Source organism: Enhydra lutris, unplaced genomic scaffold (genome assembly GCF_002288905.1).
Source record: "Enhydra lutris kenyoni isolate GAN:26980312 unplaced genomic scaffold, ASM228890v2 scaffoldscaffold26, whole genome shotgun sequence".
NCBI lineage: Eukaryota > Metazoa > Chordata > Mammalia > Carnivora > Mustelidae > Enhydra > Enhydra lutris.
In genome coordinates, this window is record NW_019154110.1 from 24459268 (window position 1) to 24596642 (window position 137375).

At 53.5% G+C, this 137375-nt stretch overlaps 5 protein-coding genes and 2 non-coding genes across 12 annotated transcripts; 1 reads left to right on the top strand and 6 right to left on the bottom strand.

Moving 5' to 3' along the window:
* Positions 1 to 14462: 14462 nt before the first annotated feature.
* On the bottom strand, positions 14463 to 68228 carry LOC111151667 (plexin domain containing 1). Its single transcript, XM_022509798.1, has 14 exons — positions 68153 to 68228; positions 60450 to 60628; positions 44191 to 44334; positions 43830 to 43899; positions 43045 to 43167; positions 42544 to 42662; positions 41457 to 41556; positions 30958 to 31053; positions 26040 to 26121; positions 22672 to 22732; positions 21553 to 21688; positions 17730 to 17765; positions 15617 to 15777; positions 14463 to 14624 (listed from the first exon to the last, which is right to left on the bottom strand). Exons 1-14 carry the CDS (start codon positions 68226 to 68228, stop codon positions 14505 to 14507), a joined length of 1503 nt encoding a protein of 500 aa, XP_022365506.1. The 3' UTR covers positions 14463 to 14504.
* Positions 68229 to 70218: 1990 nt separating this feature from the next.
* On the bottom strand, positions 70219 to 70290 carry TRNAC-GCA. Its single transcript has one exon. It is a non-coding gene; the product is annotated as a tRNA-Cys (tRNA).
* A 698-nt stretch (positions 70291 to 70988) lies between these two features.
* Positions 70989 to 71060, bottom strand: TRNAC-GCA. Its single transcript has one exon. It is a non-coding gene; the product is annotated as a tRNA-Cys (tRNA).
* A 660-nt stretch (positions 71061 to 71720) lies between these two features.
* On the bottom strand, positions 71721 to 78983 carry LOC111151641 (ADP ribosylation factor like GTPase 5C). Of its 3 annotated transcripts, none has more exons than XM_022509765.1 (6): positions 78507 to 78983; positions 76334 to 76394; positions 75205 to 75352; positions 74380 to 74463; positions 73727 to 73878; positions 71721 to 72565 (listed from the first exon to the last, which is right to left on the bottom strand). In XM_022509765.1, the coding sequence occupies exons 1-6, from the start codon at positions 78559 to 78561 to the stop codon at positions 72517 to 72519; spliced, it is 549 nt and encodes a 182-aa protein (XP_022365473.1). In that variant the 5' UTR covers positions 78562 to 78983; the 3' UTR covers positions 71721 to 72516. The 3 variants fall into 3 exon arrangements, with proteins under 3 accessions (XP_022365473.1, XP_022365475.1, XP_022365474.1); XM_022509767.1 differs by having other exon boundaries at positions 78531 to 78982; XM_022509766.1 differs by lacking the exon at positions 78507 to 78983 and adding an exon at positions 77024 to 77911.
* Positions 78984 to 83269: 4286 nt separating this feature from the next.
* Positions 83270 to 102030, bottom strand: LOC111151650 (calcium voltage-gated channel auxiliary subunit beta 1). Of its 3 annotated transcripts, none has more exons than XM_022509778.1 (14): positions 101759 to 102030; positions 99185 to 99271; positions 95950 to 96069; positions 94763 to 94885; positions 94071 to 94207; positions 93777 to 93853; positions 92325 to 92344; positions 91984 to 92064; positions 91516 to 91574; positions 91217 to 91326; positions 90938 to 91089; positions 87325 to 87420; positions 86700 to 86885; positions 83270 to 84272 (listed from the first exon to the last, which is right to left on the bottom strand). In XM_022509778.1, exons 1-14 carry the CDS (start codon positions 101840 to 101842, stop codon positions 83808 to 83810), a joined length of 1797 nt encoding a protein of 598 aa, XP_022365486.1. In that variant the 5' UTR covers positions 101843 to 102030; the 3' UTR covers positions 83270 to 83807. The 3 variants fall into 3 exon arrangements, with proteins under 3 accessions (XP_022365486.1, XP_022365485.1, XP_022365487.1); XM_022509777.1 differs by having other exon boundaries at positions 86700 to 86911; positions 87324 to 87420; XM_022509779.1 differs by lacking the exons at positions 83270 to 84272; positions 92325 to 92344 and adding an exon at positions 93157 to 93311 and having other exon boundaries at positions 86595 to 86911; positions 87324 to 87420.
* Positions 102031 to 104593: 2563 nt separating this feature from the next.
* LOC111151548 (ribosomal protein L19) lies at positions 104594 to 109616 on the top strand. The gene is made up of 6 exons (XM_022509612.1): positions 104594 to 104689; positions 105634 to 105740; positions 107469 to 107591; positions 108441 to 108561; positions 108959 to 109069; positions 109410 to 109616. The coding sequence occupies exons 1-6, from the start codon at positions 104685 to 104687 to the stop codon at positions 109531 to 109533; spliced, it is 591 nt and encodes a 196-aa protein (XP_022365320.1). The 5' UTR covers positions 104594 to 104684; the 3' UTR covers positions 109534 to 109616.
* Positions 109617 to 115593: 5977 nt separating this feature from the next.
* Positions 115594 to 127311, bottom strand: LOC111151741 (SH3 and cysteine rich domain 2). 2 transcript variants are annotated; one of them, XM_022509915.1, is made up of 11 exons: positions 126774 to 127311; positions 120377 to 120683; positions 119929 to 120026; positions 119675 to 119765; positions 118962 to 119074; positions 118801 to 118873; positions 118624 to 118685; positions 118033 to 118130; positions 117598 to 117649; positions 117098 to 117235; positions 115594 to 116500 (listed from the first exon to the last, which is right to left on the bottom strand). In XM_022509915.1, exons 1-11 carry the CDS (start codon positions 126861 to 126863, stop codon positions 116396 to 116398), a joined length of 1227 nt encoding a protein of 408 aa, XP_022365623.1. In that variant the 5' UTR covers positions 126864 to 127311; the 3' UTR covers positions 115594 to 116395. The 2 variants fall into 2 exon arrangements, with proteins under 2 accessions (XP_022365623.1, XP_022365621.1); XM_022509913.1 differs by lacking the exon at positions 115594 to 116500 and having other exon boundaries at positions 116903 to 117235; positions 126774 to 126965.
* Between the last annotated feature and the right edge of the window lie 10064 nt (positions 127312 to 137375).

The following is a 137375-nucleotide window of genomic DNA, read 5'->3' on the forward strand; positions in this document are numbered from 1 at the left end:
GGCAGAGGCTTAACCCACGGAGCCAGCCAGGCGCCCCATTAACTCACCCTTTTTAATAGCTATATGATTAACTTCTTTAAATCATAGCTTCCTAATCTGTAAAATGGAATAATAATGAGATCATGGAAATGATTCAAAGATTGAATGAGGGAACGGACATAAAGTGCTTAGCACTATTGGCATCAAAAGCACATGGATGACAGACCATTATTTGAAACCAGCGCTGTCCAACAGAAATAGAATGTCACACTTATAGGTCATGTAGAATTTTCTAGTAGCTACATTAGGGGAGTGAAATTAATTTTAATAATTTATCTAACCCAACACATCCAAAATACTATAATTTCGACATGTCATCAATATCAAAATTATTATTATTTTTTAAAGATATTATTTATTTATTTGACAGAGAGAGATCACAAGCAGGCAGAGAGGCAGGCAGAGAGAGAGGAGGAAGCAGGCTCCCCGCTGAGCAGAAAGCCCGATGCGGGGCTCGATCCCAGGACTCCAAGATCATGACCCGAGCCGAAGGCAGCGGCTTAACCCACTGAGCCACCCAGGTGCCCCGATCAATATCAAAATTATTAATGAGTTATATTTACAGTCATTTTTCCAGTATTATATTTTTTTAAAAGATTTTATTTCTTTATTTGACCCACAGAGAAAGATCACAAGTAGGCAGAGAGGCAGGCGGTGGCGTGGTGGGAGAGGGGAAGCAGGCTCCCCGCTGAGCAGAGAGCCCGATGCGGGACTCGATCCCAGGGCCCTGAGATCACAACCCTAGCCGAAGGCAGAGGCTCAACCCACTGAGCCACCCAGGCGCCCTCCAGTATTAAAATCCAGGGTGCCTGGGTGGCTCAGTGGGTTAAAGCCTCTGCCTTTGGCTCAGGCCATGATCCCAGGGTCCTGGGATCAAGTCCTACATCGGGCTCTCTGCTCAGCGGGGAGCCTGCTTCCTCCTCTCTCTCTCTGCCTACTTGTGATCTCTGTCAAATAAATAAATAAAATCTAAAAAAAAATTTTTTTTTTAATCCAGAGTTATGTTACACTTACAAGCACCTCCCAGTGGGGACCAGCTCTGTCTTAAGCACTCAGACTGAAGAGGACAGCCCAAAATCTTCTACCTCGGCTCTCCTTCGAGCTAGGGTAACTGTCTGAGAGTTTAGTCTGCTTACCAATTTAGGCCTTAAATGCCGACTAGACCCTCTCGTCCCCTGTTTCATTCCATCTCATCTTTCTCACAGACATTGCCCTAATACCATAGATACAACCAGCTCTGATTTTCTGTGTTTCCACAGCTCTTGCTTGGCAGGGCTCGGGGTAAGTTGCCCAGGAAGTGAATTTTGATTGACAGCCTTGAGAATCCAACCATGAGTAAAAGTGATGGCCTTCCTTCTTATCTTGTGGTTGAAATGCCTGTGAGATGCTTAGTCCCACGGGATCATAAAAGATTTTGCTCCATCAGCTTAGCTGTCCTTGCCATGTGGGACATGTGGGAGGGCTACTGCAGTGTTCTGGTCAGACAGAGGCAGTGGGGCCAGGGAAAACCATTGGGGCTCAGAGTTTTATCCATTATCCTTACAACGAGATGCTAGTTTCTGAGGAGGGAGAAGAAGTCAAGCTGAGGACAAACGAGGTTGGCACTGGACAGCCTCCCCTAACCCCCACTCCGGGTGGGATCTGTGTGATTAACTTCCAACTCTCTTAATGTTAATGCGTGGCTAGAGGGAAAAACAAACTTAGTCTGATGATAGCCATACCTCCAATATCCTGAGGGTCTTCTTGGGCAGAAGAAAATCCTTGCGAAGTGTGGCTCAATCAGTTAAGGGGTTAAGCATCTGCTTTTGGCAGCTCAGGTCATGATCCCAGGAGTCCCCCCAACCCGTGCTCAGTGGGGAGTCTGCTTCTCCCTCTGCCCCTCACCCACTCTTGTGGGCTCTCTCTCTCTCTCTCTCAAATAAATATATAAAATCTTAAAAAAAAAAAAAAAGCTGGGAATGCGAGCTGGTGTAGCCACTGTGGAAAACAGTATGGAGGTTCCTCAAAAAAGTTGAAAATAGAGCTACCCTATGACCCGGCAATTCCATTACTGGGCATTTACCCCAAAGATACAAATGTGGGGAACTGAAGGGGCAACTGCACCCCAGTGTCCATTGACAGAGGAATGGATAAAGAACATGAAGTCTATACATTCAATGGAATATTACACAGCCACCAAAAAGATGAATCTTGCCCTTTGCAGCAATGTGGATGGAGCTAGAGGTATTACGCTGAGCAAAATAAGTCAATCAGAGAAAGATATCATATGATTTCACTGATACATGGGATTTGGGAAACAAGGCAGAGGATCATAGGGGAAAGAAGGGAAAAATGAAACAAGACAAAACCAGAGGGGTGCCTCGGTGGCTCAGTGGGTTAAAACCTCTGCCTTCAGCTCAGGTCATTATCCCAGGGTCCTGGGATTAAGCTCTGCATCGGGCTCTCTGCTCAGCAGGGAGCCTGCTTCCTCCTCTCTCTCTCTCTCTCTCTCTCTCTCTCTCTACATACAAACTCTCTCAAAAAAAAAAATAAAAAACAATTTCTTAAAAAAAAAAAAAAAAAAAAGACAAAACCAGACGGGGAGACAAACCATTAGAGACTCTTAATCTCAGGAAACAAACTGAGGTTTCTGGAGCAGAAGGGGGTGGGAGAGATGGGGTGGCTGGGTGATGGACACTGTGGGGGCTGTGCATTGTGGTGAGCGCTGTGTATTGTATAAGACTGATGAATCACAGACCTGTACCCCTGAAACAAATAATATATTATATGCTAATAATAAAAAAAAGAAAAAAAAACCAAACAACAACAAATCTAGCACATTGAAAGTAAAAAAAAAAAGAAAAAGAAAAAGAAAAGATAAAAAGTAAGTCCTTTTGGACATCTTCCTTTTTCCTTACCTCTCCCAACCCCAGAATATATAACCAGCCATTCCGCAGCTCTGGTGCAGCTTCTTTTCCTGCCCAAGGTGTCCTGGGCATGTCCCCATGCTTTCATAAGATTACCTTTTTGCACCAAAGACATCTCAAGGATTCTTTCTTGGCAGGGGGTTGGTGGGGGGCGTTCCAGACCTTGCCTGCCTCCATCAGTTTCAAGCCTGGCAACCAGGAAGCACTCTGAAACTCAAATCATCCCTGAGATACTGAGACAAGGGTTTTGCAAGCTAAGATCGGTCAGTAAGAAGCATGGTTTCTTGCACAGCAGCATCCTGCTGGGGCTGGGGGAAGGACAGTCCTGTGTCCCGAAGGTCCCCAATGGTGTGAGCCTTGCCTTTGAGACCTGAATGTGTACAAATGTTCTGGAAGCTGTAAAGCCCTCCACAAGGGATCCTTTTATTCTGAAGGAGAGTCAAGGCGGGAAAGAAGCCCCGTGCGGGCCCAATGGAGGAGGCGCTTTGTTTCACGGGGGTGTAGGAAGTACGAGTGGCCGTGGCTGGGAACCCCGAGCCCATTCAGGTTCCTGCAATCTATGGGGTAGATCAGATCTATGTCAGATCTATGGAGTAGCCTGAAAAGAAGGAACTCAGACGGAATAACAGAAACCACCCCTGTGGTGGATACTTCTTTAACTATCAGACCCAAGTAGCAGAATGGGGAGAAAGCCTAGAGAAGGGCCCGTGGGCCTCAATGCTCCTCTGAGGTCTCAAGGGTAGTTCCTTCCCCAAAGGGCCTTTTTGGGAAATCATCTCTAACAAAGGAAGGGAGAAATTCTTTTGTAGCCTTTCGGTGCCTGATTCTAATCCACCCTGGGCCGTGATCCCACCCCACCCACGCCCCCACAGTGTTTATATCTCAGAAAGTGATTTTCCCCAGAAACTGAGAATCTGAATGATGAAGACCAGGCTGGGAAGGAATTCGTTCCAGAAATGCTCCCAGTGCCTCTGGCACTTTGCTCTGCATTTCTTCATTTTGTGTCCTTTCTTTGTGCTGGGGGCTGACTGTGAGTCATCTATTTGGGTGCCTGAGCCCTGCAAGCTCATTTGTGCTTTTATGCCAAATCACCAGAAACCGGCAGACCCAGCCCTGGGGCGGGCAATGAGTGAGAATTGCTTCCCTGTCTAAAGATCCATTGTCCTGCTTCTGGAAGCTGCCGGAACATCAACCTTCTCCCCTGAAGGAGAGGAAGCCGGCCAAGGGAGAAATGAGGATTCTAAATTTGGGTCTTTTGGTTATTCTGTGAGCCTACAGATAGGCGGTCCCCTCCTTAGCTGGGCTTGAAGGTTATCCCACTCTCCCCCTGGGGTCTGCTAACCTGCAGCCCACCTGAACCCAAGGCTTGCAAGGGAGCCACAGCTGGACTTTTCTTGGCTTTATGTGCCTTTGAAAGAAAATGAAGGCTTTTCACCTTATTCCTTTCCATCAAAATACCTGTGAGAGTGATTTCTCGGGTAAGGAAGAGAAGGGTTTCTGTTTGGGTTAAGAAGCATGTCTCTTCTACATTCGCCCTTTCTACAAATAGGCAAAATGCCTATGGAGTGCCAGACCTCAATGTTGGGGCTTTATTAGTTTAATCTGTTTTTTTTTTTTTAATTCCAATGTCATTAAAATACAGTGTTATATTATTTTCAGGTGTACGATATAGTGATTCAACAACTCTATATATTACGGTAAGTACACTCATAAACCCCATCACCTGTTTCACCCATCCCCCAACCCCCCTCCCCTCCGATAACTATCAGTTTGTTCTCCACTGTTAAGAGTCTGTTTCTTAGGTGCCCGGGTGGCTCAGTGGGTTAAGCCTTTGCCTTTGGCTCAGGTCATGATCTCAGGGTCCTAGTGATCCGGCTCGCTGCTCAGCAGGGAGCCTGCTTCCCCCCCCTCCCTCCGCCAGCCTCTCTGCCTACTTGTGATCTCTTTGTCAAAAATAAATAAATAAAATTTAAAAAAAGAGTCTGTTTTTTGGTTTCTTTTTTCCTTTGTTCGTTTGTTTCCATCCTTAAATTCCACACGTGAGTGAAATCATGTGTTATTTGTCATTCTTTGCCTCATTTTGCTTAGCATTATACCTTCTAGATCCATCCATATTGTTGCAAATGGCAAGATTTCATTCTTTTTTTATGGCTGAGTAATATTCCATTGTGTATACACACTACATCTTCTTTATCCACTCATCTATTGAGGAATATTTGGATTGCTTCCATGGTTTGGCTATTGTAAATAAAGCTGCCATAAACATAGGAGGTGCATATCTTTTCGAATTAGTATTTTTCTATTTTTGGGGTAAATACCCAGTGGTAGAATTACTGAATCGTAGGGTAGTTCTATTTTTAATTTTTTGAGGAACCGCCATCCTGTTTTCCATACTGACTGCACCAATTTGCATTCTCGCCAACAGTGTGTGAGGGTTCCTTTTGGTCTATATCCTTGCCAACACTTATTATTTCTTGTGTTTTTTATTTTAGCCATAGTGTAAGGTGACACTTCATTGTGATTTTTTTTTTAAAGATTTTATTTATTAATTTGACAGCAATCACAAGTAGGCAGAGAGGCAGGCAGAGAGAGAGAGAGAAGGAAGCAGGCTCCCTGCTGAGCAGAGAGCCCGATGCGGGTCTTGATCCCAGGACCCTGGAATCACGACCTGAGCCGAAGGCAGAGGCTTTAACCCATTGAGCCACCCAGGCGCCCCTTCATTGTGATTTTGATATACGTTTCCCTGATGACGAGTGATGTTGAGCACCTTTTCATGTGTCCGTTGGCAATCCGTGTGTCTTCAGAGAAATGTCTCTTCATGTCTTCTGTCCATTTTTTAATTGGATTATTTTTGGGTTTTTTGGTGTTGAGTTGTACAAGTTCTTTATATATTTTGGGTACTAACATTTTGTCAGATATGTCTTTTACAAATATCTTCTCCCATTCAGTGTCTTTTTGTTTTATTGATTGTTTCTTTTGCTGTGCAGAAGCTTTTTATTTTGATGTAGTCCCAACAGTTTATTTTTGCTGTTATTTCCCTTTCTTTAGGAGACATATCTAGAAATTGCTGCTATGGTCAGTGTCAGAGACATCATCGCTTATGTCCTCTTTAAGGATTTTTATGGTTTCAAGCCTCACATTTAGGTCTTTAATCCATTTTGAGTTTAATTTTTGTGTGTGCATATGGTATAAGAAAGGGGTCTAGTTTCATTCTTCTGCCTGTGACTGTCTGGTTTTCCCAACACCCATTTGTTGAAGAGACTGTCTTTTTCCCATTGTATATTCTTGCCTCCTTTGTTGAAGATTAATTGACCATATAATCGTGGGTTTATTTCTGGGCTCTCTGTTCTGTTCCATTGATCTATGTGTCTGTTTCTGTGCCAGGACCACGCTGTTTTGATTACTGCAACTTTGTAGTAGATCTTGATATCTGGGATTGTGATACCTCCAGTTTTATTTAGAGTAATCTGTTTTTAATTTAGGTTTAACGGGAACTAGAAAGATAAACTCAGTGCCTCAACTGATCTCTTACAAAACAGTCAGACTTGGGTATTGAACCCTTCAAAATTAATCACCGAGGGAAGTTGTCAGGGGTTGATTTCTGCAGGCTGAATCCTACAATATCCCTTTCTCATATTCTTTCTTTTCCCCCCTAAAGAACATGAAAATAAGTCTTTTGAAGATAAATATAGAAAGCTAAGAATGGAGAGGGAGGAAAATTAGTTTCAGTGCCTGTTTTGGTCAGAGTCACGAGAGCCACCCCGTTGCAAGGATGTCTGTCAACGTCTATCCCCATCCTGGGGGAAGTGGGAGGCTTTCGGAGAGGAATATGCTGTCTGCTGAACAGGTTGCCAGCAGAGCGCCTCCTTCTGGTGAAAACCATACCCAAACATAAAGGCAGCAGAAAGTGCCAGAAAATCCCATCCCCTGGCCGCCACTCTCCCCACCCCGCCGCCACCGCCCATAATAAGTCCCGCTGTGGTTAGCAATTAACAAGTAAAATTTAGCAAGAAAAAAAGAAGCCAAGGTCTTCCGCAGCGTGAGGTTTGTCTCCAAATGCTGGAATGTTTAACCTTCACAAAAGCCTGGTGAAGCAGGTGCTACTATTTTCTTTCTTCCTTTCTTTCTTTTTTTTTTTTTTTTAAGATTTATTTATTTGAGGGAGATAGAGTGCAGTGTGCAAGTGGGGGAAGAGGCAGAGGGAGAGGGAGAGAGACTCTCAAGCAGACTCCCCACTGAGCAGAGAACCCGACATAGGGCTCGATCCCACGACCCTGAGATCATGACCTGAGCCAAAATCAAGAGTCACACACCTAACCACCTGAGCCACCCAGGTGCTGCCAGGTGCTACTCTTTCTACCACTTTCTTTTAACTAATGCTGCAGGCAAGCAAGGACATCGAGTCATTGTGTAAGGTCACAGAGGTGACATATGGCATCACCAGTGTTCAGCTCGGACTCGATAACATCAGAGCCCTTGGGCTTACCCACCACAGGTGTTAGCCCTGAGAACCAGCAGCCTGCGGGCTCTCGGGCTTTCTGTGTGGTTGTGGGCAAGTCGTTCCTGGCCTGCCTGGCTTTCACGGGCCTCGGTTTGTCCCTCTGTAAAACGAAGGGATTGGGGAAGTGGACAAAGCCATTCTTGTACCCTGGGCTCACCTAGACAAGAACACATTGGGTAACAGCCTCCAAGATGTGTGGCTCAAAGGGTGGCAGGAGCACCCCAAGAGGGTTCGTTTCTAGAGGGCTAACATCTAGTGAACTAGGGGTCAGTCACTCCATCTGTGGGGCCTTAGAAATTGAACAAATTCCCTCATGTGCTTTGCACCTCAGTGGCTGCCTTGTAAGGGAGAGCTAACCACAGACCCGCCTCACAGGAGACAACCCAAATAAATCTTGTGACACACCGCCTGGCACCTAGTCAGCACTTAGTAAACGTGAGCTGCTACCTGCCCCCTCGTCATCTCAGAGGATGAAAGTAAATAGATCAGGGCTTTTGTAAGAAAGTCTGGCTAATTACCAGTTTTGTTAGTTTTGGTTCCTCCTTCACCACGAAGAGGGCTGAGTGCTCATCTCTGGAGGCAGGAGGAAGAGCAAAGTCAGCTGGGCAGATGTGGCTCAGTCCGTAGAGGCCTTGCGGGAGAAGAGCCCCAAGGAACAGAGAGGGGTGTGGGCAGCTTGAGAGAGGGGGCACCGTGGGCCCTGCCCTAAAGGGCAGGCTGCCTTTTAGGCCTTGAGGAGAGGCTCTGGAAATGACTTCCGGTTCCTTGGGAAAGGGGGGGTGTCAAGGCAAAGAGCTCTCCATTCGGCACTTGACTGACCACATCTGAGTTAGTTGAGAGCTACCTGTTTGTGAATTCAAAATGGGATCTAAACTGAGGGAACTGTGAGGTGGGTCAGTGGAAGAGAGAGGGGACTTGTTACTTCTGGAGGATTTTCAGCCTTTCCTCAGCTGGACACAGGGAGCCTTATATTATACCTTTTGGACCCTTGATCTGAAGAAAAAACCTTTGAAGAGGACCAACTGAAGCCAGAAGGGGAGGTTGGATTGTATGACTGGGAGTGTATATGCTGAAATATTATTGGCCTGCATTCGGATAGTTCCTTTTCGGTGCTTTTAACTTTGTGGAAAACTGTGGGCATGATTTACCTGTCTCTAGGGACCAAATGTAAAAATGTCTTACGAACATCAGAAACCTCGCCCCCCAAAGACTGTCTCTTTGGTTTCAGCGGTTCAAGTGAGGATTCCCCCTTCCCATTTCCCTGCTCTCCAGCCCCATCATGGCAAATGAAGTCATCAGTTGTCCTCCATTCAAGAAGGAGACTAGCACAGAGGCCTGGGCTTCGGTTCTGTAAAGCTTTGTGGAGAATGCTTTCAAATCTTCATGTGAGGGGGTCCCCGAGTTGGGGAGGCGGGAGCCAGAGGAGCGGGGGGAGGCAGGAACAATTAGGACATTTTTAAGCTCTTGGGACTGTGTAAATAAATACCTGATAAGCTCACAGTTTCAGGATCCAAGAACGAGGATCTGAAGTCATCGTTGTGTGTCTTTGTGAGCCTCTCTACAGGCCTGGGAGGACTCTGTGACTCCACAGTCCGTTTTGGGTCTAACTCTGGTCAGGCGGTTCTGGCGCCGCCTGGTGGTCCCCAGGGAACAACCTCAGCTGGGAATCCAAAGCTCTGGTTTTGGAGATTGTCTAGGCGACTTACTAGCCATGTGACCTTGGACAAGTCACTTGATGGTGCCTGATGCGTGGTAGGTGCTTCACGAGTATGGATCAAATTAAGAAATAAACAAGTAAACCACCTGTTTGAACCTCAGTTTCCTTATCTGGGAAATGGGGGAATAACACCTCCCCAATAGGTTACACTCATGTAAGTAAACTTGCCTCCTAGAAGTGCTTCCCAGACTTTCTTGGGCTTCCCATGAGTTACCTGGGGAGCTCCTCAAGCACAGATTCTGGGTCGAATGGGCCTAACTTCTGCATTTTCTGCTAATCCTTCGGGGATGGTGATCCAGACCACACTTGGAGTAGCTACGTCCAAGACCCTAAAGTCCTTGAAATTATTAACCTTATCTTTCCAGCCCGTGGAATCTGGACAGACTCCAAGGCTAGACTAACCAGTTGATCCAGGGTGCCCATCCTGGAGGGGTTTCCTGGGACGTAGGACCCTCAGTGTTCAAACCAAGAAAGTTCTAGGCAGACTAGAAAAGTTCGTAACCCCGTCAGGATAATGGACAGGAAAGGGTTGAGCTGCTGTGTGAACTGGGGGAAGAATAAAAAAAGCAGGTGAGGCCGTTAGCTAAGGAGAGGGGCATCTTCACACCCAGAGAAGTTGGGTGACTTGGCCCACATCACACAGCTTCTCGGCGATAGGGCTTCTACTGCTCCTGGCTTCTAAGCAGTTAGGCACCTCGGCACTTTCTGCACTAGTCTTTGCTGCCTTCTGCAACACATTCCTCCTCACTCGGCAAACACAGTGTGTTTATTTATAAATCAGCTTCTTTGGAACCTAAAATTTGGCGCAGCTGATTTTGGCTGTGAGGGGTTCAAATTTTTCCTCTCTTCGTTTTGGTCTGCTTTGTTTCGTGTTTTGTGAACGAAAAGCGCAAAGTAGTAAAAGCACAATGAGGCCACTAGAGTGGTTTGACTGCGAAGCCTCCAGAAATGTGGCAGCCTCATTGTATGCAGATGGATTTTGTGTTTCTAGATGGTAGATTGGAAACCCATGAGGTTTACTTCCAGGGATTTACAAACTTCAAATAAATAAAGAGCTGGGATCTCTTTCCAGGCTGTTTCTCCTGGAGGCAAGATGGGAGGTTGGGAGAAGCAGCCAGGATGGGCAGGTTGCTGGAGGCTGCTCCTAGGCTCCTTAGTCCAGTTCCTAAGAGGAGATGCTAGTCATCGGGCCAAGGCAGGAGCTGCAATTTGCAGAATGAACTCGGAGTTCCTTTTTTTTTCCCCCACTCAGGATTCTTGGCATTTTATTTTGCACACTGCAGAAGTCTTAGAAGAAAGTGGCTTTTTTTTTCTAAGATTTTATTTATTTGTCAGAGAGAGAATGAGAGGGCACAAGCAGGGGAAGTGGCAGGCAAAAGGAGAAGCAGCCTCCCTGCTGAGCAAGGAGCCTGATGTAGGGCTCGATCCCGGGACCCTGGGATCATGACCTGAGCCAAAGGCAGCCGCTTAACCAACTGAGCCACCCACCCAGGACTCCCAAAGTTGCTTTTTATTATTAACACTGAGTATAAGTTCAGGTTTTTGTTGAGAGGTGGAGTGGGGGGAAAAGGGGGTGTAGACAGAGACAGAGAGAGAGAGAACAGAGAGGTTGGCTTCATTTTCTCTGACTCTACCTGGAGTGGATTCCCGAGGCCACAGAGTCTGTGGGCAGCTCCCGATCAGTGCTCTGTGCAAATCTGTCATCCTTTCCAGGACCGGAAGAAGGGAGTCTTAGCCTTGTCCACAATCACATGAGTGTTCAGCCCTTTCAAAACAGTGAGGTTGGGGCGCCTGGGTGGCTCAGTGAGTTAAAGCCTCTGCCTTCGGCTCAGGTCATGATCTCAGGGTCCTGGAATCGAGCCCCGCGTCGGGCTCTCTGCTGAGCGGGGAGCCTGCTTCCCCCTCTCTCTGCCTGCCTCTCTGCCTACTTGTGATCTCTGCCTGTCAAATAAATAAATAAAATCTTTAAAAAAACAAAACAAAACAAAACAAACGGTGAGGTTGGCTGGCAGCTTTTGCCACTGCCTTAAACCTGAGGACGGCATCAGCTTCCTCTGATGTTTTTGGCAATACGATGCACACGTGTGTGCACATATGTGTGTGCACACCTACATGTGCATATACACATGGGGATACTGTGCACAGGGGAGTCCTGATAAAACACACAAACTGAAAAATTTGCTTTCTGTGGTCCACAGAGAACATGGAACAGTGACCAAAGGACACTCTCCACCTCGGCTCTAGGCTGAGACCCGAAAAGTGGCCTCCAGCATCGCAGGTCTGCTGGGGGGAGCGGGTGGTACCTGATTCTGGTGGGAGGGAGATGGCCAGTCACGTGAGCTCGGAAACCCCTTCTGCATTCCTGGAGTCGGGGTTGATGGGTGGGCTCATATGTCCATGTTCTAGAATCAGAAACCCTGAGACCTCACAGGACACGTCCACGCCCCTGGGTCAGCAGATGAGAGGAGCACAGGAGGTGCTCTCAGCCTGACCCCGGGCCCCCCTCATGTCTGGCCTCTGTGTTCCTCGTTCCTCTTCTTTCCCTCATGCTGGCTCTTTTAAGAGTTCTGGTATAAAGCAGAGCTTCCCTGAGAAGTTCTCACTTCTGAGTGCAACACAGACAGCCTCCAGAGCCCTGTTTCACAGGCTTGAAGTTTCCCGTCGCAGTGGTGAACTTTCATGAATCCCACCCTCCCACCCAGCAACGAGATCACTGTGAGGACACACAAAGGTCCCGTGTGGGAAAGGTACTGCCAGTCACCTGCTTTCCCTGGAGACTGTGCATGCTGGTGGGGCGGAAGGTCCTGGGCGGCTGCAAGCCCTCTCGGGTTGACTGTACACATATGTGCGACATGACTTGGCCTTGCTGGACTGTCAGCCAGGCGTGGAAGGTTGACCGCAAGACCCCTGTGTCTTCTTCTGGTCCCTCATTCCCCAAGTGAGCCTCTCTCTCTACCTACCCGGCGAGCCTGCTCTAAATGTTGGAGTAGAATTCCTGCATCTGGGAGACCCTTCTCTTGTCCCCAGTCCTAAGTGTAGCTGGAACCAGGGTTAACTCCGTGAGATGCCAGGCTCTGTATGTGTTTTGGCTCGAGAAGTCCAAAGACTTAATATCCAGTGACACATCTTTAGCTCTTTTTGCTGTAAACAGGCCGTCTCTGCCCTCACCACTGTCCTTGATGGGGTCAGTCAGGCTCACTCTGACCTGGCAGAGGAATCTCGAGCTTTTTCCAGCTGCAGAGGTTACGGCAAAGGCCTCACACCTACCTACCTTCCTTTCTTCCTTCCTTCCTCCCTTCCAGATTTTATTCATTTATTTATTTAAGAGAGAGCACAAGCAGGAGGAGGGGCAGAGGGAGAGGGAGATGCAGACTCCCCACTGACCAGGGAGCCTTTGGTGGGGCTTGATCCCGGGACTCCAGGATCATGACCTGAGCCACCCAGGTGCACCCCCCCCACCACACCTTTCTTCCCTCTCAATGCTCTTTCCCTTCAGGATTCCAGAGCAGGGGGACAGAGCTCCCCCTGGGAAGAGGCTTGCTGGAGTTTAGGAGTGGGGCAAATGGTGCTGTGCCCTGCATTTGGCCACAACAGGAACTGCCCCACTGGCCAGTTTCGACCCATAGAGGTCACAGACGCTTTGCTAGTCAGGTAAGGGCAGAAATCACCCTCCTGCCGGCCGGGAGTGCTGGGAGCCCAGATCATTTCAGCGCCTGGCTGCTCTTCTCTCATTAAGACAGCTCGGTTATAGACCTTTCTGTCCTTCAGAAGCTTGGAAAGAACCCTCTTCTCTTGGCTGAGCTCTTTTCTGTGTCTCACATTCTGACCTTCCCCATAGCTCTTCCTTGTCTGGTTTATGAAAAAAATACACACACACACACACACACACACACACACACACACACACACAGCCGAGTTCCAGCATGTTTCCCACTCAGACTATCAATAGTGCCCTCACTGCCGATAAACCACGAAGCATCTGGAAAACCATGGGTCAAGTGTTTGGATGTGTCTGGTTATTTGCGGACTCCCTACCCGCCACCTCAGGAGGCCTGGTCCTTAAACTGACTTCTTTCTTTTGCAGTGTCTCCGGTGACATGCATAAAAGGGCGTGACTCAGTGGGGATTGATTAAACATTTATTTGCTGCTGATATTCTTTACTCTGAATGAGGTTGAGCTATAGATTTTAATTTTAAAATTCTCTTCAGAAGCAGCCCCAACTCATCCCTGGGACAGAGTTCCCTTAGAACCAGGTGAAGTTTGGGAGCCTAAAGGCTTTGTTCCAAAAGCTTCCAGCAGAGCTGGGCGGTTGGAAACGACTCTCCAGATCAAGGTTTTCCACAGAAAGTCCCTCCTTCCCACGCCAGCTTCCTCTGTTCCCATCCCTTCCCGCAGCTTTGCTCCTTGACAGAATTCAGCGGAAGTTCCCTGCGGAGTAAGTCTCTAGAAGTCCTCCTACCACCCTGTTTCTTCTCTTTAATGGCTATAAAAATCCAGCTCAGAGGAGGAAAGGTACTAGTCTGGTAGGCCCTGCCTTTGAAGGTACTTCCTGGCACTGACAGAAGGACAGGCCGCGAATACCAGGGACACGACACGTGCCGTCGGAGTCTGGAGCCCCACACCGAGATGCACCCGTGCCCGGTAGGGCTGACCAGGCCAAGGCTGGGCCTCCATTGGGGTAATAAATTCCATGAGGCGGCGGGTGGCACACACGCTCCATGTAAGACTGGTTCTCAGCAGAAAGGGTAACTCTAGGGAGTAAGGCCTAAAAATGCAACTCTCCCCCCACAAGTTCTTTCCTCTCCTGGCATTTGCTTTCCTCCAGTGAAGACATTGCCAGACAGAGCCGTCCCTGTGTTTAGCAGATGGCCGGAACGTCTTCAGACTTCCAGAGCTGCCGAGGCTGGGGCGATATACACTGAATCCATAGCCATGAGGACCAGCTCTGGAGTCTATGGACCCTGGGATGTGGCCCCAACCTAGAGCCTTGCTCTCTGTGTCCTGCCGAGGGGCGTTAGGTGCCTCAGGTGGGAAGGGCCGCTGGGGCAGGACCACCGGGGGCGACCTTCGAGAGACCCTCACATCAAAACAGGATGAGATTGGGTTGTTGTCCCTTAAACACCTCATGGGGTTGCTTTTCGGGCCCCTTGCCTCAGTATGTGGTGTGCGATGGGCAAACTGGGGCTCTGGCCCCGGAAGCCAGGGTCTCATCTCCATCTTCCCAGCCAGGGCAAGTTCAGAGGAAGCCAAGAAAAGTCACTTCACTGATTCGCTTCCACTGATCTTCTTTGGGGACCTGGGGTCTTCTTTCCTATCCTTCCAAGGGGAGGCCCGGTGCCCTCAGCACTGCTCAGCCTCCACGAAGCCCTCCTTCTCGTGGCCCGAGGGCTCGACCTCCGTGTAGGTGGAGTGGTTGGGGTGGTTGCGGAATCTCACTGCTGGCCAGTGGTGAGGTCTCCGCTGCGGGGTGGGGGCATGACGCAGAGTCAGTGGGCGTGCCCTCACCCACCTGGGACCCCCCCAACCTGCCCCTCCCCCACCAGGGACAGGGCTGAGCACAGAGACTCTCTTCTCAAGGGCACTGGGGGCCTCCTGTGAGCTAGGTGGAGTTCAACCCCCCGTCCAGAAGCCCCCCGACCCCCCAGTGGTGATCCTTCCACTGGTGGGAGCCTTGCTGCAAGCTGCCCCATCAGTGTTTGTGTGGCTGGGGATCTGCAGTTCCCCGGCGGTGATACCCAGGGAGGCTAAAACTTTAGGCTGACGGGTTAGGGCTTACAAAAAACAGGGGCTTCTAAACAAAGAGGAGGAGACCCCCTGCACCTCTGGGTGATCCTTGTCTGGGAGACCTACAAAGTCAGCCTGGCTGGACCACACGCAGAGTTGGGGAGGAGCAGAGAGCAGAGAACAGGGCCAGGAGCTCATGAGCCCTGTGGCCCAGGGAGAAGGGGGCTCTGGCTCTTCTGAATTCCGAGACATTCCAAACCCTAGCACCCTCAGTGAAAGTTCCCAGAGAGAGCAACTCATGATTACTATATCTTGTCGATTCTGACCTAAACACCCACACAGCAGGCAAAGAGGCAGAGATCTCTGTTCCACTATGGCTTAGAATAAGCAACCGGCCTAGAAATTGGGGGGTGAGAGACCACAAAGCATTAAAGACTGGCTGCACAGTCCCCAGTGATTTCTCTTGCTTTCCTCTGGGGGCTCTTCTGGTTTCACCAACAGGGGAGCGAAAGGCAGACGGACAGGAGGGGGGCAGCACTCCTGGGGGGGAATTAGGTGGGGGGGTGGTTAGGGACTCAAAGGATAGAGTCAAAGATGGTTCCTCAGGAAGGAACAGGAGCCGGGCAGGTTGGGGGGAGGGATGAGGCGGGGAGGGGCAGGTGCCCCACGGCTGGGGAAAGGCTGATGCAGAGGCAGACGGCGGAGCTGGGCCCAAATCCTACACTGACCTCGATGAAGAAGAGCGCGGCATTGGAGGTGGGGTGGCCGTTGATGTAAATCCCAGCCAGGACGATGGCTGCCACCAGGAGGACCGCTAGCACGATGCCCACGATGGTGCCTAGGTGCACGGGGGGGCCCTTGGTCTTGGGAGACAGGTTGTTCTGAAGGCCTGTGGAGAGACCGTTAGGGTAGGGAGTGGCTACCGGGGAACCAGGAAGGGAGGGCCAGGAAGTCCTAGGTCCTAGGTTATCAAAGAGAAGTTCTCTCCAACACCCATGCCACTTAAACGCTTTTCGAGAATTCTCATAGGTTATATGATGGTGAAGAGTTTTGGATCTGAATATTGCTCCCTGATTCAAATTCAAGTTCTATGGCTTATAAGCTGTGTGACCTCAGGCGAATTACATAACCTCTCGGTGCCTCACTTACCACTCTTGTAGAACAAGGATCATAATGATTACCTAATCATAATGATTATAACCCTAAGGGTTAAAACCAGATCATTCGCGTCAACTGCTGAAGACCAGGGCTGGGCTGGTGTCTCAGATGACCTCAGCTATTTTGATAACAAAATTACCATATTTTCACCTGTCACTCTCTGCTACCAGACTGTGGCCTTCTGGAGGGCAAGGACAGTGTCTTCTTATTCATCTCTGTGTCCTTAGCTCTTAGAAAAGATGGCGGGCCCCATGGTAGGAGCTCAATAAAAGAGTGAACCCAGTCCTCCGAGGGCTAATAAACCAGCAGGCAATCTCTGAGAACATTCTGAGCATTTGAAATACATCCCACGGGGAAGGCTGACTATTGCTATAGACTACCAAGCTGGAAGGTCATCTAGTCCAGCCCCTCTCTTGGATGGCTGGAAATACAGACAGGTGAAGTGATTTGCTCAAGGACAGAGTCAGCCAGCGGCTGACAAGCCTGTATTCCCATATTACCTGGGGTGGCTACTTGCCTCTTCTCCCTACCCTGCAGGGATGTGCAGATAATGGAGTAGAAAAGACTGATGAGCACATAAGCAAAAGAAATGCCAAATCCTTTCCTACAGGGGTCGTGGGTGGAAGAGGAATCAGCAGGAGGTGGGGACTTGAAACACACATTCCCATCATTGTCCTCCCCTTCCCTTCTCCTCTGCCCTGTCCCAGGGTGGGTGGGGATGTGGAGTTGGGGGGGGATCCAGTGCACTGTTAGTGCCCCCTACCTGCCAACAGGTGAGGTGACACACCCCCTGCTAGCCTTCCCGGACCTGGCAGTCAGCCTGCAGGGACCCTGGTGATCTGATAGTCAGGGTTTGGGCTGAAAAGCACGCGGTGCAGAGTGAGGGGAACGTGGTCCAGTCCCCACTCCTCACTCCCAGCCTACACTCACAATGCACACTCACACCCACCGCCCACAGAGCAGTCATGGCTTTGTCTCTGTGGGGAGACTGGATCACCATGTTGCATCAGTAGCCTCTCCCCACTGTGAGAACCCAAGATAACAATGTCGCTGCCCCTGGAGTTTGGAAGGCATTTCCAGTTCCCCCGTGTGGTGGTTGTCACAAGGGCCCAAGTTGACCCAGGGCCAAGAGCAGGGGAGGTGGGACATGTCATGTCACCAGATAGAGAATATCCTTGTACTTAATCTTGGGAAAAAAGGAGCCCAATTTCCGGGGCCCTGTAAAATGTGGGGTGGACAAGTTTTGTGTACCCTTTGCCCACGCAGGCAGGGAATCCAAGGCAACTCGATGTGGGAGCTGTGCTCCACCCCTCATTGACGGTGAGGCCCAGGGGGACAAGAGGGGCGGCCAACGGTGACAGGCCCCACACTGCCATGCCTTCTAGCTCAGCTCTTCCTTCCTCCTCTGGCTCTTTTCAGGGCAGTGAGTAGTCAAGACAGACCTCCGGGAGGTGTCTGGCTGATGAGAAATGTCTAGAGGTAGACACGTTCCTTCAGTCTAAGTGGGCCCAGGCCCAGGAGCCCAGTGGGAGGTCTGGGAAGCTCAGGCTGCTGTCACTCCCCTCCCCACCCACCTCGGAGCCAAAGCAAAGAGGCCAGGGGACTGCTGCACCCTCTTGAGGGGCGAGGGGTTTCTAAGAGGCTGTGGGTCTGATGGAGAGTGGCAGAAAGCTCTGTACTCACCCTCTCCTCCTGCATAGGGATTCAACTTGGTGTCATCTTCGAAGAGAAGGAGAGAAGGCGTCAGATCAGTGCAATCATTATGGTCTTGGTCACTTTAGGTCCAGATGGGATTTTTAGGGAGGTTTAGTCCCACCCCACATTTTTTTTTAAAGATTTTATTTATTTATTTGACAGAGATCACAAGGAGGCAGAGAGGCAGGCAGAGAGAGAAGGTGGAGGGAAGCAGGCTCCCTGCTGAGCACAGAGCCCGATGTGGGGCTCGATCCCAGGACCCTGGGATCACGACCTGAGCTGAAGGCAGAGGCTTAACCCACTGAGCCACCCAGGAACCCCCAACCCCACATTTTATGTGGGTTTTTTAAAAAAATTTTTTGAAGAGTTTATTTCTAAGTAATCTCTATACCCAATGTGGGGCTCAAACCCACAACCCTGAGATCAAGAGTCTCACGCTGTACCAATTGAGCCAGCCAGGTGCCCCAATCCTTCATTTTAAAGGCAAAGAAACTAAAGCACAGGGAGGGGAGGTGCCTTGCTTCAAGTCACACAGCAGTGTAATGGTGGAGGTCCACAAACAAACCAACTTTTCCTAGTCCCATGTTCATTGATTCAAGCAATATTTATTGGATGTTTACTGTGCAGTTGAGCCCTGGGAGTAGGCACTGGGGTTCAACATGGTCTCTGCCCTCAGCGAGTTAACAAGTCGGGGAGAGGGAGTGACAACTAAAACCCAGCGTAATGAAGCTCTGACTGGGGGCCTCACCCAGATAAAGTGTGTCAGGACGAAGAGGCAAGACATGGGTGGGGGGAAAGGATTCTAGACAGAGGAAAAAGCATGAGCAAAGGCCCCGAGTCAGCAAGGATTTGGCCAGTTGGGAATAAAAAGCAGGGCAGTATAGCTGGAGGGTGGAGAGGGTGTGAGTAGGGGGTGGTGAGAGATGAGGCTAGGGCACGGGAGGCTAGGAGGGGCTGAGGAGGGGCCTGTGTTCCAGGCGCAGATCTGCTTGAAGACCTCCCCCTCCTCACCTGCGCACAACTTGGAGGAAAGATGTCTACACTCAAGGTGTGTGTCCTGTGGCTTCCTAAATCAGTTCCTATGGTTGACCCTCCCTGTGGCTCTTCCCCACAGGTTGTGGCCACAGCAGCTTTTCTCCCACTCAGCCAAGGCTGGTTCCCAGCTGCCATCTTGCTGGGGGGCATGGAAGGCAAAATGGCTCCCTCATCAGTGGACTGCAGTAGAGTCCCAGGAAGACTCGCACAGTGAGGAAATGCGTGTGGTAGGTATTGAATGAGTGGTCATTTTTCTGAGTCAGTTGTCACTTTTTTTTTTTAAAGATTTAATTTATTTATTTGAGTGAGAAAGGGATAGAGAATGAGGGGTGGGGAGGGGCAGAGAGAGAGAGAGAGAGAGAGAAAGAAAAGCAGACTCCCTGCTGTGCAGGGAGCCTGTTGTGGGGCTCAATCCCAGGATCCGGACTGGAGATCATGACCTGAGCTGAAAGGTAGATGCTTAACCGACTGGGCCACCCAGGTGTCCCTGAGTTGTCTCCTCTTGCTGCTAGCGGTGTGTTCTGTTCTGCTCAGCTGCCCATCACATGAGCCCTTCTCTTGCACACGCTTATTCAGGGTGAGGGCCTGGCTCTCCTTGGAATGAAATGCACAGGTTTGTGGCCGCTGCTTGCCACCCAGAGGTCATTCTGGTTCTCTTTGGAGGAGCGCTCAATCGCAAAAAAAAAAACCAACGAAATCCAGCCCCCACACCTCCTATGCACCCAGCCCTCTCTGCTCCTGAGCTTGGCTGGTGCCAGAGGGGTCCCCGCACCGACCAGCTGCCCGCTCCCACTAACTTCTCTGCTCTCCGGCTCTGCCCTGGCAAGGTGGGTCCCTTTGGCTGTATCCCCTTCATTCCCATCTCCTTGTACCCTAAGATAGACCATGCAGGACAGACTCTAACTCCTGGACTGGATTACTCACTTCCTGTCTCTTCCTTATTCTTTTTCATTTAATTCATCTGAGAATAAATGCTCTCAAAACCTGCACTGCACCCCACTCCCTGTTAATCCTGGACCATCTTAGAATAATGGGAGCTACCCAATCTGCCTTGATGTTCACCCCTTTGCTATTTTTTCCAGCCCCTTAAATCCGCAAAGACCTTTTTTTTTCTTTTTTTTCAGCACTGGAATGCCTGTGTGGCTCAGTTGGTCAAGAATCTGCCTTCTGCTCAGGTCATGATCCCAGGGTCCTGGGAGGGAGTCCCCATCAGGATCCCTGCTCAGCGGGGAGTCGGCTTCTCCCTCTGCCTGCTGTTCCCCCTGCTTGTGTTCTCTATCTAACAAATAAATAAAATTTTTTTTTTTTTAAGGTGGTTTCTTTTTTTTTTTTTTCCCCAGCACCAAGAAAAGCAGTTGAGGGGCAAGATCTCCGCTTTTGAGCCGAATGAGACCTGACTCCACCTCTTCCTGCCTATGTGACCCTGGGCAAGTCACTGACCTCCCTAGACCTTGGTGTCTTCTCTGAGAAATGGAGATATAACAGAATCAGCGTGCAGGGTTGTCAGGAGGACCAAGTGAGTGTTGATGCCTGAACAACGTTAGCTCATGGTCAGGCCCCTCAGAATGTTAGCTCACAGGGTGCCTGGGTGGCTCAGTTGTTAAGTGACTGCCTTCAGCTCAGGTCATGATCCTGGGGTCCAGGGATCAACCCCTGTGTCGGGCTCCCTGCTTGGCGGGGAGTCTGTTTCTCCCTCGGACCCTCACCCTGCTTGTGTTGTTCTCTCTTTCAAATAAATAAATAAAATCTTTTAAAAAAAAAAATGTTAGCTCGCCTATTATTTGCTCCCTCCTCTAGGACTTCCTTCTGGCCAGACCCATGGGTCCATTCTCCAGTTCTTTAGGCTGCAGTGAGAAAGGCAGAGGGGCACCGTGGAAAGAACATTCCACCACTTCCTTTGCAGGTAACCCCGAGTAACCAACTTCGCCCCTACGGAGCCCGTTTCCATAGCTACCAAATGGGATGGTGGCTGAATAATGTTTTAAAACATTTGCCTTTTTCTCTTCTCCTTTCCTCTGTTGCATTTGCCCCTTTCAAGCAGGTACATGGCTCCATGGAGGCCGGACAAGCCCATGTCTTTCTGAGCCTGAGGGCAATAGGCTAACACCTGGCAGTGATGTATTAAAGAAGGATGAGAGAGGAAAATCCGGGAAGGGCCTGCACCGGGCTTCCCCTGATGCTATGTGGTACCTCTGGGTGGACAGACCTCTGGCAGCTTCAAGAACCCAGGCCTTGGGATGGCAGAAGTCCCTGAGGGGGGTGTGTGGGGGGCAGCTAGACCTTGGAGAGGTAGGGATGGAGCATCAGCATTCCTCCTGAACACAGGTGCCCCACTCTGACCCTCTGTCCACACCAGATCCCAGGGCCAGGAAGCCGGGCTGAGGGGCATCCCTCCTGCTGAGCACAGTTGGAGGAAAATCAGGCAGTCTTTCACTCACGTCTGAGTGTGTGGACTGAGTGTGTGGACAGCTACAAGGCTGCTAAGACCTCCCGGGTTCTGTGAGGACAGCTATTAAGATGACCTGAGGCGGAGCATATGACATTCCGGGCCCTGGGCTGGGACGTCTGTCTTCCCCTCGCCACAGCGAATCCATCCCACGTCCCGACGTGGGCCAGTGCCTGCCTCTGCCTCTCCCCAGGGGCCCTCCTCCATGAAAGTTGGGCCATTCCTCTTCCCTGAGACAATCCCTGTCAGGGATGGTTGCAGGGGCCCCAGGCCTTTCCCTCCCTGGGGCTTCTTCCCCCAGCCGCTCCCCACTCCTGGCTCAGGCCTTACCTTCTGTGGTGAGGCTGTCGATGAAGAGCGAGGAGGAAGTGGTGGTGAGGTCTCCGTCAAAGGGACTGAAGGAGCTGTTGGGGGAGGCCGAGTAGTGGCCTTCGTCCCGGAAGTCCTCACACGTCCTGCCCTCTGCCTGCAGGACAGACCCCGCACTGCTCTGCACAGAAGCCTCACTGCCCGCCGTGCAGAAAAGAGCCCTTACTTGGGAGGATGGAGGGGGACCCCTCGTCCCTCAGCGGCCAGAAACCTTCAGATGCCGGTGCACGGCTCAAGGGTAAGGGGGGCCCTGAGGGCACTTACACCTTCCACTTTATCCTGAAAGTGCCTGATCTATCTTACAAGGCAATTTAGCTGACTGCGGCTTCCGATCCTTCCTCGAGGAAGGAGCGGAGATGCCAATCTTACACAAATAAAGCAAATCCATACGTTCACCACAGCCAGCGCCCCAAGTGGGCTGCTGGACAAGATTTGTTTTCAGGTCATAGAAGGCTCCTCTGGCCTTACTAATAACAGAGGAGGTGGTGAGCGCACAGCCTGGGGCCTGGGGCCTTGGCACTTCTGTATCCCACCCGTTGCGCGGGGCAGGTCAAGTCATGAAATCTCTCTGTGCCTCAGTTTTCTGCTCTGAGCAGGTGGGGGGGACCAGCCCCCCGGCTCCTGCGCCTGTTCTGATGAAATCAGAGCAAGTGCGGGCAGTGTGCTGTGGAGGGCTCACATGGCAAGAAGGGATGGAGAGGACGAGGGAGAGGAAAAGGACGCCCAGATGAATGGATCTGTCTGGGTCGGGATAAGGTTTAAGAATAGGATGCTCTCCACCCAGAATCAAAGCGTAGAGCATTCTGGAAAACTCCAGCAACGAGAAGGAACCTGTATGGGATTCTAAAGGGGAGGTGCCCGGAACCATCCTCTTCCCTCCCAGAAAAGCCTGCCTCCAGAGAGCCCTCGAAAATCTCCCAAGTCTGGCCTCACTGGCTCAGGGCAGTCTGAGAGGCAAGGCCCGGATGGAGGGGAGAATTCCGCCAAAAGCCAAAGACACCTTGTGGAGAGCTCCTGGGGGACAGGCCTGCCAGGGCAGCCCGACCGTTTCCCACAAACTGGCTTGCTGAAGCTTCTCACCTCCTGGGCACAGCCGTAGGCCAGCCACTCCTGGCGGTAGCGGTCAAAACCACTGGAGCATCTGCAAGGGGATCAAAAGGTAAGAGGTGTGAAGGACTGACAGAGAAGCCCTCCCCCTCTTTCCCCCGGTCAGTAATAGCTCTCTGACGATAGTGAGGAGGGGGCTGACTTCCCAGGGCTGCGGTGATCAAGACCACGGGGCCGGTGCCCTCCTCAGCACCAGGCAGCTAGGGGATCAGCAGTCAGACCCCTCTTCCCCAATTACGCCAAAGGAAGGGAAGGTGTCTGTGTCATCTCTATCCTCCTTCAGACCCAGCTCCCCAGGACTAAGGCCACATCTACCCAGATGTGTGTGTATAGGGCATTAGATGGACTGCATGACCTCAAATAAACTTTAAATTTCTCTTGGCTCTAGGCTGCTATGAAATTGCTGAGCACCAGGGAAATCACACAAATGTCTTCTCAGGAAAGCCTCGCTTATTCATAGACAGTCCTCCTCCTTCTTTGCGGAGGGGCCTGAACTTGACAAGGAGAGTCTGGGCTGACGGTGGACGTCAACAGAGTTAGTCAATACCTCCTGTGTGATCATTAAAGGGCAAGAAGGAGGGTCTTGCCAGAGGCTAGGAGAAATTTAAAAAACTGGCTGGTCAGTGTCCCAGGAAAGGATGCTGTGCAGCTCCGCTGGGCTGGGAGAGGCCAAGTGCATCCCTAGAGAAGGGGTGGGGGTACGAGGATGAACCAGAGAATGTTAATGTTCTCCGTGGCATCAGGCTCCCATTTCCATTCTTCACTCTGGTGCCAGGGGAAGCCAGCGAGCCCTGCTCTAGCTCTGGGACATCTGCATGGGAAGAAGCATCCCATGAGCCACCAGTGCTGAGAGAGGATTTGTGGTTAGTTAACTTTCTTCCCTAGCATCCGCCCACCCCTCTGCCAAAGACCTGGTGAGGCAGAAGGTTCCCGAGCACTGAGCTGCTTCTCCTGCAGCAGGGGGAGCGGGGACGCACTAAGCCATCCCCACTCCCCCACTCTCAGGTCCTCTGAGTCCACTACTTTAGGGCATGGAGGATTGTGTTAGGGGCTGGGAACTAAAGTTCCTTTTGAAGCCAAACTAAAGGATTCTTTCAAGGGCTGAGCCTTTGATAATAGGTCTAAGAGCTTCACATTCTAAGCCCTGAGCCAACCAACCCAGATGCAGAGAAGGGCCTGAGATATGGCCACTATTGAGCGCCTCCTGAATGCCAAAGGCCACCCCAGCCATGTGCTATTCCTGTCCTGTTTCAGGGGACCCTCACAGTGACCCTGAAAAGCAGGGATTATGGCCCCTCATTCCCTGGGCCAAATCCTGGAGTTAAGGTCACCTCTTAAGGGGGTGGGTTGGGGGTGATGGTTGGGGGTGATGTGGGATGAAAGGAAGACACCAGCCATGGTAAGTGAAATTGTCTAAATCAGATCCAGCCCCAGCGCAAGGAGGGGAAGCTCTGGGAGGCTGCGGAAGGCAGAGTGGGTGGCGAGGAAGGGGAAGCTGAAAACCCACAGGGTGATTGCAAGCAGCTGTGGCGGGGAGAGTCCCTGGTGGCCGGGGCCTCGGCACCAGCCCTGCCTCCTGGCTCTTTGGGGACCCGGGGTCAGCTCTCAGTGGATGCCAAGACTCCAGATGGCTGGCAAGGAGGACCCCATGCTGGGGTGAGCCCAGGCTCACGGGCATTGGAGGACAAGACTTCGGACCCACATCAGCCTTGCCTTTTCACTGCTGGAGCTTCTCCATCCCAGAGCTGACATGACCACAGCAAAGGCCATGTCTGCACTTAAGGCCTTGGCCTCCCCCAACCTGACCAACCCTCATTAAACGGTCATGGTCCCTGGGTTTGGGCGTATGTGTTAAATGGGGATGTGTCCATGCGAGGCTTTTGCTTTCATCTGACCCATTTTGAAGTTCTCATGGCTCAGCTCTGGTTGGACACTGAGTCATGCGGTGGCCGGCCAGCCCCAGGATTCCAGGGCTCATTTGAGGTCATCCGGGCTATCTCTCCACGTTGAGACAGTGGCTCGCAAACTTGAGAGGTCCAGAGGGGGACCACGCTGTAAAGCCACACACCAGGAGGGACCAAGCTGGGGTCTGCCCTAGGTATCCTCTCTGAGGCTCCATGCCCTTCGTGCACGGGGCCCTGGACACTTTGCAAAAATGCTCTTTGGTAGTTGAGAAATTAAAATGATGGCATGTTCCTCACCCACTTTTCCCCGGGCCCACATCACCACAGAGCCCATTTTATGGGGAAAATAAATTGAGGCCCCAAGAGAGTGAGTAAGAGTACAGCTGATGGGAAGAAAAACACCCTGGAGCCCCTCTCCTCCTGGCCTGGGCTATGCCTTGTGCTGGGCAGGCTGCCTGCGAGGGCGGCAGCTTCTATTTCTGCACCAGGATGTTTGAAAGGAGCAAAGGAAATGCTGACAGGTGCCCCACAGCTGCGTGGAACGCAGAGACTCTGTAATTTGCAATTTTCAAGATTGCCTCGGAGGCTCTCGGAGTTCACAGGGCTTCCCACTCTCATGAGAGCCTCAGTCCCCAGAGACATTTTTCCCCCTTCCTGCTATTTATTTATCTTGGACAGGAGAACAGGGCTCGGATTCTGAGTCTAATCTGTGAGGAAATGATTTCAGAACAAGGAGTGGAAGATGAGTTGGATTTAAGAACTTTATCCCTGAATCCAAATCTCATCCGGAATTTTCCCTATTTCCAAAACCAAGCAAACACAGCTTTGTAGCTTGCCCTAACCTTCCACAGATGCCTGCAATTTCCATAGCCCCGATTTTCAGGAAACTCCCTTGCAGCCTGACAAAGATCTTCAGGAGGAGTTTTGGGGTCAGGGGGATCCCATCCAATGGCAATGGGACTTTGGAGCCGGGAGGTCCCACACTTGTTTGCAGATGAGGCACCGTGTTGAAATTCAGGCTCCTGGGCGTCCCTCCCAGAGACCCTGATCCTGCGGGGCCTGGGGCGGGGCCCAGGAATCTGCATATTTAACCAGAGCCCTAGCTGAGTTTGGGATCCTCACAGCTGTGGATCATTCTCGAGAAGCCCTGCCCTAGGATGAGCCAACTCTTCCGGGGTGTGAGGAGGAGTTGCAGCTGTTGGGATCCCTGGATGGTCTTCCGGAAACCTAGCGTCACCATAGGGACCTGGCTACACGGTCACCTTGATTGGTCCCAGGCCTTAGGGAAAGACTCACTTCTGTGACATTCTCGTCCCAGGGGGCACAGTGGACTGGCTAGAGATACTCTCATGGTGGCAGTGAGGCGGGGAGTGGGGGCCAGGCCACCCTCCGCCCCTCCTCCACAGTCCACCCGTGGGCCTCAGCCTGGGCACAAACCTCTGGAGGACATGGCACCAGCTGCAGTTGAAGGTCAGGTCCGAGGACACGCAGGCGTCACAGCTCTGATGCTGCAGGCAGGCTACAAGAGAGAAGGTGACTGTCCCCCAGCCGCAGACCCTCCGTGGACCTCCACGGACCTCCAAAAGGCACAACTCTCCTCGGTGCCAGGCCTTTACAGAGCTACGGAGTCTCTGACTAGCAGGGACCCTGGAAGTCATTAATGCCACCCTCCCTCACATCCAGCCCCGATTCTTCTGTCTGTTTCTCCCTCCTCCCCTTTCTTCCTTCCTCCTTCCGTTCCCAGGGGGCTGCGCCCCGAGCTGGGACTGGGGTTTGCACCATAAATCCTGGTGCCTGCCCTCTTGGGCCTTATAGTCCTCTGGGTGGACAGACACTAAATAGATCATCAAACAAACATAACTATGTCATTATCATCATGATGAGGCTCGGGAAGGAAAATTGCAGGGGCCTGGAAGCGTGGACAAAGGGATCTCACCTAGCCTGGGAAGTTATACTGCTGGGCTGTTGCCCACAATTACAGGCTGGAAAAGGATTCTTTGTCTTAACTGAGATCTGTTTGACACAGAACACTGTATATGCTCAAGACGTAGGGTATGTTGATTTGACACCTTTATATTGCACTATGATTGTCGTTGGAGGGTTAACTACGAATGCCACTAAGTCACATGGTTGTTATGTCCTCTCCTGGCAGGAACAAGAACTAGTCTTCCAACAAGTTTAATGTTTTTTTTTTTAATTCATTAATTTATTTATTAGAGAGAGAGAGAGCACGAGCAGGACGGAGAGGGGAGAAGCAGGCTCTCTGCTGAGCAAGGAGCCCCATGCGGGACTCGATCCCAGGACCCCAAGACCACAAAGCAAGCCAAAGTCAGATGCCTAACCCACTGAGCTACCCAGGCACCCTGAATTTAATGTTTAGAATACACTTCTGTTGGCTATAATCACAGAAAAGGATGTTTATGATGTTCTGGTTTGCCCCCCAGCCAGTGTTAGCTGGAAGCATGCCTTCCGTCCATGTGGAGCACCTGGGGCCAGAATCATCCCCTGGCCTGTCTCCACCTCCTCACTCACCTCAGGGGAGCCTGAGCACTGTGTTTGTGGGGGGTCAACCAGGCATTCCCGATTCCATCCCTTTCTTCTCCCTCCCCACTTGGAAGTGAGCTACCCCTGGGGCTGTGTGGGTCTCTCTGCTCACTAGGGTTATGTCTCACGTGGGGAGTTACTGAACCTCACTGTGTCTCAGTTTCTCCTGTGGAAAAGAGGGATCCTGATGGTCTCTGCTGGGCAGACGTGCAGTGAGGATGAAATGAGGCGACCCGGGGAGAGGGTCTGTACGTGGGCCGGCCCTGAGGTGAGTCCTGTGAATGCTGCCCGTGGGTGACTGTGAGCTTACTCGTGCCCCTCAGCGTACCTACCAGGGATTCGTCCACTCATTCATTCATGTTCACGTTCATTCTTCTTTGCTCTTTAGAGATTTATTTGTTTGAGAGAGAGAGAGAGCGAGCGCACACACGTGAGCAGGGGAGGGAGAGAGAGAATCCCCAAGCAGGCTCCCTGCTGAGTGCAGAGCCCGATGTGGGGCTCGATCCCAGGACCCCAAGATCATCACCTGAGCCAAAACCAAGAGTGGGACGCCTAACCGACTGTGCGCCCTGATGCAGTCTTTCAACAGGTATGTATTGAGCACCTGCCACAGGTAGGCACGGTCCCGGCTGTGGAAGCTGCAGTGACGAACAGGGAAAGACAGACAGACGCGATTCTGGCACAGAGCCTGCCACTAAGCGCAGGAGATGCCCAACAATACCCAGACAACAAAGTCTGCACTAGGGTTTCTAGCAGCAGGCTGGGAAAACAAGGGGCTCAGAACAGGGAGGCGGGGTGACAGTGCGGGGGTTGTCCTATTCGGGGAAGGTTGGCGAAGGCCTCTGAGGAGAGGTTGTTTGGGCAGAGATTGAGAGCAGGGAGGAAGCAATCTGGAGGCTCTCCTGGAGGAGGAGGAGGAGTTGAAGCAGAAAAGCCCCTGAGCACAGAGGCCGGGGAGGAGCATATTCCAGCGGTGTTCCCAGCGGCCGCCAGAACACTAACGGGCTGCATGGAGTGGACAAGCTGAGGGTGATGGGAATGAGGGGGAGGGACAGCTGGGGGCTGGCCTGGGGCAGGGCAGAGCCGGAAAGCAGAGGAGTTAGTGGGAGAGGGCTGCTGGACAGTGCGGGGACCCCTGTGGCACCAGCCAAGCCCAGAAGCAGAGAGGGCCGGGGCGCAGGAGGTGTGGGGGCTGGATTTTAAGCGTTGTTCGCTTGCGATTGAGCACTCCTCCGAAGAGAACCAGAATGACCTCTGGGTGGCAAGCAGCTGCCACAGACCTGTGCATTTCATTCCAAGGAGAGCCAGGCCCTCACCCTGAATAAGCGTGTGCAAGAGAAGGGCTCATGTGATGGGCAGCTGAACAGAACAGAACACACCGCTAGCAGCAAGAGGGTACAACTGACTCAGAAAAATGACCACTCGTTCAACACCTACCACACACATTTCCTCACTCTGTGAGTCTTCCTGGGACTCTACTGCAGTCCATTAATGAGGGAGCCACTTTGTCTGCCATGCCCCCAACCCCAGCAAGATGGCGGCTGGGAACCAGCCATGGCTGAGTGGGAGAAAAGCTGCTGTGGCCACAGTGTGTCACTTTCAGTCACTGTGAGAGGGACTGGCTGTAGATGGCACTGTGTCCTTTCAACAGAATGGAGCTCTCCAGCTGTTTTGTCCCCTGCTATACCCAGAGGGCCCAGAACAGCTCCCTATCACGGATGGACGGTAGGCAGTTAACCAATGTTTGTGGAATCGATGCCTGCGTGATTTTGTTATCCCCATTTTACAGGTGAAGGAACTGAGGCTTAGAGAGAGTCACAGAGCTAGGAGTGGTGGTCTGGGCTTGAACTGAGGTCTGAGGGAGCCAAAAGCCTGAGCTCTTAGCCTGGAGGTCCCACAGGGGGCTTCCCTGCCCCAGCTCCCACCCTCTGCCCATGCCACTCTCTTATGGTGTCTTCTGGAAGAGGGACCAGGAGGAACTGGCCACAGAGTACAATGGCTTGGAGACAGCCCATCCACACCTCTGGACAAATCTTGGGTAAGTAAACCGCCCCCCCACCCGCCACCCAAAGGTAAGAGAGAAATCCTTCCTGGTTGGGGGCCGGGGTGCAGAGTTTTCTTGGGACCAAGTTAACCAGCTTCCAGAGGCTCCAAGCAATTGCTCCAGGCAAACTGGCCATGAGAAAAAGGCTTGGGAGCCTCCGTGGGGTAGGTGTACAACCCACTGACCTTTATTTCTCATCTGCATTTCAGATGTCCTGCGAGCTATTAAATGCTCACGAATTCACTGGAGGGGTGGAAATGGCTGAAATGTACAGTGTCCCAGAAACGATTCTCAGGATGCTTCACTTCCGCCCAGGCAGTTACCTGCCCTTGGATGTCCTTGCTCCCAAGTGCGGTTTATTCAAGTCCTGAGCCTGGAGGTTTGCCCTCAGCAGTCCTTGAGGAACCCCTGCTTCTCAGGCCCCAGGTCTCTCCTGCCTAAGACAGAGGGCAGCTGCGGTGGGGGTGGGGCTGTGACCTTCAAGGGGTTCATGTCCTGTGACCCATGGTGTCTGTGTCCTTCCTCTTTCCCAGGGGGAGACACCTGCTAAGCCCCGCTGAGACAGGCCTAGTGTTCAAGAACTTTCCTCCTCCCCTTCTTCTTTCTCCACTCCCCCACCCCCGGCTTCCAGAACCTCCAGGGAAGAGGAAGCCAGGAGAGGCAAGGCAAGAAACACCCCAGAAGGCAGGAAGAAGGCCATGGACTCAGAGGGAAGCTGGTAGGTACTGTGAGACAGGAGAGGAAATTCAAACTCTCTTTCAAAAATGCAAGAACAGGGGTGCCTGGCTGGCTCAGTCCGGAGGGCATGAGCCTCTTGATCTCAGGGTCATGAGGTCCCACATTGGTTGTAGAAATTAAATAAACAAATAAACTTTAAAAAATAAGAAGAAAGTAAAACTGCGGGCTGCGAGAACAAGAGTGCTGTCCTCCTTTCCCTCGCTCTCCCCAGCTGCCCGGACCATATCCCAAAGGGCACCTAACCCCGATCCTGTGGGGTCCACAGCAACAGCTGGGGCCTTGGTCATGGACCTCAGCTATAGGTGAGTGGGGCACCGGGGAGGGCCGGAGCCGTGGTTCTTGGAGGACTGCTGGCTAAATCGCTTTATTGCCTCCAGCCTGTGAACTCTGGCATTACTGCTCCTCTAAGGAACATATGACAAGAAATGTAAGGGCCCATGGGTGCCTGGGAGGCTCAGTCTGCCTTCGGCTCAGGTCATGATCCCGGGATCGAGCCCTGGCATCTTGGGCTCCCTGCTCAGAGGGGAGTCTGCTTTTCCCTCTTCTCTCTGCCCTTCTCCCCTACTTGTGTGCACTCTCTCTCTCTCTTTCTCAAATAAATAAATAAAATCTTAAAAAAAAAAAAAAGAAAGAAATGTAAGGATTGATTCACTCGGTTCCTGAATTACCTTTCCTGGGGGCTCAGTCTAAAAATCCTCAAGGATACACCTTTCCTGGTTTTAATTGTATGTTAATCACCACAGGTATCCTGTATCAAGTACAACCACGCCCGGGATGCCAGCGAGTTTCAGCACTGGCATTAATGTCCTCAACTCTACCTGCCATGCTTCTGACCCTGACCTTAGCTCTGGGAGGGAAGTGGTGTGAGGCACATGTGACAAATGAGAAAGGGCAGCCCGGAGAAATGAGGTGGCCGTACCCACACAAGGGTCAGTGGTGGGCCTGGGAATTGAACCCAGATTGTTTCGCTCTGAAGCTCTTTCCAGGACAGTGGAATGCCCTCCCTTGGTGGGGACGACCCCTACTCACTTGGCATTGGGGTGAACTCCACAGCTGTTGTGCTGGTGACCTTGCTGGGGTCCAGCTCCACACGATGGTATTCGAAGATGGTCCTTCGCCGAGATTCTGAAACAGAGGCAGAGCCCGTCACTGGGAGCATCACATGCCCAGAGGACTTTGAAGTTTGTACCCAGAGCCTGACAGGTGGGCAAGAGACTCAAGTGAGTGGATTGAGGGGGTGGTCGGGATGCAGCCCCTAGGGGCAGGAAGTAAACTTCTCAACCTCGGACAACGATCTCGAAGCTGCAGGGAGACAGGAGGACAGGAGTTAACCCTGCAAGGAGAGCTTTGAATTGTTGACAGGTTAAACTACCCAACGCAGAGGACTGGCTGCTCCTGAGGTCAAGACCTAGGAGCTCCCCTGCTTCTGCACAACTCTGTGCCTTCACAGCTGCTGTTCCCTTGACCCATACTGTCCTTGACACCTTCTCCCCTCCTCTAGCTCACCCTTCCAGATCCAGCTCGGGACTACTTCCTCTGAGCAGCCTTCCTTCACCAGGTCCCTCCTCTTCTGTACCCAGGCCAGGCACCCTGCTCCCCCTGCACACCCCATGTATGTGGTCACCGGGGTCTATTTGGGGGGCGGGGCCGTTAGACAGTGAGCATCGGGTCCTGAACCTGACCCACAGAGAGCACTCTGCAAATGTCTGCAGACGCACAGGATGAACTTGGGAAACCTCCCCCGTCCAGAATGGAAGCCAGAGTGAGGTTCAGGGCCTGGGGCTGGGCTTATATTATGTCTCAGTCCCTGCAGGGCATCGGTTTCAAGAAACTTGAGTTTTGATTCAAGTTCCGCTCCCGATTGGGCCTCAGTTTCTTATTTGTGATGTGGAAAGGCAGAAACACCTGCTACAACACATTTGGGAGGAAAAACGTACAATTGTAGAGGAAAGACTTCTCCTAAAATGACAATAGATGCTCTGATACTTTCCACCACATCTCCACACCCACCCAAGAACCACAACATGGGGTTGGTTTCCTTCAGCTCTGAAAGGCCATCAGCCAGCTGCAGAGCTTTGTGAATGAATTTCCCTATAAGGGGAAGGAGCCTTGTTGTGCTCGGCCTGTTCAGTGCCCCTTCTTCTTTATGGAAACAGCACTCCCTTTGAGGGAACTACCCCTAGTCCATTCCTACATGTGCTTGGCCCTGGAGCTACTACCATCTTCCCCCATGACTCCGCCTCCCTGGCTGCACAGTGATTGGTCCAGGGCTGGGCATGTGATGCAAGCTGGGCCAATCAGAGACCTTCCCTGGGACTTTTCAATTGTAACCAAAAGGCCCTTTGCTTTCTGGTAATGAAGCTCAGAAAATGCAAGCTCCAAGTCCATGAACAGCCACAGGTCCAATCTCACGCACAGACTCACAGCAGTACATAATCGTGGCTCTCCAGCCTCTGGTGCCCCCAGGACCTGCCCTGGTCCCTGTCTTCCTGGCTCTCAGTTCTTCCTTTGGTTCTTTGGGCTGCTTCATATCCCCTCTTCCACTTAAGATAGTTTGAGCTGGGCTTTTGTTTCTGGAAGCCAAGAGCAGGCGGGGATGTAACTTTCCTCTCTCAGATGAAGGTGGTTTGGAGGAACCTTCCCCAAGGTGGCAGGAGAACTCATCAGGCCCAGCTGTGAAAGGAAGGGGGTCGTGTGTTGGGTGCCCCCTCCTCAGTACTCCTCCTGCATGAAGAATCTGCTCAAAAGAACATCTCATCTTGGTTTCTATCATGGATTTATCTCCGATCTTGGAATCAATGCCTCCTACTTAACCGTGGGTTGAACCCCAGGGGTCTGGTGCTTCTCTTCCCACCACACCACACTGCTGTGCGGCAGAGCAATGATGGGCACGTCGGCTCCAGGAACATTCCCAACCTCGGAATGTCCTGGAAACTTCGCCCTATGCAATGAATGAGTCCTGACTGGTGGCGTTTGCTGATTTTTGTGGTATACACACGCCCCATGCGGATTTCAAGCTACCAATTTGGAGTCACTGAACACAGCATCAGAAAGAGACGTGGTCACTTTGCTCTCGTGATTCTATACAAGGGTGCCCGCCACACCATAGCTCCTGGTTTCTCTGCAGTTGTCCTCCACATTCGAGGCTTCGCTTTCGCAGCCTGAGACCCCACCCCCACTCCATCAGCCATGCCACTCACCTCCCCCCACCTCCTCACCAACGGAGGGTGTGAGTACAGTACAGTAAGATATTTTGAGAGAGAGACCACATTCACTTTCACTTGACTTTTATAACATGACATTGCTATCATTGCTCTGTGTTATTACTAGTTAGTGTTGTAAATCTCTTGCTGTGTCTAGTTTATAAATTAAGCTTTACCATAGGTATGTAGGTATAGGAAGAAACACAGTATCCACAAGCTTCAGTGCTGCTCATGGTTTCAGGTAGCCACTGGGGATCATGGAACGTGTGCCCGCAGATAAGGGGGGGACCACTGTATTTGTGCTTCTAAAAGGGCAAAAAGGAAACATTTACAGTGTTTCAGTAAAAGTAAATACTTAAGCCAACATCCCAAAGATGGAGGAACTGTGTCCTTATTTTTTTCCTCAGCAACCCTAAGTCTGAAAGGGAAGGGGCCAAGAGGAAATCCTCATAGCCCTCAGGCACACAGTCACTACCCGATGTCTACAGGGTTACCAAGGTCCTAGGGAGGAGAGACTCTTCCATCAAAAGCTGAGGGATGAGGTTCACAGAGCCCTGTACACACACGCACACACACATTTTTTTTTTTTTTTTGGTACAAGAAAGGGCCATTGCCAAGCAGGAGTGGGGTCTGGAAGAGATTGGGGTGAGGAAGGTCAGCTAGGAGTGGGGTCTGGAAGAGATTGGGGTGAGGAAGGTCAGCTTTCTGTAATTTTTTGCTCAGTTTTTAATCTTTAATCTTTCATCAGGGCCTGTATGCGCTGCAGGGCCCTCCCCAAGTAGCACCAATTGCACTGGGAAGGTGGCCTGGGATAGGAGTGAGCCTAGGGGACGTGGGACATCTAGGTGGAGGACACCCAGGCAGCCTTCCACGGCTCTGTCCCACACACCACCCCCAAGGGCTATCTCTCCTTCTGAAAAATCACCCCTTTGAGCATTAAAATGTAAGGGGAAGAAAACAAAGGGAAATTCCAGGTCTTCCAAGGGGTGTGAGACCATGGGATCTATAATCTATGGAAACCTTTCTTCTTTATCTGCTTCCTCTTGCAAGACTCAATTTAAAGGACACGTCCTCCATGAAGGCTTCCCCACCCTCCCCAGCACCGTCAGTGGCCCCTCCTCTGAGCTTCACAGCTTCCTGCACGATGTCCAGGATCCCCTGTTACACCTTCCATCAGTATTGACTTTGATCAACACCTGCCCCACCAGGCTGAGCTCTACCACTCCCACCCCCCAGCCCCTAGCATCAGCCCCTGCACATAACAGGGCCTCAAAAGAAATGACTGTGAATGAATGAGTGGATTATAGATAATCACCAAAACCTCAGCAACGTATTTATAACTTCAGTCCACAGCCTAAAGGAAGAACGCCCTTCCTCCCCAGCCCACCAGACTATGGCCTTTCTCGAAAGGGGAGCCCCCAATGGGCACTGTAGTCAGACATGCCCCTTCTGACCTTAGAGCTCAAAGGAGGGGAGAGCTGGCTTTCCGGATTTCCCACCTGCAAGGATGTAGAGGAGAGCTTGCCCCCAGGGTGGGAAGGAAGGAGAAATGGAAAGAACAAGCGAAGTCAGGTTGGGCATGAATGAGGGCATGAACTTGTCAAGGAGGCCGATTTCAAGGATAGAGACACACAAGCAGCAGCCAGGGAAGGCAAGGTTCCCAGCAAACCTCCCGCCAGAATCTAGGGATGGGTCCCCCCACCACCTGGGCCGGGGAACCAGAATTAGGGGTGTGCTCCAAGGGAGGATGCAGTCAGACGGGGTCAGATGTGCTCCAAAGCCCATCATTGCCCTACCGCAGGGCAGGGAAGAGGAGTGTGGTAGGAAGGGGGATGAGAGTGGGTGTGCGGAAATAGATTGCTGATTAAAAATATTTGCTCACTTCAACTGCCAACTTGTACTTGTTTGAGTGTATGGCTTGGGTAACATTTTATTTCTCTATAAACAGAACTCTTAATATCTCTGCCTGAGTTATTTGCTTTTGGATTATCTCGCCAACATCTGGGGCCCGCCCAAGGACGATGACGTCCATCTGCACGACCAACAGATCCCTCCGGAAGCAAGACAGAGGCCTCCCCAAAGCCACATTTCTGGCAGTTTGAGACGTTCTGTTTTTATCTCTGCCTCCACTCATCAAAGATTCAGAAATACTGAGATCTAGACACGGAAAGCGCTGCTACCCAGACAAGAAATGTTAGCGGCTCAAAAGAGAGGTTTACATGTCCCATTTTGTTTCAAAACCAGACACCAGCGGGGAAGGGTTGGATTGGTCAGAAGAAATCAGACTGACAAGTCCTGCCACAAAGTGCAACCACTCCAAAAATGGGTGGTTACAAGATTAAAAAATATAAGATGGTAGTTTTAGAAGAAGTTTTCATTTCTTCATTCATGTATTTCTTTTTTTTTTAAGGCTTTATTTATTTATTTTAACAGAGATAGAGAGAAAGCATAAGCAGGGGGAAGGGCAGAGGGAGAAGCAAGCTTCCCACTGAGCAGGAAGCCCCATGGGAACTCGATCCCAGGACCCCAGAATCATGACCTGAGCCAAAGGCAGCCACTTAACAAACCGAGCCACCAGGTGCACCAAGAACGAGTTTCTTACGCAAATGAATAGAGGAAATTTTATTGACTCCTGGGGGCCCCTGTGGCCAAATAAAGAGCATATGAGCTACCTTGTATGTTTTGCGTGCCTATGCAGAAAGCCGCCGCTAATTGCCCATAGATCTTGTCTCTGCATTAGGCGCGCTCTGCAGACTCTGCTGCAAAGCCCGTGTTAACGGTTTATGTAAGGAAGTAATGGTAAGAAAAATTCTGGCTTTTGCAGCATCTCCTTCCCTCAATCCCAGAGTGAGACTGTGCTGAATTCCCCCCACCCCCAACACCGCCCCACCGCCTTCAGGCCAGGGTGGGAGGAAAGTGGAGCTTGGGGAAGGAGACAGTCTCGTAGACCAGCCCATGGGCTCACTGCCGGGATTCTGGAATAGCGGGGAAACCAACCTCCACTTCTCATTGCACTCCAGGCATGGAGGGGCTTGGGTACAAAGACAGTGATACCATCCTTTCTGTCCCTGAATTTGCGTCTTACTGAAGCCACAGTTATTTGGGATTTCCTGTTATTTGCAGCTCAGCCTAATCCAAACTAATACCCTACTTGTAGGTTGAATAGCAGACCCAGAGGAATCTGACCTCTCAGCCACATCAAATCCATCACTCCCCAAAGCAGAGGTGGTGGCCCATTTAGACACCCAATGAAGGGGGCACCTGGGTGGCTCAGTGGGTAAGCGTCTGCCCTCAGGTCATGATCCCAGGGTCCTGGGGTCAAGCCCTGAATAGGGCTCCCTGCTCAGTGGGAAGCCTGCTTCTCCCTCTCCCAAGGCCCCTGCTTGTGTTCCCTCTCTTGCTGAGTCTCTCTCTGTCAAATAAATAAAATCTTTAAAAACAACAACAACAACCCAATGAAGGCCATGGGTGCTGTCCCAGAAAAAGGCTGGCATCTGAATATGGCCCACACACACACCTCGATATTCCTCCTGAAGTCTCTGCCCAGAGCCAGGCTAAAAACCTCCAACAAAGAGAGATGCAGTTAATTTGTACGCCCCCCACCACATCAGGCCCCTGTTCTCACTTGGGGTCACCAGAATGCAGAGGACCAGGTCTCTGCGGCACCCATTCCCTCCAGCGGCTCCCGCCCCTGCGCTATTGCACATTTGTTGAGCGCCTGCCCTGTCGCGGGCACTAAGCTAAGCGCCGGGGCCTAGGTGAGCCCCCCAAGGAGCTCATGGCCCGCTGGGGAGAAGGGGGTCTGAGGAAACCAGGAGTTCTGCTGCAGGGAGGAGACAACATCAGAGCTGGACCAATGGATGAGGAGAATTTTGCCAAGCGGCAAAAGGGTTGAAATGGGCGCCATTTTAAACGAGAACTCTGTCCTAGAGGGACGCCTGGGTGGCTCTGATGATTGGGCATCTGCCTTCGGCTCAGGTCATGATCTCCAGGTCCTGGGATGGGGCCTCATATCGGGCTCCCAGCTCAGCCAGGGGTCTGCTTCTCCCCTGCTTGTGCTCTCTCTCTCTCTCTCAAATGAATAAATAAAACCTTTAAAAAAAAAAAAAAAAAGAACTGTGTCATAGCGATGTGGACAGCCCTTGGCACGTTTGGGGAACAGGGCACGCAGACCAGTGATGCCCCGACAGAGGGTGGTGGCTGATGGGTAGGCCGTGCCAGCTGCATGGGACCTTGAATGCCGCGCTAAGGATTTAGACTTCATGCTGCCGCAACAAGATGCCAGAGAATGACATGATCAGATCCAGCGGTGACAAGAAGGAATGGGGGGAGGAGGGAAGGAGATGAGAGGCTGGGGGCTGCGGGGCTGTGTCTGGGGGCCGGGTGCCTGCAGGCGGACAGGCAGAAGGGACAGCTCAGCTAACAGCACGTGGAGTCCTGAATCCCGCAGCTCCCACGCCAGAGAGGCCCCGCCTCCCGGAGCAGGCGCAACTGCCCTCCTGTTTTTGCAGGTGGGTTGTACTTCCTCCCCTGCCCCTCTTCCCGCTGCCCCACATCTCCCTGGCTTGCTCTAAGACAGCCTTTCATTCCAGAATCACAGAGAAACCTCAGATGCAGACACTCCCTGGGGGATCTGACTTCCTTTAATTCACCCTCATACAACAGCTGGATCCAACACACATTTCCTGAGACGCTGCCAGCCCACAAAGCCCTGTGAGAGAGGCACTGATGAAACAGACGGGGTTCCATAAGGCACACGGGCGCGAGGACCGGACGCTAAGAACCTCCCATTCGGCAAAACAGCCTGGGATCTGCGGCACATCAGGCTGCGGGTGTTTGGGGAGCTGAGGAGAAAAAGATTCACCCCTCTGGCTGGAATGGGGCTGGGTTAGATTTAGGAAGTCTCAAACGTCGACCCCACGGTTTAAAAAAAAAAAAAAAAAAAAAAGGAAGATCTGGGTTTCAGTTCTCTCTCGGGACTGTGTGATCACAAGCAAGCCACCTCAGGAGCCTCTGTGTCTTCATTTACAAAATACAGACTTCACTTGCAGTGCTGGGAGGTTGACCAAATACGATAAAACTGAGAGCCTGGGGATGGGATTATAATCAGCGTGGTAATCAGGCAGCCTCCAATGTGGCCCCGACTGGCCTGCCTCCTGGTACTGTCGCCCTTGGAATCCTGTTCTGAGCGTGGGCTGGACCTAGTGACTTGCTTCTAACCAGTAGAATATGGCAAAAGTGATGAGATGGCACTTCCAGGATTAGGTTACAAAAAGACTGCCCTTTGGTCCTGCCCACCCTCTCTGGCTGTCTTGCTCACCTGCTCTGGTGGAAGCCAGCTGCCATGTGACGAGCTGTCCTACGGGGAGGTCCACAGGGCAGGGACAGAGGGGGCCCTCCTCAAGGAAATGAACCCTGCCCACACCCACGGGAGAGCTCTTGCAAGCTCCACCCCAGTCAGCGTCGGAGATGACTATAGCCTGGCAAGCACCTTGACAGCCGCGGGGGCAAGATCAGGATCGTGGGAATTTATCTTGCGGAAATACTCACAACGGGGAGTAAAAATAGCTACTTGCAAGAATATTCACGGCAGCCTTATTTGTTGTAGCAAAAGTGGGAAACAGCTGTACAGCCTACGTCGAGGGAGGGGTTGGTTAAATTAAGGCAACATCTGTGTGACAGGCTATCAAGTAGCCAGTAACAAGAATGGAGTGGGAGCTGGTATGGTATGATGGGCAGGATATACTTTGTTCAAGGGTAGAACAGTGGCATCATATGCCATCATTTGTGTTAAATAACCAAACATATGCTTGCTTACCTATAGGCTTACAGCTCTAGAAATAACCCGGTAGTGGGGTTGCCTCCAGAAAGGAAAACTAGGGACAGGGATCAGGTATGGGAGAGAAACCTAATTTTTTTCTCCCCCCCCACCCATTTCTCCCAAAACCTAACTGTGTGTGTGTTTTTTTTAAAGATTTTATTTATTTATTTGACAGACAGAGATCTCAAGTAGGTGGAGAGGCAGGCAGAGAGAGAGAGGAGGGAGCGGGATTCCCGCTGAGCAGAGAGCCCGATGTGGGGCTGGATCCCAGGACCCTGGGACCATGACCCGAGCCAAAGGCAGAGGCTTTAACGCACCGAGCCACCCAGGTGCCCCAAAACCTAACTGTTTTTATACAAACTTTTTTATCTTTTGAGTTTTAGACCGGGTACATTTATTCATGCAAAAATATCACTTTATAGATTGGGATAAAGAAGAGCATTCTTAGGGACGTCTGGGTGGCTCAGTGGGTTAAGCATCTGCCTTTGGCTCAGGTCATGATACCAGGGTCCTGGGATTAAACCCCACTTTGGGCTCCTTGTTCAGCAGAAGCCTGCTTCTCCCTCTGCCTCCTGCTCCCCCTGGTTACACTTCCTCCCCCGCCACTTACAAATAAGCAAATAAAATCTTAAAAAAAAAAAAAAAGAGCCTTCATAATAACAGAACAGTCATTCATGTCCATGACAAAAACCTCAAAGGTGATGTGCACATGGGTGAAGTTTGAGAAACTGCCACTGTAGCACGGGATTGTTTCCCCACTAGCTGCAAAAGTCACGTGAACGACTGTGGGCGTGGCATCTGACCAATGACACACCGGTGTCAGGACATCACATGCTCCTATTTCTGCACTGTTTGCTCCCGTACCAGATGTCCTGCTGGGTTATCAAACACCGCATCGTGTGCTAAGGGCCAGCACAGGAAGATATCCTAATGCAGGACTCACAGACTCAGTGCACCAGACATCAGAGTGAAAGCTTCATGTGCATCATAGCGTTCACCTTCACAGTCACTAGGAGGAACAAACTACTTGTATCCTCAACTACAGATAAAGAAATAAACTTTAAGAGGATAAGTGACTTGCTGGAGGTCAGATGCTTGTGGGGAGTTTGGACTCCATGCTTCCCACTCCAGAGCCAAGCCCCTCACACTGGACTGAAACTTGCACGTGGAAGGTGCTGGATGAAGGCTTATGACAGGAGCCCTGGTCCCTTCCCTCAGATTTCCATTAGGGACAGAGGCTCTGCTCAGGTGATGAGTCCCTCCATGACTTCCTCTTCATTGTGATCTCCATAGCACCCAGGACATAGTGTGTTGTCATGTCAGAACATGTGTATTGATTGAATTCAACCAACAGATGTAGGAAGGATACTTCCCCCAGAATCCCTGGAGTTCCCTGAATGGTGGTGCCTTGCCTCTCTACAGGGAAGCCCTTTGGTGCCTCCTGCCCACGTCCTCTCATCCAACCTGGTGTGGCTAGGGTGGAGCTCAGAATATCCCCCAGTCCTATCAGGTACGGGTAGGGATAGAGAAGAACAGACACCGGTCTGCTCCTGCTCGGGGCCCCGCAGGTTAGAAAGAAAGACTTTGTTATTGTTGTTGTTGTTTAAGATTGTATTAATTTATTTGAGAACAAGAGAGAGCATGGGATGAGAGAGGGGCAGAGGGAGAGGAGGAAGCAGATGCCCCACTGAGCAGGGAACCCAACACGGGGCTCGATCTCAGGGCCCTGGGATCATGACCTGAGCTGAAGGCAGAGGCTTAACCAACTGAGCCCCCCCAGGTGCCCCTAGACAGAAGGACTTTTTTATACACAGCATAACAGAAGAGGTCAGGTTCAAAAGCATTGGAGCCAGGGGTCTAGAAAAAGCAGCCGGCATGCCTGCCGTGCCTTCCCCAGAAATGGGAATCCAAGACCCTCATGAGGGTGAGCAGGGGTTAGAAGCCGGAGAGAAAGAACCGTGATTCCCCCAAAATATCAGAACTGGAAGAGGACCAGGAAGGAAAAAGCACCGTTCCAGCTACACACACCCCCATATTACAGAAGAAGCAACAGAGGCTAGGGAGATCTGATTTGCCAAAGGACAGTTAACAACGTGGCCGAGACCAGCTTTCTTCCCCTGAAGCCCCCTGTGATGCTCCTATCACCTGGGATGGGGATGTCATTATGGTTGTGTTCTGTGAGGACTCAAAAATCCTAATTTGGTGTCTGTGGAGATTTTCTATATGGACGGGGTATTAAGTGGCTCTCCTTCCCCTCCAAAACTAGAGCAGCGCCTCCCACTAGAGATTTCACTGGGGGAAAAAAATGGTTCCTCTGTTTTCATGAAGAAAAGTTGGAACTCATTATACTCCATCTTCCCTCCTTCCTGTTTGGCTCTCTGTCCCCCATCCACCCCCTCCACTGCCCATCCACACCTGCCTACAGCCTGGGTCAGCTGGAGCTCAGTCCAACCCCCCCCCCCACCAACCCGTCCAAGAGTTCCGCTGGATCCCTAGGGACTCACCTGGGACATCCGGGGAAGGGTTGAGAATCATGAAGGCATCTGACAGGCCTGCTTTGACGGGGTGCTGGGAGGAGCTGATTTCCAGGACAGGCATAGGGATCTGTGGCAGGAGAAAAGAGGCACTATCTACCCCTGCCCCCCAAACACCCCTGGGCCAGCCTAGAGCTCCCCTCCGAGCTCCAGATGTATCTGCCTGCTCAGCAGCACCTCTCAGAGGACTCAAAGACATCCCAAAACCATTGGGTCCCCATCCAAATTGCAAGTCTCTCCCACAACTTCTCCAGCACATTTACTTTTTTTCTTTGCTCTGTCTTAGTGGATGGCACCTCCATGCAGGCCAGAAACCTGGGAGTCACCCCCTTTCGTCCATCTCATCCATCCTCCACCGAACACATCTCCAAATCCTATTAATTCACCTGCCCTCTGGGTCTTTGATCTGTCTAGTTCTCTCCATCTCATGCCACCTACTCCAAGCTGACCTCTCTCTCTGAAACCATCCTGCAGCCTTCCCTCTGAGCCACCAACAATCTGTTCTCCACTCTGAAGCCAGAGTGACCTTTCTTAAAGGCAAAGCTGGGTGTTCCCCTGCCCTTGCTTGTCCCCTACTTTCTCCCCTCCAGCCTTGCTTTCTTCCAAGGCTTTGTACCAGCCATGCCCTGTTCTGCCACAGGACCTTTGAATGTGCTTTTCCCGCTCCTCTTGGCTTCCTGTTAAGGAATTCCTTTGCTTCCTGCAGATTTCAACTCTGTTCCTCAGGGAAGCCTCCCCTGACCTCTGCTGAGGTAAAAAGCCTCATGAAAAAAAAGAAAAGGGGGGAAAAAAAGCCTCATGAAAGGCACTCCTGACACTGCGCACCTCTAACTTAGGAATACTTGTCACAGTGGTGATTCTACACTTGTCCCTGCAATTACCATCTATCTCCCCAACCAGACCTACAGCTCTACAAGGGCAGGGCCTCCAGCCATCTCATCAACCGCTGTCTCCCCAGCACCAAGGCCTACGCCTGGCACATTTGCAGGTTCTCTACAGATAGTTGCTGAATGAAAGACTCCAAGACCCAGCCGTCTCCGCAGCTAAGCTCGCTCACCTCTTTGTAGCCAAATACAATGCGGCCATCGTGGTGCAGAGCTGCCTGGAAAGTGAAGCTGCCCCTGTCCTCCCGGCCTTGGAGGTAGACGTGGTCCCACTGAACAATAAAGACTGTCCCTGAGGAGGAGAGGAGAGAGCCGGCTGGCCAGGGAGGCAGGCCCCGCAGCAGCTTTGGGGACCAACACAGGTGTGGTGGGGGGTTGGGTGCTCAAGGGACAATCCAGGGAGAGTAAGAGACAATCATGGCCTTTAATGCTTGTCACCTCTGCTAAGAGCCAAGCACTTTTCTGTTCCTATCTCATCAGATCCTGCTAGGTGGCAGGCATCCTGTCCCCATCTTAGAGATGAAGACAGTGAACACAGGAAGGTGGGTAGCTGCCTTGCTTTGTGACCGTGGGCAAATCCCTTGTCCTCTCTAGACTTGGGACTGCTCTAAAGGGGCTGACTAAGTGAGCCCCTGAGCCAGGGGGTGTTTGTAAACTGTGAGATCCGGTCTCACCATTGTCAAAGTAAGCGACTGTCGAATTCTCAGAGTAGCCGGGGTTGAAGTTGGCCATCAGAGGCGCCACGTACTGAGTCGCTGTGAGCATCCGATGGATCGTGTCCCCCATGAAGATGAAGCCTGGGGGGTGGGTTAAGGCAGAGGAATCACCAGAGAAGGCCTAGAGGGGTGCCTTCCTTGTGCGGAAGGGACAGTGCAGAGGGAGCTGGAAGAGAATCTTTTTTTTTTTTTTTTTTTTAGAAGCGAATCTTGGACCTCTGTTCCCCACCCCCGCCTGCTGGGCTCTGGGTCTGGTGTGTACAGAGCAAAAGGGCTCCAGAGCAGAGAAGGCTCTCCCTGCCCCTCCAGGTAGACACGGACTCCCGCCCCTCCCTGTCCCTGGGAAAGTGCACAGGAATCTAAGAGAGGCTCTTCTTGTCAGCAAGGAACCTGATCCCAAGAGCCAGGCTCTCAGGGAAGTCTCCTCCTCTCTCTCATTCACAGACTGAAGCACAGGGACCACAGGGATTGTCCAGGCTGGCTTGAGCTGGCCGAGACACACACACACAGAAACACACGCACACACATGCACACACACACGCAAGTCAGCCAACGTCGGGGGACGTGGTCCAATCACACACGCTCATCTCCCTCTTGAGACTGGGATCCCAAGAGAGAGCCCAACGCGGGACCCTCCACTGCCTATCCATACACCCCCATCTCCACTGAACCTTTCCAGGTAGGTCCCTTGGGTTCTGGCTGAGATCTCCAAACCTCCCCCAGTCCCACCGACACAGCCTTACCTCCAGTTGCTATGGTGATCTGCCGCAGAGGATGCCCGTAGAAAGGAAAATCAAAGGACAAGACCACTCTCTGCAGAGCATGGAAGAGAATCAGCGTGGGCCAAGCTGTAGGCCAGGAGGCTGGGCACCCACACTGCCCATGCTTGTCTGGACTGGGCAGGGAGCAGGCATGTCCAGGACAGGCCGCCAGGACCATGGGTCGGCCCCTTCACTCTAGGCAGCACCCCGGCTCCAGGGTTCCCTGGAAAGCACCTCCCAGATCATGGACCACAGGCCACAACCCTGCCCACTGACCAGGCACAATGCCTTGGCCCCCAGCCTCCCAGCCCAAGGCAGCCCTGCCAGGGACTGGCCTACTTACCGAAGCCTGCCGGTGGGTGTTGGAGAGGATTCTATGGACCTTCACTTGGCTCTGGTTGGCCTTGGCCACATCCACCCACAGCTCCCGGCTGCGGGGCTCGTTGGGGCCATACAGACGGGACACGTAGTAGTTGTGGTTGTCCTCCTGCCACCACCCGAGACAGAGACCACAGGAGGTATGAGGAGTTGGGCTGGCCAGGAGCCATCCTCTGCCCTCCCCGGGAAGTCACCGCCCTCCCTCGTGCGTGCCCTGTGGCCTCGAGTGCTGGTTTCAGCCTGGACGTCCTGGGCCATGGAGCACACCCAGGGCAGAGCTCAGCTTTGGGCATCAGCAAGAAATAGCCAGGGCAGCCCCAAGCAGAGTTATGGTTTTCAGGGAGCTCCCAGACTGAAGGGGACACGCAGTTTCTGCTCGGGGTTACCCTGCTTCAGGGAGAAAAGAAAAGTGGATCTTAGAAGCCCCCAGCCTGAAGATGGAAGCAGAGAGGTGCCTCGGTGACTCAGTCCGTTAAGAGTCCAACTCTTGGTTTCAGCTCAGACCATAATCTCAGGGATCTCAAGATTGAGGCCTGCGTTGGGCTCTTCTGGGCATGGAGCATCTCTCCTTCTCCTTCTGCACCCCACCCCTCAGAAAAAAAATCAATAGATAAATAAAAAGTAAAGATGGAGGCAGACTCTTGATCTTGGGGAGCTGCTAGTCTGATGCAGGAGGTAGGCCTTAGGTAAGTAGGACACACAGACACAAACCCTTGAGCAGAGGGAGAAATCGGGGCCCACATGACAGTCACCAGAGGGCTGAGAAAGCCGAGAGAAGCAGCTGTGGTTCCTCCGAGAAATTTCTAACCTCTACCATGAGCCCAAAGCAGATAAAGAACAAGCCACAATACAGCCAGCTGGGAATTAGTTCTGTAAAGCCTCTCCTGCACAGAAGCATTTAGGGCCAGGATTTAAAAGAGGGCAGGAAACAGTTATCAGAAAGGGTGGCAGAGCCCGGGTAGGAGGCGATGTTGTAGCATTTCAACCCATCTGGGAGTGCCAGCCACAGGGAGAAGGAGGCAGAGCCGGCCGGTGCACTTGGCTGCGGCTGAGGAGATGGGGCTTCTGACCCGTGAGGAGCCCTGGATGCGGCGGGTCATTAATCAGGCTGTCCAGCGGCTGCGGCTGCAGACAGAGCAGAGCAGACAGACCATGTTCTCCCTGCCAACCTGTCAGCTGCCCAGCCGGCCCTTGCCCTGGGCCCAGCATGAGCAGGGACAAGGGATGCCTGTCCTCTCCAGCCGCCAAGAGGCAGGCTTTGCTCTTCTGACAAGTGACACGCTCTGGGGACCTGGGGTCAGGGCAGGGTTGGGGGGAAGATGAGCAGGAGAAGCATGGTGTGGCAGGGGAGGGGGGCCTCCCCTCCAGCCTCCTGATCCCCCCAGCCCTCCACGGGCCCTCTGCGTGGCTGTCAGACAAATCTAAGGCACGTGCAAGGCCCCATCACTCTGCTCACAAGCCTTCTGGGGCTCCCACGGTCCTCTCCTCTAAGACCAGACATTCCCACAGGCGAGGGCTGCCTTTATCGATGGGGGTGAGGCAAAGGGGATGTGCTCAACTGGAGGATTTGCCAATGAATGTGTCGCAGGGCACAGCCATCAGGGGGGTCTGCCCCTCCCCTGTGTCACAGCTACCACCGCGCATGCTGGTGACCGGAATGGGATCGTGTTACCAAGCAAAGCAGGACAACAGCCGACAGAGAACCGACCTGGGCAAGTAGGGTGGGAGTCAACCAAATGCAGCTCCCACGTAGGAACTGGAGCAGACCCGTGTTGAAAAACGGCTGCTTGGAGGCTTGGAGAAGCGTCTGGTTTCTATCACCTGCTTCCGGGGACTCACGCGGTGAGAGCTTTGGCCAAACCTCCAAGCGTCAGAAATGAGGGCCCCCCCAGGCAGAAACCATACTCTGCCGTGGGTCGGAAACCCCAAACAGATGCTAACTTGTGTGTCTGCTGCCTCAGCTAAGATGGCAAAGGGTGGGGTGACGGGGACGCGTCTCCTGGGCCCCATCTGAAACCAGGTCAGTCTCGCTCAAAGGCAAAGGCTTTTCCTCTGTCCGTTGTTTCTCGGATGTTTAAGTAACTGTCCCCACTGGAAGGTCATTGGTTAAACTCTCTCACGTCAGGGGTGCCTGGGTGGCTCAGTCAGTTAAGCATCTGCCTTAACAGTTAAGCTCAGGTCATGATCCCGGGGTCCTAGGATGGAGCCCCGCATCAGGCTCCCTGTCGGCAGGGAGTCTGCTTCTCCCTCAGCGTCTGCCTCTCTCTCTCTAAAATAAATAAATAAGGGGCAGCTGGGTAGCTCAGTGGGTTGGGCCTCTGCCTTTGGCTCAGGTCATGATCTCGGGGTCCTGGGATCGAGCCCTGCATCGGGCTCTCTGCTCAGCGGAAAGCCGGTTTTCCCCTCCCTCTCTGCCTGCCTCTCTACCTACTTGTGATCTCTGTCTGTCAAATAAATAAATAAAATCTTTTAAAAATAAATAAAAAACAAAAAAATTTTAAAAAATAATAAAATAAAATAAATAAATAAAGTCTTTAAAAAGTAAATAAAGTCTCCCACATCAGAAGGACCAGCGCATGTCCTTTATGGGGCACAGAGCTGAGGGGAATGTGTCACGTTCATCTTGTCACCCCAGCACCTCCCTAGTGCAGGGCTTGGCACCTGGCATATGGCAGGTGTTAGGATCTGCTGCTGAATTAGTTGAGTCACAAGGATCCTGCAGCTGCTGGGGCCCGAGGTTGTGCTGAGAACATGTGGGGTGGTGACAAGGACTACATCTTCCCTCAGCACTGAAAGCAGGTGAAACACAAGCCCCTTGTGAAGGACCCAGCTGCCTCCTCTGAGAATCCAAGTCTGTGGAAAGCCTTCCAAAGCCGGCATGTCCTGCTCGCAGGCGGAAGTCCCCTGACTCCTCAAGCTCTTCCCTGAGGAACTGAAGCTAGAGAGGGAGACACTTTCCAAGCAAGGAAGAGAGACCCTGGCTCCGCCTGGCAGCAGGTGGACGTGGGTGCCTCTGTGTCATCGGGACGCTGTCCTAAGTGTGACTCCTTGTCCACAGAGAGGAGAAGGAAGACCTTACATGCACTTGGCTTCAATAAATATATGTTGAGTGAGTGAAAAAGAGACTAGTGTTGACGTGGGCCTGGAGAGAAAGAAAACAGCCTTGGTTTCTGACTGCTCTCCTGGACTCTGAGGTCAGCCTGCCTGTCATCTCTGGCCCTTGGAGCCCACGGTAGGTCTCTACCTCCTCACTGTAAACCTTCCTCCTGACACAGCTCAAATAGCTCCTTGGAACCAGAAGGGCACTAACCAGAAGAGGCTTGCTCCTGGGATGATCAGAGGGTCTTCCAGGGACACCCCAGACAGTCCTTCACCAGCACAGACAGTGAGACTCTGATTGGGAAGACAGAAGTGAGAAACCCAATTTCTGGGAGAATCTTCCCTGACAACCCCCAGGCTGCCATGTTTTTCTTCTATAAAGTCAAGCACTGCTGGCTTCTTCTTCTTTTAAGATCTTATTTATTTAGGAGAGAGAGAGAGAGAGGGTGAGCACACAAGTGGGGGGAGGGGAATTGGGAGAAGCAGACTCCCCGTTGATCAGGAAGCCCAATGTGGGACTTGATTCCAGCACCCTGGGATCATGACCTGAGCCAAAGACAGACGTTTAATGGACTGGGCCACCCAGGCGCCCCACTGCCGATTTCTTGACTGACTATGGAGGGGACGAGTCATGTGGAAAGTCACCAACCTAGGGGGCACTTCCCATTTGTTACTGCAGACCCCTGCTCACGTGGACACCAGCACCAGCAGTTTTGATAGAGGAAGTCCACCCATGACAGAGATGGATATGTGCTTCCCCATTACCATTCTCTCCTTCTTCCTTTAGTTTCCATTAGGCACGTGACCACCCAGCTAAGACTACGTGTCCCAGCCATCCTTACAGCTCAGTGGGGCTACGTGACTATGCCTGGCCAATGGAAGACCAACACAACAGTCGTCCTCAGTAGGAATGGGCAGCCATCTTGGACCACAACAGAGAAGGCACATGTTGCAGAGGCGAGAGCAGCAAGACGGAGGGAAGCTGGCTCCCCAGCACCATGGAGACAGTACCTCACCCCCCGCTTCCTTACACTCACACTATCACATGTGGGAGAACAAACTCGTGCCAAAGCCCCTCATGAGTTCGGCATTTGTTACAGTAGCTGAATCTGCGTCCTAATTAATACAAGGAAGGCCCTGAGAGGCCTCCTCAGGCCAGTCAATCTGAGGGCTTCCTCGCTGTCATCCATATACACACGTTTCCTAAAAGGATTTAGAGGCTGTGCCTGACGGTGAACTTGTCCCAGGAATTTACCCAGTTCAGGCCTGTCAGTGTGTTGGACCTGCAGTCCATGGGGCAGTCCCGTTCCCCCTGAGGGCAGCCCACGGCCTGGAAGCCAGAAGCTATGACAGGGTGGCCTCACAGCACAGAGGGTCAGGGGGCATAGCCTGAGCCAGAATATTTGGCAAGTCCACCAAAGGGAACTGTGTTCCCTTGAAATCCATGCAAGAAGCTCTGGTCAGTAATCCACGTTCGTTCTGGAAGGCGGCATGCCGTGGATTTCAAACCTTTTTGGTCATGAAATCTTTTCTTCCAATTAACCTTCCAGGGAAGCTCAGTACGTAAATCATATCAAAGTTTGGCCATTCTGCGGGAAGGAAAGAAGGGCCTGGAGCCCAGCCTGCTGGGTTACTTCCTCTTCCACCACCCTCCATTCCACGGCAGCCAATGCAGGGAAGTGCCTCTATGAACCCTTAGGGTTCCATGGAGTGCACTTTGAAAACCACTGCTCTGGAGTCAGGTGCCTGGGCTGCGGAGTCAGATAGACCTAAATTCAAAACTTGGCTCCAGTTTTTCACTCTCCTCTCAGCTTGAGTCCCTCTCAGTAATCTCGCACACAGAGTTCTTGAAAGGATTAGACAAAACCTACCCACGTACACTCTCAGCCCAGTGCCTGGTCCACAGTCGGTGTTCGCTAAATAGGAGCTATTACGATGATTTTGTTGGACCTTTCCAAGAAAGGTTTTGCTTGTGGAGGCTGCCTCCTCCAAACCAGCCCCAGCCCCATCCCAATTGTCTGCTGTTACAGTGTCTCTTCTGCCTCAATTATTCATGCCTGGAGCCCGCCAGGCACTTCATTGCTGACAGCGGGCGGCATTTGCCTTGGCTGAGCTCAAGACGTTTCTGGACAGGAGCTCCGGCTAAGCTGTCACCATCGGCCCGTCAACTGCCAGCCAACTGGCAGGTGAAAATGCTGGGGCAGGCCACCAAGGGCACCCTGCAGGGCCGGCTGGAGAGGTCTGGCCAGCCAGGCTTGTCAGGGGCTCCAGGCAGCTGGGTCCAACCCAGGAGGTGCTGATGGGATTGCTGGGGGAGGCAGCATCCCATTCCCTGACTCCACCATCCCACCAAGCCTTACAAGACCCATAGGGATGTTCTCCAGATCCCTGCGTCTCAAAATGTGCCCCCAGGGACCAGCAGCACCTGCATTACCTCGGAGCTCCTTGGAAATGCAGAATCCCGGGCCCAACCCCAAGCCTCAGGGATCAAAGTCCAAATTTGAATGAGCTTCCCAGGGGATTGATTCTTCAAACAATAAAGTTTGAAAAGCACTGGTCTAGAGGCACCCCCTGTCTGGACCAATATGTCAGGCATTTTCATCCACAAGGAGACGGTGTGTTAAACACTTGGACTCCAAAGGCAGAAAGACCTGGGCTCTTGTCCTGGCTGTCACCCACTAGCTGTGCAACCTGAGGCAAGAACTTCACCTCTCTGTTCCAAGATGGCATTAGAAATATTCACCTCTTGGTATAGGTGGGTGAATTCCATGTCAAGCCATAGAATGGGGTCTGCAATCAGAAAGGACTTCCATAACATGGCCTTTTATTCATATTTTCCCTTACTTCATGTAATAATAATACTCTCCATCTGCCCTCTGGAAGTATTCAAGCCTCTGGTTAAAATAAACCCACACAGAAAACTTGTCATCACAGAGTGCAGAAAGCGGGTCTATCCTGGAAAGGGAGGGGACCCAGGCCAGACAAAGGGGCAGCGACATCCACACCGAGGGCCCAGGGTAAAGAGGCGTCAGGATGGATAAAGCAGACCTAGGAAGGCCCTGGAAATGGGGCGTTGGAAGGCTCAGAAAGAGAGTGGGGACTGGCTTTCTAGACACAGCATTTCTCAGTGTCCCCAACACTTCATGGAAATGGAAGAATCATCCACTCTCGGCACGATTCCCCATGAGGAGGAAATATCAGCCAACCAGGGATTTTGAGAGCATAAATATAGATCCTATCACCACACAGAATCAGGACAAGGCAACATAAAAACAAACACAGACCTCCCCCATCCCTCAACTGGTCCCATGTGGCCACATTTCCTTCTAGCCTTTTCCATATGTACATAACTTCACATGGTTATAATCCTGTTGCGTGGACTGCTTCTGTCAGGTTTCATGATCTCTAAAGTGGTTTTTGATGTTGAACTTGGTCTTTTAACCATCACTTATAATGGCTTCCTGGCCATCTACTCCGAAGAAAAACCACAATTTTCTTAATTATTTCCTTATTGTTGGGGCATTCAGGTAGCTTCTAATTTTTATGCTCTCATAGATACTCCTGTGGTGAACATAGTAATATACTTTCCATCTCCAAGATGGTTTCCCCAGCTTTAAAGCTTTAAAAACTTTTGATACAAAGCAGTGCTTCTCAGACCCTAATGTGTATCCAAGTCACCTGAGAATCAGATACTGATTCGGCAGGGCTGGAGTTTCTGCATTTCCTTTCCTTTTCTTTTCTTCTTTTTTATTTTTTTTAAGTAATCACTACACTCAGCGAGGGGCTGAAACTCACAACCCCAAGTTCAAGAGTCCTTTGCTCCTCTGACTGAGCCAGCCAGGTGCCCTTGAGTTTCTGCATTTCTTTTTTTAAAATTTTTAAGACTTTATTTATTTATTTGACAGAGGGACAGTGAGAGAGGGAACACAAGCCGGGGGTGGGGGTGGTGGGAGAGGGAGGAACAGGCTTCCCGCTGAGCAGGGAGCCTGATGCGGGGCTTGATCCCAGGACCCTGGGATCATGACTTGAGTTGAAGGCAGACGCTTAACTGACTGAGCCACCCAGGCGTCCCTCATCAGATTTTTAGAACAACTCCATGAGTCATTCTCAGTCCCACCTTACAGATGAGGAATCTGAGGTTTAGAGCACATCAGTGATAAGGATACCTAGTATCTGCCATCCCTGGGACCACAGTAGGGTGATCAGTATCCTAATTTGCCTGCTACTGGAATTTCCCAGGACAATGCAAGACCCAGGAGCATTCTGGGAACACCAAGGTGATTGGTCACCTAGACCAGAGTCAGCTAATGTTTATCATTCCTGACCCTGTGCCAGGCCCTTAATGTAGATTCCTGTAGAACATCTTTACAATTACATTTAGACAATAGCATCCCCATTTGACAATGAAGAAGGGCTAAGAAATTTGCCCAAGACAAAAAGACAAACAACCCAATTTAAAAATGGGCAAAGCGGCAAAGGACTTAAGTAGACATTTCTCTGAAGAAGATATACAAATGGCCAAAAAGCCATGAAAAGATGCTTAACATTATTAGTCAATCAGGAAACACAAATCAAAACCACAATGAATATCATCTTACATCCATTAGAATGTTCTAATTAAAAAAGAAAGACAGTAACAAGTGTTGGTCAGGATGTGGAGAGTTTGAAACCTTCACACATTGCTGGGGGAGCATAAAATGCTTTGACTACTGTGGGAAACAGTTCGGAGGTTCTTCAAAAAGTTAAACATAGAATTGCCATTTGACCCAGCAATTCCGCTCCTAGGTATATGGCCCAAATAGTTAAAAACAGGTTCTCAAACAAATACATGTACACACATTCACAGTGTCAATATTCACAACCGCCAAAAGGCAGAAACAGCCCAAGTGCCTATCAACAAATGAATGAATCAGCAAATTATATTTGTACACTGGAATAGCATTCAGCCATGAAAATAGATGAGACTCAGAAACATTATATTAGGTGAAAGAAACCAGACACGAAAAGTCATATATTGTATGATTTCAGTTATATGTGAGACATCAAGAATAGGTAAATCTGGGCGCCTGGGTGGCTCAGTGGGTTAAGCCTCTGCTTTCGGCTCAGGTCATGATCTCTGGGTCCTGGGATTGAGCCCCACATTGGGCTCTGCTCAGCAGTGAGCCTGCTTCCCCCTCTCTCTGCCTGCCTCTCTGCCTACTTGTGATCTCTCTCTCTCTCTCTGTCAAATGAATGAATAAAATCTTAAAAAAAAAAAGAATAGGTAAATCTATAAAAATAGAACAGAGATTGGTTCTTGCTTGGGGATGAAGGGAGAGGGGATGGGAAACAACTGTTTAAATGGTACAGTAGTTCCTTCTGGGGTGATGAAATATTCTGGAACTAGATAGAGGTGATGGTTGCCCAACACTGTGACTGTATTAAATGCCCTTCATTTTAAAATGGTTAATGTTGGGGCGCCTGGGTGGCTCAGTGGGTTGGGCCTCTGCCTTCAGTTCGGGTCATGATCTCAGGGTCCTGGGATCGAGCCCCTCATTGGGCTCTCTGCTCAGCAGGGAGCCTGCTTCCCTTCCTTTCTCTCTGCCTGCTTGTGATCTCTGTCTGTCAAATAAATAAATAAAAGTCTTAAAAAAATAAAATGGTTTATGTTATGTGGGCGCCTAGGCGGCCCAGTCGGTTAAGTGTCCGACTTGTGATTTTGTCTCAGGTCGTGATTTCATGAGTTGTGGGATTAAGCCCCATGTTGGACACCATACTTGGCAGGAATTCTGTTTGGGATTCCCTCTCTCCCTCTGCCCCTCTCCCCATGTGTACACTCTCTCTCTCTCTCTAAAATAAATAAATCTTAAAAAAAAATAAAACGGTTAATATTATGTTATGTAAATCTCACCTCAACACGAGAAAAAGAAAGAAGAAAACCAACCAACCACCAACCTGCCCAAGGGACAGGAAAAGGATCAACAAGAGTAACTGTTGTGGGAGATAGATGTCCTGGGGTTGAGCAGCCACGAGGTGTCCTTGGCACCCGTACTGAGCCCGGAGCGGGTGGGTGAGGAGATGACAGGATCAGAAAACTCGCATTTTGCTCCTGAATGTCAACCCTGTGAGATCAGTATTTACCACCCCATCTGGGAAAGTCGAAACTAGTGGGGACTGCAGGGATTCCTTAATTGAGGGGTTCAGCATCCAGCCCAGGGTCAGGAAACTGGTACCAGCCATTGCAAAGGTTGGGGCCCAGTACTGCTAGATTGTTTCCATAGCACTGGAGACTGGACCCTTGGGCTCTACATCCTACCTCCCCAAACACCCCTTCCTCTTACAAAACCCCTTATCTTCTCTCTTCTCTTTTCCTGAGCTTCCCTTCCCTCCACCCACGTTATACACTACTCCTGGAATTCTCCCAGGTTCAGCCTCCTCACCTCATCCCTTCCCCTGAGCCCACTAGCATGGTACGGTCCTCCCACGGGCACAGCTTGGTCACCAGGTTCTGGGCTATGAGTCTGTCTGTCTGTGCCATTCTCCCCCAGGCCCTTCCATCTGGGGAGGAGGTCTCCTTTCGGGAACTGCCTCCTTTGGGAGATTATAGAAACCAGGCAGGTATTGCACTCATTTGTCCCTCTTGCTGTCCGCCATCTTGGACCACATGGTACCTGCCTGGACGCAGGGTCCCTCAGCATCCCTGGGGCTCCCCATGGTGGGGAAAGAGCAAGGAAGATTTTCTTGGCCAGAGAGGAAAGAAACTTAGGGAGGTGGGGCCCTAGGGAAGACTGGGGTGGAGGAGAGGGTCTTTCCTACCATGGAGAGAACTATTCTATTACAGGAGAACCTCCAAATCTGAACATTCTCAAGCTTGGTTTCTCCCAGACTCTGGGCTAGATCTGAAACAGAGAGCCAAGAAAACCTTGGACTAGGATTGGAAATCCCCAGGATGGAAGAAGAACTTTGTCCAAGGCTTCCTTTCCCTTTCTAGCCTCTCAGAATAAACCGAGCCACAACCCAGGGTCTCTGACTTAGTGTCTCCCCTCAATCCCCAACCCACTCCCTCCAAAAAATTTGCCAGTGTTCTAGGGCCTCAGAATTGGTCTTGGTGGGAAAATCTCTGGAAATCCTGGTCTAGACAAGAGTCCTAGTTCCACTGGGGCATGGTGGTAGAGTGGGTATGAGAATAAAATCTAAGGAGAGGGCTCTGGCCAGGGGCCTCGGAGCTGCCAGCTCACCCTGGCAATGCTGGCTGGATGCTCAAGGCCTCAAAGCAAGCACGTCTGGGTTGGACAGAGCGCTGTGGTGAGGTGGTGAGCCCAGGGTGCTGGGCAACAGAAGCTGAGCTGAAGACCCCGGTCAGGGATCTACCCTGGGTCTACCCTGGGCAGAGGGGCCAGGCAGGAGGGATGGCTAGGGAGTCTGGACAGGGATCTGGGGGGAAAGGGGATGGGAGGAAAGTGTTGGGCCAGAGGAGGCAACATAGGAAGATGGCTAGAGAGACTGGGCAGAAGGCCTGAGCCAGAAGGGAAGCCCACGGCCCGGAGTGGGAGAGGCCTCCGAGGTGGGTGTGTGGGGCAGCAGAGGGAATGGAAACCCACCTGCCAGGCCCTCGGCCCCTTGATATGGCCCCAGAGAAGAGTTCCTGGTGAGACTCAAGAAAACCTTCTGAAACAGACCAAACTGAATCCACCAAAATATCTTCTTCCCACCACTCCCCACTTGCCTCACTCTTTGCCACCAAGTCTTAGTCTAGATGGGGTTTCCTCTGGTCAAATAGACTCCAGCTATCAGAGACACTGAGCAGAGACTTGTGAAGAAGCAGGTGTCTCTGGGGCCCTTTGCTGGGCTCCTGAGTGGCCGAGGCTGCCCGCTGTCCGGGATAGGGTGGGCACACAGCATGGACGGGGGCTGGGGTGGGGTGGGGCTTGAGGCCCAGCTGTGCTGAAGGGGGTGATCCTCAGTGACCCTCATCAAACACCACTCAGTGGGTTCCAGGAGAGAATGGAGCTCGGGCCCCACGGAGGCCCCCAGCATGAGGCCACTTGGGTCGCAGGCATGCACCCCCATGTTCTGGTGGTGTGTAGCTCTGCCATTCTCTTATGTGTGGGAACCCAAGAGTAGAATAGAGTTGGGGTCCTTGGAGGTACTGAGTCCAAGGACCCCAGCATAACCTCTTCTCTTCAACAACTCCGTCTTCCGAGGTTTCCAGGGAGGGGGACATCCCTACTTCCTCTGTTCCTTCAAAGGAGGCCCTCCTCCCATGTGCCGGGCACCCATGGCAGAGTCTGGAAAGTCTCAGGCCTTGCGGGGCTTCCGTTCCACGGGGAGGACAGGCAATATAAACAAATAATAGATAATTCGGTGCAGGAAGTGATAAGTTCTATGGAGCAAAACAGTTTGTTCCCTCAAGAGCAGTCACAGCCCCGCAACTGTGAGAAAACAGCCATCTCTCTAGAGCCTTCTCTGTACCAGGCTTAAAACCCGCAAGCTCCTTCAGCCATTCTGGACTCCTCTGGTTTCTAGATAACCACCCAAAAGGGGGCACAAGCCCCTCAGCGTATGGTCAGGCCAAGAAATGCCCCACACGATCTTAGAGCCCTAGCTCTGGTTCCCGGGTTTCTGTGGGTTTCCATTGGTTTCCACTAACACAGTCAGCTTTCCCACCTCCGTCCTTGGCAGCCCCTTCACACTCCTGACTCATCTCCAGCCTACAAGCCGTGAGGAGCCCCACATCTTTTCCTCATGAACTACTGCTAAGCCCCATCTCTCCCACCTTATTTTAAACTCAAGCGCCAGGATTTATATTTATCCTGGTAGTTTCATCTGGCGTGAGGCCGACTATCACTCAGCCTGCCAAGGCTGTCTTCCAGATCCCAGTCTGATATCCGAACTCTCTTCCAGCTGAGGTAGAAGTCTGATCACTCCTGTCGCTCAGGCAGAGCTGGGCTCAGCCTCCCGGGCACTCAAGAGGGGTCTCCGGCCAAGGGGACCTTGCTCTTTCACGTGGACTCTCAACGTGTGGCTGCCGAGGGGGCCACAACGCTCCTGGGTCATCAAGGTTAGCCATGTGGTACCTGAGAAAGCTTCATGTTCTGCTGGTCATTCTAGTAACTGATTTTAAAATTCCTTTGACATATTACAGATCAGAAGTTCCCACACCTATATGACCAGAAGTCCATGGGAACTTTTAATTTTTTTTTTTAAGATTTTATTTATTTATTTGAGAGAGAGCGAAAGCGAGAGAGATCACAGAGGGAGAGGGTGAGGCAGACTCGCCGCTAAGCGGGGAGCCCGATGCAGGGCTCATTCCCAGGACCCTGGCTGGGATCATGACCTGAGCAGAAGGCAGACACTTAACTGACTGAGCCACCCAGGTGTCCCTGTGTTGTTTTTTTTAGAGGTTATTGAATCTATATTGGTTCTTGCTGATCTCCACTGCCCTTTCTGAATGCCCATAGACAATGGCTTCCAGAAGTCTGCATTTCTGTGGCTCTTCGGCCAGATCCCCTCTGCATGGACTGGGACATGGCCCTGTAACCCTGGCATCTGGCCCAGAGAAAGTATCAATTCTTTAAACGATAGTTCAACAAACCTGGGGGTAGGGAAGGTAGGGAAGGGTGTCCAGGGGTCACCTTACTCAGAGTACCTTTCCTGCCCTGGTCTTCTACTCCATCATCCCACCATGGCTCCTTGATTCTCCAAGATGGGGAAGACAGGGCAGAAGGGGAATTGAGTTGGGGCTTCGTTCTCTGAGGTTCTAGCAGGTTCCATCTCAGAGAGGGATGAGGTGAGGCGGTGGGGCCCTGCCCTCAGGTACTACATTTAATGTGGCACTAACAAACCCAGCCATAAACATTGACAATTTATTCATGCACTATCTTAAAATAGAAATGAGAGCCAAGAAATCGACAACGAACAAAATATCAAATTGTAAATAGGATCAGTACTAGTGCCAAGCCATGTCAGAGCCTGAGGTAAAAGGAAAAATAAGTCACGGAAACAATGCAGAAAGAGGGAGAGTTCAACGCATTTATGACCCTGCTCCCTCCCTACCAGGCTGCTGGTTGGCTCTGGTCCCTCTTCAGTCCCCACTTCAAGGGCTAGTAGATGTGGCCCCTCCTCCTGGTTTGGGTCCCCACCCTGCCTGCCAGCTCCAGCTCCGAGCTCTCAGTGGCTCCCGCTCCTGCTGTTCCCAAAGCACTTTACCACCCCCTGCTGCTTTCCTTCTCTCTGCCCATTCCTGGGTAAACTGTCCCTGCATTGACCGCTCCCACTGGAAAGAAAGACAGGAAGGAGCGAAGGAGGGAAGGAAAGAAGGAAGGAAAGGTGGGAGGGAGAGAGGGAGGAAGGAAGGGCAGAGCAGGAAACAAATTTTTTTTAATTTCAAAAAAAAATTTTTTTTTAATTTTTAAAATATCCCAAGATAGAAAAAGTATTACATCCATGACAAAAGAATAGAATGCTTGGGGTGCCTGGGTGGCTCAGTGGGTTAAGCCTCTGCCTTCAACTCAGGTCATGATCTCAGGGTCCTCAGATCGAGTCCCTCATCGGGCTCTCTGCTCAGCGGGGAGCCTGCTTCTCCCTCTCTCTATGCCTGCCTCTCTGCCTCCTTGTGATCCCTCTCTGTCAAATAAATAAATAAAATCTTAAAAAAAAGAAAATAAGGCTGAAGTGTGCCTGGGTGTCTCAGTCAGTTAAGTGTCTGCCGACTGAGACCTCCATCACATTTCCTGGTCAGCAGAGAATCTGCTTCTCCCTCTCCCTCTGCCCCTCCCCCACTCATGTTGTGCTCTCTCGCTCTCTCTCAATTAAATCAATAAAATCTTAAAAGAAAGAAAGAAAGAAAATAAGATTGAGAAAATCTTCCAGAAAATGGACCACCACCACCACCACCACCAAGCAAGCTATGCAAACACACAGAGGCAAAAGGCATAGACAACAGGAGAGAGAAGGAAATTCAAGGATCAATCCTTGATATGGACATCTAATCAAGGGGAATTGTGGAAAGAAGAGAATAGGCAGAGAGAAGACTGTCAAAGAAATAAAACAAGAGGACTTTCCAGAACCGGTGAATGTAAGTCCTAGGTGGCAAGAGTGCAGCACATATCCAGTGCGGTGGGGAGAAAAAGAGCCAGAGGCAGGGCACATGACCGAACTTCCAGAATACTGGGGTTTACACCCTCAAACGCTTCCAGAGGTGGGGGGAGAGCAGCTATAAACAAAGAACCAGAGTAAGAAGGACAGAAAACCTCTCAACAATGACATTGGAAGCCAGGAGATAATGCCTGCAAACTTCTGAAGGAAAATTATTTTTAATCTAGAATTCTATATTCAGCCAGAATATCAATCAAGTATGAGGATAGAATAAAGGCATTTTCAGACATGCGAGCTCTCTAAAGAATTTTCCCTCCTGTGTAACCTTTTTCAGGAAGCTAAACAAACAGGGGGGAGAGGCAGGGAAGAGAGGACACAGGGTCCATGGAACAGGGTGCCCAACACAGAAGACAGACGAGGGGGGAGGGTTCCAGTGTCAGAGGAGAAGGAGGCCCCACCATGACCTCGGGGTGGTTGCGTGGGGCAGCAGCCAGGGTAGGTCAGAGCAGGACAACAGGAGAGAGGTTTCCATGGGCGGGGGGGGGGGGGGGGGGAAGAAGGGGATAAAAACAGACTGGTTGGACCACGCCAAAGTTCTATTTGAGGCCAGTGGGTATATAAGAATATATAACCATGGTAAGTACAGAAAACTAAGCAAAGGGGGTTTGAAGCAAGGATCCAGGAAAACCAAAAATATAAGAGAGTAAACAATGATATTACCCTGATTGGGTTAGTGGCGAAGAATATTTACATGATTATCATGATATAAAGCAGAGCATATGGAATTAACAAAAATATTGAGAGCAGGATGACACTCGAGGGAGTACATAAAAGACAAATCTTCATGTACACAACAGGTAGTCAACAGATAATGTCTAAATGAATTAATCAAGAGGCAGCAGCACAAGCAAATTACTTAGGAATACGGTGGTAACCGCCAGGAGAAAAGGCCTCCTCCAGTGGCGCCTCTGGAGCAAGGGGCGGGCAGGTGCAGAGGGGCGGGGCAGAGGGGCGGGCAGGTGCAGAGAGGCGGGGCGGTCTGCCGCGCTTTGTTCTCCGATCTTAGCAGCATTTGATCTTTTTTGACTACCTGCGTGCACTCCTTTGATGTAAAAAGATCTTTTTGAACATAAAGAAATGTACGCGAAGAAGCACATCCTGTTGTTGCTTCTCGTTTCATAGTTTTTCTGCGTCCTAGGAATTCAATCTCAGCCATAGGCGCCTATACACACGGCCAGGGGCACGCTCACACGTGTAGGGCCACACACATTCATCACTCACACACGCACAGACAGCCCACGGGCAGACACACAGGCAAACGTACGTAATACAGAAAACCCTCAGACACACGTGCAAACACACGCACACATGGTGATCGATTCACCCACAGACACGGAGTCCCCGCCAGGCTCCTGGAAAGAAAGCCCGCTGGGGAGGAGGGCCAGACACCGCAAGGACAGCGCCTCCTCTGGGCCTTGGCCCTCCTGGCCTCCCTTCACCACCACCCCCCGTCCTCCACATGCAACTGGCCCCAGGCAGAGGAGGTTCTCTGCCCCAAGCTCCACACTAATTGCCTTCTTTACTCTGTGCCCTGCCCGGAAGCTAAGCAGCCTGAGCCTCTGCAGCCATTAAACCTTTGGGGCTGCGCTGTCTGTAAATGGTGCAGAAATGCAAAGGGAGAGGGGCCTGAGATGGCAGCTGGGTGTGACTAGTAATGCCACCTTCATTCAGCTTTTAGTGGAGGCCACAGGCAGTGAAAAAGTCCAGTGCCAGGAGTCCTGTGCACAGGCTGTGTATCCTTGGGCAAGTCACTTCCCCTCTCTGGGTGCACGAGGAGGAAGGCAATCTATGAAGCTCTGAGATGCGAAGATTTTATGTCCCAGGCCATGCCCTGCTTTCATCCCCTCCCCTGGGATACCTTTCTCCATGCTGACATCCAAGGTCAATCCCAAAGAATATGTGATTTGTGCATCTGACAGGTACACATAGGGCACCTGGGAAGCCCCCCAATTCCACTTCCCTCCCCTTCCACGTTCCTACAGCACTTACCACCACCCTGGTCCTGTTATCAGGTAGTGTGTCAATGGCCAGGGTGCCCCCGCCTGGGTCTTGGCTCAGCTGGGTCCTGTCCGACTCCGACACCTGCCCAGGGCTCTCTCGGGCTCTCTGACTCCAACCCTGCGTGGTCCCCTTGGCAGCCCATCCAGAGCCTCGGCCTGCATCCTGACCTGGGAGGAGACAGAAAGCTGAGTCCCAGCAGTCAGAACAAAGGTCCACAGAGGGGACCAGCCCATGTACTCTACGGAGGCCCCAACCCCACGCCATCCCTGAGTGTGGGGATACCCCACATGCACTGAGAGCCTCGGGCCAGCTCCACGCCTCACACTCTGTGCACAGAACACCTCTAGTCCCTCACCCCGGCCCTCCACAGTAGATACGATGCTCTCCATTTTGCAGACAGGAATCAGGGGCTCACAGAGGTTAAAGATTGTCACACCTTGGGTTAGGGATGGAGGTAAGTTCCAAACCTCCAAAGAGGTAATTATGCTCAACCTCCAGGGCACGCTGGAATCCTCGGCAGAGCTTCAAAAATTCCTCCTGTCTGGGTCCCACCCCTGAAATGCTGATATAATTGTTCTGTAGTGTGGCCTGGGCATTAGGAGTCTTAAATGATCCCCAGGGGAGCTTTCTCCAAAGCCCTGAATCGAACTCTGTAGACAAGAGTGAGAACCATTGCTCTGGAACATTCCAAACCAGTTCCTTATTTCTCCATCATAGAATCTCACCTTCCAGGGGACTCCATGGGCGAGAAGCCTGAGAGTAGAGCTCTTTTAGTTCAGGGCTTCTCAACATTAGCACTGTGGACATTCTGGACTGGAGAATTCTTTGTTGTGGGGGCTATCCTGAGCCTTCTAGCAAGTCCAGCAGCATCCCAGCCTCTGTCCACTAGATACCAGTGGCATCTCCTCCCAGATGGTGCCGATCGAAGATGTCTCCGTGATGGGGACCACTGTTTAGTCCTGCGACTACCTCCAAGCCACTTGGGCAAGTCCCTTTCTCCCTAAAACATTGAGCTTCACCACTATTAAGGATGGCAAATAGGTTTCATCTCAAAAGTCCTCTCTAATAGATTAGCGACAGCCAGGAGCACTCTCTAATTGAGACAAACTCGGAAGCTCCATCTGCGTGTAGCAAGAAAGATTGTCATGATCAATTAACAATGTCTGCCAGGGCACAGGATTGGAAAGACGCTGCACACCGGCCGGTTAACAGCCATTCCAATCGTTCTCTTCTGTCTCCTCTAGGTCGTTAAGTGCATTCCAAATGTCACAGAAATCATGCTATTCCTTTTTTGGAAATATCTGTGCCCCCAAAGATGTGTCTTATATTGTCACACCTACTATGGATGTGTGTGTGGGATACAGATCACTGGAGAGGTGGATCTGGTATTTCCTGGGATATTCATCAATTCCAGGCCCACTCCACGTCGGACACCTTTCTCCACCTCTGCCTACCCTAACCCTCCCCAGAACTGCTAGATACAACCCTCTTTTCTAGAGCACCGATGATGTAACTACGTGCCTCTCTCCCTGGTAGACGAGTTCCCCCAGGACTGTCCCCATCTTCTGCAAATATGTATCCTCAGTGTCTAGCAAAGAGTAGGTGCTCAATCATTGTACAATTGAGGACACGATACTAGAGGTAAGTAACTCTTGGAAGTCAGCAAGGACAGAGGTTGAGACAAGGCTTGGCCAGCACCAGGCCTGGGGCTGGGGCCAGGACTCTGCTGTGGGGCCCTGGTTTGTCATTAGACATTTTATCCAATTAAGTCATTCTTGGCTGCTGGTGCCTGCTGGACCCTTGCCGGCCCCCTCTCACTTCTCTGCCCCTAATCGCAACCAGATGCTCTGGAGAAGGTGGGGAGAAGGGTGGTCCCCAGGCCCCTTCCCCAAGTTGCCCACTGGCTGAGATGGGCCTGCGCCCAGAACTGGGAAGGCAGTGTGCCCGAGGCTCAGAACCCAAGCCAGGGCTGTCTTGCCCCTCTCGGGTGGGGCCCACAGCTGCCTCTGGAGATAGAACCGTTTGTGCTGGGCTGCTTTGCCCGGCTCCCCGGGTCGTCTTGCAAGCAGCCCTTGAGCCTGGGCGAGAGCCAGAATAGGAAAGGAACGTGTACAGAGCGAGCAGAGGAGCTTAACAGGTCTGGAAGGGGGTGCGGAGGATCTGGAGGCATCACTATCCTGCAACGGAAACAGAAGGGTACTTGAAAAGTGGGGGTCCAAGGCCTGAGAGGAGGGCTGAAAAGGGGGACCCAACCAGCTGTGGGGTCAGGGAAGGGACACCTGCACCCACAGGCTGTGTGACCTTGGACCTGTCTGTTGACCTCTCTGAGCTTCCGTTTCCTCAGCATGAACACAGGGATGACAGTCATGCCCATAGCACAGGCTGCCATGAGCATCAAATTCAAATGTCAAATGAGAAGTCTTTATAATCAGAGAACTTGGGGCTCAGGTCAGAGGCAAAGTGTCCATGAAGGCAGGCAGGGAAGGGGATGGAGAGGGAAGTGGCCCAGGAATCCGCCCTACCCTGGCCAAGCCCTGAGTCTGACCCTCTCAACCCCACCCCCACCTCTGTCTCCCTGCCACCCCGCCCCCTCCCAGTCGGCTGGGACAGGACCTCACCCCCTCAGCCAACATAGCTGGTGGCTCACATGTGTGTTGCACGGCCCATGTGCCTGTGCACACACAGACTTGCCCCAAGGTCCTGGCCCTACTCCCCACACGCTCACACATTGTTGCCAACCTCTCCCCGTGCTTGGCCCCTCTCTGCTCTACCTTCTGTCCCTCCCAGCACCTGTTTTACACAGATGCATGCATGTGAGTGTAGCTGCCTGGGAGCCCCGGCCAGAAGTACCAGAAGAGCCCAGAGCACCCACTCCTGGGTCCCGTAGCCACCCGTCCGTTCACCCACGGCCCCAAGTCGCCTGCCGTCTAGTGGGCTGTCCGTGCCATAATAGGGAAAATAAAAAATGACAGCTAACTTTTCGAGAACGCTTAGTCGGTGCTAGCCCTCTTCCAAATGCTTGAAGCCCATGAATTCATTTACATCCCGCAGTAACCCCTTGGGATGGCTGCTAGGTTGGGTCTATTGTGCGAATTGGGAGGTGAGGCATGAAGGTGTCGTGGAATCTCCCAATGTCACACAATTAGTCCATGGCAGGACAGGTGCACATGGGCAGGCTGACTTCCAGGAGGGCTGACTTCAGGGTCTGCTCAGGCCATAGGGAGGGCAACAAGAGGGGACCAGGAGCCCTAAGCTGTTTCCTCAGGTGCAGGGACAGCCCGGGGAAGGCCTGGCATACAGGCTTGGCTCACTGGGGACCAACGTGCCCGATCTCAGGAGCCCTGTCTAGGAGACCATGTCCCCTGGCACAATGGGGGGCGCCCCAGGAGTGCCGCCCCAGACCCTCTGTGGGCCACTGTCCTGCTCTGGCACCAGAAGCCGTGGGCTGACTTCAGGAGGCCACGTCATGCCCAGCCCCAGGGCCTGGCAGAGCCACCCGCCACCCCCCCCCGCTTGCCCTTCCTGCCTCACAGCCACCAGGCAATCCAGGAGTCACTGCAGTCACCACCCTTAATGCCCTTGAGGTAATCTCCCGCACACCCAGGACAAACTTGATTCCCTCCCTCCCAGGCTTCCAGCTCACCCCTCAGCTCTCCAGCCGAAGACCCTTTGTGACCCCATCCCTGCTGTCTCCTCCAGCCTCCGGTCTCCCTAAAAAGCCCTCTCCAGGACCCAGCCTGGCTCACTCTGGCCACAGGGCCTCACACAGATGACTTTCCCAGCCAGGACCACTCTGCTCCATAAGTGAACCCTTCTGAGGAGCCGTTGTTCATCCTTCAAGTGCCATGAGATGGCACCTCTTTCCAAAGCATCCCCCGACATCTCTCCCCTGTCATCCCAAACGCTACCTGCACTGTCCCAGCCCTGATCCCCACACGTAGTTGCCATCTGTGCTTCTGCAGGCTCCCGGCTCCCGACGCAGAGCCAATGCTGGGTAAGCACGGATGGAGGACGGAGGGAAGGAGGGAGGGATCCAGGGAGGTAGGGTAGAAGGGGCAGGGAAGGGAGGGAAGGAGGGAGGGAGGGGGCAGGAGAGAGAAGGAGGAAAGGAAGGGAGGGAGGGAAGGAATCTTCAAAAGCCCCTGAGTACTTGAGGCCCACAGGCTGAGAACGCCCTTCCCCCCGGGGCACAGGCAGCAAGAAAAGAGCACAGGTTTGGAGTCGTACAAGCTCCGGGATGAACTCTGAGTCTAACGCTTACTGACTGTGACACTGGACAAATTACATAAGCTCTCTAAGCCTCTGTTTCCTTATCTGTAAAACGGGAATGATAAAACCTACACTTGTAGTTGTTTTTGAGTCCTTAACAAAATGATACGCGCAGAGCCCCCAGCAAAGTCCTCTGGCCTTCTTTCCTAGGGGCTTGAGAGAGTCTCCAGACCCTGAACTGGAATCCTGTGTCCTAGTTACAAAGCCCTCAGCGGCATCCTCTTGCAGGGAAACCCACTGAAGTTCTCACCGAGGACCCTCCCTTGGGGAGAGGGAGGGAGGCACAGGGAACTAGCCGGAAGGGACCACCAGGAAGAGAAGAGGAAAGGAGAGAAGAGCCTGGCTTTCTGTGAGTTTCTCTCAAAGGGAGAGTCTGGGGTCCGTGACCACCTCCTGATTTGCTCACTCACTCAGTACACACACATTGAGGCCCTACTGTGTGCCAGGCACTGCGCCGGGTGCCAGGGCGACAGTGAACAGGTGGACACAACCCCTGGGCCCCAGAAGATTCTAGTTGGAAAAGACACGTAAATGAAAGAATGAATGAATGAATGAAGTGGTGGATGAGACAATGTGACATGCTGATGAGTGCAGGCAAAAGGGTTGGGCTTTATTGCTCCCCTGGGCAGAGCCATCATGGTGGGCCTCTCTGAGGATGTGGCCCTTGAGCTAACCAACACCTGGACTTGAAGACCAGCGTCCCACAGCCTGGGTGTGTTGAGGGATGGGGCAGAATCACGGCTATAGGGACCCTAGACACGATCTGGTCCAACCCCACTTTATAGAAGAGGAAATCCAGGTGCAGAGAAAGGAGGAAGTTGCCAGGGTGGCCAGAGGGATAGATGTTGGGCCTGATCTCCTGACTCCCAGCCCAAAGACAAGCCCTCCAGCTGCTGCTTCTTTCTCTGTCTATTTTAGGCGGCTCCCGTTCCCCTTGGGCCAGAGCCTGCTGCCCCTGCCATGCCCCTTGCATCCAAAGGCCATCTTCCTGTCTGTCCATCTGACTGTCTATCAGCCTCTTGCGGTCTTTCCTCACCTCCAGACTATATCTTTGGCTTCTTCATCTTTCTCCTGCTCCTGTTCTAACGCTGGAAGGAGTTTCAAGGCTCCACCAAACCAACCAACCCATCAAGAGGGAGGGGAGATCTCAGTTCCCTCCTGAGGCTCCCCCGAACCCCTCCCCACCCCACCCCCACCCCAGAGAGCTTGGAGTCTTGGGGCTGGATGGCACTCCTTCACATCTAGCTCCCCGATGCCCTTTCCCCAGGCCCCAGGGCTCCACCACGGATCCCAGCCAGGCTGTCCCTCCTTGGCGGCCCTCCCCTAGAATGTCCTACCCCCACACACACATCTCTTCTTCCCAGAAGACACCCCTACCTCCGCCTCCACCCAGGACTTTCCTCCAGTGCAGCCAGGCCTGGTGGAAAAAAAAACAAAACAAAAAAAAAAAAACAACAAAAACGAAAAACACTGGACTGAGAGTCAGCAGCTGCCCCCTCTGGCTTCCCAAGCACTTCCTGAAGTCCAACCCACCTCTCCTGCCACAGAGAAAGTCCATTTTTTCCTGGCTGAGTCTCTGGCAAAGCCCAGAAGACAGGGTGTCCTCGACTTAGAGCTTTGATTCAAGTCTCTGCCTGCCCTTCTCTTTCTGGCCTCCCCAGGCGTCTACTACCCCAACCCGACTCTGAAGAGACAGCTTTCAGCCAGGCTCCAGGCTTGCCACCTCCCTCCACCCCCCAGCACAGGCTCCTTATCTCCCAATTCCCTTTCCCCAAACCTCTCTGTGGTTCTCCCAACTCAGTCAGGGGTCCAGAGCCCTCCCTCATCATCCTAGTCACATCCTGAGTTCAGAAGGTCTCACCAAGTTTGGGGTTGCAGAGGACCTCAAAAACTGACCTGGCCAACCTCTCCTTTTCATATAGATTTTTTCAATTGCCAGTTACCCACATATATCATAACAAATCTGAAAAGGAAAGACAATCCTGAATAGGAAAAAAAAAAAAAAAAGAATCTTTCATAATCCCACCAAGAGTCAAAGATTTTGCTCACAGCTCACTTTAGAAGTGGCGAAATAGGCCCAGAGAAGGAAAGTAACTTGCTCAAGGTCACACAGCAAGTGAGATGTGGGGACAAGAAGCCAAGTCTCCGGCCCTTCTCTGTGTGGTCTCCCTGAAAACTGGTGCTTCTGTACCACCGGCCTTTTGCCACACCAACTTCCACTGCTCTCTGCCTGCATTTCCACCACCATCACCCTTCCCTACCCTCCTTCTCCACAGGGACCCAGGCCTGTCTCGTCTACACACAAGTCCATTGAAGTCAAGAACACAGTCACAGATGCTGTGCCTGGGGCTAGCACACCCCAGAGACACAGCAGCCCAGCTACAGCATCTCCCAGGACAAGCCCATGACCCTGTTCCATCCCATTTAAGGGACACCTATGTCCCCGAGGCATAAAGTTCTATCTCCTCAATTCTTGCTGTCAAGAGGCTAGACTGCAAATTACCCACCTCCCAACCCCAGAGAAGTCTGGGGGCCTGAGGAGATAGGAAGGTAATATAAAATTACATGCTGAACAATGTTTTTTTTTTATAATACGAGAGGCTCAAGGTAGACCTCAGAAAGGACTTCCAGGTGGGAGAGATGATTGTGGAGAACTAGTGTAGGGAAGAGGAGTGTGCCAAGAGGAGCCCCTGCTCCCCCCCCCATCCAGAGCCAGAGCAGCTGATGGCCAAAGGCCACCAGGACAGCAGAGCGGGAGTGACAGGAGGGTCCTGGAGACTGGGAAATGGGGGAGCAGCAAGTTGCTTTTCCTGAGCCCCAGAGGGTTCTCCAGGCTCCAAACAGGGAGAGGAAGGCAGTGGGACAGGCTGCTACAGAGCTTCCTCTAGGAGAGATGCTGGGTCTCCACCATCCCTCTGGCTGCTCCCACCCAGCCCCCAAATGTGAAATGGATTCAGACCTAACCTGGGTCAGCTTGGGGCTGGGGTGGGACCTGGGGGGTGGGAAGAGAAGGAGGTGGCAAAGCTGGGGCAGGAGGCACCCCATACTCTCCGTCTCATCAGAATTCAGCTTCCCTCAGTGTGACGAGGGGTCCCTATGACTCCCCTACCGTCCTCTTTGGGGCCAGAGCCCATTGCCTTATGTAGACCCCTCTACTGGGGTCCCTCTGGTGTCCTTCCAGGAGGGAAGGAGAGGCGAGGGGCATCAGTATCTGATGCCTCCACCCTCACTCGCACACCCGATGTGTTTAAGAAAGTGGGTCCCTGTCCACCTTTCACAACGCACGGAGCTCCTGGCCCTCCGCGGACAGTCCCCCCACCCACCCGACAACGCGGGCCGGTGGGTACTTGGCCTTGCCCACGCCCGCCTGCCTGCTCCCTCCCCGCCCCCCGCCCACCCCGACCGACTCCGGCCAGTCCTACCTGCTCCGGGCGCGGGGCTCAGCGCCCGGGCAGCCTCCCTGAACACCAGCACCAGGAGCCAGAGCTCTGCCCGCATGGTGGGTGCCAGGACCCGCCCCCGGCCCGCTGCGGGCCGCGGCCCCGGACAAGGGAGGGGCCGGGCTCAGGCGAGGCAGTCCCGGGGGCTGGCGCGCCGAGGGGTGGGCGGCGAGGAGGCGGCGGAGCTCGGGGCCCGGCGGGGCGGCGAGAGAGGCGCGGGCGCGGGCCGGCGGCGAGCGAGCAGAGCTGCGGCCTCCCGGAGTGCGGACGGGGAGGGGGCGGGGCGGGGGGGCGCGGCGCCTCCCGAGCGCTCCCAGAGTTTTCCCCCGTCCTCCCAGCCCTCCCGGAGCGCTCCCACCGCGGAATTGGAGAGGGGTGGCTGGGGGCGGAGTAGGGGACAGGGCGGGGGACCCTGGGCTGGGAGAAGCGGCCCCCCACCCCGCACCTTAGCTCCTGCCTCCCTTCCCCTCCTCAGCCCCCCTCCCCGCGGAAAGCCGCTGAGACAAGACCGTGGGGGGGGGGGTGCACACCCCAGGAAGGGACAGGCGCCCCTTTCCTCGGGCGGTGCACTCCTGCCATACGCACCCCCTCCTCCAGCTCTACCAGGCTTTCCGACTTTCTGGGCTGTTCCTCAGAGTTCTGTGGGTTTCTGATGCCCATCCCCACCCCAGGAATCTCCCCTTGCAGCACAGACCACCCCCGCCCCAGCTTCTCTCACCAACAGAGGCCTGAATGCCACTCCCCTCCCCGGGGCTCCTCTCCCTTTTCCCCATCACCGCTCCCCCCTCCTCCCGTTCCCAGCACCGTCTTTCCCATCAGCCTGGTGGACACCGTGGTAGAGGGCAGCCCGGACCTCCCCTTAACCCCAGAAGGTAACCGAGGCCACCTTTCTCTCTGGGGACCCCAGGCCTCTTCAGGGTCCCAGTCAATCCTCAAAGCCAGTCTATCCCCCTCCCCCCAGCACGAAGACATCTCACCCCACCTGCCACCACCTTATGACAGACTCTGGGGAATAGATCACCTTTTTTTTTTTCCCCTTTTCTTTCAGGACAGAATAAAAATACCCACAATTTAGGAAATTTAATAGACGGCAGGGAATCAGGTCAGGACACGAAGGTGCTGGTTCCCTCCCCTGACCTACTTCGTGCGGTGGCGAGGAGCTGGAGCACTCGAGGGTGGGAGGATGAGGGATGAGGGGCACCTGGTTTCTCACGGGGCTGGGGCCTAGGGACTGGACAGTCGCGGACAGGTAGGGGATGGACACGGAGAGCTCATGAGGGAATTCCCCAGGAAGAGGGATACGCGCGGGAACAGAAGAAGTGTGGGCTGGAAGGGGGGGGTTCCCTGACACTGAGGCCAAAGACAGGAACTGAGAAGGGAAACAAGAACCAAAGCCCCCTAATCTCTCAGAATCTCAGTTCCTCCTTCCTCTGGATGCAGAGTCCCAGAAACGACCTCCTCCAGCCCTAAACGCTAATCCTTTACGATAGGAAAAGGCAAGGCCTGACTGTAAGTTCTTCCTGTTGTCTAATTCAAATCCCGACTCTCAAACCCGAATAGGCCGCCGCTTCCAGTTGCGGCTTCTTGCTGCCCTCTAGCGGTCAAGTGGGGAGCCGCGGTCTGTCTTACACGGTCTCTTTAAAGGCTCGGATTGAAAACAGCAGCTTGGAAATAATCCCAAGCAAGAGACGCGTAAATTTTTTTAAACGTAAGCCTCTGGAACTTGCGCACCCATCAGAATCACCTAGAGGGCTTATTAAAAATACAAATTTCTGAGCGCCACCTTCAGGTTTCTTAATTCAATAGTTCCGGGAAGCCGAGAATCTGCATTTCTAACACATTCCCAGGTGGTGGTGCTAGTCCGGGGACCACATTTTAAGATCCATCGCTTGAGAATTCTCGCTTCTTGCACTGTCTCGCGTCTTTGCTCTACCAATTGTGGTCTGCTCAAAAGAGAGAGGGCGAAAGCAATGTCAACACAAAATGGAGAAGGGAAAAAATGACACATGGAGACATGGACCTTTGTGGCCCAGTGAAAACAACTGGCCAGGGGGCACCCGGATTTGAACCGGGGACCTCTTGATCTGCAGTCAAATGCTCTACCACTGAGCTATACCCCCTCTGCTGACGTCTGGGCGCAGTAACCTCTTAGTCCTATGACTGCGCAGGCGCTGTGATGAGCTCGTGAAAAGAAGTCGTGTCCAATGTTTACAAAAGTTGGAAATAATATAATCTCAAAAAGATTACTCGCCTGAACGCAGAACTTGTTTCCCGAAGCTCTGAGCTTAAGATTTCTACTGAATGATGTAAGCAAAATGGAGTTTGGAAATGGGAGGGGAGATCCCTCGAGATCCTTCGTTTCGGGGACATTCCCTGCGCCGATGTCCCCCTGTCCTGCCCTGTCGGAGCCCCTTTATTGCCTCTTGGCTCCCCTCTCTCCGTCCTGCACGCTCGGGCAGGGTTCTCTGGGTCTCCTTTCCCCAGCGCAAGCCAGGACCTTAGGTCCTGGGCCTCTCTCCCCGGGCAGAGCCGTTGGGGTCGCTGGCCAGGCCTCCCTGATAGTGCACCGGCCTCCGCCCTACCACTTCGGAAGTGCGCGGTCTGGGCTGTCCACCTGGGGTTAACCAGCAGCTTCTCGCCCTCTCACTGTATCCCACCCACAGACGCACGCGCGGGCTGAGCGCACGGATCTGCTCGTCGCCTGCCTGCAAAACGGGGTGGCAGGCCCTGACATCGCATCTCGCATCCCCTCTCCCCTGCCGGTGCACTTTGAGGGATGGACTAGTGGATAAGAAAACACGAAAAATCTGACGTGGAGAGGGGGCACCCGGATTTGAACCGGGGACCTCTTGATCTGCAGTCAAATGCTCTACCACTGAGCTATACCCCCACCGTGCCGTTCACACTTTACTGGAATAGGTTTCTGTAGTATAAGGAGAAAATATTAAATTGTTTCGGTCCAACAGTTGTGTCAAAGTGACCTCATGAAAAGAACAGGTTGTGGACTAAATGGGGATAGCTAGAATTGCTGAGTTCTTTTTCCACCATTACACCTCAGGAAACCACAGGATTAAAGACTCCTGGACCTTCTATAACTGTGTCCAGACTGTCCCCAAGATGTCCAGTGCTGACTTGGGAAGGAGAGAAACCCATGGACTCCAGAACCATCTCAGGTCTTATGGCGTAAAAGCAGGGCTCCCTGTGTTCAGATGGACAGCGTGGGTTTCCATCCTGTCTCCAGCTCTACCTCCAGAGGACTCCTGGGCTTCTCCAAACCCCAAGGGCCCCTCCTCTCCGCCTCCACGAGTCAGCATCAAGCCACGCCCACCCCTAGATCCAGGTAGAGCCGAAAGCTCCCAGTCGCAGCAAGCCAGGAGTCAGTTACCTGGCAGAGGGTGGGAGAGACCAGGACCAAAGAACCAGCCAGTCCCCTAGACCAGTGGACACTTGAGGCAGTACCCCCTCCATTTCCCAGGAGAATTTCCACAGACCTGATGCCTTGTACAAAAAACAAAAGCCAGTTTGAAGCACAGGTAGCAGAAATGAGAAGTGAGCGGTCTTCAACAGCATTTATTACTCTTTTATAAAAATTCTAAAACAACTAAAAAATCGTTACAAAAGACAGCCAAGATAGGCATGCTGTAGGAATTGGAGACATCTGGGAGGTGTGGGATTCATACTGGAAGGACTGGAGGGCAAAGGATGGGATGGCTTAACTCTCAAAAGCTGTGGTCCGAGCCAGCATCTCAGAGGGAAGGGAAAGGCATGGGAGGAGTGGAACTCCCCGCAGTGCAAGGGACTGTCCCCGTCTGGGATGTCCCATCCTTCTTCCTCTCCCTTCCCACCAGTTTTTGGCTCTGTCTTCCTTCCCCTGCACCTGCCCCTTTTGCCTTTCTGGAATCTCCTTTGCTCAAAGATGGCAAAGGGGCCAGAAAACTGGGGTGGGAATCGAGGGATAGGAGGTGGAGTTCTAGGAAATAAAGAGCATTTCCAGGGGTCTCCTACTTTATCCCCCATTTTTTTCCCCTCAAAGAGGTTGCAGGCTGAGGGGACGGGGCTCTACTTCCCAATCCCTCAACACATCTAACGACTTGCCTGTGCCTCCAAAGACACATGCTTCCCCAGGGTGAAGGGCAGCTCTTCTGCTGTCCTGTCTGCAGCAGATCGTACAGGCAGTCTAGCCCTTCGGTGGCGGGATTAGGTCGGGTGGACTTCGGCAATCTCACTGTCCATAGCTGACCCAGCTCCCATCAGAGAACCGCAGAAAATAATCATCACTTGCGTTTTCCACCCAAACAGTCCAAGCAAAACCCCCCAGAGTTTCTGGTCGGCCTCAGGTCAGGACATCAGTTGGCAGTGGCCCGAGACTGCATCCACTGGAGCCCCGCGGGCAGCCTGCAGGGAAGATGGAAGAGTATATCCCACGGATCAGTATATCCCATGAGGATGGTGGCCTCCAAGTCGCCAGCCCCAACCCAGAGCCAATGAATTAGATGTAACAACCAAAGTTAAATCCCTTCTCTCCATCAACAAGTATAAACAGATTGAGTACCACTGCACATCAGGTCCTGGGCTAGGGGCCGGGGTTACTGGTGAAAACACAGACATGCCCTCTGGGGCCTACAGTCTAGCAGAGGAGATGGATGTGGATTGGAGGAGGGAATGGCAAGGACACTACCAGAAATGTATGGTTCCTTGGACCGACCTCCCTCCAGCCTCCAGACACCCGGGTCCCCAGCCTGCTGTGATCCCACTCGAGAAAGAGGAAAGAGAACTTTCCAAGACTGATGAGAGGCCCTTCCTATGTGACCTTCACATCCTTTGCAACATTTGCCCACATACTTTCAATCTCCCTTTCCCACTTGATCTTTTCCAAATACTTGCCACTTTTAACTTATTATAGCTTTTTCTTAATTTTATTGTTTATTGTTGGCTCTCTCCCACCAGAATGTACGCCCCATGAGGGGAGGGGTTTTGTATTTTGTTTGCTGCTGATTCTCGGTGCCTAGAAAAGTGCCTGGCCCAGAGTCAGTGCTCGATAAATGTTGAATGAATGACACCGTTTGCTCTCTACAGAAACCCTAAGAGAGAGTCAGTACAATCACCCTCCTCTTTACAGATAAGAAAACTCAAGGTCAGAAAAGGTCAATGACTTGTGTCTGGAGGGCTTGGCCCCCAGGTCTTCCTATGGCTTTCTCCTCTCCCTTCAGGTCTCAGCCCAAAAGTCACCTCCTAATAGAGGTTGTCCCTGCCCACCACAGCTAACTCAGACCAGTTGTTGTCCCCTCCATCACTGTTAATCCAATTTCATTCTCTGCGTGGCAATTCTCAGTATCCGAAATGTTTGTGCTTAGGTGGAGGGTCACCCCTCTCCCCACTAGAATAAGCTTCCCAAGAGCAGGTACTGTGCCCTGCTCACTGCTTGCCCACATCTCAGCTGTGGGTGGGTGCGTGCCTGTGAGCCAGATTCTGACAGGGAGAAACAGGAGAAGGTTCTGATGGTCAGCGTTCATTGACTGGGCCAGACCCTGGACGTCCAGGTGGGGAGCCACTAACCCTTCCCCAGTGAGGGCACAGCAGCCCTGGATATGCCATGGGTGGTCTTTGATGGCGGTCAGAGTGAGGAACTGAGAGATCTCCACGGTGGTCATGGAGTTCTTCATATCCTGCTTGTTGGCAAAAATTAGGACGGAAGCATCTCGCAGAGCCTATGGACAGAGGAGCCCAGCCCCAGTCAGCCTGCCAGGGCCTAGCTTCCCATCCCCCTGCCCCCTAAGTCCTCCCTAGCCCCCTGCTGTCCCTGCAGGAGAAGCCCATGCCCCGTGGTACCCGACGTGGGGCAACCACACCCGCGGACACCGACAGCTCGCAGTTTGCCTGCCCCCAGCTCTGTGATTCTTACGACAGTCCCATGAGGCAGGAATTTGGTGATCCTCCCCCATTTTGTATTTGGAAAAACTGAGAGAAGTGAAGTGACTTGTCTGAGGGGAGGAAGTCCCACGGTGAGTGAGAAGGGGGATCACGACCTGGACCAGTAGCTCTGGCTTCTGCGATCCTTCATCTGGGAGAAATTAGCCCTGTCCAGACAGCTGGGGTAGCGGCTCTCAGACACGGGGGACTCAGGAACGAAGCTCAGAGAGGCTAAGTGAGTAGGCTGAGGTCCCACGGCTAGTCCCCCCGGGGCCCTCTCCCAACCTCGGAAGCCTTACCTCGTGGGCCAGCATCTTATACAGCTCCTCCCGAGTGGTCAGCAGCCGGTCCCGGTCCGTGCTGTCAATCACGAGGATGACGAACTGGCCAGCAGAGGGCAGCGGTGAGTCGTGGGCTTTTCCCGCAGGAACGTGTCTCCCGCCCACTGTGCTCCCCACCCGGCCTCTGCACCGCCCTGATGTTAGCCCCACAGAGAACTGGTCTGGTCTCAAGCTCTCACTGCCCTCAAGTCCCGTTTTCATTCCCTTTTCCATCCAGACGGTGGGGGAACACAGCACGACTCGGATTGCGTGCCAGAGGCGATGCTATGCCGTGGGCGTTGGGGTCAGCATTCGGGTCCCAGCACAACCCTGTGCCCCTGGACCAGGCTTAGCACCATTTACAAATGAGATGAGCTCAGCGAGACGGCAGATCTTGCCCTAGGACACACAGCTGGTGAGTGGCGGTGCTGGAATTCGCACTCGGTCTCACTCTGGGAAGCAAACCACGGAATCCACGGCTGCCAGAGTGAGAAAGGAGGGCCCCCCCGAGACCAAGGGCCTACGCCACGCAGGGCATCACACAGAAAGCTGCCAGCAAGCAAAGCTGACAAGAGGTATTCACAAATTTTAACAAAACACTGCTGCATTAAGGATTTGAAACACATGTGTTAGCGGTTTTGTTTTGTTTTGTTTTGTTTTAATTTTCACAGTCATTGGGGCAATCATTATTACAATCTCCACCTCTCAGATTCGGGTAACGAAGGCTCAGAGAGGGGAAGTGACAGGCTCAAGTCACACAGCAAGCAGCCTTCCAGGCCCCTCCAGCCCCAGCATGCCGCTCACCTCGGTGTTGGAGTAGTAAGCACTCCAGGTGGAGCGGAGAGCCTCTTGCCCCCCTATGTCCCATACGAGGAAGTGAGTCTTCTGCAGAACGATCTCCTCCACGTTGCTACCGATGGTGGGAGATGTGTGGACCACCTCATTCATCAGGCTGGGGAGGGAGGAGAGACCACCAAGAGCTCAGCGCATTCTGCTCCCAGCTCTGGGTCCCCCAGCCCTCGGCTCTCGAGTCAGGCTAGATCTAACTCAGAACAACTCGGCCCAGGGTAGCCAAGCCTCTGGTCACAGGGGAGTGCAGGCGGGAGTGGGACTGAGCCTTGTCCTGGCGCGGACCCCAGAGATGGGAGTCATATTAGAGCCAGGTCTCCAAACAGCAATATGCAGCTGGATCACCTGGGAGTCTTGTTAAAATGCAGAGAGAACACACACATTTTTATATGTAGAGGGTATCTCTGGAAGATCTGGGAGTCTGGGCTGATTGGGAAACTTACTTTTCACTCTGCATGCTTGTAATGTTCGATGCTCTCTTTTCTTCTGGTTTAAGATAAACATTTGCATGTATTTCTTTTTCAGGGGAAAATTTTCCTAAGTAAATACTCTGGAGGTTCCAAAGGGGGAGAGATGCCATCCACAGAGTGGATATTGGGAAGAGCTCCGATGGATAATTACTCAGCACACGTGCCAGACCCTTCTAGATGGGGAGCTACAGAGCTCACCCTGACTCAAAACTGGCCCTCCCCTTTGGGTTTGAAGAAGGGGAGAAAGTTAAGAGGCGAAGGTGGTGTGCAGGAGTTAAAAGGTGGGACCCACCGCTAGGGGGAGCGAAGAGCAGGGAGGCAGGAAGTCAGTTTCTGACAGCCTCTGGCCTGCAACCAAGTTTGGTAGGGGCAAGGGGTGGGGATGGTGGGGACCACTGGGGTCGCCCATACCGGGCAAGATTCGAATGCCAGGCGAGCGGCCACAGAACTGAAGGGTCACCATGCCAGGAAGATCTCATAACTCCCCCCCCCCACGATCACTCCTCCTGGCTACTGGAAAACCTGGGAACCCAGGGAAGAGTGATTGGTCCAAATCTCTGTCAGTCTGGTGGAAAGAGCCAAGCCCCATCTCTTTCCACCCGAGAGTCACTTACAACTGGTAAAGGATGGTGGTCTTTCCCGCGTTGTCCAGTCCCACGATGATAACCTTGTGCTCTGGAGGCATCCGGGGGTGGGGGTGGGGGTGGGGAGGGCAGGGTCAGGGCCAAACTCAGTAACCAAGGGTACTGAGTGCCCCACCGGGGTTCCCAAGAAGGAGACGAGTGTTTCCAGCAAGCTGGGAGATCTCTGCTCACTGTACCATTTCTGCTTCCCTGCACCCCTCCCCGACCAAAACCCAACAGGACAGGTTTCCTCCCCGACCCCGGACACCAGCGGCATTCCCGGACAGTGGAAATGATTGCTGAGCCTTCCTCGCTCCACATTTCCAGAAAAGCGGTTGTCCGAAAGGTCCGGGGCGCCTTGGGCTGGCCAAGAGAAGGGGTCTGGAGAAAGAGCCACGATCGCAGGAAACCCGCGGCCCCTTTTAGCCAGGAGGACGGAGGCTCGCGGAGCCCTGCGCCCCGTTATGCACCGAAGCGCGCCACCCGCGAGGAGCAGGAGGGGAGGGGGCGGGAAGGGGCTATGGAAGGGGGCAGGGGAGACCCCGGAACTTGCAAGGAGCGCCCACGCAGGATCTTCGGAGCCCGAGGTCCCCCAGCGCATCCGCCCTGACCCCGGATTCGGGGAGCCCCGGGTGGGAGCCGAATCAAAGCAGTCGCTTGAATGCGCTGTGCGCCCTTTACCCTGGTTCCCGAAGACGCCCATCAACTTGGCGATCAGTTGTCCCATGGCGCGTCCCGGGCTAGGGAGGGGCAAGACTCAGCGACCTTCGGGGGCGCGGGTCGAGCCAGGGTGCTTAGAACCCCGCCCCCGGGGAGGGCCGAGCGAGTTTTGCCTATGAGGTCACGGAAGCCCGACGAGTCACCTGCGGGACCCGGGAATCCCCTGGGACACTGGCCCCTCGCGGGTGCTATGAATGTCACAACGACAGCTAACAGGCTACTTGTCTAGAGCCCTAGAGGTGCAAGGAAAATGGGGTCCAGACTCCACATCCCTCCCCCCTTTGCCCTGAGAAAACTCTAGAGGTTCTCTGGGTGACCTGCTCCCTGACTGCATCAAGGAGGCCCAGCACAGTGACCCACTACCAGGTCCCAGCTGTCCCTTCTCCAAGTGTCATGTCTGAGCACTAGACTGAAGCAAAACCCTCCGTTCTGCACCTGCCGGCTGTGTGGAGCAGAGGGGTCACTGATCCTCTCTGCTGGGAGAATATTCCAGCCCTAGTTGGATCTCCAGCGGTTTCACTAGAGATTTCACTAGGGCTCTTGCAGACGCACTCAAAGTGAGTTCCCTTAGGGAAGGGCGGGGTCTCCCTCCCTTTTGGAGGTCCCTTGGTGATAGGCAACTTCTAGGAATAAATCCCTACAGCTTCTACAATTCATTGGCAAACCAATGCTCAGGCACAGCTGCCAGATCTGGGGGATGGACATCTGAGGATAGGGACAGAGCAACAAGAGAGATCTTGCAGCTAGAGACCCTACAGAGGGGTACCAGATGCCAAGAGCCAGCAGGAGAGAGCCCGAGCCAAAGAGAGCAGTGCTTGGGCGCCTGGGTGGCTCAGTGGGTTAAGCCGCTGCCTTCGGCTCAGGTCATGATCTCAGGGTCCTGGGATCGAGTCCCGCATTGGGCTCTCTGCTCAGCAGGGAGCCTGCTTCCCTCTCTCTCTCTCTCTCTCTGCCTGCCTCTCTGTCTACTTGTGATCTCTCTCTGTCAAATAAATAAATAAAAAATCTTAAAAAAAAAAAAAAAGAGAGCAGTGCTGGACGTGGGAAAAGGACGAGGGGACACTTTTAGTTGTGAATTTCCTTCTTTGCTTAAACTGGGAAAAACCAGAAAACAAAAAGAGAAGTGGGAAGGCAAACCCACCTCAGTCTGAGGGGACAGTTAGGAGAGGTCAGTTATCACACAGGAGAATCAACTCCCTCCGCCCCCACACTGCCATGGTCCTCCCGCAGCGCATTAGTGCTCCCCTCCACTAAGGGGAAAACCTCTGATTGTCTCCCTTCCTCTGCCTCCCCCTGACTCAGCACAGCCCTATTCACCGACATAAAGCCCAGCCCAGAGCCTGGCACTCCACAGCTCATAAACCTTCAGTGAGTCCCTAGTGCCCACTGGATCTAGATCAGCCACGTCATCTGACATTCACAAGTCTCCATGAACAGCCCTCACCTGCCTTTGCAGGTGATCTCCCACCTTCTACGTCCACTGGTCCTTGCCCACACATGCCCAGCTCCTTCTGTCATGCTTTTGCTTCTGTGTTTCCTCCACCTGAATGTCTTTCACCTTCTCAGAAAGGTGGGTTCTTAAAAGCCTTTAGCCGCCTGCCATAGAAACCACCGACTTCCCAAGCCCTGGCCTGGTTCTCCAGACAAATGGGGCTTCTCTCTACCCTGACACTGGAGACTGGCCTGTTTCCACCAATCAGCCCTGAGGCCAGGAGGGTGGAGTTCGGGTCTTGCTCAACTTTGTTCTCCGCCCACCCCCCTCCGGGCCTGGTCCAGTGCCTGGGACCGTGTTGCTACTGGAGTGAAGTACAATGAGTTATGCTAGAGCCTGAGAGATGGTGTTTCAAGCATTAAAGAAGTATGAGCACAAGTTGAAGAGGCATGAAGGAGGCTGGGAAGTCTATGGAGAGAGCAGAGGAAAAACAGTCAGCTAAATAAGGAATTCTCACCTCAACCGCCTTGGTGCCTGGAGTTAGAGGGAAGGAGAATTGACTACCAGAGCCCATTTCAGCCCCAGGAAAGAAGGAATGCTGGGTGCAGTAGAATGGTGGTGCAGAGGGTGCTGGGGGAAGCAGCAACACTTTAAACACTTTAACCATCTGTTTCCTGGGGGGGGGGGGGAAGGAACCCCTTAGTGCATCCTGCCCCTCCCTCCCAACTACCACCACCAATTGCAGAATTGAAAGTGACATTCTGCTAGCTGGAGCACAGTCCGTCACAGACGAGAGCTGCCTCTGCTGCCAGGCCTAGATCTTGGGTCTTAGGGAGCATTCATTCATTTATTTGACAAATATGAGTCAGGAGTTAGGAAATGGGCCAAGCAGACAAAACAGACCCGGTCTGGGTCTTTTGGAGCCTTTACCATTTAGTGCGAGAGAGAAATAAACACCAAAAATAAACATCAAAAAATAAAACCAGAACAAAACTCTGAGAGACAGTATGTAGGAAGGCACATTTTCTTGAGGATGTGATTATTGGCGCTAAGACAAGATTTTTCTCTAAGGTACCACCTGGAACACCCATTGCGCCCGGGCAGTGGAGGTCCCAGATCAGCTTCTGTGATTTGATGGAAGGTGGGAAAACCTTCGGCCACACACTGGATTGAGGCCTCTCTGACCTCAGTTCAGAAGCTGGACAGAAGCTATAGGTCAGGGGCACCTGGGTGGCTCAGTTGGTTAAGCAGCTGCCTTCAGCTCAGCTCATGATCTCAGGGTTGTGGGATCGAGCCCTGCATTGGGCTCCCTGCTCAGTGGGGAGTCTGCTTTTCCCTTTGCCCTATCTATGCTTGTGCCTCCTCTCTCTCAAATAAACAAATAAAATCTTAAAAAGAAAGAAGAAGAAGAAGCTACTGGTTCAGTGGTCCCCGACAGGAGGGGTCCCCAGCACCTCAGTTCCCAACTCCCTGAGGTAGTAGTAACCCCAGTCCCCCAGTCTCTCTAGATCTAATCCCAGCTGACTTTATGGTTGTTGAAATCCTCACATGCTGACAACCACCACCGTGCTGAATGAACATCAGTTTAGGGCTTGTGGTTACCAAAAGACAAGAATCTCTCTTTCTTCATCTCTCAACATCTCTAAGTCACCTAGAAATGCCCCCGCCTGCCAGTTCCGGGAAAACACAATTTCAGGCAGAAGGCACATGAAGTGGAGACAAACATACTCAAGACACATGCTTCTTCCTCCCCAACCCTCCTCCACTTGCAAAAGCCAGAGCAGGGGAATCGGCATGAGACTCGGGGCTTACAGGCACCGCAGAACTTGAACTCCAAAGATCTGAGTTCATGTCCTTGCTCCATAGCCATGTAACTGTGGGTGTTGCTTAGCCTCACTGAACTTTATCCGTAAACTGAAGTTAATAATTCCTGCCATTGATTCAAAAGATCGGGGTCCACCCCCAGATGGAGCTTTCTGCCATTCCCTGATTCTTCAGACTAAGCACCCAGCTGCCTTTTGTTCTTCTCCTCTTGGGTGTCCTTCCACAGGCACCATAAGCCTACCTTGTCCAAAGCTTGACATTGTTTCTGCCCCTAACCTGGTTTTTTCTGGCGCCTGGGTGGCTCAGGGGGTTAAAGCCTCTGCCTTCTGCTCAAGTCATGATCCTAGGGTCCTGGCAGCGAGCTCTCTGCTCAGCGGGGAGCCTGCTTCCTCCTCTCTCTCTGTCTGCTTTTCTGCCTACTTGTGATCTCCGTCTGTCAAATAAATAAATAGAATCTTAAAAAAAACAAAAAACAAAAACACCTGGTTTTTCCACCTGCTTCCTCTATGTCCGGGAAGACCATCACCCACAGTTACCCCCAGACACCTCCCTCTCTCTCACTGGCCACCACCGATTGCTCTCCAAGAGCGCCGGCTTCTAACTGCTTGCTGTCTCTGGCTGCCACTGCCTCCTTTCCCATCGCACTGCCTTGGCCTAGCGCAGCCCCACCTTGTTTCTTACCCGGAGGACCACAGCTGTGTCCAGGCTAGCCCCTCCAATCTATGCTCCAAACCGCAACAAAGACAACTTTGCCATTGCTGCTTACAAGCCTTCAATGTCTGCCCAGTGGCTTCAGGACAAAGCCCAGACTCCCATCACATGACTCAAGGCCCCCTATGATCTGCTCCTGCTGACCCTTCTCTGACCACCACCTTGAGAGCACACTTTGCTGGTGAAGTACCAGGAACATGCCATGCATGTCACCTGCTTCCTCTGCCTTGAACACTTACTCCCCCCGCCACCACCAGGTTAACTCTTAACCAGGCTTCTAGACTTCACTGAAGCCTCACCTCCTCTGAGAAGCCTCTCCTGACCTCCCCAGACTAAGGGTGCAGAACCCAGTGCTTCTCCCAGCAGAGAGCTCACAGTGCTGTCCTGAATGGTCTGTGGCTCCCTTTTAGACTTGTGCCTGGTACACAGTAGGTACTCAATTAAAGTTCAGTGAGTAAACACAGGAATAAAGGATTGACTCCTTTGAAAGGCAGTGGGGTAAGAACACTAGGCTGGGAGGCAGAGACTGGACTCCAATCCCAGCAGTCTTTGCCATCAACTCCCTGGGATCTTGGGCCAGCCTCCTGACCTGCGGACCTGCCCAGTTCCTTTCCTTGGGTCTGCTAACCTTTCAACTGGAAGGTCTAGATGGCTGCTGCCCTCTACACTCCCCCAACCCCCGGCCACATGCACTTAGGGCAATAACATACAGGTGAGGGACCCAAGAACTCTAGTCCTCCAGGTTCCCCACCCCAGAAACAAGGAGAGTGGAGAAATGGTTTGAGTGCCACATGAGGCAGGATACACGGGCCAGCGGTGACAATAGTCTGGGGTCCACATCCTGCCAGCTGGTGATGACAGAACTGACATAGACACCTGCTGACTTTCTCACTCTTGAGTTATCGGGCTGGGGCTGGGGTGGCCTCCATTCTCTGCCCCCCAAAGTAGACCTCTTTCATCCCCCAAAGCTGGTCAGCCAGGGCATCAGTGGAGAAGGGCACCAGACGGAACTCAGCCACTCTCAGGAAGTGCTGGTTGGGCTGAGCCCACAGGAGCAGAAAAACTGGATCTCACCCACTGAGTAACGCCTGTGACACCCCACTTCACCTCAGTCTCCCATTTTCCCAGGCTCTACTTATGGGGGAATGGGTAAGACTTGAGGCTGATGGGAAGCTGTGGCTGAAACTGGCCAGATAGCTCCCATCAGCCTTGACTGTGATGCTTGAGAGAGCTGCAAAACAAAGCACTCTATCCTGTTGAATAACCAGCTCGGGGCCTGGCTTCCTCTCGTACCCGCCCCTTCACACTCCCCTGCATGCAGCTCCCACGGGGGCCAGGCTTGCTGCGGGGCAGGAACGAAGAACCAGGCTCAGGAGGCGGCTGCAAAGGACATGACGGCGGTTTTATATGTGGCCAAATACTTCTAGGAGAGTACAGATGGACAGACAGACAGATGGGGGCACAGGACACCAGACAGAGAGGGAGGAAGGTTGGGCAGTGGTGTCTTCTAACCAGTGAGTGGAAGCTGCACCCCACCCCCAGTGGGGGGGGTGGGACAACATTGGCACAGGAGGTGGCGAGACAGGCATAAGGGGCCCATCCCTGAGGCGGGCAGCCGGGCAGGGCCCAGTCCTCGTTGGCACAATCGGCTCTCTCTGGCCCAGCTGGGTGCTGGGGAGGGGCAAGGCTGCTGGGCTGAAGGGATGCTAGGCTGAGGAACACTCGGGGGGCCGGGGGGGTACCAAGGCCTCTCCTGGGGGGAGTGGACGTGGGTATAGGACAGGATCACAAGAGGCAAATAGAACAGCAGCAGCAGCCAAGCCCCCCAGGGGAGATCCGAGGTCCCGAGATGACCCCTGGGGTGGTGATCACCTCTTGGGCACCAACCTGCAGGGCCTCTCCCCTGGAGCCTCTGGATGATAGTGAAGGAGCAGTTTTTTGGTTTCAAAATGAGGCGGACTAGTGTTCCACGGGTGCCATACCCAGATGAAACGGGGTGGGGGGCTCAGACACAGAGGGGCCCCCTCTTCTGATGGCAGTAGGCAAGGGAGGTTGTAGGCAAAGCTCATTCCTGGGGTGGGTGAAGGCCAAGGCATGGATGTGGAGGGGTGGGTAGCAGGGTCTCTGGCTGCCCGCTCTTCAGGGGTCCAGGTCGGGCTCTGGCAGAGGCCAGGACATTTGATGCCTGCCGCTCTCTACCCAGACCACTCCCCAAGACAAGCTCCCAATGGGGCTTCCATTCTCTACCTTTCACCCACCAGACGATAGTGCCAGGAAGCTGGGAGAGAGGTGGGCACGGGGAGGGACCCTGGATCTGGGGTTTGGGGAAGACAGCCCTCATGGGAAGGAGTCTATGCTCTCCCTCTCCAGGAAAAGCCCCCTCAATCTTCCCAAATACTCCAGGTTGGGGAAAGAAAGGGCTACCCCATTTAGGACCCCTATATAGAGCCCCAAGTAGAAAGAGTTAAGGAAGTGCACCTTTTCTCTGGGAGTGAGGGGAGAGAGCCCCCTGAAGCGGGGGAAAGGGGACACTGCAGAAAGGTGGGCATCCCCCCATCCATCCACACCAGGTAGGTGAAAACCTACAGCCAGGCTTTAAGGGAATCCCGGGAGCTAGGATGCTACCACGAAAGAAACCCCAAACATCCGGTGAAGGCATCTGAGAGGGAGACAGCGCCCCCTGGAGGAAAGATACACCCCCGGTGGTGAGCCCCTCGGTCCCTTACCTCCCCGGGGCTCAGAGCCCTTCCCCACCCCCCACTGCGTGGCCTCTGTTTCTCAGCGGATGTAGACACCTCGCCCCCAGCCTTCCAGCTCATTCTTGTTGCGCCCCAAAACGGGACCCCCACCCTCGGCGCAGTAGCGGGCCTTATTCCGGCCGCGGTTCCGGTTGTCGGTCAGCTCGTCTTCATAGTCTTCTTCCTCATCCTCCCAGGATCCCTGCCGGGCCGGTGGGGTGCTGCCCCCTGCAGGGTCTCCGAGCCCTGGCCCCTCTGAGGGGTCCGTTTCCATGTCCACACATGAGTCTCCCAGCTCCGTGTAGGCAGAGTTTCGGTTGCCAGGAGTGTCGGCATCAAACGTGTCTTGGCGAGACAGTGCCCGCAGGGTGCCTGCCCGGCCAGGTGGGTGGCTGCTGGGGTAAAGGCCTGGGGGCTGGCCCAGCTCCCCGGGGTACTCGTGCACGCTGGCGTGCTCCCCGGTGGCCCGCTCCAGCGACTGGTCCCCGGAAGGAAGGTAAGGTCCCTGGTTAGCAGACGGACAGCACACACCATGCAGATCAGGCAGGGGTGAGAGAGACACAACAAAGCAAGGCAGGTTAGTGATGGCACCAAGACATCCAGCCTGGCTAAAGGGGGTGGGCAGCTGGGCAAAGGGCTCTACAGCCCAGCCAGAGGACAGACCTCAGGGCCTTTGCTCCTCTATTGGGACAGGAGGCACCCAACCTTTGTAAGACATGAGGAGCCATGAACTCTTCCGGTAACCATGGTAGAAAGCCCATGAATAATTAGTCATTGCTTCCTCAATGCACGTCATTAATGCTGTCTTGGGCTAAATCATCATTAACAGCTCATTAGCATTGCCACTCGTTAGTGGTTGATTGAGTTAGTCACTGCCCCAATTTTCCAAATATACTAAGGGGATTGCAGTTTGAGCTCACTAACCCCAGCTCCTTCAGCTCAAACCAGACCCTAATCACAGGCTTCCACAGCCCCACACCTCCCCTCTCCATTCCCTAGCCAGAGGACAAAGTCTCCAAGGTTGATAGGATTCCTGCCCTGACCCCAGCAAAAAAACCAAAGCAGCAGCCTGGGGAAAGCTGGCAGGTCTCCACCGCCAACCCCCTCCACACACAATCCCCTCCCCCTCCCCTGTCCCCAGAGACAATGAGGTGGCCCAACACCTTCAGCTTCAAATGCCACATAAAGGCGATCTGATGGTCACAGCCACCACGGAGGCAGCTGAGTGGAGTGCAGGAAGGCCTGGGTTCTAGTATCATCCCCTGTCACTTCAAGCTGTGTGACCCTGAGCAAATGACTCTCCTCTCTATGGCCCAGTTTCTCTGTGGTGGTATGATGGGGATTAGACCAGCAGTTTCCAAGCTGTTCTCTGGAGACCCGAGGTGGCGGGAAGGGCACAGAAGTGCTTCAGGGGTCCCTGTGGAGGCGAAATGGAAGCCAAGCCACCAGCCCCCTCCGAGCAGAGCAAGGACACTTTATATACTGAGCTGCCTTAGAAGTTTCAATGAAGTTAAACAGGGAGCTACCCTATGAGCCCGCAACTTCCCTCTTAGGTATTAATCCAGGAGAAATGGAAATGTATGTTCACATAAAAGCTGTACACAGGGGTGCCTGGGTGGGTCAGTGGGTTAAGCCTCTGCCTTCAGCTCAGGTCATGATCTCAGGGTCCTGGGATTGAGCCCCGCATCGCATCGGGCTCTCTGCTCAGCAGGGAATCTGCTCCACCCCCCCCACCTGCCTGCCTCTCGGCCCACTTGTGATCTCCCTCTCTGTCAAACAAATAAAAAAAAAATTTTTTTTATCTATTTATTTGACAGACAGAGATCACAAGTAGGCTGAGAGGCAGGCAGAGAGAGAGAAAGGAGGAAGCAGGCTCCCTGCCGAGCAGAGAGCCCGATGCAGGGCTCGATCCCAAGATCCTGGGATCATGACCTGAGCCGAAGGCAGAGGCTTTAACCCACTGAGCCACCCAGGCGCCCCCCAAAAAAATTAAAAAAAAAAAAAAAAGTTTCAATGAACAAATGAGCTCTGTTACTGAAAACAAATCTGAAAAGCAATGGTTTTAGAATGATTTCATGGCTTTCTCCTGGCTCTAATCTAGAATCAAATACTTAATGGTGTGAGCTCAGAGATGGGAAGCAGCTCCCAGGGGAGGAGGTCCAGCCTAGGGCAGGGCCCCCATAGGAGGGCCTTTCCCAGAATCTCTTTCACTGGGAGAAGGATGGAAGGTAGGGCATCAACTCACATAAGATGCTTCATTCTGGGTCCCCTCTCAGGAAACTCCTGGGATTAGGGCTCTGAGAGAAGGGACGGTTTCTCTGGGTTAAATGGCTCTACTCTGTGGGAACTGCCTGGGGCTGACAGGCCTTGCTCTGTTGGGTCTAAAATGGGGGTGGGGGGGCGCCTGGCTGGCTCACTTGGTAGAGCATGCAACTCTTGATCTCAGGGTTGTGAGTTTAAGGCACACTTTGGGTGTAGAGTTTACTTAAAAATAAATAAATAAATAAATTTAAAAAATAAAAACAAAATGGCTGTGAAGTCCAGTGAAGGAAAATATCAGTCTTCCATATGTTTTTCTCCTAATCACCTGTCTTATAATAATGCCCCAATCAGGCCTCATATCCAAAAGCCCTTAGGGCAGCAGCTGTAGTCTTATGGGACAGGACAGGCCCAGGGAGGCACCCCCCACCCCAATCCCATCAAAAAACACAGACACCAGAAGCTGCCACTCACCACATTTTTTACAAAATAAACCTCTTCCCTTCTTCCCCATGTTCCCTGAGCTCCAATTCCGAGCCTTGGACAGAAGGGGAGATGGGTGGGACACCTACATGGCATGCTCCTGCTGCTGGGGCACGGACCTAGCCCGCTGCGAGGCCTCCAGCCCGCCCCAGAAGCTGAGATTTCTCCTGAGTGAGGTGAGCACCTGTACCTGGAGGTTGGAGACAGGGGCAGGGCTGGCGGCCAGAGCTGCAGTAGCCATGGTACGGTTCAGCAGCGGATTGGGCGGAGTGCTGCTGGGCGGGTGTGTGGCCTTCCAATAGGCTTCCAAATATTCGGCCAAGTGCTCGCAGGCATCCTCCAATTGGTTCTCGTCCAGGATGATGTCAAACATTTCCTGTGGAGTCGGGGTTAGGGGCGGGGCTGGGATTAGCCGGGCGTGACCAAGGGGGTGAGGGTGTGGCCTGGGTGCAGTGGGTAGAGTCAAAGGGTTGAAGGACAAAATTAAAAAGAAACCTCTGGATGTCCAGGAAGAGGACGACTCTCAGATATAGACACTGGCAGAACTACAAAAGGTCTTGGCACCCAGACGGTCCAACCCTCTCGTCCTAGATATAAGGCAACCAAGTCTGGAGGCTGGCTTGATGCCCCACACAGAACTGGGCTTCTGGGGCTCAAAGCCATCTCTGACTGCCTGTCCGGCGCTCCTTTCCCGGAAGACCAGTTCACTCCCATAGACCCCACCCTGGTACTCCTGGTGACTCTGTCTCTCATGCAGGCCAGAGGAAACAGGAGAACCCAAATATCCCCCCTTTCCCAGGGTCTGGGCACTCACGGGGGGGGCACTGTGCCAGCTTCTCTGAGGCCGCTATTTGGACATTGAGGTGTTTGGATTGAGACTTCCCTCGGGACTTGATGAGCCTCTGAAGTACCTGGTTTGGGGGGAGAGAAGAGGAGCTAGAGGGATCTCACAGTGCACCAAGTCAGAGAAGCAGGTCAGGGCCGGGGAGGGAGGGAGGGAGGGACACTAGATGACTCTCAGCCCTGACCACCTCTTCCGAAATGACCTCGCCAGGCCTGTGTCCATCCTAACACAATGCTCAGGCTCTCTCCCGGGTCTCATGCCAGCCTCTCCTGGGAAGTGGCTCTCTGAAAGGCAGTGATTCACCTTCCAGATCCCTGTCACCTTTACAGCCTTCACTGTCCAGGCAGGCATCCGCATGGGAACAGCGGCAGCCATCTTTGATGGGACACTTGCTGCGAACAGGCGTTGTTCTGTGCTTTCCACATGATCAGCTGGTTTAGTCCTGATAATATCTCACGAGGGAGCCACTATTATTATTCTCATCTCCACAGCAGTAATGATAATGGTAATAATAACTAAAGAGAAAGCCATGACCTTCACTAAATGATCAAACTTAATGTCACCAACAGCACAACAGACACTTCGAGCCTCTTGAAAGACACGTCACACCAAAATGCAAAACTTAAGCCTCATCACAAGCATACATCAAGCAAACCCACACTGAGGAACAGTCTACAAAGTCTGTGGTCTGTACTCTTCAAAAACGGCAGTGTCGTAAAAATCCAAGAAAGGCTGGGGAACTGTTCTGGTTTAAGAATGTGAAAGAGAGGGGCGCCTGGGTGGCTCAGTGGGTTAAGCACCTGCCTTTGGCTCAGGGCATGATCTCGGGGGCCTGGGATTGAGCCCCAAGTAGGGCTCTCTGCTCAGTGGGGAGTCTGCTTCTCCCTCTCCTTCTGCCTCTCTGCCTCCCACTGCTTGTGCTCTCTCTCTCTCTCTCTCACTCGAGCTCTTTCTCATTCAAATACATAAATAAAATCTAAAAAAAAAAAAAAAAAGAATGTTAAAGAGATAAGGCAACTAAATGTAACACGTGATCCTGAATTGAGGGAGAAACTGCCATAAAGAGCATTATTGGGGCAACTGAAAAATGAAGGACTAAAATATTTCTGGAATTTGGCAACTGTACTATGGTGATGTAGATTAATGTTCTTGGTTCTTAAGAAACACACGTTGAAATACTTAGGAATAAAGACATAGTATGGTATCTTCAACCTACTCTCAAATGATTCAGAAGGAAAAAATATATATAAATACACATATACATAACACATACATAAAGTAAATGTGGCAAAATGTTCACAATTAGTGAATCTGAAGAAAACTAAGTAATATACTTTAAATGGCTGAATTGAATGGTGTGTGAATGATCTCAATAAAGCTGTTAAAAAAATTACTGAATCTGAATGAAGGGCCTTCAAAGAATGGCAGTTCCTGGGAACTATTCTGGCAACCCTTCTCTAGATTTGGAATTATTTCAAAACAAAAATCTTTAAAAAGGGGGGGGGTGCCTGGGTGGCTCAGTCCAGCATCTGCCTTTGGCTCAGGTCATGATCCCGGGGTCCTGGGATCGAGCCCCGCATTGGGCTCCCTGATAGGCAGGAAGCCTGCTTCTCCCTCTCCCACTCCCCCTGCTTGTGTTCCCTCTCTCGCTTATCTCTCTCTGTCAAATAAATAAACAAAATCTTTAAAAAGAGAAAAGAAAAGGGGCGCCTGGGTGGCTCAGTGGGTTAAAGCCTCTGCCTTCGGCTCAGGTCATGATCCCAGGGTCTGGATATTGAGTCCTGCATCGGGCTCTCTGCTCAGCAGGGAGCCTGCTTCTCTTCCTCTCTCTCTGCCTGCCTCTCTGCCTAATTGTGATCTCTGTCTGTCAAATAAAAAATAAATAAAATCTTTTTTAAAAAGTAAAAAAGAAAAGAAAAGAAAAAGAATAGATATAGTGTTTAGTAGGTCCGGGTTTGCATGCTTAATCCACCTATGTCATCCTCACAACCACCACATGAGGATTCCTATTTTGCAGGCAAGGAAATAGGCACAGAGAGGTTAGGTGACTTTGCCCAAAGAGCACAGAGCGAGGAGTAGCAGTGCTGGTTCATTAACTCCGGGTGCCCTGGTTCCAGAGTCCCCACCCTTCACCTCGGTCAGTGCCCCTGGGAGAAATGGAAGGATCAGTCACTTCCCAGCTCACAAAGTGTTTTTGTATCCATTAACTCATTAGATATTTTCTTTTTTTTTTTTTTTTTTTAAAGATTTTATTTATTTATTTGACAGAGAGATCACAAGTAGGGAGAGAGGCAGGCAGAGAGAGAGGAGGAAGCAGGCTCCCTGCCGAGCAGAGAGCCCGATGCGGGGCTCGATCCCAGGACTCTGAGATCATGACCTGAGCCGAAGGCAGCGGCTTAACCCACTGAGCCACTCAGGCGCCCCTCATTAGATATTTTCAACCACCCCAGGGAGGACTTCAATCTTATCTTCCCCTTTCTACTCCTTAGAAACTTAGGACTCAGAAAGGTCAGGGTACCTGGGTGTTCCGCTCTTGGGTGTGTTCCAAAATGGGAAGTTTTTTTTTTTTTTTAAATATTGTATTTATTTATTTGACAGAGAATGACACACCAAGAGAGGGAACACAAGCAGGGGGAGTGAGAGAGGGAGAAGCAGGCTTCCCACAGAGCAGGGAGCCCAAAGGGGCTCGATCCCAGGACCCTGGGATCATGACCTGAGTTAATGACTGAGCCACCCAGGCGCCCCTAAAATGGGGACAGATATCACCTTTGGTTGTCAGTCATGAATCAGACAGAACTCGGGGCTCTTTCCATCATTACCTCAAATCCCCTCAACAATAACAAGGGAGGGACTTTAATTCCCATTTTACAGGTGAAGAAATTGAGGCTCAGAGGCTAAATAAATCCTCCAGAGATCCCAAGCTCAGTAACAAAACAACAACCAAACAAACAACAAAAGTGAAAGAATGAATGAATGAATGAATGAATGAATGAATGAATAAGTCAACCAGGGCAAAGGCTTGAACCTAATGCTGTTTTCTCCCTTCAAATCCTTCACCTGAACTCGCCCTCCATGTTTCTCAAACCCCCACTAATGCCTAGGAGGGGAAACTCACAGAGCTGCAACACCAAAAAGAAGTAAATCAGCCTTCCTCCTGATTCATCTCTATCAAGGTCCAAGCGAGGGCAATGCAGCAAAAAGGGACAAAATCAAATGACAGAAAAGACCTCCCAACTGCCAAGTAGTTGGGTGACACTGTGACCAAAAAAAACCCCCCAGTTTTCTGGACCAAGGCCGGGAGGTCAACCAGAGTGGAGACAGGGGCTGGCCTGCATCACCCCACAATGATACTTATACCAGCTAATACATAATGGGGCACATTATACCAGACCCTTTGCTAAGTGTTAAGCATTCACATTAGGTTTGATTTTCACAATGTCCATCTGATGGAGTTTTACAGAGGAGGAAAATAAGGCTCAGGGAGATTGGGTCACACAGTTAATAAGCAGTTGCTGGGACTGAAATACAGGCCACCCAACTCCAGAGCACTCCTGTCCCCACTAGGGTCAGGCTCTCACACCCACCTTTGGAGAGGTGATCTTGATGTAAACAATGATGGGGGCCAGTGAGGTCTTGGAGAGCTGGGCTGGGTGATTGATGGTGTCAGCGTCCAAAGCGACCAACTGAAGGGTCCGGGCCAGCTCGAAGATTCGCTCGATCTCGCTCTGAACCTCAGCTGCAGGGCACAGAGTCATGGGGAAGGGGGAATGCAGGAGGGCCTCCCCAAGAGGCAACAGACAATCCAGCCCTTCTGGAGATGCACCCCCTCCACCCTCCCCTCCCATATCGCAGGGTGGGCTCACCCAGGCTGGAGCGTGTGTTGGAGCGCTCAATGATGATGTGTTTGCTGGGGTTGTTGAGGACCGAGCGCTTAGCCAGCGAAATGTCCGCTGTCACACGAGTGATGGAGATCCTGAGGGATGGAGCAAGGGGAGTAAGGGGTCAGGGTGGGCTCGAGTGCCCTGCCCATGCCCCCAGGCTCCAGGCCTTCCTCCTAGCCTTCAGTCCAAGGAAGCCCAGGATCATCATTCAAACCCACCCTGCCCATCCCCAGCAGCAGAGGACCACAGTGGGAGTGGGGAGCCAGTTCCCAGGGTCTTACCTGCCATCAAATCGATGCTTCAAGAAGTCAAATAAAGCTTTCTGCATCATGTCTGTAACCTGAGGTTGGGGGTTGGGGTGGGGGAGGAAGTCAGGTGTCTAAGTACGTACACCCTCATATTCCATTTTCTTATTTAATTCCTGAGATAAATGGGCCCCTGGAGGAAGTGGGGGGGTTCCTTCTGGGTCTGAGGAACTTCCAATGGGGTCTCTGATTCCAAGGGTTCTTCTAGGTGGATTCTCTGGGAAGACCCTCCAGGGGTGTCTTGGGGGAGGCAGACTAGACCCTTCTGGGTCTCCCTGTGGGTCAGGCCCCTTTGGGGGCTTCTCTGAAGGTCTGTAGCCCTCTGGAGAGATACCCTGGGAATCTGGGCCCTTCCAGGGGATCTCCCTGGAGTCTGAACCTTTCTGTAGCATCTTTCTAGAGGTCTGGGCCCCTCTGGGTCCACTCCCCTCTATGGGCTCCTACCTCGTAGCCCTTGAGCGACGGTCCCACCAGGACGATGGGTCTCATGGAAGGTACCACGTCATAGGGGGGCACATGCTCTGTCTGAGGTGGAAGCAGGGAGGGGGAACCCCACAGTGGAGATGGCATTAGCCCCTCTTCCCCAGCCTCCAGGCTCCCCCATGCATCCTCTCCTCCCCCTACTCCCAGAGCCCAGATGAGAGGGATCAGGAGGGATGGCCAAGGAGAACCAGGGTGAGGGAAATGGGGGGGGGGGGGGGGGGGGGACGAGAATGGGTGTTAGAAGGTCCCACTAGCTCATCCCAGGGGGTGGGGAGGGGGACACAGAAAGCTGTGATACTCACCGACTTCTGCTTCTGTTTGGCTGGGTCCAGAGATTGCCAAGAGTGGGGAGCAGGGGAGAGGGGGAGGGTACCCAGGCAGGGGCAGAGGGCAAGGAAGGAGCCAGGACAAGAGAGGGAGGGAGAGCGGGCAGACGAGGAGAGATAACAAGGCATGCGTGTTAGTGACAGACAGAGCCAGAGAGAGGGGACGGGACCCCGTGCCAAGGGGGAGCCAAAGATGGCCCAAGATCAGGGCTGGGAGAAGGACTGACAGTCCAGTGGACTTGGGAATATTCTGACATGCCCTTCCCCTTTCTGGGTCTTGGGAAAAGTTCTGGAAAGGGTGACAGCCCATAATTTGGTCCCCATCTCCTGCCTCTAGCGCAGTCCAACCTGCCCATTGTAAGCGTTCCTTAAACTGTCCCACTGTGCAGCCAGTAGACCCCCATGTGCACACCCTAGCACCACGGCGTCCAAAAAAGATAAAGAGGGGTCACCATTCCACTCTCCCCATCACACACGGGGGTGGAGGGCAGACACGGAACATCCCAGTTTTGTTACCACCGGCCCCTGCTTCCCGTGGTGCTGGGGCAAGAGGGTACAGCCTTCCAAGGGAAGGGGTGCTTCAACTGCAGGAAACATCCCTTCCTGGGGGTGGGCCAGGGTGGGCTGGTACGTTAAGCTGGACGTGCCTATTCCTGGTGCCATGCCAGCTCTCCCTGCTCCTTGGTAGGAGGCCCTGCTCCCCAAAGAACCGGACCAGAGCTGCATCTGAATCTGTTCTGGCCCCTCCCACTGCCAAAGAGCTGGGCCCTGACCCCCTGCCCTCTTGCCAGAACCCAGCAAGAATTACCTTCTTGAAGAAGGGGATGCGTTTGCCATGGGGTGGCGAGGTGGTGACACTGCTAACACTAGTCTTGGCAGAGCCACTCTGCTCTGCAAGCTCTGCCTCCTCGTCCTCTAGCTCTAGGGGGTCTAGTTCAAAGGCTAAGTTAGTCATCTCATTACCTGGACCGCAGTCAGGAGAGAGGAGGGAGGCGAGGTGGGGAGGAGTGGATGGACATGGAGACACAAGTACAGAAGGCAGGGATGGGATGGGGAAAAAAGAAAGAAGAAGAGGTGAATGGAAAAGAGCTAGAAGAAATGAATGGGGATGGGGCAGGGGAGTCAGGCAGAGAGATGGAGCTCCCAAAGAAAGGGGAAGGAGAGACATGAGAGAATGGGCTCCGACAGGCCCAGCATGGGGGGGGTCCTACTCTGCACAGGGGGCGCGGGGGGGGGGGGGGCCCGCGCCGGTCGGGGGGGGGGGGGGGGGGGGGGGGGGCGCGGATACTGCTGGGTGTGTTTGGAGGATTCAGGACTGGGGCGCCCCCTACTGCATGGAAAGGAGGGGACAGGCAGTGCGGAGACCACCCCACCTAGGAGCTCCCCAGCCCCACCCCCGCAGTTCCCCAAGGTGGCAGCAGCTCTTACCACTGGCAGGGGGCGTGGGGCGGCGGGTGCCAGTCACCACATCTCCTAGGCTGGAACTGGAGTTGTCACCTGATTTGCTGTGTGGGCAGAGAGGCAAATGGAGCTGTGAGCGGAGGGGTGGGCGTGAGGGTGGGGGAAGCTTGTTCTCTCACAGGCTGCCTGCCCCCCACTCCCCTTGGAGATTCTCCAGCCCCACGGGTGACACCTGCAGGCGGCTGGGCCCTTGGGGCAAGTGGTCAACCCTTGTCCCCGAGTCCCAGCTGGAGGGCCCCCTTGTGGTCCCCAGCTAGACACCTGGAGCTGAGGCGGTTCTGGCGCAGCTTCTGTTCCTGCAGGAGGCGCAGGCTGTCCAGCTTGACGGGGCTGGGGATGAAGCCAACCTCACAGCCCTCCTTCACCAGTCGTCCGATCCACCAGTCGTTATTATATTTCTGTGGACAGCCACAGCAGGTGGGGTGGGAGAGACCAAAAGGGAGCTTGGAGGGGCAAGCCAGCAGCCACCCTAGAGGGAAACCACCCCGGGACCTGCCAAGCCTCCCCAGGGGGTGCCCCCCCCCACCCCACAAAGAGCCAGCCCCCAGGTCTCAGAACAACCCCGGGACCTGTATCCACTCAGGCCACAGATCACCCCACCCCCAGCAGATCCTCATCCCACCATGGGCTCACCGCGCCCTGGAAAGGCAGGAAGAGGAGCAAATGCTGACACCCACATGTGCCTGCACTCTACCACTCCCCTTACAGATCTTATCCCAAACCCTCTCGAAAGCCAGCCGTGTGACCTCGGCATCGCCACCCCATTTTACCAATGAAAATTAGAGGCTCAGAGAGGGGAAGAGATTTCTCTAAGGTCACACAGCAGATTCAGCCAAGTTCTGCTAGGCTCAGAAATCTTTTTCCACTAGAGCTCCGGCTGCCCCTCTCCTGGTACCCACTACCCGGCACCCCCCCCCGCCCCCACCCTTCCAGACACCAAGTGCTCTCTCCACCTCTTTGATGTGCAGGAAGTCCTTGGGCTCGAAGGTGATGGCCACTCCCTGCACTGGCACCTCATCCCCAGGAGATGGGTTGTAGCCGACATTTGTCCGCACAGCAAATGCCACCGGCTTGGTCTAGAGGTGCACAGGGAGAATGACAACAGGAGGGTTAAGCCACAATGTACTGTACGGGATGGGGATGATGTGGAGATTTTCTGTGTTGATCATTAGAAAGTATACTGAATGGTTTAAGTAGTTTTCCTGTATATATGTTAAATTTCACAGTTTAAAAAAAAATAGAATTTGGCCTTCTCAGAATGGAGGGGGCCACTGGGGATTGGATGTAGTAGTCTGGAATGACATCTGGAAAGAATATTAGTAATAATAATAATAATAACTGCAGCTACATTTACTGTGCCAGGGCCCATGTTACATGTTTTACAAGGATTACCTCATTTATTCGCCACAAAAACCTTAGAAGTTAACTGCTAGGAGCGCCTGGCGAGTTCAGTCAGTGGAGCACATGACTCTTGATCCTGGGGTTGTGAGTTTGAGCCCCATATTGGGTGGAGAGATTATTTTAAAAAAACAAAAATTAAATTAAATCTTAAAATTTTTTTTTAAAAAGTGGTGGTCACCTGGGTGGCTCAGTCATTAAGCATCTGCCTTCAGTTTGGGTCATGATCCCAGGGTCCTGGGATCGAGCCCTGCATTGGGCTTCCTGCTCGGCAGGAAGCCTGCTTCTCCCTCCCTCACCTCCCCTGCTTGTGTTCCCTCTCTCACTGTGTCTCTCTCTGTCAAATAAATAAAATCTTTATAAATAAATAAATGTTAACTACTATTATTATCTTCATTTTAATGAATGAGGAGACCAAAGTTCAGAAAGGTTAAGCAGCTCGCTTGAGATCACGCAGCTATGAGGATCAGCCCAGGACACAATGGACTCCAGAAAGAAGTGGAGAGTCTCAAGTTCCTATTATGTCTGGCAACACTATTAAGCACCTATTATACTACACAAGAAGGCAAGTAGTATAGCCCACATTTTACAGCTGTTAAGACAGGGGCACATCAAGGCCTTGGGGTATACCAGCTGAGAAGTGTCAGGGCCAAAACTTGACCCTGGGTCTGTTCGGCCCATCTCTAAGGCCTGGGGTGGGGGAAATAGCGCCAGCAGAGCCCCCTGACTCTGGATTTCTCACCTTGGCTTTCTCAAGCTGGGCTAATGCCTGGCGCTCTGCCTCCTTCCTTAGGGCTTCCCGGTCCTCCTCCAGAGACACGTCAGAGTCCGAGGGTCGGCTGGTGTAGGACTCTGCCGAGCCCTAAAAACAGACCAGGCTGACTCAGGGCCCACACTGCCTCCCGGCTCCTGGGCCTTGGAAGGCACAGAGGGGCCACCCATCATGGATCCCTCAAGCCCCAGCCACCCCAGCGTGATGCCACAAGGGCTAGGAAAAGGTGGTATTTAGATGAGAGGAACCAGGGACTGAGATTGGCAGGCCCCTGGGAAAACTGTGGCCCTAGGAAGGGTGATAGCAGCTAGCAGGGGGTTAAAGCAGGTCCCAGGACAGCTGCTTGGGGCCCAGGGAGGGGTGGGAACCTGATAGGGGCAGGGTGCAGGGGAGGAGTGCCAGGGGACGAGTCTCCACTCCCTGTTCCTCCTTCCCTCCCCTGTCCCCAAGACCACACAGGCTGAGACAGACTCAAGAGAAGCCCACTGAGTCCTTCCAGGGACAGTAGCCACTAGCACAGGCCTGAGGTCTCTGCACCATTGGCAGCAGGCGGCGTGCTCTGCAGGATGGGGCCACCAAAAATTTTGCTATCTTCTGCTCAAAGGTGAGAGGAGATAAAATCCTACTTCCCTAGCCAGAATCAGAGGAACTCCAATCCTCAGGCTCTTACAAGATCTAAAAAGAGAACCCAAGATTCCTAAGGTAGTGCAGGCAAAAGAGGCAAGTGAAGAACAGAACATGGGGCAGGCCTTGCTGGCTGCTAGGGTCTCAGCGGGTCCACAAGTCTGGCTATGCCAGGAAGCTGGCCTTGACCATGTGGACCATCCCAGAGCACAAGGAATTCCCTCAGGGATGCAGGCGCATGGGTAAGACCCAAAGTGTCGATGAACATGCTTATTCACGGGCGTGCTTGGGTGTGCAACTTCGAGTGCATTTAGGAGGGTGTTCTTCAGTATTTGCTGGATATGCACAACTGAACGCAGACAGGTGCACCTAAGCACAGCCAGGAGGCGGGGGGCGGGGGCACCCTAGGTGTGAATGTCCCTGACTGTGTGGGGCACATGAGGGCAGGAGCCAGGAGGTGCGCATCTGTGTGACTACACAAATGGGGTGGTGTGGGGACAGGGGCAGGAGGGGATGCGGAGGAAGAGCTGGACTACACCCATGTCAGGGGTCTTTCCTGAGACCATGAAAGTGTCACTTGGCCAGGAATGCCTGGGGGACCTGGGAAAGGGAGAAAATAAAGTCCCAACTTCCCCAGAGGGTCCTGTCATTAGCTAGGGAGGCTGCCCACTCCTTTCCCAGCCAAATCACAAAAATGGGAGACTTGTGAAGGTGCAAGATTGGGCTGGGAAGAGCCGGAAGACAAGACAAGACAGACAAGAGCCGGAAAAGACAAAAGTGAAGGAGGGTGAAAACCAGCTCATCTCCACTCTCCACCCGTCCTGATGAGAGCACTAAGAATCAGGGAGACAGATGCCCAGAGAGCCAGAGAAACAGACCCAGAGACAGCGTGAGAGACAGGCATTTACTGATCCTTACAGAGATGCGCGCGTGCACACGCACGCACACATGCACGCGCATGCACGTGCATGCACACGTGCAGACACTCACACACACGCGCACGCAGTAGACATATCAGAACTGGCAGGAGCAGGGTAACAGAGAGGAAGCAAGGAGACAGGCTAGAGTGAGGGTTCCCCCCATCAGCTATCCCTTTGGGCCTGCTCCCACCCACCCCGATTCCCACCCCATCCCTAGCTCACCACTTCGAGGGTCCGGCTGGGCGCCTCCATCCCGGCGCCCTCAGTGCGGGGCCCTGCCGGCCTAGGGGGTGGCCCAAACTGCCCGTTCCCCCAGGGGGCTCAGGTTACAAGCAGAGTTGCTACATGTGCAAACTGCTAGGGTATATTTAGCTCAGAGATGTGGCAAGGCCTGCCCCCCCCAACTCCCTGCCACCTACTAGGGGTCAGAGCTAGGGAGCTGAGAGGAGGAAGGACTGAAGGCTGGGGGTCTGATGCCCTGGGGGGGGAGGGGGCAAACACTGAATGAAGGAACCAAGGGCTCTTTTCTGTCAAGAGGAGTTACACCGAGCATAGCATCATTCCTCCTGGCTCTGGCCCTGGCCCAGTCCTGCAACAGGAGGGATGAGGAAAAGACTGAAGAAAGAACTTCCTGTCTGTGTACTTAGAAGACGCTGGGATGAAGCGCTCCTTGTCTGACCCTCTCAAGTCAGGCCCGGGCTCACATGTGCCAAGTGTTGTGGAGACAGAAGAGTCATAAAGGGCCTCATTCCACAACCTGGAATCAGTCGGTGGGTGTGCCGGGCATCACCCTCTCTATCCAGCCTGAGGAGGTGGAGGGCTGACCTCCCTACTGTCCTCTGCCCTCATATGCCCTGCCCATTTCCCCTTTTGATGTATTCCCTTTCCTCGTCTGATCCCAAGGCTCTCTCGCCTTTTTTGGAGACCAGGTTTTGTTGAGATGCTCTGTAGTCATAGCAACCACATGGTTCTCTGGCTGCCTCTCCCTGAGCCTGAGATGGCCTGGGGTCGAGAGGAGATGGCTTGGGGTCGAGAGTGAGAACAGAGAGGAGAATGGCATCTTCCTGACTGAGAAAAGACCCCAGAAAGCTATCCAGCCTCCTGCAGCCAGTGGTGCTGGGCTATAGTCCTCTCTAAAACCAACCCCCTCCTGCCCTCACCCCCTCCAACACACTTTCTCTTTGCATAGTCAAAAACAGTCAGCTGGACGGGCAGGAGAGCGTTTCCTCCTTGCCATACCTCACCAGGGCTCCAGGGACCCAAAGGACCTGGCTCCTCATCTCTTAGGCTCTGCCTCTACCCCACGCTGTCACAGGTTCTGGGGGAGGACATGGAAGCAGACAGCCGGCAGGGGGAGTGGGTGACAGCCCGAAGCAAGCTAGAAGGAGGCAGGCCAGGCTGTCCCTGAATGAGATGACGCAGGCAGGCCGCAGGGGCTGGTGCCTGGAGCTGGGGGAGGGGCAGGGCGGGGGCTGAGGGAGTGGGTGCAGGCTGACAGTGTGTATAGGAGAGGTCACCGGGGGAAGGGTGATGGGGTGGTTCCGGCCAGGTGACAAATGACAGGGGGAGGGTGCCTGGAGAAAAGCCTCAGCCCCAGCTCACCAGTGCTGGTCTCCACCAAGCAGCCCACCTCCTTCCTCTGAGCCCAGCCTCCCCATTACCTGGCGGACAAAACTGTTGGACGTGGTATCCGAGGACGTGCTCCCATCCGACCTTTTGAACCGCCCTTTCCTCTTGCTGTATTTGCCCTGGGGAAGCCAGGAATGGACAAGAGTGGAATCAGAAAGGGCCGTTCCCAACCCTCATCCCATCAGGCCCAGAGCTACAGCCAAGCTTTGGGAATATCATTCCCTGATCTGAGCAGCCCCACACCCCCATCTTCTTCTAGAGATGGTACAGCCCAGGGGGAGGGAGGGCCCAGACCACAGCCTTGGGGTGGGGGAACAGTGGGAGAGAACCTTAGGAAGCACACCCAGAAACCCCCAAACCAAGCCAGAGATACTGGGAACAGGGAGGCGCTGAGAAGCTGGAGACTCATTAGGCAGCAAAGCTAATTAAGATGCTGGGCAGGCATCCTCCAGGGAAGAGAGAGGCTGCCTGCAGTGTGAGGGGGGCAGAGAGAGCTGGGGAAAGTACCCCGCCCTTTCCCCCTCCGCTGGAGCAGAGGGGGGCTGATTGTGCCTGGCCCCCAGAGTGACAAGGAATCGCCAACCTGGGCCCAGCTTGGCTTATCCTGAACCCGAATCTTGCCTTCATTTTTCTGCAGAGTGGGGAGGGGAGTGGCAACTCTCGGTTCTTGAAGACCCAAAACCAGATTTCTGGGGAAGGGGGGCCCAAGAGATGGGGCATGGAACTAACTGTATTTGGAAAGGAAACATCTAACCCCAACCCAGCCCAGAGCCATGGGGGCAGGTTTGACAACACAAACCCCCTCCCCACCAACACTAGCAGGACTGTTTCTCAGGCCCCTCTTCATCATCACGGTGGTCACACCTCTCCCCAAGGGGGAGAGGACTCAAGCTTCCACTCTCTAACCCCTGGCAGCCACTGCCCATAACCAGTTCCCACCAGGCTGCATCAATCTGAATGCTCCTTGGCCCTGCCCCAAGACAAGACTAGGACACAGCCCTCACAAGGCCCGGGGGTAGGCTAGCTCAGCCTCACTGGCTGGGCTTCTGGCTTGGGTGGAGCAGACACTGCCTGACCTCTCGAGCAGCCACACATTCAGGTATTTCCAGGCCTCCTGTCAAGGGGGCTCATCCTTGCCTTCCCTAACTCACATACACACTTGGCCCCAGGCCAGTCCAGAGTGTGTTGGGGAGAGATGATGGGGGGTTCAGGCCCTCCAGACCTTTGCCCCCAGCCCCTATCCTAGAGTTTCTTTGCCCAAGAAGCTAGATAAAACATGATCAGACTGGGGTCTCTGGTTCCTTGGGGCTGAGTACAAGAAGGAGCATGGGAAGATGGGAGAGAACGGTACCTGGGAACCCTTCAAAATTCCTCCCTCCCAGCCCCTTCTCTCAAACCAAACACACACCCAACCTCTAGGACTGAGGATCCTTACAAACTTAAGAGAATCCTCCAGTGAGCCCCAGACTCTCTTTCACACCATCACCACCACCCCAGGATGGAAAAAGGGAGTGGCACCCAGAGAGACAAGGGACAGCTGAAAGGAAGGCCCCAGTCAGCTGCCTCCCAGGCTCCAAGGGGCCTAGGGTGGAGAAGAGAGGTATTTTTAGGTCTAACCTGACCCCCCCCCACCACATGACCATCAACCCACATTTTCATGGTGGTTTCAGTTGCTCCAGGCTGGTCACAGCAAGAAAAGAGTTAATGGTATCCTACCCTTGGGATGTTGCCAGATTGGAGAATGGCCTTGTCCTAGAGAAATCCCTTGGCGCGACCACCCTAGACTCTGACCAGTCACCCCAGACCCTGCTGGTCACTCCGTGGGCCCGCACCACACCCAAGAACACCCCTTCCTGGGGATAACCCGAGGCACCCGCAAAGTGTGATTGGGGGTGGGCTGCAGACACCCCCCCCAACCCCCAGGTAACAGGGCTTTCTCCCCTCCAGGACAGTGAGTTGGCATCCATCCAACTTTCCAAACTTTGGAGGCGTTTTCTAAGGCTGGGGGGGGCGGGGAGTGGAGAAGGAAAGATAACGTGGGTGTTGGGAGAGGGAAGCGGTCCAACAGGAGGATGTAGCTGAGGTGCCAGGATGGGGGCCTAGCCCGGGGCCGGCCCCTTCCCCACCCTCGAAAGGCCCGTGTCTGCGGCTCCGAAGGCCTGCTGGCACCGCCCTGACCACCGCCTCGGCCATCTCCCAGTGCCACCCCCGCCCCACCCCCCCCCCCCCGGCCCCCCCCCGACCGTGCTCTGCGTCGCCCCCTTGCTTGAGCTCTCTCTCTCGCCTCCCTCAACCCCTGGATGCCCCGCCAGTACCCCCACTCTCCAGCCCTGGAGCCAGTACCAGAGCAGCAGGGACACTGACGCGAGGGAGCGGAGGCGAGGGTGACAGGCTGCCCGACCGCCCCCTCCCTGCTCCGCCAAACCGCAACCCAACTCCAGGCCAAGCGCCCATCAATCATTAACTGGCAGGGACTGGGGGCGCGCAGGCGCCCCTCGCCCCTCCGCGCCGGGCACATAACTCCTTCTTCCCCGCGTCCCTTGAGCCGACCCCACAAGGTCCGCGGGAGCGGCCCCCTGCCCTCGGGCCCGGCTACCACACCTCACCTGCGGGCTGGGGTCGAACACCTCCATGGGGATCTCCTGGGAGGGTGGGTAAGGGCTCCGGGACATGCTGGTCTTCTGGACCATGGAGAGGAGCCTCCCCTCCGGCCGCCGGTCCGGCCCAGCCGGGCGCCCTCAGCGCATGAGAGAGGCCGTCGGAACCGAGAGCAGCGCAGCGCAGCCGGTGCCCGCTCCAGCCACCTGGCCCGGCCTTCGGCTGCCCTCTTCCTGCCTCGCGTCCCTCCTCCCGCTCTCTCCTCTGCCGCCGCCGCCTCCTCCGCCCCTGAAGCCTCAGCATCTCCCCCCGCCCCCTCCGCTCCCACCTGCCCCTCCCTCCCTCCGCCCGCCCTCCCTCCGCCCGCCCCGGCCCCGCCCCTCGCAGCCCCTCCGCGGGTTCCGCACAGACAATGGGAGGGCGGCCGAAGGGAGGCACGCCCCTCCGGGCTCGGAGGTGGGTCAGCGCCAGCCTCCAACTGGCCTCGGGTGAGAGCGGCACACTCTGGGTTGGGGAGTCGGGTGGAAAGTGAGGCCTGGCCTTGGGGCAGGGACCCGGGACCGCGGTTTACCGGTGGATAACGAGCGCCGCTGGAGGTGAAGCTTGGATTGGCACGCACCCCCCCCCTTGCCCCACGCTTCGTCCCAAACCGCTCTCCCTTCGCGGGTCTGCCCATTCCACTCCAGTGTGGGCCGCCGGAACTTCCCTCTTTGATCCTGGGACCCGGCTTTAACTCCTTTCTCCCCAGTGTGGTCACAGGCTGCCTTGAACCAAACAGAAAGGCCCCTCTGCCTCCAAAAGGATGATGCCCTCCGGAGGTGGAGGCAGTCTGAGACTGAAGCTGAGGCTGGGGTGATGAGAGTGTCCAAAGGGAGTCCCAACACAGAGAGCAATAAGAAATCCCAAGGACCCAGGAGTTCTTCTGGCTTTGTCCCTCATATCTCCCCAGACCCTTCCAGAAGGCAAGGTGCCCGTTTCTTGGAAGAGAGAGGAAAAAGGAGGGAGAAATGTGGAGCTGAGAGAGTGGCTAAAATCAGATCTAGAGACTTTTGACCTAGAATTGCTCCCCATTCATCCTTGGTTTGGGGTCAAATATCCAAGGCCTGGATCCCACCCACCACCACCTATGGAGAGAAAAGGAGTAAGGGACTCAGGCAAAAACTCTGGTATTAGGGCCCCTGCCTGGCTCAGTCCCTTGAGCATGTGATTCCTGATCTCAGGGTGGTGAGTTAGAGTCCAACCTTGGACATAGAGATGAGTTAACAACAACAGCTCTGGTGTCCATTTGGTTCAGGCTCACTCGGTCACGTGGCCCTGGACAAGTAACTACACTTCTATAAAATGGGGTTGCTGGTACTGTAGTGTCTTTGTCTCCCGGGATTATTAGGAGGATGAGGGAGAATGAAATCAAATGTTGGACTGCTCGGGTGTTTGGAGATGCTGTAAGGCGCTGAACAGAAGTCTCTCATGGCTCTCATAATTCCAGGAGGAATTATTACCTCTCTACCCCTTGCCCTGGTCCTCAAAGAGGGAAGATGAGAAACAGAATGGACAAGCTTTGCCCAGGTTCAGTGACTCTAATATAAAGCCCAGCCTGCTGCCTCCTAGTAGAGGAGAGGCTGTGGAATACACTGATTCCTCCTCACCCTGGGTTCTACAAGAGGATGGCCAGCTTAAATTGTTTCTCTGATCCCATTACTTTGAGGGAGAATAAGAATGAAGTACATCAGCACTGTGCTAACAGATCCAACCCTGAGCAGGGTTTCCATCTGTCCCTTGGGCACAAGAGAGTATGTGGTATGGTATGACAGAAAAGTCATGGATACTGAAGTCGGAAAGAACAGGATGTTCAGTTTCTGCTACCTCAGGACTCAGCTGTAAAATGAGGACACTATCCGTGTTGTTTTGAAGACATGGCATGAATTTTGCTTTGCTCCCCCTCCTCTCTTCCCTCAGCTCCATTTAGCAGCCATTAAAGTTCAGGTGATGGAGATGGGTGCTCAGCCGGAGCCAAACAAGGAGATAAAGCTGAATTCAGATCTAGGTTTCTTGAACCCCAGAATATTCTCTGGGTTTTTGCATTGGGTGTTTCAGAGCAGGAGAAAAGAACTGTGGATGGCTCTATCATCCCATTTATTTTAACCTTCACAACTACCCATTCAGTCAGCCAATGCACTATTTCTCAAATGCTTACTATAGGTAAAGCTCCATGCCTCCTGTGGCGCACATACAGCGAGAACCAAACAAGACTGGTTCCTGTCACCAAGGAGCTTGTCTTAACATCCTCCTTTGCAAGTTAATTCATGTGGTCTTCACAACAGATGATAGGAATATTAGGATTAGGTACACTTTTCAAAGGAGTGGACTGCACCGCGAAGAGATTACGGAACACAGTGGCGCAAAAACAAATTATGGCGAGCTATCCCGTGCTGCAGGGATTCCCGGTGTACGGGGAGAGTGACTAAAAGGTTGGTCTTGACTGATATCTCCCCTCATCGTCTTCTCTTACTCTATTCACTAATATTTTTTCGCTAAGAAAACATCACCCCAGACAATCCACACCTCCCCCAAAGACGAGGCCACTCCAGCAAAACTACGTCGAGCCTGCGCCATCCAGCCGTGACTTCCGGCTTCCACTACCCACGTGATCAGATGCCCTTGCTGCGCATGCCCAGTAGGAAGTCGGACTATACCACTTTGCCCACCGAAAGGATCTATTTCTACATCTTTTGAGTTTAAAACAGATTCCCGAGATTAGGATTATATTATCTCGCTCTTCACAGAGAATAAGAGTAAGTTTAGCGTGGTAGGGGATGCCAGGATGGGCGGGGAATACGGGTGAGAGCGGAGCAGGGGATGGGCTCTCCCCTTCACAGATAATGGGAGGATCCCGGACGCAGGGAGGTCTTTCCTTTCGGCGCTGCGGCCGCAGCCATGAGGTGAGGGCGCGGGGGATCCTCTGATTTTGGTTGATCCGCGGTGCCAGCGGACGGCAGGACTTGCTTCCGTGGCTCTGGGTGGGAGAGATGAGGTGGAGGCAGCTCTGAAGCAGCCGGTCCCGAAGCTTAGGGTGGGCCGGAGCGCCCTAGGCCCCGGTCTCCAGGGGAGTGGGGCCGGGGCAGCGCGGGGGAGCGTCCCGAGAACGCTAGGCCGCGGGCAGGATGGGCCCCGCGCCCCATATGGTTCGCGAGCGACTTTTGCGCGGACAGTGGAAGGGCCGCGGCGGGGTCTAGGCTGTGGCCCCCTTACTCGCTGGGCGCCCCGGAACTGAGACGAGCTCTGCTTCCATGTGACGTAGGGCCGGTCTCGCGTAGGCCTTGGGCCTCAGACTGCTTAGAGTGAGGCGATCCCTAGCACTTTAACGCCTTCCGCCCCGTGGACGGTTCCTAAGAAAACCGGGCTAGCGGAATATAAGTTTGTTAAGAAAATTCTAAGGCTAGCTGAATGTAAGTTTGTTACTGAAATAAGACGAGGAAAACGAGCCCGAGAAGCAAAGGATTAGAGAGCAAATCAGACCCTCTGGCCTCGGATTCTTAGACCTCAGTCTCAGTACCAGAAAGGGCGTAAGGCCCCTCTTCGTCCAGTTTTATCCGTTAGCCTCACTTTGCAGAGGAGAAAACTGAGGCAGAGAAGTTAGGCATAGCTTGGACTTTGTTCTCATTTCAGGGCGGCCTGTTGCCCCTGCAGGGAATGCACAGCACAAAAGTCTTGCTATAGGAAAGAGTCTTAATATGGGGGTGGAGGGCGGGTTGTTGTCCTAAATACTGAGTGCTTACACGCATCCAGTTCCTGTGTTCTATTTTTCACAGCATTAAAAGATTGGAAGGCAGGTCTTGCTGGGAAAGGGCTTTCAGGGCTTGATAATGTTTTCTGTTTGTCACAGTATGCTCAGGCTTCAGAAGAGGCTTGCCTCCAGCGTCCTCCGCTGTGGCAAAAAGAAGGTCTGGTTGGACCCCAACGAGACCAACGAAATCGCCAATGCCAATTCCCGTGAGTTCTTGGGGTCTTCGTCACCCTACTGCTTTCTCATTCTTCATGAGATGAAAGATGTCACGATTTTATTGACTTAACACCTCTACAAAAGCTCATAGTCTGGGGTCTTCTAAAATGGAGGGTCCCAGAAATAGGTAGAGGTTCTCTACCTGCCATTTGCCAAAATGACAGGATGGAAGTTAATGAGACAACCCAGTGTTGTATTAAATGATTATTGCTAACGTGGATATTGTTTTATAACTACGTGGAGGATTTATGAGGAGATGGTACAGGGACTGGGAGTAGAGATGGCCGAAGAAATGATGAAGGGTGGACTGGGAAGACCTGGGACCTAGGGCTTTAGTAAAGTCCTCTTGGCACACAATTTTTCAGGGCAGTTAAACAGTGTTAGTAATACAGATAGCGACTTATCTACATTGCTTCTGTGTAATGTTGTTACAGGAAAAGGTTCAGTCATCTTTGTTAAAGATAGTAAGGCAGGCTTTATTCGGGACCATTCCCACATGTGTAGGGACCACTGCACTGGAATTGTACGGCGGGGGTCGGGGGGGTGGCAGATGTTGCACTCTAGTCTAAGCATAGCATGGGCATGGGCAAGTGGGAATTTATGGCCAAGGTGGATGGTATGAGGGATAGAAGATGACTAAGAGGAAACCCTAATGGTAAAGGGCTGGGGGTAGGGCAGGGGCGGTGGGATTCTGGCTAGACCTAACAGGATTGTTGCTAAAGATAGGCTGGGATGGTCAGACATCACTTGGGGGATGTTGGTGGTTGGGGAACCTAATCTTGTATCAAAGGTAGGGGCTTGTGCTTAACTTGACTTAAGCAGGGTTCTTACAACGACTAGAATTTTTTTTTTTTTTTAAGATTTTATTTATTCATTTGACAGATCACAAGTAGGCAGAGCAGCAGGCAGAGAGTGGGGGAAGCAGGATCCCTGATGAGCAGAGAGCCAGATGCGGGGCTTGATCTGAGGACTCTGAGGTCATGACCTGAGCCGAAGGCAGAGGCTCAATGCAATGAGCCAGTCAGGCACCCCCAAAGATTAGAATTTAGGACATGCACAGATGGGTCTAGGAGGTTGTTCACGAGCCTGATGAAAAGTTTGGTCAAGCAAAGAACGTTAGTCAGTATCAAGGAATTTCTTAGCTAGTTTTTTGTTTGTTTGTTTGTTTTTAAAAGATTTTATTTATTTATTTGACAGATCACAAGTAGGCAGAGCAGCAGGCAGAGACAGGAGAAGCAGGCTCCCTGCTGAGCAGAGAGCCCAGTGTGGGGCTCGATTCCAGGACCCTGAGATCATGACCCGAGCAGAAGGCAGAGACGTTATTTAACCCCCTGGGCCACCAAAGCGCCCCTTCTTAGCTCTAGTTTTAATTTGTGACATTGTAACATGTGCTCAGAATATCTTAATCTTGTTTTAGATCAGTAGCTAATAGGTGAGACAGGATCTGAAGGCCTAGGCCATACCCGTAAATTCTTGATCACACATCCTCAAATACATAAATTTGAATGTGCTGTAAAACATCTAGAAAAATAGAAGTTTTTTTTGTTTTTTAGCAAAAGAGAAATAAGTAGAAGTTCCAATATTTGTACCATTTTTGAGACCACTGGGCCAGGGATGTGAGCGATGTCTCTGGCCTGTCTTGTTCGGACTCTGGGTTATGACTGGCATTTTGGGAGCTAGGCCCTACCTCACTAACTATAGATACATTGTTTTCCCAGGTCAGCAGATCCGAAAACTGATAAAAGATGGGCTGATCATCCGGAAGCCTGTGACTGTCCATTCCCGGGCTCGGTGCCGGAAGAACACTTTGGCCCGCCGGAAGGGCAGGCATATGGGCATTGGTAAGTGTGTTCTTCCCTTTTCTCTGAGACTTAAATTAGAGTTGCCTAAGTCTAGACTGGGGTATATCCAGGATCTTTTTCTTCCCATTTTGTCTTCTCAGAAGGCCTCTTCTTTCTTTCTTTCTTTCTTTCTTTTTTTTTTTTTTTTTTTTTAAGATTTTATTTTTTAAGATTTTATGACAGATAGAAATCACAATTAGGCAGAGGAGGAAGCAGGCTACCTGCCGAGCAGAGAGCCCAATGCGGGGCTCGATCCCAGGACCCTGGGATCATGACTGGAGCCGAAGGTAGAGGCTTTAACCCACTGAGCCACCCAGGCGCCCCAGAAGGCCTCTTCTTACTCCATAATATTACATGTATTTTCTCTGTGCAACTCAGAAAGTTGACACTAGTGTTGGAGTTGAAGGTATTGGTAGAAAGAGGTCACATTTATTGAATATCTACACTATGCCAAGGATTCTACTGGGTACTTGAAAATGTGGTCCAGTAAGTCCTAAGACCACTTTCTAGGGTTAGGATGATTTAGGGTGTTGAAGGTCACAGGTTGAAAGCCCCTTCTAGCTTCCCCTACTGCCATGCTGCACACCCTGTCCTGGGCACATTCTGCATGAAGTGGAGTAATTGCCTTGTTGGTGCTGCTTTAAAATGAACAAATGAAAGAAATGCTTAGGGTCATCATCTGTAAAATGAAAATATGCTACTGAAAATGAGATCAAGCACTTGGCACATGATAGCAAATTGTCAAGTGTTGAAGAAATTGGCAGCTGACCTTGTGACCAAGCAGCTGGCTCTTGTAACTGACTCAAGACCCAGTGGCGCTGCAGTGGGCTTAACTCCCCTTCCCTGCAGGTAAGAGGAAAGGTACTGCCAATGCTCGAATGCCAGAGAAGGTAACCTGGATGAGGAGGATGAGAATTCTGCGCCGGCTGCTCAGAAGATATCGTGAATCTAAGAAGATTGATCGCCACATGTAAGCATACCGTCTTCTTATGGCCATGGAGACCATTTGGTGCTTTGACAGCTTGTTCTCTGCACAGACTTACCAACTGTCTCATTGGCCTTGGGGAGGGAGCCATGTATCTTAGGCCTTTCAAAGAAAGTTGTTCCATTCTGTCCTGTGTCTTCTCTCCGTCTCTCCCTCCCCCCGAAATCCATGTACAATATCAGGATAGCCCAAGAATTGAACTTAACTTGCCAGGCAAGCTCTTTCTGGAAATTGCAGAAAAAGTCTTGGTTTGGGGGAAACCGTCCCCGCAGAATAGAGGAGAGGAACCCCGCATCCTTAGGGACCTTATGTAGAGGGGCAGATGCCGGGCCAGCCTCTGCTCCCATCGCTGAGCAGAGCCTCTGAACCTTCTATCCTGCAGGTATCACAGCCTGTACCTGAAAGTGAAGGGTAACGTGTTCAAAAACAAGCGGATTCTCATGGAACACATCCACAAGCTGAAGGCAGACAAGGCTCGCAAGAAGCTTCTGGCGTAAGTTTAGTCAGAAATTGGCCTCTGTCATGGGGGCAGGATCTTTGATCTTTATTATAAGGGTTGTTCTGAGACCTTTAAAATACACTGCGGCCTGATTCTGACTTGCACACAGTCTGTCCAGAAAATAGCTATCGAGTTAGAAATCCATGCTCCTCTGTGCCGTACACCACCTACCCTCATTGCAGGGTGGGGACTGTGGCTTAGTTGAAACAGGAGCGCATGTGACTCATTCCTCAAGCTGACTAGGCTCAGAGGGAGAGGTCTGGGCATGTGTTTCTGTCTTCCCAGCTGCTTGTTTATTCTCAGACTGACCCATCTTTCCTTTTCCGTCATCCAGTGACCAGGCTGAGGCCCGCAGATCAAAGACCAAGGAGGCTCGCAAGCGCCGTGAAGAGCGGCTCCAGGCCAAGAAGGAGGAAATCATCAAGACTCTGTCCAAGGAGGAAGAGACCAAGAAATAAAACTCCCTCTCTTTTGTCTGTACATAGTGGCCTCGGCAATAAGACAGATCAGTTATTCAATAAAACAAACTTTTATCTGCCTCTCTCTGCTTCCGAAGTTTCTGGCTGCTTGGTGGGTCTTCACTATTGAGAGGATCGGAACTGGCTGCACACTGAGGATTGGGGCACAGGCCCTTTGTGGGATGCCTGTTCATGTCCTCCTTGGCTCATGGCCTCTGGTTGTGCTTATGTGCATTTATGGGAGAGATGGGGTTTCTTACCTTGTTTTAGTTGGGTATAGGGCTGATCTGAAGGGAGGGAAAGAATGACTTCTCAAGTCTCTAAAATCTTGTGCTTCAGAACTGCCCTTCTGGGCACCTGGGTGGCTCATTCGGTTAGGCATCTGGCTTTGGCTCAGGTTATGATCCCCGGGTCTTGGGATCAAGTCCTGCCTCAGGCTCCCTGCTCAGTGGGGAATCTGCCTCTACCTCTGCCCCTTTTCCCTCTGGTTTGCTTGGGCTCTCTCCCCCAGATAAAATCTTTAAAACACAGAAACCCTGTTCTTCGCAGCAGAAAGTGGGTAACAGGTCAAAAGTGGTACCAAGTGTTGGTTGGGAACCAACAGAAGTCTTGGTATCAGTTGTCACATTTTTAAAAAAGCATTGAGACGCTGCATGTATTTCTCAGCTGTCCCCTGAGGCTGAGGGGCAAGGGAATTTCAACTACCACCAGCCCAGAAGGTAATGCCACCTGGACTTGACCACCGACCCCTCCGGTAGCTGCCCACATGGCCTTGAGCATCCCAATTTCTAGACCTTTTCTTTCCAGCCAAGAGGGATTTTTAGGGGTGCCTGGTTACCTTAGAAGAACATGCACTTGGGTCACCTGGGGGGGGCTCAGTCAGTGAAGTGTCTGCCTTTGGCTCAGGTCATGATCCTAGTGTCCTGGGATTGGCCTGCCTCGGGCTCTCTGCTCAGTGAGGAGCCTGCTTCTCCCTCTCCCTCTGCTCTTCTCCCTGGCTCGTCCTGTCTTGTGTCTCTCTCACTTGCTTTGCACTCTCTCAAATAAAACCCTTAATTAAAAAAAAAAAACAGCTGGGGTACCTGGGTGGCTCGGTTGGTTAAGCAACTGCCTTCAGCTCAGGTCATGATCCTGGAGTCCCAGGATCAAGTTCTGCATCCCTCTCCCAGCTCCACAGGGAGACTGCTTCTCTGACCTTCTCCCCTCTCATGTTCTCTCTTACTCACTCTCTCTCAAATAAAATCTTAAAAAACAAAAATAAAACCCGCACCTGATCTTGGGGTTCTGAGTTTGAGCTCCAGGTTGGGTGTAGAGATTACTGAAAACTTTTAACGTTTCTTTGGTTTCTATCCATCACATAGGGCACAAAGGAAAAGGCTTTTTTCAGCAGAAATTGGAATAAACACTTGGTGAAGCCATTGTGAGTTGCTTAATGAATTTGTATCCCCTTTTACAAACAGGAGAAAGTTTTTATTTTGCCACTTAGCTGGTAGTGATAACCACCAATACATGTTTCGGTGAAGGATCTGCTCTGCGAGTCCTGGTCTGTGAGGCACTTGGTATTGACATGGGTTCTCTAATCCCCAGAACATTGTAGAGTTATTTTCCATTTTGTAGATGTGGAAAGCAGTGAGGTGATGTGCTGTTCACACAACCTCCATGCTGGGGACGGGAAAATGGATTCAAGATGTTTAGAAAGTAAGATAGGACTTGGTAGACACTGTGGGGGCCAAGGAAGAAGTGGCTTGATCCCCAGGCCTCAAGCTTTGGGGGACTGGGCAGGTGATGCCTTTGGTGGTCAGGGAGGAATCAAGTGATTTAGGGAGAATGGCTAGAAGAGCTTTGCATATATGGAGTGGGGTCGCAGTTTGAAGGACAGATGTTCAGGTGGGAAGCGTCAGCCAGTTAAATACAGGGGTGTCAGAGGTCTAGGCTGGGGAGAAAAATAGCAGAGAAGGGGCCCCCTTCTTTAGTCCTCAGCATAGCTAGGTGCATGCCTGTCCTAGTTTCCTCCCTGGCCCCCACCCCTCTCCTGACCCATCGGGGACTTGAGGGGATGTGCTGGGCAGATGTTCCCAACTGCACATGCATGGGGAAGACAGGACTGATAATGTTCTTGGAGACACCAGACTCTCCTACCCCGCCTTTAGTGTCTTCATCCAGTCCAGACAGAGTGGGGCAGGTGGGTGACCCAAGGCAAGGCAGCTCAGACTCAGAAAAATCCAGAGAATCTTCACCACTGCTCACGTGCATCAGAACGGGATTTTTGGGTTCCCTGTCGCCACTGTAGCAGCCTGTGTGAACTATATCCTTTAGTTTGTGCTGTAATCCTTTGCCGGTCCAGGTTGGAGGGAGGCTGCGGCCTAGAAGGGGAAGGACCTTCACCAAGCTTCCAGCTTCGATCATGGGATACCTCCTTCCCAAGCATGGCTGGACAACAAGAGGAAGGGCATGGTAGGCCACCCTCCTTCCACTCCCCCATCTCTCCTCCCCTCCCTTCCAGGCAGTGGAGGGATGACAGGAAGGAGATGAAGGTTACCACAGGGACCCTCCACCAGGCTTCCTGGGCTTGCAACTCGAAGCCAGTTTCCCCCGTTGACCAGGAGATGGCGCTGTTCTCCTGCAGGTTGCTGGAGGGGTAGGATACCGGCTCATTTTGAGGGTTGTTTTGGAAGCAGCTGGGGTGGGAGAGAAGGGGTCTGGGTTTTAGGAGCCTATCTCTTGGGAAGCCTCGGGTTTAGTCACTTCTTTCTGGAGCTCACCGCAGACCTGGAGGTTGCTTCTTTTTACCATGGGCCTCTAAACCCTTCCCAGGGCAGGGTGGGGGGCAGCCTCAGCAGGCAGAGCCCCCGAAAGTAACCTCTGGATCTCGTCCAGGTCCTGGAGCCTAGGGACGTTCCGATGGAAAGATAGGTCCATCCTCTCAAAGTCATAGGACTGGTCCCACCACATAGTTCTGCATATCGTTTAAAGGGGCTCATGACCCTCAGGTAAAGAAAGCCTCCCTGAGAAGTCTAATTCCATTTCTGGGGGAGGAAACTGAGGCCTGGAGAAACCAAGGACTCCCCAGGATCTTAGCATGGTGTGGACACTAGCACCTACCGTTGATCCTTCTGACGTGGGAGGGTGTGATTCAGAGTAGGCAGCCACACAGGGACCAGGCCCGCAGCTGCTGCAGGGCCTTTTGGGCAGGAGAAGGGGGCTGGGGTCCTTGGACCCCTTCCCGGTGCTCTCTGAGGCTGAGAGACAGAGACCCCCAGGCCAGCTCCCTGCCAGCACAGGGAGGCCAGAGGCTGGACATCCACCGCTGCCTCCCTCGCACTCCTCGGCAGAGGTCCCCAGCCTGTCCCAAGCATTGGGGTGGCATGTGTTAAGGATGGGGGGGGCGGTAAGGAAGGCCAACAAGGCCAAAGGGAGTGGGACTTGCAAGATGGGTGATGTTGCGCAGAGGGTCTCCCTCTGTCTGTGTCTCCCCCGCCACCTCTGGTATCCATCTCTCTGCTCTTTTAGGCCTCTTGTCTCTGGCTTCCAGACTCCCCCTCTTTTCGCATCTCCCCGAAGTCTATCCACAGACCATCTATGCCAGGTTAAGCGCAGGCTGAGGTGGAAGGAGGGAGGGAGGGCATGCGTGGGTCAGACAATAGAGCCAAACGGGGAGCAGGCACCAGCAGTTCCTGGACATCTTCTGCCCAAGGCCAGGGGTATCGCTGGCCCAGCCACCTCCCAGAATGGCACAGAGGAGGGCAGAGGCTATCGTGGGGGCACCAGCTGTTCCCCGCCCCCAGGCTGTGAGCGTGCTGGTAGTGGTTCAGCCACCCGAAAAAGCTGCTGTACTCAGCAGTGCGGCAAATGGGCTGGGGAGGAGGCGGGGGTCCAGGCCAGCTGCCGGCTGGGGGCAGGCACAAGCGCAGTGTGCAGAAAGCTTGGCTGAAAGGCTTTCCCTCTCTCCAGCGGGGTGGGCTTTCGTTCCCCAGAGCCCCTGGCTCAGCGTCTCAGGGTGTCTCTGTTTCCATCTTGTTATTTTTAGGCACCCAGGGACCCTGGTCAGGAGAGAGCTGAACTGGGAGGCAAGAGACATGGTTTCTGATACTGGCCTGCTCACCAATTTGCTGGTTGACCTTGGGCAAGTTACTGATCCACTCTGGGCCTCAGTGTCCCTCTGTATAAAAGAGGCAAGGCAGGGCTGAATAAGTTCTATGACCTTGAATATGTCCCCTAATAACTCTGTGCCTCAGTTTCTTCATCTGTGAAAAGGGGAGAGTGCCCCTTGCCTTGCTGGGTCATTGAGAGGATTACATAAAGTTCCTGGCATGGTTCTCCAGGCACAGAAGGTGCCTCTTTAGCCGAGTTCTCCTCTCTTGAAGCCCCTGGACTGAGTTTGTGACCCCTTTTTTCATACCCATTACCAGGGGTCCTAGAAAGGAGAGGTCATCCTCCCCCTCCCGCTCACCCACCAAACTCTAGGGCCTTCCCTGGCTGAAGGGGCCCTAGGAAAGCTCTGCGTCTGGCCCTAGCTGGCCGCCCTCGCTTTGGGGGGTGGAGGGCTAGAAGGCAGAAGCGCTGGGTCCCGACCAGGAGGGGCAGCACACGCTCCCGCATTCTGGTGGCACTGGCGTGGCCCTGGCCCCCCCGCAGCCCGCCTCTTTCTCCCTCTGCGCTCCCCTCTGCCTATAAATAGCACAGGACGTGCCTGCCTTGGCTATGACGCCGCCAGGCAGGCGGAGGGGAGGGAGGCAGCTCTGCGGCGGAGCAGGTGGGCGGCGGGCACTGGTGCGGGAGGGGCGCTGCCGCCGGCCCCCAGCGTGCCAGGCTCTCCATGACGGGCGGGACTGAGTCATCTGGGGGGGCCCCACTGTCGGAGACTGTCCGCGCCGCCGGCCTTTCTGCCTCGTGTTTGCCGGGCTGCGGGGGCGAGGCTAATCTCGGGGAGGGGGGTCTCAGGGGCCACCAACGGCTGCGCGGAAATGGTGCTGAGGCTCATGGCTGGGCGCCCGTCCCCTGCGGACGCAGGTGTGCATCGAGCCAGAAAGTGACCGCAGCTGCACCCTCTCCCCTTCCAGCATCCCGGAACATCCCACCCCTCCCCACCCCACCCCTGCCCTGCTTTTCTCTCGAACTCCTCCCCAGATCCCCCATCTCGGGCAGCAGCCCGGAGAAGGGATTGCGGAAGCATGGGGACCCCTGCCATGTCTGGGTCTATCCCAGCTCCGGTCCTCTCAGAGATCCACAAATTCCTCTTCCTCCAGGCTTGTCTCCTTTTGGCACCTGAAGCCCCCGCCCCACTCCTTGCACCTTTCCTTCCTCTCTCCCAAGCAGACACGCGGAGCAGACAGATTGGGACAAGAAACATTTATTTAAAGGGTCTAGGGGCTCAGCAACGCCCCCGTAGACCCATCATGCAGCCTTATGTACCGTGGGCATGGGGCCCGCCCCTGGGATATTGCTGGGGGGACCCCGTGGCAGCAAACAGGGCAGTGTGGCTTGAGCCCCCCATGGAGGGGGAGAAATGGGGCAGGGGCCAGTGGTAGGAGGATGTGTCCCTCCTACTGTGTGGGAGGGTGTGACTGTGCCCAGGATGGGGGCTGGCATTGGCTGGCACGATCAAGGGCACGAGAGGAGGCTCTGAGCTTAGTGGGGGGAGGGAGGTTGGCACCAGAGAAAAGCAACCCGCCAGGGAGGGGTCCTCTTCATGTGTGTGCCCACCCCACACTCAAGGTGCCTACCCCCTTCCTTTCCTGGTGGCCAAACAGAATGATGGGTCTTGACCATCTCCCACTCCCTCTTCCTCTCAGGACTGGGTGTCCAGGAGAAGGGCACAGATACAACCAGAAGAGGGACTCTTGCACAGAAGGAGGGGTCCCAGTGTTTCCGGCAAGGCCCAGAAGAATGGGGTGAGGAAGGGCCATATGGAGGCTGGCACTGAGGGTGGGGCTCCCGGGGCTGGGCCCTGTGAGACCTGGGGCAGAAACTAAGCACAGCTCCCCTGGCTGGTCAGTCCTGCTAGCTGGGACTTCCAGATTCCTGACAGTCAAATGAGGGTTCTGACCAAGCACAGGCTGTTTTTTTTTTTTGTTCTCAGTCAGGTTTCTGTGTGCAGGCTGCTACTGAGTGTCCTTCCCCAGTAGGCAAGGGCACAACGAGGCCGCTCTGTGCTGACTGACCGTTCTCTTTGAGGAGACAGTCTCTGATTTACCGCGCTTTCCCCAGAACTCAGCCCTCTCCTCCTCTATCTGCCAGGGGTTTCAAGTAAGGGGAGAGATTCCCGCAGAACTTTCCTGAGAACTGATGGAGGGACAGAGGGTGAAACCAGGAGTTGGACTCAGGATCCTCCGCAGCCCTGAACCGCCTCCTGAGCCCGGGCGGAGGGCGGAGACCTGAGGGACTTGGGAAGGCACATTCCCAAGGCCCCACTTCCTTCCAAAGCGGCAGCTGCAAGGTCACGAACGTAAACCCAAGCAGGGGCTCTGTGGGGCGAGGGGGACAGTGTCGGGCATGCAGAGGTGGTGTGGACGTGGGAAGGCTCTCTGGACAAAGCAGCAGGAAAGTTCCCCAGGAACACCCCCCTCCCCAGGGCTGCATTCAGCGTGGCAACTTGATGATGTCCGGGCATGGGCTGGACCTACCTGGAGCTTCCCCATTCCCTCCCACTTTCTCCTCCTTCCACATTCCCAAGCCCCAGAGGAGCAACTCCCTCAGGGCAACTTGGGACCCAAGAAATAAAACCTTCCTCAGTGCAGAAGGCTCCCAAGTCCCGGGGAGTGGCCCCTAGGAAAGAGGCAGAGGGCAGATGCCTTTTCCCCTCCGGGACCAGAAGCAAGGGCCAGGCATGGGCAGGGTGGCATCTGGGTTCTCTTGGCTCCTCTCAGATCTCGGTCAGGGCGTCGGCTGGCACCAAGCCCCGCTTCTTGCCGCTGCTGACGCGGATGAAGCCGTCAGCATCCTTGCTCCTGCCCACGCCCACACAGATCTGAGTGGGAGAGACAAGGAGCCGAGTCCTGGCTCTGCCTGCAGCCCTGGCCCTGAGTCCTGCTGATGGCTCCCAGGGGGCCACCCCAGGGACTGATGGGACCAGGATCAGATGTGGTTGGAGACATCAGCTGGGGTGACGGGAGCAGATCCCATGAGGGTACTGGGCTCGACAGCAAGATCAGGACATCAGCAGATGCCGAGCAGCACTTTGGGGCTGACCTGTGAGATCAGCTGGCCTAACGCCCCAGCTGAACTCCCATTTCGCAGGGGAGGTAAGGGGAGGGAAAAGGGCTTGCCGGAGCTTAAAAAACAAGCCAGAGGCGTAGCCAACATTCAAACCCAAGCCTTCAGACTCCTCATGCAGTGCTCTTCCCCTCCCCCAAGCTGTCTCTAACCCAGTTCAGCCCCCTGCCTGTGTTGGCCACCAGCCCCAGTTCCCAGCAGGAGATGACAGGAGGGCCCTGCAGTCCCACCTTCCTAACCCTCCTTCCTTCCCGCTGCCAGGCTGGAGGTGTCCTCCTCCAGGGCGTTCATGCCGCCCCTGGCGCCCCTCTCCTGCCCACCTCTCCGGCTGCTGCGGGGCCCAGGAACTCACCTGGTTCTCCTTGAGGCTCATGTACCCCTGTTCCTTGTTCCCAGAGAAGGGTTGGCAGCAGCGCCAAACATTCTCGCCTGGCCTGACTCGCTGCACAAAATTGGCTGGGAAGAAGCCAACCCGGTCGCCAATCTTGCCCTGGGGATGAGGCTGGCAATGAGCACCCATGTCCCCCGCCCCAACATCGCTTCCTCTAGACTCGCTGCCCGTTCAGAGCCACTGCCATCAAACTCCAGATCCTGGGCTTCCTGTATCCGAACCCCCAGAGGGTGCCTTCTGCACTGGGAGGGGCATGAGGTGAGCAGAGGGACAAGGCTGAGGCAGGGAGGGTCAAAGTGAGAGCAAGTCCCAAGTGCTGGTCCTAGGCTTAGTGAGGGCCAGTGGCTGGAGGAAGGGAGGACTTTGGGCCTGGAGAGAAGAAGGTGAGGCAATGCCCATTGAAGGTGGGGAATGGTGGGGTGCCTACCAGGGTCCCTCTGCTCCCCACCCTGCCAAGTCACCTTCCACCAGTCCTCGTTAGAGTCATCCACCAGCATGATCCGGTCCCCAGGCCTGGGAGGACAGAGCTGGGGTTGTAAATGGGCAGGAGGGACCTGCCCTTTCCACATCTTAACGATCTGGGGCCCCCAGAACCCCAGCATGCCCCCACCCTGCAGCTGGGGGAGCATTCTTGACGCCCTCAGAGGACACTGTGACCACAGGGACAGCAGACGCTGTAGGGCAGAACCCGGGCCGGGGGCAGGAGAGAGGACATCAGCGCCAATCCCTTTTGGACTCTGGTAAGTCCAGCTCCTCTCTGGGCTCAGCTGTCTCATGCATGCCGGGAGAAGGTTCCTTAAGGTCCCCCTCACACTCGTATTCCAAGGTCCAGGAGCAGGGCCCTGAGCTGGAGCTGGGTGGCTGCCTGGTGGGGCTGGACCACAAAGAAGACTTACTGCAGAGCCAGGTCGTTGTTCTCTTGGGGCAGAAACTTGTAGAGCGCGACGTAGGAATACATGGGTCCCACGTCCTTCCGCAGAAGGGGTTTGGGGGGCTGTGGAAAAGCTCTGGGTCAGTGATGGGAAGAGGACACTCTCCTCATTCCACCCACTATTCACTGGCCCTGACCTGCCTATCCTTGGTTGGGAGGGGGGGTTTGCTAGGGGTTGGGACACAGTGCCCCTGGGTCCATGACGGGGAGAGGTCAAGTTCTTCTATCTTCCGGGTTCATCCCTGGGGGACCAGGCCAAGGACGGAGAAAGGGAATACTCTCTGTGCCTTGCTGCACCTTGCTGCGCCCTGGAACGGCCCAGTCTTGGGGAGCTGGCATGGGAGTGGGGACAGCAGCATTGGCTCCATGGTGGGGGGGGCTACCCCCCTTTCCTGCGTACTCACCCTGGCATTGCCCATCCCCGTAGACTGAGGATAAATGACAGCAGTGACACCCCCACTCACCATGCTCGCACCCACCTATGGATCAATGACAAAAAGAAGTAACAGTCCCTTGCCATCTGGCCTCCCAGGGCTCAGTGCCCGCATAACCTCACCTGTTGTCCGGGGCTCTTCTCCTCCGGTCCTGACCCTTCACTCTCAGCCGGGGCTGTGAATACTAGAGATGCCAGGGCAGGGCGGGGGCATGAGGCCGCAGGGAGTGGCCCGCCCTGGGCTCCATTCCCTGCCCCTGGTCCCCACCTCCTGGTCCTCTGGTCCCCACCTCCACTCACCACTGTCTCCAGGGGCCTCCTCTGAACTACGAATGCTGCCTTCCCCATCTTCAGTCAGCTCATCCCGCTCACTCTGGGGACACACGGGGGAAGGGTCAGTCCCTGGACCCTCACCCTCAGAGACCCCTGCCTCCCAGGCTCCCCTTGGGTGCCCGACATACCAGGCTCCGCGTGGGGGACTCAGAGGTACTGCTGAAGCTGGAGCGGTTCATCAGAGCCAAGGAGGTGCCATAGCGCAGGGTCTCATAGACGGGGTCTACCTTGCCGCTGGCCCCTGCCAATGAGCCACCCTCAAGGCCGGGCACCCGGTAGCCAACCTTGCTCTGCCCTGAAGCCCTGTGTCACTTTCACTCCCTCACAGCCGAGACGTCATTTCTCTTTAACTCCCTGCCCCATCCCACTCCAGGACCCTCTCTGCCCACACCAGTTTTCTCCAGATCCTCTTGGAATGCCTCCCCATCCTTCATATCTTCGGACGCCTTCCCTCTCCCTGCGGAGGAGGACAGTGCCTGCTTGACTCTAGTCTCTACCCTTCTCAGTTCAGGCATTCATGAGAATGGTGATTGATTGCCGATTTGTGTGATTAGCTCTTTCATGTCTCGCTGCCTCACTAGACCACGAACTCCACCTTCTTCAGTGCTGTGTCCCCCTAGCATGATGCCTGGCACTTATAAGTGTCCCGTAAGATGTCTGTTGAAGGATGAATGAATAAAGGAATGAATGAGTACCCCTCCATTGAGGACAAGGGCATTCAGAGCAGGGAAGTGCCAAGGACCAGCAGTGCCACATGACTCAGGTGCCCATCTAAGGAATGTGTGGGTTTCTCATCACATGCCTGGGATGTGGAATCAGAGGCCATGGGGGAAACACTCACCAGTGGGTGGGGACTCTCTGCTTGTGACACAGGTGGGGGGTGGCTCATGCACCAGGAGCGGGGAGCTGAAGTTGCGACGGAAGGAGGAGGACTGTGGCAAGAGGGAGCAGAGAGAGGGCATGAGGGTGTAGCTTGTCCTTCCCCGAGCCCCAGGACCACCCCATGGGAGGAACCGGCCTGGAGGGGGGCACTCATTCCCCTCACAGGCCAGTCTTTGTGGGGGGCACCCACAGCCAGCCATGTTTCCCACTCACCGCCTTGCCTGGGCATTGCTGGCGGGAGATCTCCTCGGAGCACCAGAGGTGGACACTCACTTTGCACGTCTTACATCGCAAACCCTGCTTGGAGTTTCCTGGGAAGAATTTGGGTTCAACAAGAACAATTAGGCCAAGGAGGGTACATCCAGGGGCAAGAAGCAGAGGGGGCAGGTGGGGCACTGGACAGAGGAAGGGGTCGGGCATCCTCGTGTCAGCCTGGGGACCGCATGCCTACCCCTCATACACTCGCAGCATCAACCGAAGCCCAAGTTTTTAGTAAACGCTGCGACCCTGGGCACCTGCCCACCCCAAGGTTACCCGTTGGTCCACCCAGGGTGAGGGGTGCGGTGAGGACGGAGGCCCTGAGTAGCAAGAGCCCAACATTGGCCTGGGTATACTCCCCACCGCCCCCCCAACCCCTCTCCTTGACACTGCAGGCACGTACCCACAATGAGCTGGTGGCACAGCTCACAGGGGCTAGCTCTCTTGAAGACATGTTCCTGGAAGCTGTGCAGTCTTACTGGTTTGAGTGGTGCCAGGGGCCGTGGGATGGGGCAGGGGGAGGGGGCCGGCGTCGGGACGCCCCCGTCTGTAGATGCTGGTGGTGGGGAGGGAGGGGGCAGTGGGGTTGGGGGCGTCAGCAGCACCTCAGTGGGGTACTTGAGCTCAGAGCCCGAGCGAAGGAAGAAGTTCTCCACACTCTTACTTCGGAGGATGGTCTTGAGGGAAAGCGAGCGCTTGAACCGCTGCAGCTGAGAGAGGAAGTGGGGCTGTAAGCAAAAGCCAGAGGGGACTGGCTCCCAGCCAGGATAGCTCCTTGGTCAGCCGCAACCTCGCAGCCTCTAAGTACTAAGACAGAGGCTGCCCTGTTCCAGAAGGTGGTCCCAATCCCAGATGCCGACAGGAGCCAGGTAGGGAGCGTCCATGAGCAAAGAAGGTCTGGCTGGGAAGGCACAGTTGGGAGTGTTGAGCACTGTGACAGGCTGGCCAGCCAGAGAGCAGCTGCTGGGGTTCCCTGGACAACGGGGGCTAGTCCAGACGGCCAGCCCAGTGGGGTCAGGCTTTCCAATTTTTCAAAAGAAATCTAGACTTTTCTGTGAATTTGGATAGAAACAAATTCAAGAGGTTGTACTGCATTTTTTTTTTTCATTACAGAAATGGTAGTGTACTATGTTTCCTACGCCTTGCTTTTTTCACTTAACAGTAAATCTTGGAAATCATTCCATACCAACGCATAAAGAGTTTCATCATACTTGTTTATGGCTACATAGCATTTCATCGTATGGGTGTACTATTTACTCAAGTTAAACAAAATAATACTTTGGGGGCCAAACAGACACACCAGGTCTCCAGTTTTCCACCTGTGTTGTCCACCAGGCTGGGAGTTGGGGAGGGGTCATCCTGGACCCTCATCCTCAGGGGCTGATTCTTCCTCCAAAATCGCTCTCCAGCCCATCCCCTATAATCACCTCATCGTCTCCACAGCCCTGCCCCAGTTCAGGGTCACAGTCCCTGCCTCAACCCTGCCCATCTCCCCCTGTTCTCCCTACAGCTGCCAAAGAGGTGATCCTTGACTTCGCTAACCACTTTCCATGGCTCCTTAGGACACAGTCAAGGCCCTTGGCCCCATCAGGAGACTCTGCAGCTTGGCCAAGCCTTCCCTTCCCACCCATGCCTTCCACCTGCAGCCCAGACACGGGGATTCTCAAACCCGTCCGTGTTTATTCCTCTGCACTTTTTTGATGTGTTTGTCCTCTTCTCTGCCTTATCCAGTGAATATCCTCTTTATACCTCAGGGTTTCCAGTGACTGTTCCTCCTCTGGGAAGCAGTCTCTTCTTCTGCAGGAATTCCGTTGAGTATAACCTCTCCCTCCTCTGGGCCCCACTGCACCTAGTACCGACTTCCATTACAGACCCAATCTGGTTTACGTTGTCAATTACTTCTTACTACCTCAGGACACTGGAGCTCCTCGAGGCCAGGGACAGTTGAATGAAACCCCCACACAGAGCCCCAAGACATAGTAGCTACTTGGTCAATGTTTGTTGATCAAATGATGGGCGAGTGCCTGGAATCCTAAATGGAAGCCATGTTCTGGAATGCTGGGTCCATTCTGCAGCCAGCCCAGAGTTCCTTCCATTGCTCACCCCAACATATCCTTCTCACAGTCTGCCCAGAGTGAGGTCTGGAAACATCTCTACCCAGATCCTTGAACCTCTTCCCCTCTGGGGAGAGCCCCCTCACTCCTGCCCACTCCTTCCCAGCGGCGATCGGTAAAGGGGGCGGGAGGCCTGGGTTCAGGCTGGGAGAATTGGTCAGGGTTCCCAGCTGGCACTTCCAAGCAGCCTGCGTGACCCCAGGGAGGCCGGCAGGTGGCAAAACATAGGAAGAAGCAGGAGGGAGAAGGCGATATTTGGGCACGAGGCAGGCCCCGCTGTGCCAGCTGGGAGCCTTGGGGTGCCTGGCACGCTGAGTTGCCCAGCTTCTTGCCTTCCAAACTCAGCTTCCTGTGCAGCACTGTAGGCTTCTTTGTGCGTCTATGAGAAGCAGGGCCTCAGGTCCCAGATCCCTGGGTGTTAGGGCAGAGGTGGAGGCCTGGACGGACAATTAATTAGAACACAAAGGTATTCTATGAGCCCACATGACTCTGGGGGCTCTCAGAGGCCCAGAGTGAGGTGGGGAGGACCACCTACCATTCTGCCCAGGGGCCAGAGCACAGAGCACGAGAGGGCTCTGGGAGGCTGTGCTGGCATGGGCACAAAACTACTCCTGTGGTCTCAAGGCAAGTCACTTCACTTCCACTTTCTCAGCCTCAGTTTCCCCACGTCCAAGAGGAAAGAGGCAGGACTAGATGCTCTCTAAGCAATGCAGGGCTCTGGGTCCAAAAAGTAAAAACAGAAAGCTATAATGAGGGGCTGTCCTTGTCAAAATACTGTGGTCGAGCTAGCACTCCTCCTGAAGGACCTCATGAAGACTGGCTCTTCCTGCCGACACAGCGACGATGACGGTCCCACTTTGCAGATGAACTCACAGGCGCCTAGGAGTGAAATCACCCACATGCAGTGAGTCTTCAGCTGCTAAGTGGCAGAGCCAGGACTTGAACAGTGGCTTTGGCTGTTGAGCCAAAAGGACCAGAAGAGTCCTGCTGCTCTGGGCTCTGCCTTGGCCCTCACTCACTCCTGACCCTCAGCGATGCCATGGTCTTGCCCGCCAGGTCAACCAGGAAATGTAAGGTTGAAAGGAACGTGCAAGAGCAGCCACCTAGAGTAGTCCCCAGCCCATAAAATCGGCCCACAATGCCTTCACCACATCCCCTGTGAACAGTTGTCTGACTGCGGGTCACCTCCTGTGGCAGGAAGCACACCGTCTCCTGGGACAATCATTCCATCTTTGGGCAGCTGCAGTCGCAGCAAAGTGCTTCCCTATATAGAGCTGAAACCTGCCTCCCTGAGATCTTTTTGCCTATCGGCTCTGTTCCTCCCTTGGCTCCAGAAAGGGCCACTCCCTCTTATATGTACATCAGTCCTTCAAATATTTGAAGACATCAGTCCTGTCCCTCCCGCCCAAGGCTGTTATTTCCATAGTAATCTCCACAGGATGAGATGTGTAGCCTCCTTACTCTCCAGCCTCTGCCCTTTCCTGGTCTTCCCCTGGCCTCAGTGCCAAGAGCCACCTCTGCAGGGTACAGAGGTCTTTGGAACAGAATGTTCCCCAGCACTGGGGCAGCCCCAATTCTGCCCCCGACTTTCTGGTTCTGCCGTAGGCCCCAGATCCCAGCAGGGGAGAGAAGCCGGAAGGAATAATGTATCACCTGGGATGGCTGGCAGATGTCAAGTGTTATGGCTGGACAGCAGGATGGGGGCACATCTGCCAAATGGCTTGATGCCTGTCCCCTCAAGAGACATCTGGCTTGGATACTCAAACCTCATTTTGGCTCAGCCTGGTCAGGTATTCCCACTCTTGCAAATCCTATTTCCCAGAGAGGACTAACTCCCTAGTTCCCTATCTCCCATCAGCTATCTGTTTGGTGCCCCCCAGTATCCCAGGACCCATTCCCTGGGAGAAGTTGCCATGTACCCTGGCAAGCTGACCCACCTGGATCCTATTCTCTCTGGATGTCCCAGGAGCTTGTCTGGCTTGGAGACTGGACCTCCAGGCCCATTCTCCTGAATCCCTTCCCGGAGGCGGGGCCTGGCCTGCCTGCCTCCTCCCCACCTCCCCACAGACTGGATGGTCCCTTCATTTCCTCAGCTCCCCGCAGCATCTCCTCACTTCCCTCCAGCTCCTGAAAGGGCACTAGGCAGCTGGCGGTGGGTGGTGGCGGGTGTGGCACAAGCTGACTCAGATGGCAGAGCTGGCATGGCAGGGTCTTCCCAAGGATGGCACCAAAGGGGGTGATGGTACCACCCTGTGGTAGGATGGCATGGCGACCCAGGGATGGCAAAGATGGTAGCAGGAGGGTCACTGAGTAGCTCGGGTGCAGGGATGTGATCCAACCTTAGTATGAGCAGGAGGCTGAACTTGGGCTGGCAAGGAATGCCCAGGGGACCCCAGCACTGATGAATGATTCTGGAATGTTGGCTTCACTGCCTAATGGACACCAGCTGCCTCTTTGTACCTGCCTCAAACTCTCCCTTCCCCCTTCCCCAAGTTCTATAGTCTGAAGACCAAGCTTCTTTGGGACAGGTTGAGATGCTGGGAGCTAAAGGGGCTGGTAGGGCCCTGAATTCTCCCCCTGCCATGTCTGCCTTCCTGAACACCCCCACCCAGCTCCCCAGCCCAGCCTGGGGGTGATCACAGTCCTTCACAAGGGTGAGATTTAGGGAAGGGGGGGCAAAGGGGCAGGGCGATGTATGCAATCCCCCTCCTCTTGCTCTTGGGATGTCCCTGGATCAGGCTCAGAGGTGAGAGCATTGGAGTCCTTGCACTGGGCGAGGGAGATGCAGACCTGCCCACCTCCTGCCCTCTCCCTGCCCACACAGCTGAGCTGGCAGCCTCTGGGTTTGCTGAGACAGCACTACCTCAACTCCTGCCTGCTTTCGGAGAGGTCTTAAGAAGGGGAGCAGGCAGCCCGGCCTCCTGTGGGAAGCAAGGCAGGGCCTGGAAGACCCCCATGCCCTTGGGAAGCAAAGGGAATGTATCCGTCGGGGGCCACTACAAGGCAACTGGGAAGGCCAGGGATATTGGCACTCAGGATGGGGCTCAGCTCCTGGGACCCTCTGCTTTAAAAAAAAATAGCCATCACAAATACTCCAAGCAAGATCCTCCCACCCCAAGACCTGACTCCTTTCCTAGTAGAGACTTGGATCTCTGAGGTGGAGTTAACTCTGTGGTCTGAGAGACCAGAGTCTCATTTTCAGAAGCGGGCAGAAGAAGGTCAAGTTCTGATCTATAGACTGACATGGAGATGGAGTGGGTCTCACTGGTTTAGAGAGGAGGAGCTCCTTGGGGAGCCTCAGCCAAGTGCCACCCTGCCCCTACTCATCTACCCCTGGTCACTCTCTAGATGACCTTGACCTTGAATTAACCTCATATCCTGAGAGGTGGCCTGGACTGAATTAAGAGCAAGATGGGCATTGGAAAGAGCTATAGATGAGCTCCACACCTGGAAGGAGCCAAAGACCCCACCCATTTTTTTTTGGTCTTCAGTCCCTCTCCTCTACTGGATAAACAGGAGCAGGTGGGAACAAAACACCAGGGTGGAAGGGAGAAGGAAGGAGGCCTTGGCCTGAAGTCTGGGGAGGAGGCAGAGAGCACCCTTGACACAAGCCTCCTTTTATCTCCCATCCCCAGCCCACTCAGTTCATGTTGCTCCCCGAAAAACTTCTTGCGGGTCACTCCTGAACATCTAGAACTTGGGGAGGACGTGGACAGATTAGAGGTTGGGGGGGGAGAGCATTAAATTTAAGGGGTGGCCTCCCCCAACCCCTATAGCACCAGGAGTCTGGGTTCCGCCTGCCTTCACTGGGGAATAATTTATTCATTGCGACTCCCGCAGGAGTAACAATCATACATAATTAGAGTTAATTATGACATTCATTAATTACGATGACTTCTCTTTTTGCTTCTATCCGCCCCCCACCCCCGCCCCCTGTCCCGCTCCCGGGGTGGGGGGTGGGGCTGCCTGTCCTTCTGCTCTGGAGCCGCAGCAACAGTCCCCGGTCCCCGCCCGCGATGGCCAGCACTGCCGCAGCCCCCAGCGAGCACTCGGAAGCTACGCACCCCCGGGCCGCGGCCTCACGTCCCCGAGCCTAACCTGGCTGGAAGGGGGTAATGCGGGACTGCGGCGGGTCCGAGAGAGACATCCAGCGAGACATCCAAAGAGACTCAGAGATAAACATATATAGACGCCGAAAGAAAGCGGGAGAGACACCAAGACAAACAGGTTGTAGAGACATTTTCAGAGAGTCACAGGCAGAGAGGGACAGACTGAGCTACAGAGACCTGGCGGACGCGGGAGGGGTGCGCCTCGCACGCACACACCGGCGCGTACACCGGCCCACACCCGCTACACACCGCTACACACCGCTACACACCGCTACACACTCCCTCCGCTTTAGCCGCGCCGATTCCCTCCAACAAAGCCGAGTTACAACCTCCCCGGAGGGTCGCGGCAGCGTGTCCGCTCATCACGCGCGCAAGGGCGTGTCGTGCTTGTGTGATGGGCGCTCCCGGTGGCCCCTCGTCGCGAACCCACTCTCCCAGGTCACCACGTAGAGCCTTCGGGATCACACAGGTCCCGCTGCCGTGACCCGAGCCCACAGCGGTGACCGCGTCGGGGAGAGGGCACCCGGGCTGGGGACGCACCCGGGCAGGGGTCCAGGCCTCTACCGTCCTGAGTTACCTTGGTTTCCTGGAGGGCAGAGATGGTCCCCGGGGGGGTGTGGGTGGCCGCGTCATCCGGTTCGTTCTCCTTCTCGCTCATTTCGGTCATGATTGGGGGAGAGGGGGAGAGAGGGTGCCAAAACCCGACGGCAGGTCTGCTGGGTGCAGGTGGCAGGTGGCAGACGTCTCTCTGGGACCCTGAGGCCCTTCTCCAGAGACTTCCCCCCCAGTGAACCCCAGGAAAAATCCGCCCAGGCAAAGCGACCCCCCACTGCTGAGAGCGGGCGGAGAAAGTTCCCGGGTTGGCCAGTGAAGGGGGGTAATTACACGGAGCCGCGGAAGCCGGACGACCCCGGGAATGAGGACCGAGGGTCTGCAGAGGATGCTGCTCCGAGCGAGGGGAGGAGGGAAGTGGGGACGCGGGGATGAGCTGAGGGAGGGAGCGACGGAGCAGTCCGTGTCCGGCCGGCTCCTCTGTCCTCTGTGCCCGCCCCCCATCCCTTTCCCCCTCCCCCCGCCGGCCCCGGCCCGGCACCCGGAGGCCCCTCCGCCCAGTCCTCGCCTTCCAACTTTGATTTAGGAGGTCGCCAGGTCCCTCCCCCTTCCCTCCGAGGCTCCCCCGCGCCGCTATGCAAAATCAGCTTCTCAGCTATTGGCTGCCTTGGTGGCCAGGAGCGCGAGGTGGGCGGAGCCTAGCGGGGGCTCGATAAGATGGGGAAGAGCGTGAAGGGTAAAGACGTGGGGCAGGGGGTAGTTTTACACCGAAAGACCCGGAATGGGGAGCGTGACAAAGTCGTGGAAGTCTTGGGAGACCATATTAGAGACTGGATGGGATTGAGGGAACAGGAAAAGGTTGGATCTGCAGAAGGATAGATGAGAGTGACATCAAAGTTAGGACTTTCTGATAGCGAAGTAGTGGAAGAATGTGGACCCTTCTGCCCCATTAACTGGATGTGTCTGCCCTGGAGACTCCAAATATACGCATCCCTTGACTGTGAGGGGATGTCCTCATAGCCCTCAAGCAGAGGACTCTGCTCCTCAAGCAGAGAAGGGACAATTTAACATCATGTGTCAAAGGCCAGACCTGACAATCCCTCCTTTGTGGATGCAAAGCAAGATTCCTCTCGGGGCTTGGTCTTTGGAATTCAGCAAAAAAGGGGCCTCAGTCCCCACACCTAAGGTCCCCAAACGTCTCCAAGACGCGTTCCCCTCCTAGAGACCCTATCACAAATGGAGATAGATCAGGGGCTAGGGAGATGTTGCGGGAGGGAGGTTCTTACTCTCCAAGTTGTCCCTGTCCATTTGGCCTGAAGGTATCTCTTTGAGCTTTATCTCTTGGCCTGTCCAAAGAAAGGGAGGTAGATTGGGGGTTGAAGGAATCCTTCCTTGAGGGTGGGTGAAGAAACTTCTGGATCAAAGTCCCCCTCCTTCCAGGGGCTCCTCTGCTGTGGGTGATGAGATTGGTGGTGCGGGGGAGTGGGGGGGAGCTCAAGAGGGTTCTGCCTTTATGCCAGCCCTGGGGAACAGAGGCTGAACCCTGGGTCCCCCCTCCTGCAGCCCCTGCATATAGCCATTCATCCAATCTCTGTCCTCCCAAGAGTGAGCTCACCATGGGAGCCCTGCTCAGGTTACTCTGTGCAGGAATAGAGATTTATTTGTCAGTGGCAGAAGTAGGACAAGGTCGGAAGTGAGGGTTTGTGGTTGTGGGGGCCTAGTCCCCTCCCGCTCCAGATCCACCCACATCAGCCGCAGACTGACTCTGAGTGCTAGCTTTCTTAAAAGATGCTTCGAAGGATCCTGGCCTCAGCCCTCAGACCAGTCTCCCCTAAGGCCCATCCATTAGCCAGCCTTCTGCCAGTGCCTTCTGAGTTGACGGCTGCTGTCTTCCCTCTGGCCCAGCCCAGGTTAGTCCAACATCCCTCCCTGGGCACTCAGACTTAGGGGTGCTTGAAGCACCCTGAGATAGGGTCAACAGGCCCTCCATCTAGCATAGGCTGGAGGAAACAGGGGCCTCCTCTGTGTTGGAGACCTCCTAAGGGGAGGTACCCGTATCCCCCCAAAGAGCAGAGATTCTGAGTTTCTTAGACTCTTATACCTATATAAACACAAATTAACTGTGTGGCCTTAGGTAGGTAGCTAAACCTTTCAGAGCCTTGATTTCTTCATCAGCAATGCAGAGGCAGTGCCTACCTCACTGTGAGGAGAATGACTGAGGAAGCTCCCCTTAGCCTAGGGAAGACAGCAGGGAAAGTTGTTTTCTTCTTTCCCTCCTTTCTTGAGAGATAGGTCCCTTCCCAGTGCTTTCCTTGGGGCAGAGAGAAGAAACAGCTTCCTCCTCTCACTTTCCTGTTAATTCATGGGGGAACCAACTCCAAAGGAGATTCTGAGAGGGAAGAATTCCCAAGGGAAGCAGTGTTCCCGGTGACCCAGGGAAGCCAGGGAAGTTGGTGGGCCCTGGGGCCCATCTGGTCTCCGCATCAGAAGCCCAAGGTGGGGCCTATGCAGAGAAGGCAGGGGGCTGGATCCCATGACCTCTGGATGTCCTTCCTGGCCCGCAGCCTTAGTGTTTCAGAGCAGTCTTTCATGAACTAAGCCTGAGTCATTGCCTGAGTGCTGACAACTCCCACTGCAGTGACTGGGGACAGGGCACGAGTAGCCGGGCTAGCTTCTGAAGAAGGAATATTCTTCCATCTCAGAGTCAGAGGGCAGATATGAGGGGTGGGCAGAGCCAGGGGCAAGGTGAAGGTAAGTAGCAGTCACACCCTTCTGGGTGTGTGACAGAACTACCGGGTGCCTCTTAGAGGGACAGCCGAATGAGTGAAAGTGGGTGCTAGGCTCTTGGGAGCCTGGGGGCAGAAGGATGGACCAGATGACTCCATATCTGCACACAGCACCATGTCCAGCCCTTTTCTTCCTGTTCTGTGACATTGGGCAGAGACCTATCCATCTCTGGAAGGACTTCAGTTTCCTTCTTTTTAGATTGGCAGAATTGGAATAGATTAGGTTGACATAGGGAGTCAGGTCAGAATGGGGGCAATAATTGTATATCTCTTAGCGTTCTTTTGAGGATTAAATGAATTAACATACGTGAAGAGCTGGACAGAGTAAGGGCATAGTAAATAGTATTTACCTGTCTATCTACCTGTCCATTTATTTAGGGATACTTAACCTTGAACTTGCAGGCAAGCTTCAAGGGGTTCATGAATCCCTTGAAGCTGTATAAAATGTTGGATAAGCATTTTCTGTGGGACAGCCTAGAGCTTTCACCTTCTCCTCAGAGAATCTAAGATTCCCAAAAGATTAAGAACCAATGGCCTGAAGGATCCCCAGGACCCCTCCACTCTGAGCGGATGAGAGTCTCTGATGGGAGGGATTGCTTCTCCTTCCATAAGGACTGACCTATTTTCTCCCTTAACAACACCTTCAGCTCAAGTCCCTCCCTGCTGTGGCCTCTGCCCCCATGAGTTGCCAAGTGCCCCCACCCTCAAGCTGAAAACACGATTGGTTGGTCTTTTTCTCCAACTTTAGAGTTGGAGCTTCTAGGGTAGGGAGTCTGTCACGGTTGAGGTCAAGTCTGGTTCTCATCTCCCAGCTGAGGAAAGGAAGAGGGCCCAGGCTCCGTGGGTCAGGGGACACAGGGAACACAGTGAGAGGGCTGGCCTTGCCCAGTCTCCCCTATCTCCCCCGCCAGCCCACCAGGGCCCCAGAGACAGATACTGCTCTAATGAGCTAAGGCCCATGGCAGGCATCAGTAATTATGATTTTATGGAAATATAGAAGGCTCTTACGCAAGTGCCTGACACACTTCCTGGCTGTGGCATCTGGGACAGCCAGGTCCCCAGGGGCTGGAGGAGAACCCTTCCACCACTCCTTGCTGTCACCAACCCCTGGAGGTCAGGACACTGGCATAGAGCCGCCCTCCCACTGCCTGTGGCACTGTCTCTAACACAATCTGGGGGAGCTGTTCCCTCTCCCTGTGCCCCAGGCTCCCTGGAGGGGAACGACATGGGCTCCAGTATATACAATCCCTGCCTGCCCCCCACCAGGCAAACTGAGGCTGTCCCAGACACCAGTTTACATGGGAGGGGGATAGTGACCTTGGGATTATGTGTCCCTTTCCTCCATGAAGAAAACCTCACCTTCCTGAAAGACATCTCCTTCTACTCTGTTTCTTTTCTCCTGGGGGCTGGGACCATAGGGCTGACAGCAGTCATGGGGCCCGGAGTCACAGCCTGTCTGTACCCTCCCCAGGTCCTGTGCCAGTGTGCCCCCCCCCACCTCCCAAGCCTCTGATGGTGTCCTACCCACCCACAAAGCATCTGTTACCAAGGTAACAGCAATGTCATCACTTTAGGGTGAGCAAGGAGGTGGAGCCCAGTGGACTGGTGAAGGGAGTGCTCCTTGTGGTTAGAATTTTGGAGAGATGAGCACTGAAGGCCCCCAACTCTGAAGGAGGATCTTTGGGTGGAGAGCGGCCTGGGCACAGACGGGGGCAGAAGGTTGCCGACAGCCCATGGAAAAGAGGGAGGATGAAGTCTGGAAGCAGCTGGATCCTGTCCTTATAGGTGAGGGTGACTCCGCCTTCCTACGCTGGAGGAGCGTCAGGGTGGCGATGCCCAGGAGAAGCTGAGGCAGGGACCACGGAGCCTGCCTTTAACCCCTCCCTCAGGGTCCAGCTGGTTTACTTGTCCTAGGGAGAGGCCTTGGGGCTGGGAGAGTCTAGACCCAGCCGAAGCGGTGTGGGGGAACCTGGGGCCATCCTGGGTCCACACCGCCCCCTGCTGACTGCACAGAAATCTGCACTGGGTGGCCTTCCGGGAGGGGCGTCTTTGAAGGTCTCAATTTGATACATCTAAACCATGAGGTCCTACTAGGAGCCCCGAGTGGCTCTGGGTATCAGGGAGGTCTGAGCTTTGCACTCAAGGCCTTCTTGTAAATCCTGACCCAGACAGCACAATAATGCAAAGGGTTTCTCTGAGCCGACTTGGGGTACCGAGCGGTGGAGCCCATGTGGCAAGCTGATAGAGGCCATGGGTAGGCCGGAGGGCAGAGAGGCCAGAGTATTCCAAGCAGAGGGAACCGCTGGGCAAAGGCAGAGAGGTGTGGAACAGAAGGGCCGGTCGTGGATGCTGTCCGCGCAAAGGGGAGGAGGAGGGGTGAGAAGGAAGAGCAGGTGGGGGCGGGGCTGACTGGCTCAGTCAGTGGAGCCGAACGCGGGACTCTTGATCTTCAAGATCAAGAGTTCAAGCCCCATGTTGGGTGTAGAGATTACTTAAAAATAAAAACCTTAAAAATAAGTAGACGAAAGTGGACAGACGGCCCTGAATGCTGAGCCTGGAAGCTGCGTTTTCCTGTGAAAAGTGGCTTCTCCAGCTGGCTCCCTGGAGCCCAGCTGAGCAATCCAGCCGTGCCTTGGAGGCATGGGGTAGGGGGGGAGGGGAGAGCAGGCAAAGTGGTTCAGTCAGAACTCGAAAAGAATTTAGACACATGGCTCTATATTAAATGTTCTGCAAGCCTTGCATTTGACTCCAAGAATATCCATGCTGGTTTTCCTGCCAGAAAAACGGATTTTAAGAACTAACTATCCTGTGCCAATGGTGCCTGGGAAGATGGACCATGGTTAGCCAAGGTTTTCCTCAGCCCAGTCTGAGAAGGGCACTGAGAGCAATGGAGGCTGTGGGGGGGTTCTCCCCCTCTCCCCTGGGAGTGGTGCCATCATCCCTGTGTCTTAGGGAGATTGCCCTGGATCCCAAAGGCAGCAAAATGGAAACAAGAGAGTTGGAGTAGTGAGCTTTCAGGGCCCTCTGGCTAAAGGTTTCACTACGTGTCCTGTGTCTTGGCCTGGGTGGAAGGCATGTGTGCCGGACAGTGTGCAGGACAGTGGGGTGGCTCACGTTCCAGCCCATTCCTTGCTAGCTCAGAAACTTCAGCAACCTGCATCCCTCTGGTTTCCTAGTCCCTAAATGGGGATCATCTTACTTCACGGGGGTAGTAGTGGTGGGTAGCAGGACTGGGCCCCCTCCTCCTAGATCACACAACCCTAAATCAGGGAAAGCTGCTTCCCCTGTCTGCAATGCCTTTCCCTACCTGCTGCGGCCTCCCCGCCGCCTCCCAAGGGAGTTCCCAAGTCAGGTGGGACCCCTGCGTAGCCACACCTGCTGAGACCACAAACCCGGCTTTCTGCCCCTCCCACTCCATCATTAGCACAACCATCCCGACCCCGTTCTCCACCTGTTAAAACCACAGCAGCCCAGCTGCTGTCACTTGCATTACTCATCCTCGGGGCTCGCAGCTGGGAGTGGAATGGAAAGTATTTTGTCCCCAATTTGCAGCTGGAGAGCCAGAGCTTGGAAAAGCCCCAGGTTACTGTCATCCCTGGAATCCAGGTTCCTGGGTGGGGTACTTCTTTGGGACTTGTTGAATGAATGAATGAATGCCTGCTTGTATGCATAGACGAGAAACACTTCCCCCATCAGCCCTCTTTCTTTGGGGAAGGGGTAGGCATCATTCTCTAGCTCTCCAGGTTGGAATGTTGTCTGGAGATTAATTTTAAAATTCCATACATATTTATCAGACAGAGTGGAGCATAGTACAGTGATTGAGAGGAGGGACTGTGACCCAGAGGGCCTGGGTTCAAATCCTAACTCTATCTCCTCTTAGCTGTGTGACCTTTTAAAGTTTTTAAATTTTTTAAATTTATATTTATTTATCTGACAAAGAGAGACACAGCAAGAGACAACACAAAGGGGGAATGGGAGAGGGAGAAGCAGGCTCCAATGCGGGGCTCGATCCCAGGACCGTCAGCCGAAACAGACACTTAACGACTGTTAATGACTGAGCCACCCAGGTGCCCCTAGCTGTGTGACCTTGAGATAGCTATTTAACCTCTCTGAGTCTCAGTATTTCTGTCGGTATAATGAGGGGAAGGTGATAATAGAATAAAAGAAAAAACCAGCCTCTACCTTAGAAGGTAGATTGGTTGAAAAGCACTCTGTAGTTGTAGTAAGCGCTACGATTTATTAAATATTAATATATTTAATATATTAATAATATAATATTAATATTAAATTTAAAAAACTATTTATTTAAAAAACAGACCCTCAGGGCTCCTAGGCGGTTGGTTAAGCTTCTGCCTTTGGCTCAGCTCATGATCCCAGAGTCCTGGGATCAAGCCCCACATTGGGCTCCCTGCTCAGTGGGGAGCCTGCTTCTCCCTCTGCCTGTCGCTCCCCCTGCTTGTGCTCTCTCTCTGTCAAATCAATCAGTAAAAAAAAATCTTTAAAATAAAAAAAATAAATAAACAGACCCTCTTCTAAATTTTATTTTTTATTTTTTTAAAGATTTTATTTATTTATTTGATAGAGAGAGACACAGTGAGAGAGGGAACACACGCAGGGGGAATGAGAGAGGGAGAAGCAGGCTTCCCGCAGAGCAGGGAGCCCGAAGTGGGGCTCGATGTGGGGCTCGATGTGGGGCTCCATCCCAGGACCCCGGGATCATGACCCTAGCCGAAGGCAGACGCTTAACGACTGAGCCACCCAGGCGCCCCTTCACTTCTAAATTTCAATAGATAAACCCATATGATGTACTAGGCACTGGGGATACATAGAGAAAGAAACCGCTGCATTTAGTAAGGGCTTGATTATTACCTCAATTCCGTTTTCCCTCTACTCCACGGGGTAGAAGCATTTATCAACCCCCTTTTATAGTTGCCACATGAAGCTCAGAAAGGTTGTTACTTGCCCAAAGTCACACAGCTGAACTTGAACTCGGAGTTTATCTCAAGACAGATATTCTTAACCCCAACGCTGGTTGGCCTCTTAACATTTTATTTATTTATTTACTTGACAGAGAGAGCACAGGCAGGGGGAGCGTCAGGGAGAGGGAGAAGAGAGCAGAGAGCCCTACGCGGCAGGATCCCAGGACCCTGAGATCATGATCTGAGCCAAAGGCAGACGCTTTACCCACTGAGCCACCCAGGAGCCCCTGGCGCGCCTCTTAGTCCCTACCCTCAAGGGGCTTCCACTCTCTGATGGGGAAACAGACCCTGGACAAAGGGCACAAAGAAGAAACAGCATGTCAGACGACCACTGTGGAGGATTTGGTGAAGGGCAGAGACAGGACATGGATAAGTAAGCACCGGCTGGCTGGGCTGCAGGGAAGCTAAGAAGCAGACAGTACGTTTGAAGTGTGAACAGAGCGTCCTTTTTTCCGAGGTGAGACCTTTTGGTGGTCCGAGAGGGACTGACTCTGTAGCAAAGGATTGGGGGCTTAGAGCCGTGCCCGCGCGCAAACTCTAGGGGGCGCTGTTTGGCGCGGAGCTGGGCACCCAGACGTGGCGGAGGCCTTGCTGGGAGGCGGGGCCGCCTTCTGGGGTGGGGTCGTGTGTGTTCGCAGGCAAGAAGACCCCGCGGGGACTGCCATGTTCCTTTTAAACATTATTTTGCGGGCTGCTCAGGACTCAAGACTTTTGACCACCAATGTGGAGGCAGTAGGGGGTGCCTGAGCCCAGGGTGGGGCTGGATTCCACCCGCCCGGATATCTTGCCCCGCGTCCCACACTCGTGTGAGGGAGGCAGGGAGGGAGAGAGGGAGAGAGAGAGTATGTGAGAGAGAGAGAGAGAGAGAGGGAGGGAGGCTCCTACCTTGTAGCCACTCCATAACATTTTGTTGAATGACTGGATGGATGGATGGGTGGATGTAGAGAGGAGGAACCCTTCTCTCAGCCCCTCTTTCTTCGAGGGAGGGGTAGACCTCGCTCTCCGACTCTCCAGGTTGGACTGTTGCCTGGGGATAGAAAACAAAAGAGCACAAAACATTTTGGTGGGAGGAGAAGGACTCTGAATTGTTATTGCTCAGCAATTTTTACAGCTGAAAAGTTGCTTCCCGGCTTTAGGGAACCCACAGGATATTATTAGGATTGGGTTATCCATGGCATAGAAAATGTAAGAGCAATTGGGGTGAGGAAAAAAAAATTCATTTAAAATTTTTTTTTTCCATGGGGCGCCTTGGGTGGCTCAGTTGGTTAAGTGTCCGCCTTCAGCTCAGGTCTTGATCTCAGGGTCCTGGGATCAAACCCCATGTCTGGGCTCCCTGCTCAGGGAGGAGTCAGCTTCTCCCTCTCCCTCTGCTCCCTCACTCACCCACTCATGCTCTCTCGCTCTCTCTCTCTCTCAAATAAATAAATCTTTAAAAAAAAATTCTCCCCAAAAAACTCTCCCTGAAACTTTTTGTGTGTGTGGAAGTTTCTGGGACAGTCATGTCTGTACTTCCCAGGACCGCGCTCTGGTGGGGACACTGAGGATGTCCCCCAACAGGGGCCTCTGAGGATTAACACACACACACACACACACACCCCCCCCCCCCCCCCCCCCCCCCACCCCCGCTCCGCGTGATCAGATGCAATTGCATAGAATTTCCTCCAGTCCTCACTACCACACCGAATGGGAGGGAGACCCGGGAGGGAGGGAGACCTCCCGATTTTACAGAGGAGGAAAGGGGGTTCAGGAAGGTGACACGCCTAAAGGGGCCCTGCCTTGAAGGGTCTCCCACCTCTCAGGGCCTGAGGCTCCGCTGAGACCAGAAGTTTCTTTAAGGCCTCTTTGGCTCAAGAATGGGCCTTTCAGACCCTGTGCTCTGTTGGCTCAAGGGGCACAGTGAGAGTGAGGTGGGGATTGGGACTGGCCAGGCTCCATCTGCCTCAGTCCTGGCTTTTTTTCCTCAGAGAGAGAGCCAAAGAAAACCAGGAACAGGCCCAACACCATCTGGAGGGGGACAGAGCTCGGAGACTCTGAGATGGGTGGAAGGAGGGAGTAGCCAAAGGAGCTGGGGAGAGGCAGCCTCAGGGGGGAAGCGTGAGGATACAGAGGTCTTCAGAGGTGGTGGAGGCTGAGTGGTGGGGGATTGGGTTCTGGAAAAGGGGTCTCACCTACTCCCCTAACTGGTTCCTCATGGTGTCCTCCTGGAAGGAGGTGGGGGCCCACACCAGCCTCTAGCTTTTCTACCTCTGCCCCTAAAACAAGCCTCCACACACCACCCCTATACCCCGCTCCCCTCGGGCCAAGGCCGAGCCCTGTTGGGTCCCCTCTGACTCCCCTTCCCCTGGCCTTCCTGGAATCCCGTTCTGTCCAGCCTTGGAGGGTTTTGTGGAGGCCTCTGGCCTTGAATCCAACTTGGGCAATGGGTGGGTTCTCAAAGTCTTGGGGAGCTTATCATGGGGATCTGGGGGACTCAGGCTGCTTTAGTCCCCCTACTGGCAGGCATATTCCCATCCCCCCTTTTCTCCCAACTTCTATTTTGTCTGGCTTCATGGGAGGAGAAAGCACGTAGATGACAAAGGGCCAGGGGCCTGGAGATGGAGGTGTCCTGCCTGATGTGTGTGTGGGGGGTACTCTTTGGTTTTCTGTCTCCCTCAGCTAGGCCCCCCAGAATCACAAAGCCTGGAAAACCAGGGTCACACGAGGTCAGGCCACATCTTTCAAGGCTGTGTCTGCTCTTTGGAAGGCACTCATCTGTTTATACCAACCACAGTGGTAGGGGGTGGCGGGTGCTATCTGTGTACAAGGACAACAGGGACTGAGTGTGGGAAAGTAGCCTCCAGGCAGATCTTATTTGTCTGTAAA

Excerpts from the sequence above, each read along its gene's own strand:
- LOC111151667 (XM_022509798.1), bottom strand. The coding sequence starts at position 68,228 with ATGCGGGCAGAGCTCTGGCTCCTGGTGCTGGTGTTCAGGGAGGCTGCC. Across the intron at positions 43,900-44,190 it reads ACACCCACCGGCAGGCTTCG|AGAGTGGTCTTGTCCTTTGA; the intron begins GTAAGTAGGCCA and ends CATGCTCTGCAG. Across the intron at positions 42,663-43,044 it reads AGTCGCTTACTTTGACAATG|GGACAGTCTTTATTGTTCAG; the intron begins GTGAGACCGGAT and ends TCTCCTCCTCAG.
- LOC111151641 (XM_022509765.1), bottom strand. The coding sequence starts at position 78,561 with ATGTGTGGGCAAGGACCAGTGGACGTAGAAGGTGGGAGATCACCTGCA. Across the intron at positions 76,395-78,506 it reads GAGATCACCTGCAAAGGCAG|AGCACAAGGTTATCATCGTG; the intron begins GTGAGGGCTGTT and ends GGATGCCTCCAG. Across the intron at positions 72,566-73,726 it reads TGTGCCCTCACTGGGGAAGG|GCTGCCCGCGGGGCTCCAGT; the intron begins GTTAGTGGCTCC and ends TCTTCCCTGCAG.
- LOC111151650 (XM_022509777.1), bottom strand. The coding sequence starts at position 101,842 with ATGGTCCAGAAGACCAGCATGTCCCGGAGCCCTTACCCACCCTCCCAG. Across the intron at positions 91,575-91,983 it reads CGTCGCTCAAGGGCTACGAG|GTTACAGACATGATGCAGAA; the intron begins GTAGGAGCCCAT and ends CCCCAACCTCAG. Across the intron at positions 87,421-90,937 it reads TCAAGATCACCTCTCCAAAG|GTACTTCAGAGGCTCATCAA; the intron begins GTGGGTGTGAGA and ends CCCCCAAACCAG.
- LOC111151548 (XM_022509612.1), top strand. Across the intron at positions 108,562-108,958 it reads AAGAAGATTGATCGCCACAT|GTATCACAGCCTGTACCTGA; the intron begins GTAAGCATACCG and ends TCTATCCTGCAG. Across the intron at positions 109,070-109,409 it reads GCTCGCAAGAAGCTTCTGGC|TGACCAGGCTGAGGCCCGCA; the intron begins GTAAGTTTAGTC and ends TCCGTCATCCAG.
- LOC111151741 (XM_022509913.1), bottom strand. The coding sequence starts at position 126,863 with ATGACCGAAATGAGCGAGAAGGAGAACGAACCGGATGACGCGGCCACC. Across the intron at positions 119,075-119,674 it reads CAGAGAGTCCCCACCCACTG|GGGCCAGCGGCAAGGTAGAC; the intron begins GTGAGTGTTTCC and ends GCTCATTGGCAG. Across the intron at positions 118,131-118,623 it reads AGAAGAGCCCCGGACAACAG|CCCCCCAAACCCCTTCTGCG; the intron begins GTGAGGTTATGC and ends GCTTTTCCACAG.